Below are 133,995 nucleotides of genomic sequence, written 5' to 3'. Positions count from 1 at the left end.
GACAGAGGGGGTGTTTTCTTGAAACGCATTTATCTACATGGGCGTCACGTCTAAAAGGGGAATTCCTGCACCTGTTCATGTACAGAGGCAGTTAATAGTGCCACAGGTAAAATATCTTTATTGTGGGCACTTCATACATATACCTATTCACATACATATGTACTTGCATATATATTTGTGTGTATGTATATATGTGCGCCCTGACCTGGATGGCCCAGGCTAGCCTGATCTTGTCAGATCTCAGAAGCTAAACAGAGTCAGCCCTGGTTCGTATTTGGATGGGAGACCACCAAGGAATACCAGGGTTGCTGTGCAGAACCACCTCTGTTAGTCTCTTGCCATGAAAACCCCAAAAGGGGTCGCCATAAGTCGGCTGCGACTTGAAGGCACTTTACACACACACATATATATGCATGTGTATATGTATGCATACACACATGTATATATTACACATACTCATATATTACACATTATGTATCTGAACGTATATGTAGGTTTGTCTCATGTTTTTCTGCTGCAGGAGCGTACCCATAATTTAGTTATGCCTCCAGTCAGTCTCAGGTGGGCTATTAAAGGGTTATGTAGCTGAGCTTATTTGTATACCCAACAGATTATCATTAACATTGGGATATAGTTTATTAGAAATGTTGGTTTCCCCCCCCCCCATGGTCTGTATTTATGCAAATTGTGTATATATGATATTCCACTATATCAAAATATTTTATATTCTGTGGTGGGCAAGACTTTTTAGTTTACATCTTTTTTGCCATTTGCTTTATCTTTTAAATTTTGATTTTGATTATTTTGTATTATAATTATACACAAGTGGTTTTACAGATTACAGTGGATTTTTAATATTTAGCTTTTTATATCAGATGTCAGTGTATAACATTCTTTGCAATTCCAGTGTTTCACTGTGTAGGTGTTAACTCACAAACAAATTTTATTTTCCAGGTATTTGTAGACCCAGACTGCGCTTCAGACTCTTCATGGTGGTCTACTTCAAGAAAAGGGGGGAAAGGTACCTGAACTCTTTGCTCTGTTTGTATTATTTCATATATTGATTTTTTTCTAAACAAGGGTCCATTTCTTCTGGACATTTTCCCTTCGCTACCTGCATTTACACAGGGTTTCCATTTATCATTGTTAATAACCATAACGCAACAGCCCTGTAAGGTAGGCCACTATCATAATACCTATATGAGATGCAGATATTGTTTGTCACTAGCAGCAAAGGATACATTCATCCTTGAACAACTCTTGTGAATAAGTGTGTTCATTTTCCTTCCCTCTCCGCTGAAGCCATTCGTAGAAGACCCCATGTTTGACCCCCAGAAACTCCTGTTAAGGGATCTCAGGATAGCAGATATTGCTAGGGTTGCCAACTACCAGGTAATAGCAGGAGATCTCCTGCTATTATAACTGATCTCCAGCTGATAGAGATCAGTTCACCTGGAGAAAATGGCCACTTTGGCTATTGCACTCTATGGCATTGAAGTCCCTCCCCTCCTCAAACCCCACCATTCTCAGGCTCCGCCCCAAAAACCTCCCGCCAGTTGCGAAAAGGGACCTGGCAACCCTAGATATTGCAAGATACTTTTTTTTCTATCTGACCCACGCAGAGGCAGTACCAGTAAGCATAGAGTGCTCAGCTAGATGGAGCAAAGGCCCGAGTCTGCATAAGGCAGTTACCTATGTTTGTTTAAGGGCTCATTTATTAGTACATGCGCTGCTCTCATTCAATTGGAATTTTTGTAATTGTTTGTGTGAAGTTTTAGCCAGTAGAGGGCAATAGAGCCATTCCTAACTGGAAAGCTTATGTAAACTGCAGCTGCCTGCACTTTTGCACTCAGAAATCAAAGTTCTCAAACTAAGTGAACTACTCTAAATTAAGGAAACACCCCTTGAGTCTGGGACTTTGGGCACTTTCACACATACTGAATAATACACTTTCAATCCACTTTCAATGCACTTTAATGATTGTTTACAAGTGGGTTTTGGCCGTTTTACACAGTAAAATCCAACTGTAAAATGCATTGAAAGTGGATTGAAAGTGCATTATTTGGTATGTGTCAAAGCACCCTTTATTTCAGCCACCGATGAATCCTGGAAGTTTGTTTGTTTGTTTGTTTGTAGGATTTATTCCCTGTTAAAACAAATGGGAGTCTTGTGACCCCTTAAAGACTAACACAGTTTTATTCTAGCTTTTATATTGTGCCACGATAGTCATGTTTATGTAATTATTATTTTTTTGCAACAGACTAACACATCTACCCTTTGGAATTTCACTTGGTGTTGAATTATTTAAACAGCACTATCATTGTCTTTAGTGCTTTTCAAATGTCCCTGCCTCTTACAAACTAATAATTGATATAAAAGAGCAAGAAGAGGATGGATAGAGGAAGAATCTGCATTTGTTCCAGTGCTTAGGATGTGATTCAGTACAGAGACTTCAGTGTAACCCTTAAATCCCATTACTAAATTAAAGCCTAAGCACTGTAATTGGAATAAATGGGAGACTTTGAAAAGGGTAAGTTTTGAGGAAAGAATTTAAGTAAGTGAGAGATGTGCTCTAGGAGGTGGTTCCAGCCATGAGTGACAGTAGGGAAGAAAGGGAAGATTCATCTGAGAGAGCAGCTGATGTGAGATCAGTGGAGCTGAATGGGATGATAGAGGAGTGGAGAGATAATGGGAAAGGGGAGGTTTGAAAATAAGGACAAGGAATGTATGGTGGAACATGCTAAAGGCTTTTATTTTGTTAAATGGGCATTTGAATAAGGAGCAATAATTGAAAAGGGCTAGCCTGTCCTTCAGAAGAAAGGACCTCTGACAAATCAAAGACCACCCAGTACTAAAAAAAACCCCAAAAGAACCCAAAGTTGTTGTTTTGGGGCAATCCCTGTGTGCCTTGGAAGCATACGAGGATTTCCTCAATTAGAAGATCCCTAACAACAGCGAAGCAGCCCTGGAGGAGAGCTTTCCCATCATGGTCTACATTCCCCTGCAAACTGGAATGTCAAGGCTTTCTAAGATGTGCACTCTGTTCAGAGAGCCCCCTAGGCCTGGCCAGTTCTCTATGCAGTGGCTTCATGGCAGGCAAAATAGAATAATAGAATCACAGTGTTGAAAGGGGCCATACAGGCCATCTAGTCCCAACCCCCTGCTCAATGCAGGATCAGCCTAAAGCATCCCTGACAAGTGTTCGGCCAGCCGCTGCTTGAAGACTGCCAGAGATGGGGAGCTCACCACCTCCCTAGGCAGCTGATTCCACTGCTAAATGATGTGATGGGAATACTTCTAGAAAAATAGTTTGCAAGTGACAAAGCCAGGATCCCTGGTGGCTCAGCTTCCCCTCTTCAGCCCTTCTGGCCAATCCTAATGCATTTCCCTATTTAGAAGTGCATCGCATCTCAAGCCATGGCAGTGCTCCGCACCCTGTTCCTTCATCTCCGAACATAGCTGCCTGCGCTTGGCAGGCTCCCTCCCATCTCACTTCATCCCTACTCCAAACCAAACCCTCCCGGCTCAGTTTGATAAGGCCCTCATCCGACGACGGCTAGAAACTTTTCAAGTTCAAGGTGACTGATTAAATCCGATCCCATTCTCCACCTCCTTCCACACAGCTTGCTGTCTGCCGGCTCCTGCCTAGCCAATCAGGGAGCAAGCAGGGTTGGGTTTGAGGGGCTCCTCCCCTATAGAGGGCAAAATTGCACCTCTTTGTAAACAGCCACTTGCATGTCGGCAACGATTTTTTTTTTTAAAAAAGGATTGTCCGAGCTTACTCAGCAGAATCCGCAGCAGCTGTTGAGGAAATGTGGCTCCTTTCCAGGTCACTTGGTGCCCGGGCATCGATGTGACTGAAGGGCTTAGCCGATCCTTTGCTGTGCTGCACAGCCAGTAGGTGTCCATTGGCAAGAGCGACAATTGCAACAAGAACCACAACGCCGTAAGTTTATAGGAGCTTGGGCTGGGGGGATCAAGCTCGGTTTCCTTTCCGTCCCGTTTTGTGACACTTTTTCCCTCTCCATGCGGCTCCGGCTTTGCTTGTTAGAACTGACAGCTAGCCCTGGTAATTTTCCTCCAATCCCCTCTGCTGGTGGCTCTTTTCTTTGCAGCGGCGATGGAAAGGTACAAGGCCTGTTTTGTAACTGCAGGATGAATGAATGATGCAACTCTGCATGGGGGCATCATCAGCATCTTACCGGGGAGCAGAAACTCGCTGAGTTTACATACTAGATGTGACCTTCTGGTTCCTTTTTTTCCAGTTAGTGTATTTTTGAAAGCATAGATCAAGGAACTTCAAAATCCAAACCATAAACACAGTTACAAAGTTACAAACAAAGTTACAAACAAACAATTTAGGAAGTTCAGGGAGTGTTATCCGTTCGCTGCATGTATTACCCTTCTGTCTCTGCATTGTTTTTTTTATTGTAATTTTTTTATTTTTATAATATTTTTATTGTAATTTTTTTATTTTTATAATATTGTTTTCTGATGATGTAATACCATTTTTATGCATTATATTTCCACTGTGTATCATGTCTAACATGTTATGCTTATTCAGATTTCTGTAGCCCTAGTACTAAATGTCTCCTCATGTTTATTGTATCAGCTTACACTGTGTAATCCACTTTGAGACTCAGTGAGAAAGGCGGACTATAAATATACATATGTAAGTGCTATCAAGTCACAGCCAACTTATGGCAACCCCATCAAGGGGTTTTCAAGGCAAGTGAGAAGCAGAGGAGGTTTGCGATTGCCTTCCTCTGTAGAGTCTTCCTTGGTGGACTCCTATCCAAGTACCAAGACAATAAACTAATGAATAAATTGTTAAGAACATAAGAAACACATGGCTGGATCAGACTGAAAGTCCGTCTAGTCCAGCACCCTGTTTCCAAAAGTGGCCAGCCATATGCTTCTAGAAAGCAACACCTATCCCTGGCTGTACATCCATAACATCTGGTAGACTGCCCATGAACAAGGAAGTTCCATCAAACTACCATGATAGCCAGTGTTTTGTGAGAATTTTGGACTAAGACCAAGGATACCTGGGTTCAAATCCCTGCTTAGCCTTGACTCTCAATGGGTGGCCCTGGCCAGTCACTCTCTCTTAGCCTAACCTATTTCACAGGGTTGTTGTGAGCATAAAATGAGGGAGAAGGGAACAATGTGTGCTTTCTTGAGCTCCTTGAAGGATGGAGTAAACATATGGTTCGCAGATTGCACTAGATACAGATAGATAGATTGGCTAGGAGCTGTCAATAGACTTATTCTTCTTATTCTTCCTCCATGAATTATGTTTAAAGTTATTTAAGTCACCACCACATATTGTGGTAGAGGGTTCCATCATGGAAAGAAATATTTTTTCTTTTTTCCATCTTAGTAAAAAACAGTGTATAATTTTACAAAGCTTAGAAACTTATAAATGTGCATCAAAAACAGGTCTAAGGGTGGCTGCCCATGCAAAAAAACCTCAAAATGTTGCCCTAATAACCCCGTCCTCCAGTTTTGCCCCAATAACGATTTATGTAAATGTGGTTCAATTAACTTAGGCTGCAATCCTTCATTCAATTATCCTGCATACATGCAGCTTTTCAATTTGACTGGAAAGGGTATGATGTAACTTAGTGCAGGATTGCAGTTTCTGTTTGCATAAGACATTCTTGTGCCAGTATTCAATTCTCTGCAGGGTTCTGTGTGTTTTGCTATAGAGGGTGATGTCCTGGGCTGGTCAGCGAATCAATAAAGGAACAGGAACAAGCAACCTTAAGATAGGGCAGGGGTCCCCAACCTTTTTGAGCCCATGAGCACCTTTGGAATTCTGACACAGGGTCGTGGGCACAGCCAGTGCCAGATTTATGTAAAAGCTAAACAAGCTATAGCTTAGGGCCCCACTCTCTTGGGGTCCATAAATTACCATATAGCCTATATTCAACACAAAAAACAGCGACAATTTGTTGTTGACAAAGAACAGCTGGACATATAAAGGGCCCCATTACCTTCAATAGCTTAGGGCCTCATCAAACCTAAATCCAACTCTGGGCACAGCCACAAAATGGCTGCCGCAGGAGCCGAAGTCAGCCATACAATAGCTGCTGCAGCTTACCTGCAGTCACCCAGCGAAGATCCTTGTGCTGTGTTAGCAGCTTCTGCCAAAGCAATGTTTTTTAAAATCTGCACAGTCGATCAAACCTTCATTGACCAACCAGAAGCCATTCTGGGCAAAAGCCCCACTCAGCCCTGCCTCCGGCCACTATCTGAAAACATTTTGCAGGCATGAGGAAAGGTGTTAGTGAGTGCCAATGTACCCATGGGCACCACGTTGGCACCCCTGAGATAGGGCATAGGGCATAGAAGCCACTTCCCAGTCAACAGAAGCCCCTCTGATTCTGAGTCTCCCAAAGACATCGCTTCTCTCATTGCAGCCAATAATGCTTAGCTAGGGTTTTGAGAAGGGGTTTGAATGAGATACTGTGGCCATTCCACAAATCATTTATTAAACGAGAAGAAAATATTAAGAGAAAAAGACACGTGGACAGCAAACAGCCAGCTGGGAGATTAAAAACTTGGTAGTCTATGTAAGCCGCTGAGAAAAGTGGCCTAGTCATGTTTTCAGTATGTATGTATGTGCTGTCAAGTTGCAACTGACTTATGGCAACCAAATTAAAGGGCTTTACGGGCAAGTGAGCAGCTGATGTGGTTTGCCATTGCCTTCCTCTGCAGTCTTCCTTGGTGGCCCCTCATCTAAGTACCAACCCTGCTGAGCTTCCAAGATCTGATGAGATAGGGCTATAGCATACCATTCCAAATCCCATGTTTTCAATAGATACATAGAATTCTAGATAACTCCCCCCCCCCACTAATGGGGAAGTGTTGAATACCAAAGGGTGACAGATGTGGCACCTCTAGGCAAAATAGTGGCACATACGTACACCCCAGCGCCCTACCCCTTTAGAGGATCTTGGCATAGCTTTGGCATGGCACTTCTTTTTTAAAATTTATTTTAACAAGACACCACAAACAAACATAAGCACCTTAAATCATATACACAACATAACACTTGAAGCTTGCCATTCCAATTTGCAATTTGCTTGACAACTTCTTTGAATCACATTACTCTTTGTTCTCCACATACTCTTCCATATCTGTTAATACATTTATTACTTGCTTATTAAACATATTTAACCGAAATCTTTCTCCTTCTAGCTGATATAGCTAGAAATGTGGAATAGAACTGAGTTAAGTTGAGATAGAAGCAGAAGGCATGGCCCTTCTCGAGCCAGTGACCAGCAAGAGGGAGGTCTGCTGCAGTGTTCCTGGGCAGAGATGAGCTCCAGACATGAAACAGGGTTGAATTCAGTTGCACTTAACAGAACCGATCACAATGAGATCCCTCCATGCTGTGGGGCGGCTGTAGGGTTGCCATCCTCCAGGTACTCAGCAAACTAGAAACAGCACTTCACAAGCTAGACACAATGATTATAAAGTAGTGGTATTTAATAACATATCCACCACTGATAGTATATAGGCAAAAACATGTATTGTTGATTATTGCCTTAAAAGTAACACCAAAGAGAGGACTATGCCTTGTTACAAACAAATAGCAGTATTATAGGTAAGTCCATGAAAGGGGGTGCCAACCTCCCTTTCTTCCACAGATATGCTTCTTGAGAGTAGCAATTCAGTAGTGCAGTTGTTCTCAACAGAAGCCCGGTGATCTTTCTGTTTCAGCAATTAATGCCTTCTTCAGGGACCACTATATCATAAATTAGTACATAATGCTAATTAACAAATAATAATTAATATAAATATGCTAGCAATTGGCTTAAACAAGGGAGAAAATAGAGAGAAGATAGAGCATCATACTCACACGCTGGCTGTTATTAACATTCTCTGCGTTGGCAATTTACCAAAGATACTGCCCTTAATTTTAAATGGTGCAGTCACATGTAAGAATTAACCATTAAAGAGACAGTTACATTTTGCATTACAGAAAAACTGAATTCAATTAAAGAGACAGCTGTTACATAAATTATGTTACAAATAGCATGCTAAATCCATCGAGGTGTTCAGTCCTTTAGGATACAAAGTATCAAACATGTGGATGTATTTAGATTCTTGACGCCTTAATATGAGATCCACATCAGACCTATCATATTTCTGTTGATTGAATCGCCATAACACAAAAAATGAAAGATCCTCATCAGTGTGATTATTGTCAAGGAAATGCTGTGTTAGTGGGGCCTCCAATACACGTTGCCTAATCCTGGACCTGTGTTCACTTATGCGATATTTGAGTTGTCTATGGGTTTTTCCAATGTACCAAAAATGGCAAGCACATTTTATCGCATAAATTAAATGTTTGGAATCACAGTTATTAAAACTCTCAATCATGAACTTTTGGCCAGTAGCTGGATTAATGATTTCTTTGACTGTTAGCATGAACCTGCAACTTTGGCAGGAACCGCATTTGAAATTACCCTTAGGTAAGTTGGCAACTGACTCCTCACATGCTTTATTGCTTATTAGAATGTCTCGGAAAGACCTGGTTCTTTTATATGCCATTCGTGGTAAAGACTGGCAGCCAGGCAAATGTTGGACTAAATGCCAATGTTTGTGAATCACCTGTCTAATTAAAGGAGATAATGAAGTGTACTGCAACACACAAGTAACGCGATCCGAACGTTGTGCCATTGATTGAGATAATAGTTGAGTTCTAGATCTATCTCGTGTTCTGGACATGGCTTGCTTAATAATTTTATTCGGGTACCCACGTTGTTGTAATTCAACACTAAGCTGATTTGCAGCCTGTGAGAAATCTTCATCATTTGTAGAATTCCTTTTAAGGCGAAGTAACTGGCTGTAAGGTAGGTTATCCCTTAAATGGGGTGGGTGAAAAGATTCATAATGCAACAGAGTGTTGCGTGCCATTTCTTTTTTATAAGGACGGACTCCCAATTTACCGTCCTGTGTCTTAAAGACACGCACGTCCAAAAAGGCTATTTCCAAGCTGTTGTTTTCTCCACTGAATTTAATATTCGGATCACGCTCATTGATCCATATAAGGAATTCTTTGAAGGATTCTGCATCCTGCATCACCAAAAAAACATCATCAACATACCTAACGAAGAGATGGATCTTATCACTGAATGGGTTATTATGATAGATATAGGCTTGCTCAAAAGCAACCATATAGATGTTTGCAATTGACGGCGCGCATGCGCAGCCCATTGCAACGCCGTGAATCTGTAAAAAAAATTCCTCATTGTACATGAAATAATTTTTCTCCATGACAATATCCAACAAATTAAGTAAAAATGAAGTTGGGGGCTGTGGATCAGGTCTAGAGTCTAACAACCCAGCTATTATACTACGGACGGCTTCAAACGGCACATTCGTGTACAGGGCATTCACGTCCATTGTGCACAACACTGAATTTAAAGGGACAGAAATATTTTCTACTTTTACTATGAAATCACGAGTATCTTTGATAAATGCACTGGTTTTAGTGGTATATGTTCAAAAAGGATTCTAAGTACTTAGCCATTGGTTCTAAAATCGATTCAATACCTGCCACAATAGGTCTGCCCAAAGGGGGTCGGGTTGGTTTGTGAATCTTGGGTAAGATATAAAATCTGGGAATTTTGGGATGCTGATTATACAGATACTCCGCAGTCTCCTTAGAGATCTGCTCCAAGGATGACGCTTCATTAATTACAGTCCGGATGATGAGCTGTATCTCATCCGTGGGATCATGTGAGAGGCGTCGGTAAAATGCTGTATTAGTTAACTGCCGTTGCACCTCAAGATCATAGTCCTTTTTAGACAATATCACAATTGCCCCGCCCTTATCCGCTTGTTTAATTACTATGTCAGGGCGTTTGGCTAATTTACAAAGTGTCTCCCAATCTTCCTTTGAGATGTTATTTCTTCTGTGCATTTTTTGCCGTTCTAAAATGGCAATGTCACGACTTATTACTTCCTGAAAGGTTGCAATGAAATGGTTAGAGGAAGAAGAAATATCAACAGAAATATGATAGGTCTGATGTGGATCTCATATTAAGGCGTCAAGAATCTAAATACATCCACATGTTTGATACTTTGTATCCTAAAGGACTGAACACCTCGATGGATTTAGCATGCTATTTGTAACATAATTTATGTAACAGCTGTCTCTTTAATTGAATTCAGTTTTTCTGTAATGCAAAATGTAACTGTCTCTTTAATGGTTAATTCTTACATGTGACTGCACCATTTAAAATTAAGGGCAGTATCTTTGGTAAATTGCCAACGCAGAGAATGTTAATAACAGCCAGCGTGTGAGTATGATGCTCTATCTTCTCTCTATTTTCTCCCTTGTTTAAGCCAATTGCTAGCATATTTATATTAATTATTATTTGTTAATTAGCATTATGTACTAATTTATGATATAGTGGTCCCTGAAGAAGGCATTAATTGCTGAAACAGAAAGATCACCGGGCTTCTGTTGAGAACAACTGCACTACTGAATTGCTACTCTCAAGAAGCATATCTGTGGAAGAAAGGGAGGTTGGCACCCCCTTTCATGGACTTACCTATAATACTGCTATTTGTTTGTAACAAGGCATAGTCCTCTCTTTGGTGTTACTTTTAAGGCAATAATCAACAATACATGTTTTTGCCTATATACTATCAGTGGTGGATATGTTATTAAATACCACTACTTTATAATCATTGTGTCTAGCTTGTGAAGTGCTGTTTCTAGTTTGCTGAGTATCCTACAGCACGCTAACCTTTGTTTACCACACAATCCTCCAGGTACTAGCTGGAGATCTCCCACTATTACACCTGATCTCCAGCCGATAGAGATCAGTTCCCCTGGAGAAAATGGCTGCTTTGGCAACTGGACTCTATGGCATTGAAGTCCCTCCCCAAACCCCGCCCTCCTCAGGCTCCACCCGAAAAACCTCCCGCCGGTGGGGAAGAGGGACCTGGCAACCCTAGGCGGCTACCCAGTGGAGCTCTCACAGTCCTGCCTGGACATTCCTAGGAGTGTGAGGAAGTCCAAATTGGGTCCAGTTACACTACACAACAAATGGCGGCTTCCTCTCGAGGAGGAGACTCTCATGGCTGTTCTCTTGAGTGGATTTGGAAAAAGTCACAGAAATTGGAAGCAATAGAGGCTTTGGCCTATGCTGTGGATGGCGCTCGCTTAAGGCGTACCCTTTCCCCCCAGCGTTAGGTGAGCAGATTTTGATGCCTTAGAACGTTCACAAACATTTCACTGCTCAGTGGAAAGGTTACAGCAACAGGATGTAGACAGTGGCAGTTTCTATGAGGAAAGGGAAAGGAACAGTTTGCATTGGATGGGTCCCAATCCCAGCGATCTGATTTACTGAACTGAGGAAAAGTTGCCTACAGCAAATAGGCAAGGAAACAATTTGATGGATTTGCATACTTGAGGTTAGATCTAAAATTCAAGTCGGTAACAACCCTGTTTGTATGCCAAAATGAAATCTAGCTCACAGAACTGTGTTGCCTGCATGGCATTTCCAGCAGCATTGAAATATGTAAACTGGCGAGTGCCATGGGTGGTACCTAAAGACATACTCTGTCCTAGTAGATCTTATTCCTGATTCTATACGTGTTGCAAGCTAATGTGATGTAACAGTCAGAGAGGGAGACCAGGGTGCCCACTTGCCATGGAACATGCTGGGTGACCTTGGGCCAGCCATTCTCTCACAGCGTAACCTACCTCACAGGGTCGTTGTGAGGATAAAATGGAGAAGGAGGAGGAGGAGAGAACCATGTACACCAGCCAGGGCTCCTTGGAGAGACGGCAGGATAAAAATGCACTCAATAAATACATATAAATGTGAAGTCTGGTTGTGGCTGCTTACGAAAGCACTCTTCATTTGCTCAAAGGCACTCTCTATATTTATAAGCTCCTGACAACCAAGACCGGTTCTGAGGATGAGCCCTGGCTTTTAATATTTAGTAATAGGGGAAAATATTAATACCATCTTTCCACTTCAAAAGCCTGCAAGGACTTTCCAGCCCTTTATTCCCCACGCCACTCATTTTCCTCTCTCTCCCTCCCTCCCTTTCTCTCCCTCTCGTGTGCTCTTTTCTCTCTGTTTTTCACTCTTGTTCTTCCCAGCCTTTTATTCTTGGTTTTTCTGTCTCTATTCCTCACCCTTTCTCTTCTCTCACCGCTTCTCCTCACCACTGCTGCAATCTGCGGTCACTCTGGAGTTGCATAAGGCCACGCTGCCCTGTCTTGTTTTACTAGGCAGCCCCACAGTGCTGAATAAGAGCTCACAAGATTTTGCGAGATCTCAGCCAGCAGTCTCAAGTTTGGGGGATTATAAATCCCCCTCACCATTTTTAAATTTTTTGGGTATTTTCCTGCAAACTGGAGGTTTTCCCCAAGTGTATTGAAGCACTTTATAAAAAAACAACAACTCCTCCTTGAATATTCTTTGGGCGAGCACAGTGTCCTCTTGGGGCAACCCCGTCTCCGCTTTGCACCATGCAAGAACTGTGTCACAATCCAACCTCGGACTGCGCTTGAGGCAATGCAATACCATTACATAATGGTTTGGGAACATCATGACGCAGAGGGCCTTGGCAACGACCCACAACCCGGCCCTTTCAGAATTAGCAGACTAACCTAGTACTGAATTCAGATTGGAGATTGCACCTTTCCTAGAGCCTGGCAAAAAATTAACAGCCGGGCACGGTCCAAGGGTGTTGGCACATGTCTTTTTCCATTGTGCAATGATGTGTCATGGCACATGGGTTCCAGCCCTGCCCAAGAGCCAAAGCTCCCCCCTGTCTGACTCAGAACAAACAGGCATTTGGGGTGCCTTCGGCAAGTCAAGGCTGCCACTAAGCAAATGTAAAGTACAGATCCACGCATTTCCTTGGTGCTGCCCTTCCACCAATCCTGAAGGAGCACTGAGGCTTTTTCAGATTGTGGCCATACCTGTATTGTATATGGCTATGCTGTTCCCAGGGAGGCTTGGCAACTTTACTTCTGTAAGATCTCTGACAGCACCCTCTATTGGACTACGGTGCCCAGGATTTTTTGGGGTTAGCCATGGCAGTTAAATTGGTATACAACCAGTGTCTGTCACTAGTGTAGAGTTTGGTTTCACATCTATGCTGGGTTCATTTGCTAATATTAAGGTAAAGGTCCTCTGTGCAAGCACCGGGTCATTCCTGAACCATGGGATGATGTCACATCCTGACATTTACTAGGCAGACTTTGTTTACCAGGTGGTTTGCCAGTGCCTTCCCCAGTCATCTTCCCTTTACCCCCAGCAAGTTGGGTACTAATTTTACCAACCTCGGAAGGATGGAAGGCTGAGCCAACCTTGAGCCGGCTACCTGAAACTAACTCCGGGATCGAACTTGGGTCATGAGCAGAGCTTGGACTGCAGTACTGCAGCTTACCACTCTGCGCCACGGGGCTCATATTAGGAATACTAATATTGCTAGTATTACAAGACCATAAAATCCAACTCTCCTGTGAAGGAAAGATCACCCTGTGGCCCAAATCCAATGTGCTAGCTGTTGCGCCCCCCTCCCACTCATGTGACACAAAGTAATTGGGAGCCCCTAATAAATTTCCAGGAACAGCCTTCACCTGGGAACATACTGTTGAGGTACATGCTGCATTTGGGAAGCTCCACTTGGATTTAATCTGTGCCCGGTCACACCTTTGCTGTACTAGATTATTCAGCAAGGCCAGATCAACAGGTGATGATGCCTGAGGCAGAAAATCCAAATAGTGCCATGTTCATGAGCAGATCTGAAACCTCAGCAGGAGAACTTCCTGTCATAAGCAAGTAAGAAAGTCCATGGTGGATCAGACCAAGGCCCATCAAGTCCAGCAGTCTGTTCACACAGTGGCCAACCAGGGGCCTCTAGGAAGCCCACAAACAAGATGGGCCCAGTAGCATCCTGCCTGTGTTCCACAGCACCTTAATATAATAGGCATGCTCCTCTGATACTAGATAGGTATGCATCATGACTTCCAGATAGTTTCTGTTGGTTGCCCAAATCTTTTTTCTTAGAGGCGCCTAAGTAGTTTTAGGATATTTGGTTTATATAATTTTAGGGCTATTTTAAATGTTGTTAGTTTAATGATTTTATGGATCAAATGGGATATTATTCCATTGTAAGCTGCTCTGAGCCTGGTCTCGGCCAGGAAGAGCAGGGTATTAAATTGAAATAAAAAATAAAATAAATAACTATTTCTGCGTCCCACTTTGCTGAAGATTTGCTGCCTTGCTGCTTTGCCTTTGGCAGGGCTGCCTCAGGTCTTCAGCATAGAACACCTTTTATATATCCTTCTCCGTTTCTTCCTCCTCTCCTTCAAAAGGCTCCAAGAGGTCTTTATTCTCTGGGTCTGGGGTCTCCAAATTCATGAGTTACCAGTAGGTTAGCAGCTGCCGCTGAGAGGCTGGGGCATCTCCTTGAAGACCCAAGAAAAGATTGCAAAAAATTCTCTAGGCTTTTTTTTTTTTTTTTAAAGCTTTTACGGTAGTTCACAGGATTTGTCTCAGTACTGCTTAGCTGACATCATCATTTCTGGGATTCTTCCTTGTCCATGTTATCTTTCTAGGACAGAACATGCCAGGGGAGGAGGGTAGTAGCTTGGGATATTTTTTCAAACAATAAAGAAAAGGTTGGCAACCCCTGCTGTAGGTGCCTTTAGATCAACTGGGTTATTTCCTTCCTCTTCCACGCGCCCCCCATATTGGCTAGAGTAGAGAATGTTTTTTTTTAATGGGGTTCTTTTTTTATGTGGGTGTTACTTGATTACAGAGTTCACCTTTTGATCACTGGGGAGTTTGGCTGCCCCAGATGGAAGATAATTTCTCTGTAGAGGGTTCATTAAATAGCATGCCTTAGATGGGCTCTTTACGTCAATGGTCAGCTCCAGGAAGGGTTAACTCTGCAGGAGGGCCAACCTTGACAGGTTGCCCATCTCTGCGCTGCCCCTACAGCCAGCAAATCAGCAGCGGCAGCACTCACCCTCCACCACCACCCCCTTCTGCTCAAAAGGAGCTGTGCCCTAGCAGCTCCCTCTCTACACTTCGCTCCCGGGCACAGAAGACCCTGCACAATGGCTCAACACAGGGTGCAGTGTGCCAATCTCCAAAACGACCTGATCTCGCTCTCGCACAACAGGAAAGTCCCCAAAAGAATGTCCTCCATCATGGAGATGAAGGAAGTCTTCCACAATGCTGACGCCGTTTGCTTCGACGTGGACAGCACTGTCATCCGGGAGGAAGGCATCGACGAGCTGGCCAAATTCTGCGGCGTAGGAGATGCAGTGGCAGAAATGTACGTATGCCTGTTGCTTGCTTCCATCTACAGCAGTGGTTCCCAAAGTGGGTAGTACCACCCCCTGGGGGGCAGTGGGGTTACCTAGGGGGGCACTAAGAGGCAAGGGGGCAGCAGGGGGGCACTAGAGGTGTGCCCCTTCAACTGTGTTGTCGTATAGGGTAGGGGGCACTGGGGGTGGGTTTGTAGAACCAAGGGGGCAGTGGCCTGAAAAGTTTGGGAACCACTGATCTACAGAATGAAGACAGTGGTGGTAGTGAAGGCATTATGCTATATCACTTGTCTGAAATGGGCTGTATCTCACATACAACCATATTTGTATGCTATGCTGCCTACCACATTCTCTCAGATACAGTGTCTTACTGTTGCAAGCCAGTTTGCCTGATTCTTCTGTAGCGAGTGTGAATTCCCTCCAGGGAACCAGGTTGAAAAGCTCTTTGTTTTTTTGGTGTAAATGTGGAACAGATCGTATTTTTTTTTTATTTCAGGTTGTCAGTGTGCCCCAAACCATTAATGTAGCTATGCATGGTTGGAGAGGGTTGCAAAACTTGTGCAAGTTAGCAGATTTTGAGGACCTGTTCCCAACACTGTGCAACCCAGCAGTTTGGGAGCCTGTTGAGATTCCTTCCCTGAGATAACAGCAAAGGTGAATCTGGCCAGCTGTGTTGTAGCAGGACCAGAAGTTGTTTGCCCACATTAGAAACCTGACCTACACTCTCCTGCTTCTTTAGGTAGCACAGAAGCTTAAAAAAAAGAGGAATGATAAGATGATTAGAATGGAGACACAGGGTGTCTGTGGTGGGGAGGGGAAGGGAAGGTGATTGTCAGCCAGTTTGATTCTCCCTTAAGTGGTAGAGAAAGTCGGCATATAAAAAACCAATTCCTCCTCCTCCTCCTCCTTCTTCTTCTGGTATTCACTACAAGTTGATAAACTGATACCCAGGAGCATCAGCTGCTTTAGACGTGGATACGACACATTTATGGAGGATAGGCATCAGGGGCTACTAGCCATGGAGACGAAAGACAACCTCTGTGCTCAGAGGCAGTAAGCCCCTGAATATCAGTGCTAGGAGGCAGCACCAGGGAAAGGCCTTGGCCTCTGCACTCTGTTTTTTGGCCTTCCAGGGTATCTGGTTGGCTGTTGTTGGAAACAGGGTGCTGGGTTAAATGTACCATCGGTCTGTTTCAGCAGGGCACCTCTTGCGTTCTGATGTGCTGCTTCAAGCAGCACAGCGGATGTGCCAGTCCGACACAGCTGCAGTCTAGACAACGCTGATGATAAGACCGTTGCTGAAAAGGTGGCATCTGCCGGGTAGCGTTGCCCATAACTGAGCCCCTAAACCACTCAGCCACCCCATCTCTGTCCAGCTGAGCCACCAGATAACTGCACTTGATGTGGAAGGTATACATTCAGATCTCTTGTGTTTTCTTTATCAAGCAGGTATGGAGATTAGGGCTGGTGCTGGAGGAAGGAGGGGAGTTAAACCTACCCCCCCCCCCACATGTGTTTCCACAATAAAAACTGGTATTCACAAGCTAAAAACTGGTATTCACAAGCTACTGTTAGCTTCTCTGGGTAACCAGTACAGTACAGGTAACTTTTTCTTCCTGCTGGGGCTGAAAGTCACTCTGATGATTCCCACTAGGGAACTGGTACCACAGTGGAAAAGTTAACCTGCCCATCCCCAACCTGGTCTAAATAACCCCCGCATGACTGCTTTTAAAGGTTGCATGTAGTTTTGCCTTAAGAAACGTATGGAAAGCCTGCTTTAAAATAGTGATCCTGCCTGTTGTTTTTATCTTTTTAATCCCTACTTTGGCCTTTGTTCTGTTTTAACTTGCTGATTCAATTAAGTTTTCCTTGAATTGTTTTATTTCCATGAGACACACCTTGGCTCCTCTGCTGGATCTTTTGTTGTTTCTCATTTTTTTTTTACCATGCGCAGAATGTTAGTCCAATTAAAGCAAGGGCATACTTTTACAATCTAGGTTCAGTGTTTTTATCCTGGGGTTGTTTAAAGAATGTTATTCCAGGAGTCCAGCATGGTGTAGTGGTTAAGAGTGGTGGACTCTGATCTTGAGAACCGGGTTCAAATCCCCACTCCTTCACATGAAGCCTGCTGGGAGACCTTGGGCTGGACACAGTCCTCTCTGAACTCTCTCAGCCCCACCTACCTCACAAGGTGCCTGTTCTGGGGCAGGGGGGGAAGGGAATGTAAGCCACTTTGAGACTCCTTAAGGTAGATAAAAGCAGGGTATAAAAACCAACTCTTCCTCTTCTTCTATAAGAATATGGGGTCCCAGCTTGGTTCCTCTATAGGGTTGCCAGCCTCCAGATACTAGCTAGAAATCTCCTGTTATTACAACTGATCTCCAGCCAATAAAGATCAGTTCACCTGGAGAAAATGGCTGCTTTGGCAATTGGACTCTATGGCAATGATGTCCCTCCCCTCCCCAAACCCCATCCTCCTCATGCTCCACCCTAAAAACCTCCCGCCAGTGGCAAAGAGGGACCTGGCAACCCTATTCCTCTACAACCCTACCGGGTTTCTGTATGTCTCAAGGGAAGCTTGAAAAGCTATACTGTTGTCCTCCTGATGGCTTATCCTGGGCTAAAATTGAAAGGTTCTGCAATGGTGCCCGTAATTATGCCAAGTGTGGTGGAATCTCTTCATTTCACGTCTGGGATTTACACCTTATAATCATAGTCTGAAGTGATTACAGGGCTTGTTATCCTGGTATAACTGGTTGCAGAATGAGGAAGAGAGAGAGAGAGAGAGAAATTCCTCTGAAAAGCTTGACCTAAATTTCTCTGGATCTTGATTTAGGACCCGCAGAGCTATGGGCGGTTCAGTGACGTTCAAGGCAGCTTTAACAGCACGGCTGGGCCTCATCCGCCCATCCTACGAGCAGGTGCAGAAACTAATATCAGAGCATCCGCCTCAGTTAACTCCTGGAATAAGGTAAGACGTCTTCAAACTGGTTGCATTGCCTTATTGATTGATTGATTTTATTTTTACACCGCTTTTCTTGACCGAAGTCAGGAGGCAATGGCAAACCACCTCCGACACCTCATGGGGTTTTCAAGGCAAGAGACGTTTGGAGGTGGTTTGCCGTTGCCTGCCTCCATGTCACGACCCTGGTGTTTCTTGGAGGTCTCCCATCCAAATACTTGCAAGCTTCCACGGCGGGAGTGAGGATTTGAACCTGGTTTTCCCATGTCCTAGTCCGACACCTTAACCACTACGCCAAGCTGGCCATTACTATACACGAATCCAAAACATCTCTGACTCTTTCTTGTGCTTCTTACATGTATGTGAAAATGACATGGGAGGGGGGAGAAGCAAAAGGTAATCATTTTTTAAAATAAGTTTTTATTGTATTTTTATGGGGTACAGAAGGAAAAAAAGGGGAAGGAGGGAAGTTTTGCATCCGTTTTCAATAGACAGTACTATCTCTCTTTTTAATATATATATTTTTATTGCATTGGTGGTCATTTTACATCTCTTTACACTTTCCTTCTTCCAATACAAATTTCCCCCTCCCCCCTTTCCCTTCCCCCACGGACCAATCCATAATATCATATTTTCATATTTTCAGCCATGAGCATAGCCTTTTTAGTTTTACTAAAGTCTCTTCATTGGCTTCTCCTCTTTTCACCCAATTAATGTATGGGTTCCACTTAGTCTTCAATTCCATTTCTTCTGTTTCTCCCATCGTCTGTTGTTTTAAGTATCCCAGTACATCTGTTTTCACATATTCGAACACATAGTTATTCCACCTGGCAATAGACAGAATTGTCTCGATCAATAATGTACACACACAAAACAGAGATTATGCTTGCTACAACTGATTCAATATATTGGTTTCTATCCTGTTCTTACTCGATTAAGAAGTAATCGGATATATTCTTAAACATATTAGACAGCTGCTTACATGGGAGAAAAAAGAATAAAAATAAAATAGCGTTATAGATATACCATAGTTTCAATTTCTTTAAAGATTAATCATTATTAAGGTAAACCAAATGTATTTATACATGAAGAAAACATCTGCTCACATAAAAAAGAAAGGAACTGAGCTAGATCTAAGTATTTAAAGACTTATAAATGTACCATGGTAACCATTTCTCATTGAATTGCTTGACGTTTTGCGTGTCATCTGAATTCATCAAGTAAGTCATTTTAGCCATGTTTGCATATTCTAACATCTAAGGTAATCATTTTTAATGCAGTGGTTGCCCAAGTTCGTCTTCTAGGCTTGACGTTGACCTTGACACGCAGCCTTGGCCATTGTCTGTCCTTTTCCTCAAAGGGAGCTGGTCAGCCGACTCCACCAGCGAGGGGTCCAGGTCTTCCTGGTCTCTGGAGGGTTCCAAAGCATCGTGGATCATGTCGCCATGCAGTTGAACATCCCAACAGCCAATGTGTTTGCCAATCGGTTGAAGTTCTACTTCAATGGTAAGACTGCCTGGATAGCAAATCAGGGTGTTGGATTCTCTTGGGAGCAATAACTATAGATCCCAGGCAACCATTTTTAATCAACAGAATGTATGCAGTTTATGTTGTGTTATGTATTGTTAAAAAATAATGAAATGTTTTTAAAGAAACCAGCATTAAAGATTAATCTGTACTAAAGGCACAGGAAGAAAGAGTCTAACCTGTGGGCTTTTTACAGAGAGCACCTGATCAAAATGCCCACCTGCCCCAAGATTCTTTATTTATTTTCCAATCAGCCAGATCCTTTCTTCTTGGTCCAGAGATTAACCCCTCAGCTGGTCCTTTGATTTGCCTGTTGTTCGCCTGTAATCCTCAATCAACAAGCAGAGATTAGTTTTGAACTGTAGAGAAACCCACTGTTGCCTGAAAGTCACACACCGTCCCATTTTCCTCACCCCCCCTGCCCCCACCAAAACTGATAAACAGAGCTAAGCAACTTATATGACGGCAAGGGAAAAAGAATTCCGGAAGCTAAAACAAACACCTTAATAGGTGACCGTCACTGAGGATTAAACTATATGTTGTGTTGGCAGGTTTAAGTATTTATTTGGTGCTTTTGTGCCACTTTTCAGCCAGTGGCTCACAATAAAACCCCAAACCGCCAATAAAAAATAACATTGCAGCAAAAATCCTGTAAAATATTTACCAATAAAAATTATCAGCTACACTAAAACAACAGGCACCGTTCCATGATCAATCAGCTCAAAGGCCTTGGCCCAACAGATACGTCTTTGAATTTGTCCAAAAGGTGCCGCTCTCCCCTCCAGAGGGTGGGAGTTCCAGTGTGGGAGCGGCAGCTGAAAAAGCCCCCACAAGGTATCCCGCCAACCTCACCTCAAATAAGGTTAGTTCCCACGGGAAGGCACAGTTGCTGAATTTCTGGTCAACTTAGGGGCTTTAGAGGACGAGACTACCACCTTGTACTGAGCCCCAAAACCAATTGGCAGCCAGCGCAGCTGGTATATTAACTGGTATGGTATGCCTGTTTACAAGATACAGAGTACAAAAGTACATGGCTATAGGGCAAAATCCTTGGCAATTAAATCTGTAAACTGTCTTCTCAGAACAAGCAGATAAATGATGGGTGCTGGCTCTTGCCCCGTTTCCAAGTAGTCTTCATCAGAATAATTCTTATTTACCCATAGTAATAAATCTCAATGCATAGCCATCATTTGAAAGTCTTTGTGCTGTGGTGACGGCCACTGCCAAAGCAAGGTTTTTAACAACCTACACAGCCAATCAAATCTCAAATCAAAAGGCTTGCTGGGCAAAAAGCCCTATCTGGCCACACCCATATTCTAAAAACACTTGGCGGGCACCGGAAAAGGTGCCAGCGGGTGTCATGGTGCCCTCTGGTACCACATAGGGCCCTGCACTAAGCGCTGTTCCAAAATCCTTACAGGAACCCACAACGGCTAAGAGATTATACAGCTGGCATGACTGACTTTCTCTTTGTGACGGGCATCTTTCTAGGGGAATACGCAGGCTTTGATGAGACGCAGCCAACAGCCGAGTCGGGCGGCAAAGGAAAAGTTATCAGCTACCTCAAGGAACAGTTTCAGTTTAAGAAGGTGGTGATGATTGGAGATGGAGCCACAGACATGGAAGCCTGCCCCCCTGCGGTGAGTGTCCCCTTTATTTACTCCAGGGTTCTCCATGGAGGTTAAGCAGATGCAGAAGCCAGTGTACTCTCTGGCTGAAGGCTCAGACACAAGCATTCCAGCGTTTTAAAAAAATATAACGTGTGTGAGGCCCTAATTCAGATCATTGCCACAGTGTGAACAGAGGCAGGATTGAAGCCTTGCCCACCTGCATCATTGTCCTAGATACATTTTGCAGGACAATGATTCAGCTCAAACCCAACCCCTTTCTGACTATATATTACTCTTTCTACACACTTGACACTGAGAGACACTGTCCTTCAGTGTTACTCCTCTGAAGATGCCTGCCACAGCTGCTGGCGAAACGTCAGGAAAGAAAATACCAAGACCACGGTTACACAGCCCGGATAACCTACAAGAACCAATGAACTCTGACCGTGAAAGCCTTCGACAATAACATGAAGCTGCCTTATACTGAATCAGACCCTTGGTCCATCAAAGTCAGTATTGTCTACTCTGACCGGCAGTGGCTCTCCAGGGTCTTACACAAAGGTCTTTCACATCACCTACTTGCCTAGTCCCTTTAACTAGAGATGCCAGGGATTGAACCTGGGACCTTCTGCGTGCCAAACAGATGCTCTACCACTGAGCCACAGCCCCTCCCCAAATGTATCACATGTAGTTGAACCTATCAGGATCTGACCCTGGTTCTTCCCAGTCCAAGTATACTTGTCTATCTCCTTGACCACACTGGCTCGCAAAACCTGTCCAAAAGTTGACTCTTTCTAGCATCAGATAGCACCAGACTTGAGCAAACCCATGTTTCTACAAAGAAAGGACATCTAGTCCATGTCCTCCACTGGGAAACAGAATGACCTGTCCATCAGCATTTTTTCCCTGACGGAGTAACCTGCTTAATCTGTATTTAGTGTGCCATAAGCAGATAGCAGAAGTCCTGCAGAAAGGGGCTGGCCAAGCAACTCCAGATGACTCCAGCCAGAGAGCCAGATTGCAAATTGCTGTGAAAGGCTCTTTCTCTAGTCCCCGCCAATCTCCCCCAGAGGGGGAACGCCTTCCAACCCCCTAATAGGACCATCAGCTAGACCTCCTGAGCACAAGCAAAATCAATGCATCATGGTCTCTGAATGAAAACTTGATTGAAGTCAGCAGGACCATCCAGGGTGGCAACGCCAGAGGAAACTGGAGGAAATCCCCTAAGATCGTATGAAAGGGTAAAAATTCAGAAGCAAGTCCTGGACAGTTCCATAGCTTGCAGGCACACTGCTTGTTCCTGGTAAATGATTCCCCTTATCAGTTAATTATTATTTCTGATATCTCCTAGGGGAGGTGAACAAGGCCAAAATGAATAGGTCAGGGAGGCCAGTCACACGAGAAATGGGCATAAAAGAACAAACTCCTTCTGGAGTTCATGATTGAACAAGGGCATGTTCCAGCAAGAATCTGAGGGCTTCTTTACTCAGAATGTATTTTCTTACAAAAAGATATATATATTGCCAACAAGTCACAGGTGAGTTATGGCGACCCCGCAGGGTTTTCAAGGCAAGAGACGTTCAGAGGTGGTTACAAAAAGAATAGCTGTGTATCATTTGTGCGCCATCACACATGACAATCACAGTACAGTCTGTCCTGCCTTGATTGTGCAGGGTTGGAAGCTTCTGAGCTAGTTGCAAAGCAGTTCCCAAAACCACAGCATGCTTTCTGGAAACACTTGTGGTTATTCACTTGATTAGTCAATGTCGCTCTTTAATAGGGTTGCCAACCTCCAGGTATTAGCAGATCTCCTGCTATTACAAATGATCTCTAGCTCATAGAGATCAATTCCCCTGGAGAAAACAGCCTCTTTGGCAATTGGACTCTATGGCACTGAAGTCCCTCCCCAAACCCCACCCTCCTCAGGCTCCGCCCCAAATACCTCTCACTGGTGGCCAAGAAGGACCTGGCAACCCCACTCATTAACATTGAGTTCATTGTCTCTGAATAACCTTTGATACTCGAACTGCAGATAACTCTCATTACTTGCAGACCCCTGGCAAAAGTTCAGCAACAGCCCACGTTCTGGAGCTCAAGCTTCCCACTCCCTCCCCAGCCCAAAGGGGGCAGAGGATGCTTCTAAATCCCGCCATCCTGCTTCCCATCCCCCCCCCACACCCCTAGTGCCAAAATCAGGGTCTTTGATTCGTGACTAGGAATCCTGAGAGCCACTGGAGAAATACCCCGTGGCGCAGAGTGTAAGCTGCAGTACTGCAGTCCAAGCTCTGCTCACGACCTGAGTTCAATCTCAACAGAAGTCGGTGTCAGGTAGCCGGCTGAAGGTCGACTCAGCCTTCCATCCTTCCGAGGTCGGTCAAATGAGTACCCAGCTTACTGCGGGTAAAGGGAAGATGACTGGGGGATGCACTGGCAAACCACCCCGTAAACAAAGTCTGCCTAGGAAACGTCGGGATGTGACGTCACCCCATGGGACAGGAATGACCCGGTGCTTGCACAGGGGACCTTTACCTTTTCTGTTCCACCAGGACTGCTTCATTGGATTTGGAGGTAACGTCGTGCGGAAACAAGTAAAAGAAAAGGCCAAGTGGTACATCACTCACTTCGACGAGCTGCTGAAAGAACTAGAGGAGCGATAAATTATAGCGAAAACTAGTCTTATTTTATTAATGTTTGCCGTAGATAGGTGTATAACGATGCAATTAAACATGTTCTTATTGTTGTTTGCAAACAGAGGCATTTGGGCTTTTCATTTATGGCGAGCCCCCGTCTTTGGAACGGTTTTGTTTAAAGTGTGGTCACTATCAGACCCTGAAACTCTCTTGCACTGCTCACTCTCTCTCTACAAACCTCACTGTAACCTCACACAAATACTCAGGCTGGGCCTGCTTAGGGTTGCCAACCTCCAGGTACTAGCTGGAGCTCTCCTGCTATTACAACTGATCTCCAGCCGATAGAGATCGGTTCACCTGGAGAAAGTGGCCGCTTTGGCCATTGGACTCTTTAGCATTGAAGCCCCGCCCCTCCCCAAACTCTGCCCTGCTCAGGCTCCACCCCCAAAACCTCCCGCCAGTGGCAAAGAGGGACTTGGCAACCCTAAGCCTGCTGTTTGCTTTCCTTAAGGGTCAGACGTTTCTCTGGGTACTCTTGTTCAAGGAATATCCCAGAAAGATCCCTGGATTTCCAGATGCCGCTCTCAAGCAACAATATTTTCTGCGCCTGCAGGCTATAAAGCTTCTGCAAATTGAGTTAGAAGAAAGTGAACTTTCCAGGGCAGAGAAAGCCTTTTACAGTAGCATCCTCTTGCTGAATCCTAGTGCCTTTTGCCGAGACAATAGTAGTACTGTGCTGGAGCCAAGAAACTTGAGACATGCCAGGGTTTCTGTTAGGGAGAATGTGAAAAGGGGCTCTTTTCCACAGGAACCGAAGCACAATTGAGTCATAAGGGGCTCAAATAGGGTCTCGGTTTTGACCAGGGTTCTGTCAGCGTGCTGGGGCTTACCTTTGGAAGATGTGAAGTAAGAATAATTGTCCAGAAGCATTTCTTTCACGGCTAAGTGCACCACAACCTACCATTATGATTGAAACAAGCAGTGCAGGGGGAATAGAAATTTCTTACGCTCCCCAAACATTACAACTGTGGTGAAATTAATTGGTGGCAGGCTCAGAGGGAAAATCAATTAGCATGCATTTCCTATTCACAAGATGTGTTGAGGTGCGCTGATTTAGGTGGCTTTAAAGGGAAAGCTGGATTAGATTTAGATGAAGGTGGAGTGAAAATTGGGGGGAGGAACATTAACAATTTGAGATATGCCAATGATACTACATTACTGGCAGAAAATAGTGAATACTTGAAACAACTACTGCTGAAAGTTAAAAGAGAAAGTGCCAAAGCAGGACTACAGCTGAACACCAAGAAGACAAAAGTAATGACTACAGGAGAATTACTCAACGTTAAGGTTGACAATGAGGAAATTGAAATTGTTCAAGACTTTCTATTCCTTGGCTCCATCATCATCCATAAGGGAGACTGCAGCCAAGAAATCAGGAAAAGATTGAGAGTGGGAAGGGCAGCCATGAAGGAGCTAGAAAAGATTCTTAAGTGTAAGGATGTGTCACTGGCAACCCTCTGGCAAGCCAACATCAAGTCAATTAATGCCATTGTATTCCCTATTACTATGTATGGGTATGAAAGCTGGACATAGAAGAAAGCTGGTAGGAAGAAAGTAGATTCCATTGAAATGTAGTGTTGGAGGAGAGTGTTACGGATACTGTGGATTTCAAAAAACAAAAACAAAACACCAGTGGGTTATAGATCAAATCAAGCCTGAACGGACCCCTAGAAGCTAAAATGACAAAACTGAGGCTATCGTACTTTGGTCACATTATGAGAAGACAAGAGTCACTGGAAAAGACAATCATGTTAGGAAAAGTTGAAGGCAGCAGGAAAAGAGGAAGACCCAATAAGAGATGGATTGGCTCTATAAAGGAAGCCACAGCCCTCAATTTGCAAAACCTGAGCAAGGCTGCTAGAGATAGGACGTTTTGGAGGACATTGATTCATAGGGTCACCATGAGTCGGAAGCGACTCAACAGCATTTAACACACACAAAGGGATCTGACAAATTAATAGAGAATGGGGTTATTATTATTAATAATACGTGCTAGGGTGGAGCCAACTGTCCCCCAAGGAGTCTTCCTCCAACCTCAGGAGCCCACAGCGGAACAGCCGTTTCAGCTGGAGGAAGGCATCTAAACTTTCCTCAGTGGAGTGCTAGGATAGAGTAGGACCCACCCCATTATCAATGACATAAGCAAAAATAGGAAATGTTCCTGCCTCCGATGAGCTTACCAGCTCAACAATGGGAGACACAACAGAAGGAGGGGAAAGAGATACAGGCAGGAAGAAAAGAACATGAGAAATGAAGCGACTCATAATAAATTGGGTTGCAGTCAGGCACGCCTATTAAGAGCTTAAGCCAAGGTCTCAGAGAAAAAAAATGGATTTTGAAGAGGGATGTGAAGGAAGACAGAGGAGACACTCCATACATGTCTCTTAATTATAACAGCTATACATAACATGCATATCCAGAGGCAGTATACCTCTGAGCACCTGATGCTGAAAACAGACATGAGAAGGCTGTCTTCCTCATAGCCTACTGGGGCATTTGGCCAGTGCTTAGGGTTGCCAGGTCCTCTTTGCCAATTGCCAAAGTGGCCATTTTTTCCAGGTGAACTGATCTATGTCGGCTGGAGATCAGTTGTAATAGCAGATCTCCGGCTAGTACCTGGAGGTTGGCAACCCTACTAGTTCTGGAGGCAGGATGGTGAACAAGATGGACCTCTGGGTACAGTTAATAATTTCCTGTCCCAAATGTTCATGCCTGTGATTGTTAATGCTTGTAATTGGCTTCCCACAGGGATCAGCTGGATTACATACCTCCCAAGCAGCATCCTATTTTTCCAGGGAGATGGCAGCTTTGGAATAAGAATTTCCATGTTATCCAGCTGGTCCCCCCATCAGAATTCAATTACATACAATCACATGGGCAGATGTTTGGTCCCTAAGCATGAGAAAAGATGCTTTGGTGACATCCATCTGCCATTGCAGCATTTGAATCAGGCCTGTCGGAGTCAGTAAGGCCTTTCTTTTATCTTTTCTTTTTTTAAAAAATAATTTTTATTATGTTTTTGTTGGGTACAGAAGGAAAAAAGGAAAGGAAAATTTTTTTCACTTCCGTCTGCAATAGACAATGTTCTCTTTAGTCGATATTATGCATTCATAAGATGAGTTTCTATACTTATTATGTTTAGCTTAACAAACTACTATCTTGGACTTATTCAATTAGAAGGTTATGTGTATAAGTCAGATATGTTTATAAGCGTATAGAATAAACGTACACCTAAAAAGAAATAACACTATAATGAATCACCATTTCTCTTAAAGTTACTTATTGTTTGAAAAAGTCTAATATATTCATAGATGTATGTAGAAGAGAGAAAAAATTGTTTACTCATTTCAAGAAAAATTCAACTTAATCTAAATATTTAGAGACATATAAATACCATGGTAACTATTTCTCTTGAAATTGCTCTATGGATTGTGTGTCAGTTGGGTTCATCAAGTGAGTCATTTTAGCCATTTTTGCATATTCTAACATCTTTTCTCTCCATTCGTCAACTTCTGGTAATGTTGTTTGTTTCCTGTAAGGCCTTTCTTATGGTCTCATGCTTGACCACTGCATCTGAAATCAGAAGTTTTTAAAAAGCCTCTAGCTATTTTCGTTGTGGAGTTGCAAAGGTATCGCCTACACATTTCCCCTTATAACTCTGCAAGGAAAAGTGCCAGAGACACGTTTAAAAACATGAAGACTGGAAAGTAGTAGATCATGGCAACAGATCATTATGCTGTTGTAACACTATAGTGATCTAACAATTCCTGATTTTTTAAAAAAAATCATCCGATGGAAGGGTGACCACAAGGGGCGGCAGCAAGGAAAGCGTGGGAGAAATGGTGTGTTAACGTCCTAATGAAGCAGCAAAAGCTATACAGAGAACTGGGTGTGTAAAAAGCCAAAGGCAGAGAGTGTGCTTGCATCCAAGTTAATCAATTCCATCTCACTAAAACAACAGGGTAGACCTTCACAAACTGTTCAGGAGTGCACATGAGACTGTTGTTCCTCTTGCAGTTCTGAGAATTGTTTTTCTAGAATTCACGACGTGTTATTCTAATTTCCCAGCAGTCCCGCCCCCCTCCAATGCAGGAAAATCCAGTGTGGTTGTACACGGTATCGATTTTTACAATGCTAAACCACTACCTCCATTGCCCTCAGGGATTGTCCAGAAACTAGATTCTTGCAAGGCTGGCCCAAGAGGTTCTAATGGAAGGAAAAATCCAAATGGCACCTAGATACACAACATACACAAACTGTGATGCTGGACATACCACCAGCCTGCCTTACGGCATTTTTGTGAGGATTATTGAGATAATTCATATCAAATGCTTTTAGCCCTTGAAATATGCTTATGTAGGTGCCAAGGATTATTTCTAATAACAATAAAGTCTGAAGCAGAGCATTAAGCCCTTCCAAAACTGTGCTGGAAAGTCCGTGCTTGGCTTGCAGGGCCTCCATCCAAACCGCCACGAAATAAAACAGGACTTTTTAGTTTTAATTACAGATTTGTCGGGGTGGGGGGGAGGCTGCAAGAAGATCTGTGGGAAATTTGCAAGACAACTGGCACCAGTTTGCTGGTCTGGAACATTTCGAAATACAAGTGTTAGAGATGGGAAATGAGGAAGTCAGAGAGCTCATTAGGCCTTCATAGGAAAATTCCATGACTGATGGGCAAAGCAAACATCCAGGCGTTGGGAGTCAGAGTGGAATGTGTCAGGTGAGGTTACTCAAACTCTGCCTTTATTCCCAGCTGGGGGGGGGGGGGGGGGAATCCAGCCAGCCATATTCACAGACACAGTCAGCTATCCTCATGTTCAAAAGGGTTTCTATTTCGCTCGGCATTCAACTGGCTCAATAGAAAAGAAACAAGAAGACACTGGAGATTACATTTGTTGGTTTCTTCCCAATGGGAAAAGATAGGAAAGTTTAAGAAACCGACGGGACAATCCTAAACAGAGTTGTGTGTGTAAAGTGCCGTCAAGTCGCAGCCGACTTATGGCAACCCCTTTTAGGGTTTTCATGGCAAGGGACTAACAGAGGTGGTTTGCCAGTGCCTTCCTCTGCACAGCAACCCTGGTATTCCTTGGTGGTCTCCCATCCAAATACTAACCAGGGCTGACCCTGCTTAGCTTCTGAGATCTGACGAGATCAGGCTAGCCTCGGCCATCCAGGCCAGGGCAAACAAAGTTACACTCTTCTAAGTTTCAAAATCAAGAGGCTTGGAAGGGTGTGAGGATGGCGCTGTTAGGTCATTTACGCATGAGAGTTTTACCTGAGGTTCGTTGCTCACTGGACGCACACTTTCCTGTTGGGAGTCTGCACCAGCAGTCTCCAAGCTCAAAGCAAGTTCCCACCTTTAAATGCTGTTTTGTAATTGGCTTACTTTGTAAAGCTTACTGTGAGAGAAAATCCCCCCTCAAAACCCAATTGCTGCATGAAAAAGCATTTTAAGAACAAAAAATGGAGCAATCTGAAAGGGAGAAATCTAAGCCTCAGTTTTAAAATGCCTTTCTTCTGCTCAGAAAGAAGAGGAGTTGGTTTTTACATGCCAACTTTCTTTACCACTTAAGGGAGACTCAAACCAGCTTACAATCACCTTCCCTTCCCCTCCCCACAACAGACACCCTGTGAGGTAGGTGGGGCTGAGAGCTGTGACTTGCCCAAGGTCACCCAGCTAGCTTCGTGTGTAGGAGTGGGGAAACAAATCCAGTTCACCAGATTAGCCTCCGCCGCTCATGTGGCGAAGTGGGGAATCAAACCCAGTTCTCCAGATCAGACTTCACCGCTCCAAACCACCACTCTTAACCACTACAGCACGCTGGCTCTCTGAGGAGCTCTGAGGAGGCAGGAAGCATTTGAATTCCAGCTTTACACACTTCTTTGTAATTTGCTGTGAGAGAAACCAAGCTTGCATGTCCCGCGCTTTGCCTTATGCACTGGGATTTCACCCCGGGCTGAGCTCAGGGGAGAGGGAAGAATCGGGTTAACAGAGGAACAGGAAGTCCTGGGATTAGTGAGGTCTGGCAGTGAGGTCATCTCTAATGGAAGGAAAACTCATGCTTAACTCCAAGGAACAACTGAGACAGACTCGGGGCAAACGTGAGTGAAAGTACCCATGAATAATCAACCTTAGTTTCCTTTCATGGGCTACCCCTATACATATTTGACACCCAACAAATGGGCCAGGTAGCTCAAATCAGCATATGTAATCTAATATACTTCCATACCCACCTCTCAAGGTTCTTGGCATGTTGCTCTGGCCTGTGCAATTTCTATGTTCTGATGGTGCAGTGCCTAGCATACTGGTAATAATATCCAGTTACTTAGCTGTAACAACTGCAGGTCATCTGAATTCATTCTGTGCTATCCTGAATGTTACCAGGCTGGATCCATGAGTGAAGATTCAGGTCCCAACAGCCTGTTCCTAAGAAGTGAATATAGGACCCGTGTCGGCATTCACACATTAATTTTGCTGTGTACTAACTTGCTTGTGGCCAGAGAGTCAATCTTTGGGGAAACTCAAACTCCATCATTATTGAAATAAATCCAAACGATGATGATGGTATGCGAAAATCAAAAGGATTTTATTGACATGTTCTGGAAGAAAACTCACTGAAATGTATAAAGTGAATGTTTGGTAGGCAACTAGACACACGGTGTATTGAGCTGATTCGTTAGCCAACAGGATAATTATTTCAATGCACAGGATGTTCTTATAATTAGTCACCAAAAAATTCCTCTATTCTAAAGTATAATTTAAAAAAACCCAGAAAACTCAACACAGGAGACACCATGATTTTGCAAATTTGGAGTGATTTAATAGGTTTCAGCCTGACATATCTTTTCAGAATGACCTTCTGCAATTCAGCTAGTGAACCCACACAGCTGACTGAAATCATGAAAGCTTATTAAGTCAACCCCTAACACGCCCCCCAACCGGTTTGCTTCACGGCCATAATCTACGAGTGCTTGTAAAACTGTCATGCCACTGATTCTGGTTGAGTTGATTTGAATAGAGTAGACTGGGGAGTTCTCGGACTTTATCACACAAGCTGACCCCCCTCCAAATTTAAGGACACACAGTCTGAACCTCTTCCAAATGTGTCTCACGGCACATTACACCCACAATGCACCTTGTGGGAGCTCCTTAATACTGCCTCAACCTCCAGAAGGAAGAGTGGTGTCAAAAGGGGCTGATTTGCAGGCAAGAAGCAGGCAGAAGGGTACTTAACCCTCTTCCCCCCATGTAAGCTTTTGCTGGCAATCCCCTCTCCCTGGGGTCTCCAGACCCATACCTGTGATGGAAACATGGATCTGGAATATGGGCTGAGGGACAGTTGCAGGGGGAAAAGGGAGGGCAGGGGAGGAATTCAGCACACATCACTCCATCTGCTTTTCAGGCGATGGGAAAGGTCTCCTGACACCTACTGCAGACAAGACCACGTAGCTCTGCCTTAAATGTTGCAATCCTTTGCATGCTTTTTCAGGAGCAAGCCCCACTGAACACTGTGAGACATTACTGGGTACAAATGCATACAATCGAGCGGTGTGAGCACCTTCACACAGAGCGCTAAGAAGAGTGTATGGATTTTCCATCTCTGTGCTAGGACATCCCATCAGCATTCATTATTTATTAACATTGACGGCTCTCAGACACAGCTGGTCTACTGCTTTCTACTACAGAAGGTCACACTCCTCAGACACTACATTTTTATAGCTATAACAGCCATCAACAATTGGTAGCATGTATCTTTGGGATTGCTTCTGTTCATGGTAACAGAAAAACCTACTAGATCGTTCAAATTAAACAGCGGCATTTCTAGAGACGGCCATTCAAACTATGAATGGCTGTTAGCCGAATTACATGCTACGTTCTTACAGCCTTTACTAGGTCAAAACAGCCAGTCTCCATCCTCATCATAAGAAACTGCATACGAAGGACTGCATGTTTGAATGTTTCCCATGTTGATGGGTTTTGCCCAGCTGCTTCCACGACAGGCTAGTTTTCACAAGTTGTGAGGTTCTTCCCCTCCCCCCACCACAGGAGAGTATTAAAACTTTCAACTCTTTTGCCCCCCACACCCAAAATACCTGCCTGTAGCAATACAACTCAAGAGAAGGTTTCCCAACTGATTTATCTGATTGGCTAACACACACACACAAAAAGACAACAATATGGAGGGCTCACTCTGCTCCCTGATAGGTCCATGGACAAGAAGAAGAGAATCAGAGGCTTTATAGGTTCCCGACAAAGAGGAAAGCAAGGCTCCTGCTTGTGACTCTCTGCAAATCCGGGAAATTAGGCCAGAAGAATCAGGAAGGAATGAGTGGTCTCTTTAGCAGCTGTTTATGAAAGGCCCTGCCACACTCATGCTTGAGAGTGAACATCCCAAAGGCCTTCAGACCTCTCGCTGTTTTCTCTTCAAGTTTCAAAACCCAGCATGGAACTGGGTTAATCCAGCAATAAATTTACTGGTGTGTCAGGAACAGAAAGAGGTATTTTTCATGCAGAAAATGTCTTTTGCTCCTCAAAAAGCTCTGTAAGCTTGACAATCAACCATGATTCGGTGTGGGGGGGGGAAGCAATGCAGAGGAATCCAATTGAGAAACCACCTCCCTGATTAAATACAACATTCGTTCAAGATATTAAAGTTCGTGCAGCTACTAAAATGTGTGCGTTTTTCATCAGCACCAGCAGGCTTGCTGAGTGTTTGGCTGTGTTTCGAATCACAGAGAGGCAGGTTATGCGGCTGAACACTAAGACTTAAATTATAGCCCTATGCGTTCCCCCAACACATCTCTAAGTTCTCCTGCAGTGACTTAAAAAAAAAAAGTCTCATTCATAAACCCCAGTATACAGTCCTTTCAAAAATCAATGTTTCTGTTGTCACACGCATACTGTCAAATGAACTAAAGAAGACATACTGGTCGATTCAAATCTATAGGCAGGAGCTGTTCAATGTGACTTCACTGCAAAGGAGAAATCTTCAATGGTATCATAATTCTGGATTCCATTTCCTGAATCAGGGGCACTGGAAAGACAAAAAGAAGACGAAAGCCTTGTTTGTCAATTCAAAAAGGCTTATGCAAAAGTTAAACGGATGAAACACGGGTAGGACTTGATCACCACTAAAATATTACACAAGTAAGCAGAAATGTCAAGGTTTTCTAGGGATGGTGGGTGGCATGCCCTCAGCAGACCCTCTAAACTTGAAGATGCAGACTATGCAAATAAAGAATTCTCTCATGCTGCCTGTGAGCCTCCTGTGTGCTCTACGCAAAGTGGGAATGGTGGGACTTTTAGGACAGTCGTGAGCCCTTTGCCAGTCTTCAGGACAAACTACAGCCAGAGTGGTGTAGTGGTTGAGAGTGGTGGACTCTAATCTGGAGAAGCAGGTTGGTTTCCCCATTCCTACACATGAAGCCAACTGGGTGACCTTGGGTTAGTTACGGTTCTCTCCGAACTCTCTCAGACCCACCTACCTCACAAGGTGTCTGTTGTGGGGAGAGGAAGGAGATTGTAAGCCAGTTTGACTCTCCTTAAAAGGTAGAGAAAGTTGGCATATAAAAACCAACCTTCTTCTACAAAGGAGCTGTGGCAGAGACTCAAAGGGAGAGCAGTGCAGGAATCCAAGCACCCCTTGGCCAAACCTCTCCACTGGATATGAACAAAGCCAAGTCTCAGAAGCGATGCAATTGGGAGTGGAAATTCCCTAGCAGGCTTCTAGATCACACCCTACCACAAGAGCAAGAGACTTGTTACCTGTGTAGTACACAAGCTCATCCCATCCAGGCTTATGCCATGCAGAGTTTCTTGTGTCTTCTCTGGACTGAAGATCTTTGTAAGCTGGGAGTATTAGAGGAAAATAAATCAATGTCTCGGTTTAAGTTTACACCCTCCTTGCAAACAGGGTTGAATGCCACAAGCAGGTTATAGATCCTAAATTCCTTTCACTGTCATGGCACCACTCACCCTTCCCCATGGGGCAGTATATCAATGAGGAGGCTTGGACCACATTCATGCACCAGTTTAAATGAACTGCTTGCAAGTGACAGGGGGATTAATTTGTAGGAGGAGCAGTACGAACTCTTTGTTAAAGAGGAGTGCATACCCCTGGCTCTTGAAATGTTCAGATGCCAGAGTTAGGGCCTGCTCCATCCCTTCCCAGGATGCCTCTTGTCAACCATAGACAGAAGGGCAGCTGCCTCCCTAGAAAGCAGAGAGGAGCTCTCTGGGGTCTTCTCAGGTCAGTTCAGTGATCTTCTTATGCATAAAATATGCACAGATGGTACATAAGTAAGCCATGACCTTCTAAATAACCCCTGTGGTATATCTAACAGAGTGGTTCCTCAGTGGAACAGGCTTCTTTGGGAGGTGGTAAGCTCTCCTTCCCTGGAGGTTTTTAAGAAGAGGTTAGATGGCCATCTGTCAGCAATGCTGATTCTATCACTTTAAGCAGATGATGAGAAGCAGGGCATCTTGGCCATCTTTTGGGCATGGTCACTGGGGGTGTGGGGGGAGGTACTTGTGAATTTCCTGCATTGTGCAGGGGGTTGGACTAGATGACCCCGGCGGTCCCAACTCTATGATTCTATGATCTAGCACTGTTTGCCTTTCAACGGAGGGCATGTCCTTTCCCATGCCCAACCACTGTAATAAGCACATGAACAAAACCAGACCTCTCTTCTGACAAAAATAAAAATACTGGGGTGCAAATAATTGCCAGCTGCATCCTTTATGAGCTATAATGGCAGGCAGGCAGGGAGGGAGGGTAGGGTGTACTCAGCGTCGCAATGAAACCTATCTTACCCCAGAGGTGATGGACCATATACAGCTGCCCAATCTGCGAGAAAAAGCCTCCAACGGCTTCTTCGTTGTCTTGTCGGAAACGAATGGCACGGGCCCTGAAAGGAAGAAGACGGGTCTTCAAAAACAGGACATGAGCTTCAGAGCTGAGACAGCGAAGGTAGGAGTAATTACCACAGCACCAGAATGCTGCAATGCCCCAGGCACCCCGCTGCTCCAAAACAAACTAAGCCCTCAATATTCAGAGCTTAAATCATTCAAGTTCCTACAAGCCCATATCCATTTAGTTTACACTAGAACACCTGGCACAATTTCAGCCAAATCGCTGTACACAAGGGTTACGGTTTGCATAATGCTTTTAATGCATTCAGTGTTTCATAACCTTTATCGCCTGCCCTCAAAACACAACCTTGAGTGGCAGGCCTGAATTCTTGCTGTTTTGAGAATGAAGAAGCAAGGCGAACAGTGCCATCCTGTGCAATCTTTGCAGTGTATGTGACTTGCCTAAGCCTACATAATAAATTCATAGGATTCAAATTCAGATCTTGCAAATCCATCCAAGCACAACTCACCAGCCCCACTGGACCACTTTAACCCAATGGCATGGTGAGCATATGAAACTGCCTCTGATAGAGTCAGACTACAGATTAATCTATTCCAGCATTACCGGCTGGCATTACTGGTAGCGGCTCTCTAAATTCTTTCCCAGGATACTTGAGAATTCCAGAGACTGAACCTGGGAACTTCTGCACTGAGTTTTGTTCCCTCTCAAGAAGTTTGGGGCTTTGCAGCAGGGCAGTCCTTCATATGAACTTCCATGAAGCAATCCCTTCAGGCGACAGATTCCAGAGGTGACAGTATTTTCCTAACTCCTAATCTCTATCTCTGCATGTCATTAAAACACAACAGCAGGACCATTCAGAGTTGGGGTGGGGGTAGATATCATTCCGACTTTTCCCCCTTTAGTTACAAAAATCTCAAGTCAGTTCTGCTTGGGAGGAAGTTATCAGATATTATGAGATGAAACTCCACAAAATTTTGTATCATTTATCTTTTAAAAAAAAACCTTATAGAAATAGGTCTCATCTTCCCATTTTAAGGAACAACTGAGGAGTTAAGACTCAACTCGGGTCAGCAAAAATTATGAAAAGCCCTTTCAAGAAACAGCAAGCCAAAATGTTGTTTTTCTCTGAGCGCCAACTCTGACATTTTTCCCTTGTAGGGCTTCTTATCCTCTTGGGTGTTCACCCTTCTCTGCGGGTCAACAAACCCAGGTAGCCAAACAACGAGTGAATGAGATCACTGTACCAGAGGACAGTGCCCCAAGATGAAACGCCAGGTCCTCACCTTACCAACTTGTTCTAAAAACAGTCTAGTGTTTTTGAAGGTTATTTACATTGAAGGATCAGTCACTGCACCATGAGAAAGCACTCATAACAGTCTGGCCAGATGTACCGATTTCTTTCCAGGATCAAGTTCCGGGAAAACTGTGGGTTTGTAGCAGAAGCAGGATGAACACAGCACTAACAGACTGGTGATTGCAACATCATGAACCCGCCTATTTACCCATCCTTTAAAAATGATTGTGTTGTAGTCAGCAATATGTTTTTAAAAAATAAGAAAGCAGATAGCCTGCCTACAGGGCAGGGGGGCAGAGCGGCAAGGCTGAAGACTGAAAACAGCTCCTAAGTACATTCAGCAAGGTTGAAGACTGATACAGCTCCTAAGTACATTTGTCTTTAACAAACCAAAGGCAGGAGAAAGTTGTTCTTACCCAAGAAGTAAAAAACAACGGTAACAGCTATTTCAATGTACAACATTTGCATGCATCCTTTTTAAAAAGGCTGACTTACCCTGCACTTTACAAAGCATTCACCCATTTATAGTTTTAGTCTGTGGTCTGCAAAGTCATGACCACAGGGTCGCCTCCCCCCAGTACTATAGTGGAAAACTATTTATTTATTTATTTATTATTTACATTTATATCCCGCCCTCATTCCCGGCGAGCAGGGCTCAGGGTGGCTCACAACACAGTCCAATGATTTGCTGCAAACAGCTAAAAGACCACAGGGATTGGAATTGACTCCTAGATTGAGAGGCTGGTTGGGCATATATTTAAAAACAACAACAAATAATTCTGCAATCACAGAAAGACACTTGGAAAACAAACACCTTGAATGTGGGGACAACGGGAGGAGGAAATCACTCACTGAGAAGAAGGAAAGTTAGCCCAACACGTATCCTGCCCAGAACAAGTATGTAGCAGCCATGAAAAGGGAGACTGAGTGTTCTGAATCATTTGGAAAGGAATGGAAAACAAAACAGAGACAAGAAATGGCCATCACTTCCATGGCTTGCTTGTGAACCTGTAGAGGAATATGGTTGGCCTCTGCGGGAGGCGGCATGCTGGATTTAACAGATCATGGTCAGATCCAGCATGGCAAGTCATATCTTCTCAGAAAGCTCCTTCCAGTACCCTCTTCACTGCCAGAACCCAATGCACAAATGCCTGCTTTGTATGTAAGTCTAGAATGCCATTCATAACACAGTGAAGGACACTTACCAGTAGTTTCCCCACTCAATCATTGTTCCAGGCTGAAAGAAAGAAAAAGGATACAAGTAGATCCTATGACCAGAATTCATCCTTCTGTTTCCCAGGACTCCCACAAAATCTTTCAGATTCTATTCAGTGAGTAAAAAGGCAATTCAAGAGACCAGCGATAAGAAGCAAGTATCCTTTACACTAGGGTTGGCCATTTGACCAATCAAAAAAGATTTCATATTGTCAAATACAGTCAAATCTTTTTAAAGCATTAATTTTACTTTTTTAAAAACCCTCAAAAGATATTGTAATATCCAGCAGGTCTCACGGTGATGCTAATTACAAAAACAATCGGTTAACGATTACTGCAAAACAATGACTGACATTATTTTTTGTACCTGTACTGAGTTATTACAACATCTAACAATATTAGGTAAGGTTCTTCTTATAAATGTGAACAATTTTCTCTTTGGCTTTTATCATGGAACACCAGGATCAGCCTGCAGTTACAATAAAACATCAGCAACTATTAGAAACTATAAGTCGGTTTTTAAAGACAGGTGTAACAAGTTGGCAGCAGGGCTGGGCAGCAGAAAGCCCCCTCTTCCATCCTAGCTAACAGATGGCATCAGAATGAAATGCAGATGGGAAGCTGCCATCTATGCAGGGGTACTGACCCTTTCTTTTTTTTAAAAAGAGGAATATATGAGTATCTGATCTCAGTTAAGTAGCAAGTTAATTGTTTAGTAATTAATTAGAGCCCCGTGGCGCAGAGTGGTAAGCTGCAGTACTGCAGTCCAAGCTCTGCTCACAACCTGAGTTCGATCCCGACGGAAGTCGGTTTCAGGTAGCCGGCTGAAGGTCAACTCAGCCTTCCATCCTTCCGAGGTCAGTCAAATGAGTACCCAGCTTGCTGGGGGTAAAGGGAAGATGACTGGGGAAGGCACTGGCAAACCACCCTGTAAACAAAGTCTGCCTAGTAAACGCTGGGATGTGACGTCACCCCATGGGTCAGGAATGACCCAGTGCTTGCACAGGGGACCTTTACCTTTTTTTAAATAGCAAGTAATCAATTACCGATACTTGACCAGCAAACCAATGTGAACACAGCTGTTGGTATTATTACAGATCTGGTCAGAAATATTATTTAGTGGATGTGGCTATCCACTGTTCAAAAGGCAGAACTTTCAAGAGAAAACCAGCAAACACTGATCCGCTGGCACAGTGTGATCTCTGTTGCCCACATCTACCAATAGCCAGGCTGTCCTGTACTCGACCAACAACAACCTTTCAACAATATTTAACGGCAGATATAAAAACATAAGAAAAGCCCTGCTGGATCAGACCAAGGTCCCTCAAGTCCAGCAGTCTGTTCACACAGTAACCAACCAGGTGCTTCTAGAAAGCCCCCAAGCAAGACGACTGCAGCAGCAGCATCCTGCCTGTGTTCCACAGCACCTAATATAATAGGCATGCTCCTCTGATACCGTAGAGAACAGGTATGCATCATGACTAGTATTCATGTTGACTGGTAGCCATGGGTAGCCCTATCCTCCATGAACATGTCCACTCCCCTCTTAAAGCCTTCCAAGTTGGAAGCCATAAGAAAAGCCCTGCTGGATCAGACCAAGGTCCATCGAGTCCAGCAGTCTGTTCACACAGAGGCCAACCAGGTGCTTCTAGGAAGCCCACAGAGTGTGTTGCTGGAGAACAGTCTGACGTTTAGTCTCTAACTTGTAACTACCTGAATCCTCTGTTACCTTGGTAAAAGAGAGACATTTCTGAGGAAAGGATGGTGACAGGCACAGTTTAATTTTAACTTTTAAAAAATCATATTCTATAAAATCTAAAAGGGCACTCACACGAAGTAGGTAGGACCGTAGTTCATAGATATTGGGCCCCGGCCTGGAAACTGGTTCATTCCAGAAACTGAACTCCAGAAGCAGCTGATTCTTGCGCGAAAGAAGCATATTTCCTCTCGCTTTGCGAAACTCCATGAACTCCTAAAAAAATACAAAGAGTGCAAAGTGTAATAGCAGGATGCTAGGTGTACTAATTAAAAAACTGATCCAGTGTTTGCTATTTGGTTCCTGGAATTAACAGTTTAAAACTCAAATGCCTCCAAAGTTGATCCCAGGAAAGATGCCCTTCGGGGCACCTTAATGACAGACAAACTCTTGCAACAAGAAGAAGAGTTGGTTTTTATATGCCGACTTTCTCTACCACTTAAGGGAGACTCAAACCGGCTTACAATCACCTTCCCTTCCCCACAACATACACCCTGTGAGGTAGGTGAAGCTGAGAGAATGTGACTTGCCCAAGGTCACCCAGTTGGCTTCATGTGTAGGAGTGGGGAAACAAATCCAGCTCACCAGATTAGCCTCCGCCACTCCTGTGGCGAAGTGGGGAATCAAACCTGGTTCTCCAGATCAGACTCCACCGCTCCAAACCACTGCTCTTAACCACTCCACCACGCTGGCTCCCAAGTACATACTGAACAAGTACATACTGAAAGTTCAGAAGGCAACAAAAAAGATTTTTGCAGAACTGACGGCCACTAAAGGCCAAAGGAGAAGATGGGTTTATATATGCTGACTTTCTCCACCACTTAAGGAAGAGTTAAACTGGCTTGCAATCGCCTTCCCTTCCTCTCCCCACAACAGACACCTTGTGAGGTAGGTGGGGCAGTTATGGAAAAGGGCTTCCCTGTTTCTGGCATCTGTTCCATAATTCTTTACTGGCATAATTTACAAGGGATGATGCTTCATCCGAACAGCACTGAAAGTTACTGTACTTTCGACACCAGCACACCGTGCACAGTTTATGGAGTGACAGCAGGGCGTGCAACACTCCATAGCTCTTATTTTCCAAACCACATGACAGCCTTGGGAAACCTAGAGTTTAAACCTCACAGTTTATGCTCCGATAGAAGATGCTTCAAGCAGAAGTCATAGTGTGAGTGTTTAGTGCCGTCAAGTCGCTTCCGACTCATGGCAACCCTATGAATGAATGTTCTCCAAAACGGCCTGTCCTTAACAGCCTTGCTCAGATCTTGCAAATTGAGGGCCGTGGCTTCCTTTATAGACTCAATCCATCTCATGTTGGGTCTTCCTCTTTTCCTGCTGCCTTCCACTTTTCCTAGCACGATTGTCTTTTCCAGTGACTCTTGTCTTCTCATGTGACCAAAGACTGACAGCCTCAGTTTAGTCATTTCAGCTTCTAGGGTCATACTACCTAAACAAAATCCCACTGAATTCAGCAGGATCACCCGATTCTGAATAGGGTGGAGCTGAGGCTGTCCAGCTTTGTACCTGGCCTTACCTTATCATGTCGAAGCTTGCTCATGACCTCTGTAAGGGCTGGGTAGCCTCCCTCGTACCGCCACAGGTGGACTGGAATCAAAAGGTGGCAAGTTTTAAAGTTCTCACCTCTTTAGAGAGGCACTCCTGGCTCATTCTGCCCACCTCTTTGCTTCAGATGGGTACCAGCTCCTGACTTCTAGCCTCCACATGAATGGGTAAACCACTCTGCTTTATTTCAGGGCCCGTTAAGACCACTCAAGTCACGAAGCCATGCTAGAGCCCAGTTTCCTGAGCCACCCATCGCTCCCTTGAAAGCCTTCTGAGCCTTAGGTAAAGATAGTCCCCTGTGCAAGCACCAGGTCATTACTGACCCATGGGGAAATGTCACATCACAATGTTTTAGGCAGACTGTGTTTACAGGGTGGTTTGCCATTGCCTTCCCCAATCGTCTACACTTTACCCCCAGCAAGCCGAGTACTCATTTTACTGTCCTTGGAAGGACAGAAGGCTGAGTCAACCTTGAGCCGGCTACCTGAAACCGACTTCGGTCGGGATCGAACTCAGGTCGTGAGCAGAGCTTGGGCTGCAGTACTGCAGCTTACCACTCTGTGCCACGGGGCTCTTTTCTGAGCCTTGGTCACCTGGTAGTTGACTTTGCTCAATGCCCCGCCCTCTCTGGTTCATTACCCTCTGGCTGCCCTTTGATTCCTGGACCTTGCTCAGCAACCCATAGGTTCTCAGCCTGGCTAGAACAGAGCACCTGTTGCAAACACACATCACTGGAACAGTTGCAGGTTCTGTTGTACATCTATCTCCTACCAGCCTGATCTTGCTCTCCGTACCACGTGTTCCACGTCCCCACCAGTGTACATGGATACTCCTTCCCTTCATGGATCTTTGGCAGCACCTCTTGACTTAAAAAAGAAAAAGGGAACATAGAGATCATGTTGAATTTCCTTCACCACGGCTGATCCTTAGAACAAAATCACAGCCCTCTCACCCAATGTAAACATGCAGCCTTAGAGATGGATTTTAAAAATTGCCACCAAAAGGGAAAATAATAATAATAATAATACGTATTGCTGGCCTCCCTACCTTCCCCCCTATTTTATTTTATTATATAGAACTGCTCTGAATCTTCCAGCAACTGGTTTCCTGACGATATACCATCGACATGTTAAATTACTGTTATTGTTTTAATATTTTTAAATATGACTGTTTGTATCTTTTTATGTGATTAATTTGTTGAAACCTGCCCTGAGCCCAACCTTGGCTGGGGATTAGAGGGCGGGATAGAAACTGAATAAGAATTCCACCACCACGCAGTTTGCCCGTTTATACTTATTATTTGACAACTCCTCGTCTTTCTAGAGCCTTCTGGTTAGCTAGATTGAATGCTAACCCCTCTATGGTTATGCAGTGCAGAATTCTGAATATACCATACCCAGACAGGTCCTGTCCTTGCTCTTCTGGCTCTATTGATTCATTAGCTCATGCCCTCTTGGAATGCCGCTTTTATGAGGAACTCCGATCATGTTATATCTCTCTCTTTTTAACATATAAATCTAATGCCTCTGTGTCTGACATAATACCTTTTTAATTAAGTAACAGGGATGCCAAGGCTACATTGTCAGTGGCAAGATTTATTTCAGTCCTTATATTCGTCAAACATTAGATTTACACTGCTCAAGATCAATGGATCAAGGAGCTTCTAAGGGATAAAGGAAAAGGAAGGAAGGAAGGAAGGAAGGAAGGAAGGAAGGAAGGAAGGAAGGAAGGAAGGAAGGAAGGAAGGAAGGAAGGAAGGAAGGAAGGAAGGAAAGAAAGAAAGAAAGAAAGAAAGAAAGAAAGAAAGAAAGAAAGAAAGAAAGAAAGAAAGAAAGAAAGAAAGAAAGAAAGAAAGAAAATAATTTTGAGTGGAGGAATTATTTTAGAATGAAAATTCTAATTCATGAGACAAGAAGCTTCTTCTCTGCGCAGCATTATTTGATGCACGTTTGGTCAAAAGTGTATCCCGCTATATTCACTGGGGTTTATGTTCAACTAAATCTGGATGAGACTGCAATTTTAAAGAGCAGTATCTTTTTAAAACTCCTGTGCCTCTGGAACAGCTTACTCCTTGGGTGGCCTTGGGCCAGTCATTCTCTCTCAGCCCAACCAACCTTAGGGTTCCTCTCATCTGAACAGCCGTTGCCTGATTATACCACCACTGATCCAAAGTCCATTGTGCTGCTCTCTGAATTAAAAAATAGCCAGAGAAGCCAACAGAGATCCCACACCACAGCTCCCTGTATCAACAGAGCTGAGGGATGTCTACACTGGTTGTTCTTGGCTATAAATCAAACCCCCTGTTTTTGTAACCACTTCTAAATGCTGCAGTCGTGCATCCCATTTTTTCTAACTCTGAGAGAATAAGCACCTTGGTTGTGCTCGTTTTTGCCCACAAAATAGACATAGAACAAGAGCTCGTTTTTATACCCCGATTTTCTCTACCTTTAAGGAGTCTCAAAGCGGCTTACAATCGCCTTCCCTTCCCCTCCCCACAACGGACACCCTGTGAGGTAGGTGGGACTGAGAGAGTCTGGAGTTAACTGTGACTAGCCCAAGGTCACCCAGCAGGCTTCATGTGTAGGAGTGTGGAATCAAACTGGGTTCTCCAGATTAGAGTCTTCTGCTCCTAACCACTATACCAGTGGTGTCAAACTCAATTGTTACAAGGGCCGGATATGACATAAATGGGCCGGGCCATACCTCACCAACCCAGATTGAGAGTGGGGGGGTGGGGGGTGGCTGCTTTGGCTGGCTCACAGGCCGGGTAAGAGTTTCAAGGGGCCAGATCCAGCCCCTGGGTCTTATATTTGACACCCCTGCACTACACCATGCTGAGGGGTTGGCTAGGAAACCCTACACAAGCTGATTTCATTACATTCATGAGAGCCAGAGTGTTTCAATTTTCCTTCTTCTAAACCAAAACTAAGTCTATTGTTATTAATATTTGCATAATCAATGTACAAGGCACTTTAAAGAATACAAAAATATAGATCCCTGCTTCCTAAAATTTGATACAAGGGAGACAACAGATAGGGGAGGGAAGCAGAGGAGGGGATAAACATCCATCCATTCCAACTATATGTATTTAGTCTGAAGCATCAAGTTTCAGAAGGGGATTTTAAGAGCTTCACAGAAAAGGTGAGTTTTGAGGAGAGATCTGAAAGAGACAGGCAGCATCAAGCAGATGGTCTGGGGGCAATTCTAGACATAAATCACAGCCTCTAGCTTCAAGTCAGCTGCAAATCCCTGGTTTCTTTTTTCTATCCTCTTCCTCTTTATTCTTCCCCACTGTCTAAATCTAGATTACTAGCTCCTTGGGGGAAGAGGCCTGTTTTTTTTTTTTTTAATTTATATTATTTTGCACACTGGCAGCACTGCAGAGCTAGTTATAAGACCAGTTTTAAATCCCTGAGGCACTCAACACAACACCAGGACTTACCAAAGTTGGTTGTAGGAGTCTAGGCATTCTGGTTTGACATTGTGAACTGAAAAAGCAACAATCAAGAACAAAGGTTTAAGGTAAGAAACAATACCCGGGCTGTCACTAGCATGGGTACTAAGCCATTAGATATGTGTGAATTTGCATATGAATAAGACAACAGTTCAGAGGGCATTTTTTGGGGGAAAGACTGCGTGTATTACAGCAGGCGCTATTCAGAAAAGGTATTCTATAGTTCGGACAGTCAAGCCCTCTGAGCCGCAGTATTCTGCAAAAGAGCTCAAAAGTCAACGTAGACCCACTAGGGATCTAGAAAGTAGCAGTGTATCATCAGCATACAGTAGGATTGGTATAGGAGTTTGTGCTAGTACAGGGGGATGGAACTGTTGGTTATTTAGTCTGGAAACCATGTAGTTAATATGAAGATTAAACAATGTGGGGGGGCCAGCAGACATCCCTGTCTTACTCCCTTCTGTACAGAGAAGGAATTGGACAGATGCCCTTCAGAGGTACAGCGAACCTGGGCAGCCGATGATTCATAAAGCCGAAAAGGCACTCTTTCCTGTGTGTGAGAGAGAACAGGAAATGTACCCACCACACAAGGATCTGTAAGCGCTTAACATTGAAAATAATCAACCTCTTAAAAGTCTGCTACCCATTAACAGGGGGCACCATTTTAATCAATCGAAACAGTTTAAATAGTTAAATCTAATCGATTAATGAACTAAATGCTTCAAGTGGATATATATAAATAAAGCAAAAGGTGGGAAAAGAAGAAACACTGAAACATAAAGCCAGTGACTCACACTGTATTTTATAGAGACTGCTGGTCTCCCTTTTGGCTAAGAGGTTGGAGTGAGCATCTTTCCTGGGATCGACTTTGCGGACAAACAATGATTTCAACCAGCTGTCTTCACCAGATCGGTTACTGGATGACACCAGGCCCCTGCAAGTTAAGAAAGACAGTATCAAAACAGTATTTCTACCACTTCACCAAGTTCTGTGCATTATCTTTAGACTTCACACTGTCAGCCTGCGAAAGGTGCTGACACCATTTTGTGAGTCCCCCTTGGCGTGTCTGAGGAAGATGTGGTTCGGACCATCCTGACTCCCAGCACTACTACTTTTAAACCATCACTACATATGGAAGCTATGGACACATTATCCAGCAGCGGACAGATGGTGTCTGCGTCTGCTGCTGGACAATGTGCTGACTCAAGGTCATCCAAAGGATTAAACACCTGCTCCATTACAAGTACCCACGTCCTAGACAAGAATGGTCTACAAAAGCAAGAGGTTAGTCCTACAGGATTCTGACAATGAGTCAAAATACAGCCAGCAAATCAACAACAGAAGAACGTTGGCACTTGCAGGCTCAAATTATGGGCCTTTGTAGACACTGTGGTTTTTCTGCAGGATCTATATATCAACAAAGGAGTGGTGGCAGATTTTGAGTGCCGCTAAAGGTGGCAGAATGGAATGCAAGCAGATCTGAGCAGAGTGTGCAATCTGCCAAGAAGTTGCCCTGCGTGGCATAGTGTGGCGTAGTGGTTAAGAGCAGTATAGTGGTTAAGAGACTTAGAAAATTTTGAGTGCCACTAAAGGTAGCAGAATGGATGCAGATGTATCTGAGCTGGTTGTGCAATCTGCCAAGAAGTTGCCCTATGTGGCGTATTGTGTGGCGTAGTGGTTAAGAGCCGTGGACTCTAATCTGGAGAACTGGGTTCGATTCCCCACTCCTCCACATGCAGCCTGTTTGAGCCCTTGGGCTAGTCACAGTTCCCTCAGAACTCTCTTAGCCCCACCTACCTCACAAGGTGCCTATTGTGGGAAGGGAAAGGGAAGGTGATCGTAAGCCACTTTGAGACTCCTTAAAGGTAGAGAAAAGCAGGGTATAAAAATCAATTCTTCCTCTTCTTCAGAATGAAAGCTCCATGAGAGCATATTGTAAGTATCTTTGTTAACTACTGGGACATCATAATGTGTGATGTTAAATTGTTACTTGTATTTGTGTGTTTGTATGTGCGAGATAAAAAAAATAAAAAACTACAAATTAAAAAAAAAAACTACTGGGACAGGTGTTACACCTAGATTTCTTACTTTGCGCCCTAAGATACCTGGTCATAAATTTATAAATATCAGATAGTTGGGGAAATCACTTACCCAGCTACAGGACCTTGCCCAAGCAGGCCCTACAGTTGTGGGGAAATCATGAACACATGAACACATGAAGCTGCCTTATACTGAATCAGACCCTTGGTCCATCACGGTCAGTATTGTCTACTCAGACCGGTAATGGCTGTCCAAGGTCTCAGGCAGAGGTCTTTCACTTCACCTACCTGCCTAGTCCCTTTAACTGGAGGTGCCGGGGATTGAACCTGGGACCTTCTGCACGCCAAGCAGATGCTCTACCACTGAGCCACGGCCCCTCCCACTCCTCAAGTCTAAATCATGGCTTAGCAATACAAACTGGGAGGAAAAACAGGTGTTTAACACTGCAGTCCTAAGCAGAATTATGCCCTTCGAAGTACACTGATGTCAATGGGTTGAAAAGGGTGTTAACTTTGATTAGGACTGTACTGCAAGTTACCTTTTAATCAAATCTAGTGGAGAAGGGAGTGAGCCAGCACATAGGCCATTCAGAGTGTCTTTGATTGCCTAAAGCTTGGAGCCCTATTTATATTATCCAAATGTTCTGCACCTAACTGTCTATGTGCTGTGTTTCAATACAGCTGATACAAGGCTAAAAGGCAAAACACATAGCACAAAGACTTTCTCCCACTATCCAGATTTGCAAACAATGTTATTGTTATCTTGAAGAACCCACTTGTATCTCATTTCCCCATAAGCTGTGACCTAGAGTGCATGATTTTATTATCTTCCATGCAAGCTAGCGAAGATTATCTGATGTTTACACAGTTTGCTGAAAGTAAAAGTTAAGACAGCACACATCCTTGTTGTCAGACTAGGAGATGATGTGGTGTAGTGTAGCGTAGGAAATGACCTGTGATCCGGAAGGCTGCTGGTTCAAGTCTAATCTCGGCCACATATTCACTAAGTGGTCTTTAGCAACCCTATCTAGTAACTAGGAGCTCAGAGTGGTGCACTTTGTCCTCCCTTATTTTAGCCTCACAACACCGCTGTGAGATACGTTAGGCTCAGTGAGAGTGACTAGCTCAAGGTCACCCAGCAAGCCTCATGGCAGAGGGGATTTGAACCTGTGGCTCCCAAGTCCTAGGCCAACACTCTAATTATGACACTTCAAGCCTCTCTCTGTCAGCCTCAGTCCTCCCATCTGCAATATGGGATAACAAGCAGGTGACCCGCAATATCTGGAGAGGGGCATCTCATTTCCCCCATTGTTTCCTTTCCCTTCTCTGTAAGCTCCCATGTTCTCTCCCATTTCTTGCTTCCTTGTCTCTTTCCTCACCACCAGCCAAACTTGCTGCCCCCATCTTTGGCTTTCCATCCTTCCCTCCCCAGGTAGTCTGGCTAAGTTGCAAAAGTAATGTGCTACCAGACTTGCACCGCACAGTGGCTACTGGGCCAAGCAAGTTATGTGACTTGTGAATCACTGCCAGGCCTGGCCCTGGCAAGTCTTCCTCCATCAATGGACAGGACATGGGGGGGAAGGACCTTTTCCTGGGCTGTTTTGGCTTCCCCATCCACCCCTGCCTCCTCACTGCAACTTTGCTTTACAGAAACCAAGGCTTTGAAGATTGCAGTATCACTGAGGTTGCCTAGCAAAACCCAGAATGCCTACTGAAAGCTCAGTGGGCATTCTTTTCTTAAAGCTACAGGTGTTGTTTTTATTATTTTCAGAAGCTTTAACCCCCAATGTTTTGTTTTTACATTTCAGATTTTTCTGCAAACCAGGGACTTCCTCCCCATCTGCCTCCACTCTGTGATTTCTTTGATCCACTCTATGGTAGGGATCCCCGGAGTGGTCCCCAGGTGGTGTCCATGGGCACTACTGCACCTGTGGACACTTTTCCTGATGCCCTCCAAGTGCTTTAGAAAGGGTTAGGTGGGCTTTTGCCCAGCAGGGCTTCTGATTGGCTGTGCAAATTAAAAGGTATCCTGTTAACCGGAGGTTCTGCCTGAAATATTGAAGAGGTACTATTAGAGTTATATATAACATCGCTCCCTAACATTTTGTAGTTGGTTCTGCCTCCTGCGGCAGACATTTTGTGCTGGTGCCCACCACCCCGTATCAGAATTTAAAAGGTGCACCAAAGGTCAAAAAGGTTGGGGACCCCAGCTCTGCGGCCTGGTTTGGAATTAGATATAATGATAATACCGGCTTGCCTTACAAGTATGTTGTAAAGATTACTGTGGCAATCTGTCAGAAGCACTTTGAAGAATGGAAAAGTTATAGAAATGCTACGTATTATTACTAGCAGAGCCTTTGTCCAGGGATGGAAAAATCACTGACAGCGAAATACATGACATTATATGATTATTTTTTCCAGTACTATGTGGCACTTAAACATTTGTCTCCTAAATTTTTGCTTCTGGGAAACTGACATGTTTTTCAATTCAGATGTTTGTCGACTTGGCCATAGATCCAAACACAACTTTACAGAACAGAAGGAAACATATACATCAATTAGAGCCAATACAAACAACCCCTTGCCCTTGTGTCTATGATGATTTGCCTCAGTTTTTCAACTGCAAGAGCAAACAAAGCCACTTAAACTTCTGACTCCACTTGCAGGAAAACATTTGATTTTTATTGGTTTGCACAAGAGCTGCAAGAGGAAAGCAAGAGACAGAACATAAACAGCGACGGACATCCTCAACTGGGCCAGCACCACATATACAGTGTGTACTATCAATCGGAATAGGAGCCCCATGGTGCAGAGTGGTAAGCTGCAGCACTGCAGTCAAAAGCTGTTTTCACGACCTGAATTCGATCCCAAAGGAAGTCGGTTTCGGTAGCCAGCTCAAGGTTGACTCGGCCTTCCATCCTTCCAAGGTCGGTAAAATAAGGACCCAGCTTGCTGGGGGTAAAGGGAAGATGACTGGGGAAGGCACTGGCAAACCACCCCGTAAACATAGTCTGCCTAGTAAATGTCGGGATGTGATGTTACCCCATGGATCAGGAATGACCCGGTGCTTGACAGGGGACTACCTTTACCTTTACTATCCATCAGAGTATTCCTATAATATCCCTCCAGAAATTCAAGGGAAACTAGCTAGACAATTTTACAAGTGAAACCTTCCCTATTTGCTATAACCTGAATATGCACAATCTCAAGGTCAGAATGCCCACAAGGCCCCCAGATTTCAGCACCATATAGGGCTTGCAGATAATTTCTCACTAGAAATAGTTTCTTGTTCTTTCTTTGCAGCAGAAAGAGCCCATTTCCACAAATGCCAATTTCCACAAAACTCCCATCACTGATGACGGGATTGTTCTTTTATCGGTCTGAAACAGAGGAACAAGGGGGAAATTTATTTGGGCCAAGAAAAAAAGGCATATGTTTGGATACAGAAGAAGTTCCTGTTGGAAGGCGTGTGTAGGTTTTTTAAAAAATTACCACGGGGCAAGAGACCAGGGGTTTGAGTATTACGCAGCTTCCAGAATGAGATGGAAGGAGAGTCTGCCTACATGTCTTTTGGAAGGGTGGGGGTTATAGGTAGAATTGGCAACCTCCAAGTGGTAAGCCAAAATAGACACCTCTGTGTATAAGTGTAGTTACTCCAAATCTAACACAGATCAACCATACAAAGTATAGCTAAACAACAGACAGTATTATACAATAAGTCCTATTCCTTAAGCATAAAGACACAAAGTCACAATATTTCTAGAAATAGGAGTTTTTGTATGCGTTTGACAAAGTTATTGTATAATATAGTCTGTTGTTTAGCTATACTTTGTATGGTTGATCTGTGTTAGATTTGGAGTAACTACACTTATACACAGAGGTGTCTATTTTGGCTTACCACCTGGAGGTTGCCAACTCAACCTATAACCCCCACCCTTCCAAAAGACATGTAGGCAGACTCTCCTTCCATCTCATTCTGGAAGCTGCGTAATACTCAAACCCCTGGTCTCTTGACTTTGTATGGTCAATCTGTGTTAGATCTGGAGTAACCTCCAGGTGGTGGCAGGAGATCACCCGCTATTACAACTGATCTCCAGCCGATAAGAGATCAGTTCCCCTGGAGAAAACGGCCACTTTGGCCATTGGATTCTATGGCATTGAAGTAGGGTCGCCAATCTCCAGGTACTAGCTGGAGATCTCCTGCTATCACAACTGATCTCCAGCTGATAGCGATCAGTTCCCCTGGAGAAAACGACCGCTTTGGCCATCGGACTCTATGGCATTGAAGTAGGGTTACCAACTAACAGGGGTGGCTGGAGATCTCCTGCTATCACAACTGATCTCCAGCCGATAGTGATCAGTTCCCCTGGAGAAAACGGCCGCTTTGGCCATCAGACTCTATGGCATTGAAGTAGGGTTGCCAACTTCCAGGTGGTGGCTGGAGATCTCCTGCTATGACAACTGATCTCCAGCCGATAGCGATCAGTTCCCCTGGAGAAAACGGCCGCTTTGGCCATCGGACTCTATGGAATCGAAGTCCATCCCTCCCCAAACCCCGCCCTCCTCAGGCTCCACCCCACCCCCCAAATCTCCAGGTCATTTCCAACCCGGAGTTGGCAACCCTCGTTATAGGGTCAGGGGCTGTCAGTGGGAGCCCGGAAGTGGGATTTGCCCGCCTCCACCTGCTCATCCCTCTTGGCCACGCCCCCCAAATTGTATATCTGAAGATTCTGATGTAGCAACTGCAGCCCTGAGCCAGGATTGGCCACCGTCCAACACGTGATTGATTTTATTTAAAACATTTTTATGCCGCTTTTCCAACCCAGCTCAGTCCCCCCCTCCTGTGAGGAAATACGAGGAAGGGACTATTATCACTATTCCATAAGATGAGGAGAATGGCGGCCCCTCCCCCCTTTTTCCCCTCAGGGAGGGAGGAACCCCCAGGCGAGGCCTTGACCTTGAGGGAGGCGGAGAGCCGACCTTGCCCCCTCCCTCCGTCGCCCCCCCTCGCGCGCGCCACCCCCCTTTCCCGCCATATTCTCCCCTCGCGCCCTCCCTCCCCCGCCCCCCGCGGCTCCCCTCACCTGAGGGGAAAAAGGCGGGAAGCGGCCCCCTGTTCGCAGAAGGGGCGGAAGCGGGCCCCGCTCCCCCGCAGCAGCGCCCCGGCCGCCATCTTGACCGCCAAGCTGAGCGGAGGGGGGGAGAGAAGGGAAGGGGGCGCAGTGCGCCCCGGCGGCCGCTAGGGGGACCCCCTTGAGAGAAGAATTGAGAGGGGGGGGAGGAACACAGGTTGAGTGAGAAAAGGTGGGAAATGATCTGATCCCAGGCAGACCTCTGCACCCATCCCGACCAAGTTCGTTCGTTCGTTCGTTCGTTTCTATCTATCGATCTATCGATCTATCGATCTATCATCTATCATCTATCATCTATCAATCATCTTTTCCTTTCTTTCCTTATGTTCTATCCATCTATCCATCCATCCATATTTATTTGTGGCTTATGTTCTTATGTTATCTCTCTCTCTCTCTCTCTCCCTACCTATCTATCTTCTTTCTTTCCTTTCTTTCTTTCTTTCTTCCTTTCCTTTCTTTCTTCCTTTCCTTTCTTTCTTTCTTTCTTTCTTTCTTTCTTTCTTTCTTTCTTTCTTCCTTTCTTTCCTTTCTTTCTCAATTATCTTTATTTGCGGCTTATGTTCTTATGTTTTCTTTCTTTCCTTTCTTTCTTTTTTCTTTCTTTCTTTCCTTTCTTTCCTTCTTTCCTTTCTTTCTCAATTATCTTTATTTGCGGCTTATGTTCTTATGTTTTCTTTCTTTTTTCTTTCTTTTTTCTTTCTTTCTTTTTTCTTTCTTTCTTTCTTTCCTTTCTTTCTCAATTATCTTTATTTGCGGCTTATGTTCTTATGTTTTCTTTCTTTTCTTTTCTTTCTTTTCTTTCTTTTCTTTCTTCCCTTCCCTTCCCTTCCTTTCCTTTCTTTCTCAATTATCTTTATTTGCGGCTTATGTTCTTATGTTTTCTTTCTTTCTTTCCTTTCTTTCTTTTTTCTTTCTTTCTTTCCTTTCTTTCCTTCTTTCCTTTCTTTCTCAATTATCTTTATTTGCGGCTTATGTTCTTATGTTTTCTTTCTTTTTTCTTTCTTTCTTTTTTCTTTCTTTCTTTTTTCTTTCTTTCTTTCTTTCCTTTCTTTCTCAATTATCTTTATTTGCGGCTTATGTTCTTATGTTTTCTTTCTTTTCTTTTCTTTCTTTTCTTTCTTCCCTTCCCTTCCCTTCCTTTCCTTTCTTTCTCAATTATCTTTATTTGCGGCTTATGTTCTTATGTTATCTGTCTGTCTATCTATTTATTTATTTGCAGCTTATGTTCTTATGTTTTCTTGCTTGCTTGCAGACAGATAAAACACAAAAAGTAACCCTGTCCAGATTATTCTGGGAGCTAGAAAAGATTCTGAAGTGCAAGGATGGGTCACCGGCCACCAAGATCAAGTCAATTCATGCCATCGTATTCCCTATTACTATGTATGGGTGTGAAAGCTGGACAGAAGAAAGTGGATAGGAAGAACGTCGATGGCTTTGAAATGTGGCGTTGGAGGAGAGTGTTACGGAGATCCTGGACTGCCAAAAAAATCAGTTATAGATCAAACTAAGCCTGAACTGACCCTAGAAGCTAAAATGACTAAACTGAGGCTGTCGTATTTTGGACACATTATGAGAAGGCAAGAGTCACTGGGAAAGACAGTCATGCTAGGAAAAGTTGAGGGCAGCAGGAAGACCCAACAAGAGATGGACTGACTCAATAAAGGAAGCCACAGCCCTCAGTTTGCAAGATCTGAGCAAGGCTGTCAAAGATAAGACATTTTGGAGGACATTGATTCATAGGGTCGCCATGACTCGGAAGCAACTTGACTGCACTTAACACACAACACACATATCAATCTATAGATATTTATTTGCAGCTTTAAGCCAGATAAAAAGTAACCCCATCCAAATTATTTTGGTGGTACCCTCGCACACGTCTGGTGTTATTTCTTGAAGTGATTTTTTCCCCCTAATTTGATGTCTGGATATTTTACTTTGATTCTGGATATTTTACTGTCTTGTATTTTTTTCAGATTTTGTTTTATTGTTGTTGAATTATTGTTTGAGCTGTTGTGATAGGGTTGCCAACCTCCAGGTACTAGCTGGCAATCTCCTGCTATTACAACTGATCTCCAGCCGATAAGAGATCCGTTCACCTTGAGAAAATGACTGCTCTGGCTGTTGGACTCTATGGCATTGAAGTCCCTCCCCTCCCCAAATCCCGCCCTCCTCAGGCTCCGTCCCAAAAACCTCCTGCCGGTTGCAAAGAGGGACCTGGCAACCCTATTTATTGAGCTGTGGTGAGCCGCCCAGAGCCCTGTGACCCAGGGGAGGGGAGGGGTGTAAGTCTAAAATAAATTAACAGATAAAATAAATTGTTTTTTTTAAAAAGGGCAAAGTGCTTATGAATATAAGCAAAGTGCGCTTTGCTTGCGAAAAGAGCAGACCGTGTTTTGCAGGGCAAACCCAGGAACAGCTTCTGCAGCTTAGGGATATCTTTATTTTACTCCAGGGTTGGCTCTGGCTAGTATTTGGATGGGTGACCACCAAGGAATACCAGGGTCGCTATGCAGAGTAAGGCACTGGAAAACCACCTCTGTTAGTCTCTTGCCTTGAAAACCCTATAAGGCAGCAGATCCCATCCTGGGGTTCACGTACCAGGGGTATAACATTTAGGGGTATGCAGAAAAAATTGAATAATGGCAGGAAAAGGCATTTGAAATAACAGCAACTATATTAATTAGAAACATTTTGGTAATACAAGGGGTACAATTTATGGCGATGGGCTGCCAAGGGATACACAAGTGAAAAAAGACTGGGAACCACTGCTGTAAGGGGTCGCCACAAGTCGGCTGTAACCTGACGGCACTTTACATACACACGTATTTTACTCCAGGTTGAAAACGTTTCTTATTTTAAGTATCTAACTCTATGTTAAGGCTGAAAACACTTTAAAAGCATTTCACTCATTCTAAAAGAAAATAGTTCATAGGAGGGTTTTTTTTCAGGACTCCCCCCAAAATTCCCATTTTTTTCCATCAGAAAAATGTGGTGGGGGAGGGCTTGGAAAAAGGCTGTCCCCCACCCCCCGGCCTTCGCATCTCTAATAGAACTAACCCTTAGAATATCTGGACAATTTCTCCCCTGTTCTGAGTACAACCAGAGTAGCTTTACTTCAGAGGATTTATATCTTGGAACACCATTTATCTCCATCTTTGACTTCGTTCTGTGAACAATGAAATTTTGTTTGGCTATGCTTTTGGGAGTTATAGGCAGCCATTGCCTGTAAGTACAAAGAATAATGGTTTCATGTGGATATACACATTGATGGATGATCTTTGTCAAACAAATTGTCCTCATACAGCAAGCTTCCCCCCCAAAAATCATACAAGAGGTCAGTCTCACAGGGATCACAGCACATTTTTCAAAGTATGGTTTTCAACATTGTATGATTATTGGCTGAAAATTCTGTTCTTCATAGAACTGAGATCGGTCCCAGGAGTGTGAAGAATCTACCCAATATGACGTACAATCTGGCCACACATTTCCCAAAAAAAAATCTGAGATAGTTGAGTTGTAGCATTAAAAATATTTGGTTTTGCTGTCAGTTTCCATATCTCCACTTATTCTTTTTTTAAAAGGGTGTCAAATTCATGGAGATGCCATACAGCTTAGATATGAAATGAGTTTGATAAAAGCTTGCAGATACAAGATCTAGAGAAATAGTCAATATGATATTCCTGTGCATTCTCCCTCTCCCCCACTTCAGAAGCATGGGCATGGACAAGGATGCTTTCTTCATCTTTCTCTGTGAGCTTTCCCCAAACAGACTCTTTTTTGGGAGGATATTTGTGGGACAATCCTTATTTACTTGCCAAAGTATGTAACCCAGGGGTATCAAACTTGTTACAAGGGCCGGATATGACATAAATGTCACTTGGTTGGGCCAGGCCATTCCTTGCCAGCCCAGATCGAGAGTGGAGGGGTAGCTGCCTCTCGGGCTGGATAAGAGATCTCAAGGGTCCGGCCCACGGGCCTTACATTTGACGCCCCTGCTGTAACCCAATCCAACAACATGTTGTACCACTGATCTTTAGGGCTTTCAGCTAGTGATATTAAAACCTATCAATCTAACAATTTAGCCAAATAGATTCTGTTCTTCCTGACATTTATCGATCACGAGTTGTACATGAGGGTTTTCTGGCAGTGTTCCCATAGATGTGTGGATTTTCGTATGGTCAACAGCTTCTCATCCACAACAAGGGGCAGCAGCATGGGAAGACTTCCTGCTCAGTGCACAAATGACTGGATGCTGCTGCTAAGGCAAGCTGTGGATGCTTCCTCTGAGTGCTTTCACAGGAAAGAACGGAATCCAACTATTAGTGGAGGAAGCATCTACCACGCATGCCCACCTTCTTCATGCAGCTGCTGGTTCCTCATGTTTGCTTATATGCTTTCAGGTTTTATAGGATTTACTGAAATTCAATGTTTGTTTTAAATGTTGTATGTTATCTCAAGTGGCTTCATGACAGAGAGAAGACTCAAAAATTCTATAAACAACAAACAAGGTTATTTGTGAGTTTTTTAAAAAACAGATTGAATGTTTCTGTTCATATCAACGGTCGTGAAAGTTAACTCCATTTTATTTATTAGTTGCCACCATTTTAGAAACATAGAAGCACCATGCCATGTACACCTGCCCCCCCTTCACAGAGACACGAAAGAAAAGTCCCGTCTTACAAAGCCTCGCCTCCCCCTTCATTTATCTGAAGAGGAAACAGTTAGCTCTTGGAGTTTTTCACTAAGGTAGCTGGTGTCTCTATCGGTGAGGTTTTCTGAATCTGTTACACTTTCCAAGAGCTTGGATCCCGCACAGGGCTTCCCAGTCACGGGATCAATGACTTTCCCAACCTTGTACACAATTTCTGCCAGTTCATGTTTCACATGCTTGCTCCTCCGCACCGGCAAAGCTTTCAGAAGGACAATGTCTCCCTCGATGCATTGCTGCTGAGGGTCGTGGGCAAAATATGTTTTCCGCTTGTTATAGAACTGCAGAAGACAGAAAAATTATGTTTAGAGTCAAATCAATTTAAAGCTTTACTGTCAACAGGCATTTCCCCACCCCCCCCAAAGTGCCCTCTGTTCCGGTTGGAAGGAAGCAACGGAGATCTGAATGAATAAAAATACAGTCACTTATCTAAAATCTTTTGCTAAGGGTAATGCCCAAGCAGTGAAGTTCATAGTTCAAATATCCTTTTAAATTGTTTCCTTAAGTCGCCTCCAGAAAAGCATCTTTGCAACTGTCCCTTACTGGCGGCTGATTCATTATTTCACGTCTTTTTTTACTGTCCAAATTATGCCACAGCCAGGGAGAAATTTCTTGCAAGGTGGCCACTAAAATACTCTGCAACCTCAGACGTTCACAAACGAAGGTTATTTCTACGTGGCAATAGCAAAAAAACTGCACAGTTGGCAGGGCTAAATTTCACAGTAAAATCCAGCTGCAAAGTGGATTGAAAGTGCATTTTTTGACATGTGTGAAAGCGCCCTCTTGTTTATTTTTGCTGTATTGAGCTAACACAACTTCCCCATGAAATTCAAAGGGCCTTAAACACCCCCAGATGTCTTGTTTTACTGATCTATCGACACTCGCATTGTCTGCATGTAAACCTAGACATTGTGAGCCCACAATTTTTTGACATTACTTGTACTAAACAGCATCCTGAAATGGAAATATACCTGCTGTCATTGTCTCTCTGCATTTTAAAATCCACATTCTCTTGCAAGCTAACTGTTATATCTTGCCCCTTTTTCTTGACTGGGAGAAGGCTCCAGGAGCAAAACCCCTCAGGTGGATTGCCAGGTCACCACTTATGCTTGTACTACCCAAGCACAGACCTGCTTCATTTCAGAGACAGTATGACAGGCCCCTTTAGACTACATGCCCTTTGCCCTTACCTTAGCTGAGCCATGTAACCAGCACCATAAAGCACCATTTAAGGATGGAAGAGAAAGGTAGCAGGGAAAAGAGAAAAATGAAAAAAAGCAGGGAAGCTTGCAAAAAAAAAAAAGATAAAAATCAAAAGCAAATCCTTCATTACATGCTAAGGATGAAAATCAGGTTCTAATAGTGCCACCCTACACAGGGTTAGAGAGTCCCATGTCACAGAGTGGTAAGCTGCAGTACTGCAGTCCAAGCTCTGCTCACAACCTGAGTTCGATCCCAAAAGAAGTCAGTTTCAGGACCTGAGTTCGATCCTGACGGAAGTCAGTTTCAGGTGACTGCTTGAGGTTGACTCAGCCTTCCATCCTTCCAAGGTCGGTAAAATAAGTACCCACCTTGCTGGGGATAAAGTGTAGACAATTGGGGAAGGCAATGGCAAACCACCCCATAAACACAGTCTACCTAGTAAACATCAGGATGTGATGTCACCCCATGGGTCAGGGATGACCTGGTGCTTGCACAGGGGACTACCTTTACCTTTTACACAGGGTTACACTCTTCTAAGCCAAAGAGTGTAACTCTGCTTAGGATGGAATGACAAATGTATAAAATAAGACTATGGCTTTAGGCCATAATTGGCCAAAGATAATAGTAACTTACTCGCAACCTCTGCATCCTACTTTTTTTCTAAGGAGATAAGACCGGTATTTTATCTGTACAACCAGAGTTGGATTTACACATAGGCTTAAGTAAGCTACGCTTTAGGGTCTCAAGACTATGGAGAGCTTTTAAATTTAAAATTTCAAGTTTTACACGTCTTTGGCAATACTTTGGGGCTTCTTAAAGTTGGCATAGTTTAGGGCCTCAGCACATCTTAATCCACAACAACGATGGGAGGCAGACGAGGGTGAAAGATGATGACTTTCCCCAAGGCCTTCACAGCTGCAGGAGAATTTAGATTTGGCTTCCCCATCCCCGCCAGGCAATAAACCACTCCGTCCCCCTTTACCTTTAGTAAGTAAGGATCCAGCACCAGCCTTGTTACCCTCACTTTGGCAGTCTTCCGCATTTTGGTCCCAATGACTTTCCCTATGATCCATCTGGCATGGACTGCTCCACGTAACGCTGACATGGTTCAGCTAGGGGAGAGGGGGGAAAAAAAGAAGGAAAACTCTACATCAGGGCTGGGGAATCTTTTTTCCATCAAGGGCCATTTGGATATTTATTACATCATTCATGGGCCATACAAAATTATCAACTTAAAAATTAGCCGACCAAGCCCCAAGCAGGCAGCTGCCCCAGATGACACCCCCCCCCCCGGTGCGGGCAAGCAGACAGGCATCCAACTGTTGGTGCACTCGCCCCCCTGGTGGATCAGGATGGTCTGTTGCACTGGCTGGGCATAGCCGTCCAGCCACACGCCGGAGTTGCTCCTGCTCCGCATGGTCAGGGCTGGATTCTACAGCCGGCTCCTGCTACCTCCGCCTGCAGGGATGAAATGAGGAAACACTGCCTAAGAACTCGTCCCCCCACACATTCTGGCCCTTTTCTCTGCAAAACAAACTCACATCCGCCTTGAATAGAGGCTATTTGTGTCCGCAGGAGGGGGCAGATCACCAGTCTGAGCTAGAGATCTGCCAGGACCCACGAAGGGCCAAACCAAATGATTTCGCAGGCTTTAAACGGCCCCCAGGCCTGATGTTCCCCACCCCTACTCTACATGACTTGTTCTGGTGTCCCATGGCCGTTAGGAACAGAAGGCATCCCTCCAGCTGTGACTCCAGAGCCTATCAAAATCATAAACTAATCAAGGAAGCAAGACACATATGGCTGCCTGATGAAGAATCAGATAATCGACCACGGGAGTGGACATGTTCATGGAGGATAGGGCTATTCATGGCTATTGGTCAAAATGACCACTAGTCATGATGCATACCTATTCTCTCCAGTACCAGAGGAGCATGCCTATTATATTAGGTGCTGTGGGACACAGGCAGGATGCTGCTGCAGTCTTCTTGTTTGTGGGCTTCCTAGAGGCACCTAGTCGGCTACTGTGTGAACAGACTGCTGGACTTGATGGGCCTTGGTCTGATCCAGCATGGCTTTTCTTATGTTCTAGCTCAGCATTATCATCTTGGACAGCCAGTGGATCTGCATGAACTCAAGTCAGAGGAAGGCTTTTCTTAATAATCCCAAAGATCTTTCAGTCAGAGATACCAAGGACTGAATCTGGGATCTTCCTAAAAACAGTCATTCACTGGGTCACTTGCAGCGAGTAAGAATCTTTCCAAGGCAGACTTTTTACAAGACTTGGCACTCGCACCTAGGCAAGCTGATACAAGTTTGGTTTGCAAAGCACGTTCTTGAATGGGAATGATTTGGTGGCAGGGATATAATGCTTTCCCAGTATACTATCAAGATGATGGACCAAAAACCAGTGCTCCTGTAATGGCACATGAGTCATGTAAGCACCACAGATAAAGGAACCCTCCCCAAAAAAACACCTCCAATCTCAAAACAAGTTACTCCAGAACAACTAGTCCACCTTGTCTCCTGACCAGATGCAATGGGCTCAGAGGCTGAAACTCTCACAGATAATGGTTTTATTTTCCATTTAGAAAGCCGGCTATAAAATTATGCTGGTTTGAGTGTTGGATTAGGAACAAGGAGATCCTTCACTCATCCCTGTAGCTCACTGGGTGACCTCAGGCCACTTACTTTCTCCCTCAACCTACCTCACAGGGTTGTTGTCAGGGTGAAATGGGAGAGGGGAAAACCATATAAGCTGTCCTGTTGTCGTTGGAGGAACCTCAGGGTAAAAACATGGTAGCCAGAATGAGCAACGCTAATTAAGAATACGAAATCAGCAGGAAGGCTGTGCCAAAGGAAGTAAGGTTCAGTTTTTCACAAACAAAGAAGCTATGAGGGAAATTAGATTAACTTCCCTCATTTTCTATTTTGGGGGTAAAACACTTTTTTTAAAATACAGAATTTTAAAGTTAGAATGCTGGTACTTTGCCATGGCATTATTAACCTGCTGGGAATGCATACCGTGACCAAGCCCAGCAACACTTGATAACGCTAGTTCTAGGACTCTGTTCTGTACAAGATATCTCAATGGCCCCAATTTTCTCTGGAGAAATACCATTAATGCCAATCTTGCTTTCCATGTGTTTTAGGAGTTCCCTCCAGTTTCACAGAAACAGTCCTGTCCAGAAGCACACAAGGAAGAAGAAAAACCCTCCTAATATTGAAATTGACACCCTAACCACTAGCACATTTTGGTCACATATGCAAAACTCAACCAACCACTTATTTTCACGATCATCTTAAAAACACATATTGCTTAAAAAGAACCCATAAGGTTCAGGGATTAAAATGTCCTCAGCTCAACAGAAATTCCCAACCCTCAGACACTTGAGGTTTCCCAGCAGAGCCCTAATTGAAATCTGCAAGCCAGCATAGTAGGTACCATAGATCAAGGGGCTGGGCATTAGCAACATCCATTCGAATATCTGCCAGGGACATATTTAGAAATATTAGATTAGGAACCAAAAATTTTACTCTGTGCAATAAATTAATATATACTTTATAGCAGCAGTCCCCAATCTGTGGGTTGGGACTAAAAAGTCACGACTTTCTCACAAGTTGATTGCATGAGCAGAAGGGAGAAAGACAACCAAGGTGAACTTGGAAATAAGATTTTGGGAGGCTAGATGGCAAATTTGTACTTGCATCTGCATAATATGGAAAGCAACCATAAAATACAGATGGGAGAAAGACAACAAGGGTGAACTTGGAAATGAGATTTTGGGAGGCTAGATGACAAATTTGTGCTTGCATCTTAGGGTTGCCAGCTCCAGGTTGGGAAATACCTAGAGATTTTGGGGGTGAAGCCTGAGGAGGGCGGAGTTTGGGTAGGGGAAGGAGCTCAGCAGAGATATAATGCCATAGAGTCCACCCTCCAGAGCAGCTGTTTTCTACAGGGGAACTGATTTCTGTCGCCAGAAGATCAGTGGTAAGAGCAGGAGATCTCCAGCCATCACCTGGAGATTGGCAACCCTAATACATCTGCATAACATGATAAGCAACAACAAAATATAGCCCATTGCTCAATGATGCTATAAACACTATGCATGAAAAACATAAATTAGTCCAGTGTTAACTGATGTGAGATACCCATGTTTTATGTTGGGGAAGAGGAAAACAGCATCAAGTCACTTTGTAAGTGTGTCCCAAAAAGCACAGGGGGTTACCGCATTATGAATTCCCAGTGATGTATTAAGAGTTTGAAACTGTTATAAAAAATACTGTTCGCACTTTGTTTGGCCCCTTTAGTTGTGAAGACGTCTTCCAACCATTTTTTAGTGTTCGCATCCAAAAACCCTTTTAAAGCGATGTTTTTTATAACATTTTCAAACTCTTAATACATCGCTGGGAATACATAATGCGGTAACACAGTGAGTTTAGAAGAGGGTACCATTTCAAAGAGTTTGAGAACTGCTACTTTATAGAATGAAGGTAAATGAAATGTTAATCACTGCAACAGATAAGACGGGGAAGAAATGGGGTAGCCGTAAATTGCCTGGGAGCAGGGGCGCCTGCATCCTTTTGAAACCTTATCTCTGTTCTGCTCAGCTATTAACCTACCTCACAAGGGTGCTGTGAGGATAGGAGTGGGACCATATAAAACAGCTGGTGCTCTGTGGAGGATTGGTAAGAGAAAGGAATTACTGAAACACAGAAAAGCTGCCTCCTCCCTCTCCTGCATTTACAGCTGCTACATTTCCTGCCTTGATACCACTGACAGATAAACCGCTACACCCCTCAATGTTCCATACTGGGGAGAGAGAAGAGCCATCAGCGTAAGGCTAGTACCTTTGTACCTTGCTGGTGGATCTCCTGGATGAAGATGCAAGAAACAGGACACCTGGCTAGAGGGAAGTCTGGGACCTGATCTCTGTCGGCTGGAGATCCGTTGTAATAGCAGATCTCCAGCCACCACCTGGAAGCTAGCACAGTCAAAGTACAAAATTATTATTAGTGATTAGGACAAATTACAACAAGTGCTATACAACAAATACTTATCCTACTACTATAATACGTAAGAGTCACTTGATGTCAGGTGTACAATTATTCTTTGTGTTATAGATGCAAATATGCAATTTATCTTTCTAGTATGGTTGAGAAAGTCCAATTCAAGTAGGACAGCCAATAATTGGTATAATCCAAAAGGAAAAGGCCGTCACCCCAGCTCATTCCTTTTGACTGTGCTGATTTCCAAACCTATCTTGGCACAAGCATAGTGATGCCTTCATTTGTTTTGATTTGTTAACCACCTGGAAGTTGGCAACCCTCCCTCCACGGGCACAGAGCTGCCCCAACAAGATCAGACCCACAAGTCCCCCCCCTTCCCTTCTTTATATGCCAGTCGACCGCCCCCCCCCCCCCCAACTCTTACTCTGTCTCGAAGCCGGGAACCGGGGGGGGTGACCAAAAGAAGGAAAAGGCGGGGCCAGGAAGGGAATCGCAGGGCACTTCCGGGCCACGTACACCAGAGGGGTGTTGTTGTCTGGCCGTACGTTCTAGGACTTTGCCTTTGTGGCTCGGTGGCCAGGAGCCGAGTTGTGTCGATTCCAGGACTGAACGTTGGGGGCCGCTGTTGAACCGTTTTTTTTTAATTTAAACGAAATTGCTGGGTGGGTTTTTTATTTTTGCAAAGGTGTTGCTTAGGAAAAGCGTAGGTCGCGTTTTGCAAGTAGTAAGCCAAGCTGGACATTGAAGCAAGCCAGATCCCTTTGAAATGTGGTGTTGGAGGAGAGTGTTACAGATACTGTGGACGGCCAAAAAAACAAATCAGTGGGTTGTAGATCAAGTCAAGCCTGAACTGACCTTAGAAGCTAAAGTGACTAAACTGAGGCTGTCGTCCTTTGGTCACATTATGAGAAGACAAAAGTCACTGGAAAAGACAGTCATGCTAGGAAAAGTTGAGGGCGGCAGGAAAAGAGACCCAACAAGAGATGGATGGACTCTATAAAGGAAGCCACAGCCTTCAATTTGCAGGATCTGAGCAAGGCTGGCAAAGATAGGACATTTTGGAGGACTTTCATTCATAGGGTCGCCATGAGTCGGAAGCGACTCGACAGCATTTAACACACACAAAGGGATATGACAAATTGATAGAGAATGGGGTTATTATTATTAATAATACGTGCTAGGGTGGAGCCAACTGTCCCCCAAGGAGTCTTCCTCCAACCTCAGGAGCCCACAGCCATTTCAGCTGGAGGAAGGCTTCAAAACGTTCCTCAGTGGAGTGCTAGGATAGGGTAGGACCCACCCCATTATCACAAGGCTGTCAAAGGACATTCTGGAGGACATTGATTCATAGGGTCACCATGAGTCGGAAGCGACTTGACAGCACTTAACACACACAAAGCCAAGCATCGTTTTGAGTTTAGCGTTAGAGGTTAGCGCGCCTGGTAGGGAGGCTGAAAATTCAACCAAGAATGAAATTATTAGAGGGGGCTCTGATAGGGTTGCCAGCCTCCAGGTCCTAGCTGGAGATCTCCTGCTATTACAGCTGGTCTCCAGCCAATAGAGATCAGTTCACCTGGAGAAAATGGCCGCTTTGGCAATTGGACTCTATGGCATTGAAGTCCCTCTCCTCCCCAAACCCCGCCCTCCTCAGGCTCTGCCCCAAAAACCTCTTGCCGGTGGGGAAGAGGGACCTGGCAACCCTACCTGGAGGAGAGAGCTTTGTGAGCAGAGCACCACATGTGAGCTGACCTGAAAGTAGTGGTTTCCAAATTCTTTTCCTTCCTTGGCCAGGAAAGAGAGTGGGATGTAAATCTAATAAAATAAACAATTAAACAAAATGTTCCCCCGCTGATTTGTGTGTTGAGAAACCCCAGCCTGCAGGCCTTTATGCATTGCGAATGATTGTAGGGCACATTTTAAGGCACGTACTAGGTTTAGGAGGAGTGCTGACCCATCTTGGACAGCACTGTGGTGAGAGAGGGAGGGAAGGCAGAATGGTGCAACCTGATCTCGGCAGACCTTAGAAGATAACCAGGGTCAGTGCTCAGGTGAAAAACCACCAAAGGCTTTGCAAAGGAAGGCAATGGCAAACCACCTCTGCTTCTTGCTTGCCTTGAAAGCCCCTTGCCGGGGACTCCATAAGTCGATTGCAACTTGGTGGCACTTGCGTACATATGTACGTGATTAGCCATTATCGATTCTTTGGGCGCTTTCACACATACTGAATAATGCACTTTCAGTCCACTTTCCATGCACTTTAATGACTGTTTGCAAGTGGATCTTGCCGTTTCACACAGTAAAATCCCGCTGCAAAGTGCATTGAGAGTGGATTTAAAGTGCCTTATTTGGCATGTGTGAAAGTGCCCTTTCACTGAAGCATCTGAGATAAAGTCCCTTGGAACAGGGTTTGAAAACCACTCCTTGAAAGAATGGCTCACAGTAAAAAGCATTTGCGAATCTCTTCTCTTGCTGAGCCTGGGATTCTTTCACCTCCTTCTATTATCTTCCCCAGCTGTTCAGTTTAGGCTGCAATCACATATACACTTAACGTGCCTAAGAATGAATATAGTCAGACTATGGAGCAGGTTGCTAAATTTTGCACAGTAGCCAACTCTATTAGTGCTTCGGTTCTTGCAGGTTATCCGGGCTGTGTGACCGTGGTCTTGGTATTTTCTTTCCTGATGTTTTGCCGGCAGCTTTGGCAGGCATCTTCAGAGGAGTAACACTGAAGGACTATCTCTCAGTGTCAAGTGTGTAGGAAGAGTAATATATAGTCAGAAGAGGGTTGGGTTTGAGCTGAGTCATTGTCCTGCAAAGTATTAAAGGTAATGTGCTAATTGAGTCATTGCAGGACAAGAAAATACCAAGACCACGGTCACACAGCCCGGATAACCTACAAGAACCGATGAACTCTGACCGTGAAAGCCTTCGACAATATCTATTAGTGCTTGATTGGAGAAGTAGTAATGTAGCCAGCAAGGTGGAGTGGTTAAGAGTGGTGGTTTGGAGTGGAGGACTCTAATCTGGAGAACCGGGTTGGTTTCCCCACTCCTCCACATGAAGCCAGCTGGGTGACCTTGGGCTAGTCACAGCTCTCTTAGAGCTCTCTCAGCCCCACCAACCTCACATGTTGTGGGGAGGGGAGGGGGTTTGTAAGCCAGTTGGAGTCTTCCTTAAGTGGTAGAGAAAGTCAAAAGATGCCTGCCACAGCTGCGGGCGAAACGTCACGAAAGAAAATACCAAGACCACGGTCACACAGCCCGGATAACCTACAAGAACCAATGAACTCTGACCACGAAAGCCTTCGACAATATTTTCAAAATACAAAAGCCGACTCTTCTTCTTTATTGTGTGGTCAGTTTTTACTCGGGACTTTTAGTATTTGTAAACCAGAAACAATCATTTATTGGAATTATTAGAAAAAAGCAAGAGCCCAGTAGCGCCTTAAAGACTAACAAAATTTCTGGCAGGGTAGGAGCTTTCCTGCCGGAAGCTCCTACCCTGCCAGAAATTTTGTTAGTCTTTAAGGCGCTACTGGGCTCTTGCTTTTTTCCTACTGCTACAGACAAACACAGCAACACATCATGATCCATCTCTATTGGAATTATTGCTATCGGTTTTTATTTTAATTATGCAGTTGGTTGACCGTGATAACAAATACAGTATACACTGATTTGTGTCCCTTGTGAAAAGGGATTGAGAAGGGGAGGAAAAAAGAAACAAATGTTTTCCCCGGTGTCTTCCCAGGGCTGGTGCCTTTGTGGGAGGAGACTGAGAAGCACCCAGGCAGGAAATGGCTCACCGCCCTCCCATCACCTGGGAAAGTAAATTCTTTGATTTCTGAGCTGACATGCTGCCTGCCGTTGGCAGCAAACAAAGGGAGGAAGCGGCGACTGCCAGATCTGTCCCCCCACGGTGCTGTTTTCCAGTGTGGTGATGAAAATGGGCCACGGAAGGCCATCTTTAGGATCCAGGCTGATCTCTTGGAGCGCCTTCCTCCCAAGGAGGAATTAGAAAGCCAGCTCGACTCCAGGTACAGTGTCTGAGCATCCAGGGGAAAACGGGGAGGTAAGAAAAAGCCCTCCTGCAAACAGCAGAATGATTGGCAGGGAAAACAGAACAGAAAGGAAATGCTCAAAGAGAGGGGAGGATAATGCCATTAACGTGAAGATTCTCTGTTTTTAATGCATTATCTTTATGTCTGGGCTTAACTGTAGCAGTCCCGAAGATGCAAAAAAGCAAGCACTGTTTTTTTTTTTTTAAAGACTTGCAGACAAGAATGAAGTATTGCAACAGCTTTAAATTGTGCTTCTCTTCAATGCACTTTTTTCCTATTCTTGACATAGGGCGTGTTCATGTTGCCACCTTGCTGCTGAAACCAGAATAGATGCAGAGCAGCTGTCGGTATGATGGTCTGATCTTAAGCAGTGGTGGTTTGGTGTGTGTGTCCCGCCCTCTGGAAGACACAGCTCTCCATTACTGCCATTTCTTCTGAGATGCTGGAAGGAGACCTTTCAGGCAGCTGTGTGGTTGCGGGTTGTTGTTTTTCCCCAGCCTTCTGGGCAGCGACCGTCGGCTAGGGTGTCCTGTTCAAAGCCTGCCTCCCATCCCCTCCAACGCTTCACAGATGAAAACAGAGAGGAGATTGGTTAAATTGTGGAACTCCCTGCCCCAGGACATGGTGATGGCTGCCCACCTGGAAGGCTTTAAGGGGGGAGTGGACATGTTCATGGAGGAGAGGGCTATCCATGACTACTAGTCCAAATGAATACTAGTCATGATGAATACCTATTCTCTCCAGGATCAGAGGAGCATGCCTATTATATTAGGTGCTGTGGAACACAGGCAGGATGGTGCTGCTGCAGTCGTCTTGCTTGTGGGCTTCCTAGAGGCCCCTGGTTGGCCACTATCTGAACAGACTGATGGACTTGATGGGACTTGGTCTGATCCAGCATGGCTTCTTATATTCTTATAATTAAATGCCCCGATTCCCATATGGATCACTGCTAGTGTTGCCAACCTCCAGGTGATGGCTGGAGTTCACCCGCTATTACAACTGATCTCCAGGTGACAAAGATCAGTTCCCCTGGAGAAAAGAGCAAAAGACTGGTAGCACCTTGAAGGCTAACAAAATTTCTGGCAGGGTAGGAGCTTTTGTGAGTCACAGCTCACTGAAGTGAGCTGTGACTCATGAACGTTCCTACCCTGCCAGAAATTTTGTTAGCCTTTAAGGTGCTACTAGTCTCTTGCTCTTTCCTAGTGCTACAGACAGACTAATGCAGCTACCCATCGTGATCTACCTGGAGAAAATGGCCACTTTGGAAGGTGGACTCTACGGCAGTATACCCCAATAAAGTCCTTCCCCTCTCCAAACCCCTCCCTCCTCTGGCTCCACCCACAAATCTCCAATTATTTCCCAACTCAGAGCTGGCAACCTTAATCATGGCCCAAGTCCCACCACCACTCTGATGCTGCTCGGTCCCACTTCATGCTTAGGATGGTTGGTGTGGTCTTAACCAATGGGCAACAGGGGCAGCTGTCCTGGGCCCCATGCTGGGGGCTCAGGCATCCAGTTTCTGATGGCAGCGATGGCTCCCACAGGCCTACATGGGCAGAGGGCCCTCCCCCTCTTAGACCCTGGCAGGAGGTGGGCACAGCGGGGAGCCCGGCAGAAGGGAATAGTGATTCTGGGCCCCGTCTTGGATTTTTGCCACAGCCCCAGAATCACAACTACCGCTCCAGGGATGGCACTGTTAGAAAACACTTTCCTGGGATTGTGTGTGTGTGTGTGTGTGTGTAAAGTGCTGTCAAGTCGCAGCTGACTTATGGTGACCCCCTTTTTGGGGTTTTCATGGCAAGAGTAACAGAGGTGGTTTGCCAGTGCCTTCCTCTGCACAGCAACCCTGGTCTTCCTTGGTGGTCTCCCATCCAAATACTAACCAGGGCCGACCCCGCTTAGCTTCCGAGATCTGATGAGATCAGGCTAGCCTGGGATTAAGACCCATTAAATAGACCTGTTTATTCTGCAACAATTATTGACTTAAAAACCAAGATGTTTGTACTTTTGGATTAATGTGAAAATGTGCCTTAACAGTGTATTAATCAATAGAGTTAAAAATGTATCCTCTGGACTTCTGCAGACCTCACCCAGCTATCCCTCTTTCCTCTGAGATTTGGCCGGGCATGGTTCACCTGCTTCCAAAAACATTTCTGCAGCCGTAAGGGCTAAATTATGCAGCCAAATCCAAACACCGTCCTACTGTTCATTGTTTGGCGCCAGGTGCGGCTCTCCTGTGAGCTGAAAGACATGTCTATCACGGGACTGAAAAAGAAGCAGCCAAAGACTTTTAAAGTGAAGGTGGTAACAATGGATGCAGAAATGGAGTTCAGCTGCGAGGTAAGTTTGTCTGTTCCGGAAACCAGCGATAAGGTTTTTCTCTGGACTGTAACCGATGGAGTGACAATGGCTGGATTTATATATAGAATCATAGAGTTGGAAGGGATCACCAAGGTCATGCAGCCCAACCCCCTGCACAATGCAGGAAAGTCACAACTACCTTCCCCCCACACCCCCAGTGACCCCTGCTGCATGTCCAGAAGCAAGCAACAAAAACCCTCCAGGATCCCTGGCCAATCTGACCTGGAGGGAAATTGCTTGCTGACCCCAAAATGGCAATCGGCATTTCTCTGGGCACGTAGGAAAGGGCCATGAGAGCCGAACACTGACGCAACCCTGCCTGCCCTCCCTCTCACGATCTGCCTAGGACTAGGTTCACAGAATCAGCCTTGCTATCAGATGGCCATCTAGCCTCTGATTTAAAACCTCCAAAGAAGGAGATCCTGCCACCTCCCAAGGAAGCCTGTTCCACTGAGGAACTGCTCTGTCAGGAAGTTCTTCCTAACGTTTAGCCAGAAACTGTTTTGATTTAATTTCAACCTGTTGGTTCTGGTGCAACCTTATGTTCCAGCCCTCATGGGTACACACACCATTTTCCTTACATATAGAAAACCGTGGGCTGAACTCTTCCTTTCTTGCTACTTTTCAATATGAGGGGTTTTATTTATTTATGCAGCTGTAAGTTAAAAAAAGAACGCCATGGCGCAGAGTGTTAAGCTGCAGTACTGCAGTCAAAAGCTCTGCTCACGACCTGAGTTCGATCCCGACAAAAGTCGGTTTCAGGTCACCGGCTCAAGGTTGACTCAGCCTTCCATCCTTCCGAGGTCGGTCAAATGAAGACCCAGCTTGCTGGGGGTAAAGGGAAGATGACTGGGGAAGGCACTGGCAAACCACCCCAAAAACAAAGTCTGCCTAGTAAACGTCGGGATGTGACGTCACCTCATGGGTCAGGAATGACCCGGTGCTTGCACAGGGGACCTTTACAGTACCTTTTTTTTAAGTTAAAAAGCTTCCCACGCTTAAATCTGCCCCCTTTTACAACCCTGTATGGAAGGCTAATTGAAAATGATTGCTCCAAGGCTCACCCAGTGAGCTTCACTGCAGAATGATTTGACTCTGGATCTCTTTGGTCCTCGTCCAATAATCTAACTGCTACAGCACACTGGTTTGTATATAAAAAAGGTGTATTCCTTTCTAAAGTCTAGCTGTACAACCACTGTCAAGTTTTAAATAAATATTTATTTATTCTGTCTTGCTATTCCCAGATCAAATGGAAAGGGAAGGACTTATTTGACCAGGTCTGTCGCGCGTTGGGTCTGAGAGAAACGTGGTTTTTCGGCTTGCAGTACACCCTCAAAGGGATGCTTACCTGGCTGAAGATGGATAAAAAGGTTGGGAAGCCATCGGTTTTCAGATTAATGCCATTTCGTAGAATCATAGAGCTGGAAGGGGCCATACAGGCCATCTAGTTCAACCCCCTGCTCAATGCAGGATCAGCCTAGAGCAGAGGTTCTCAACAAGGGGGGTATTCCCCCCCAGGGGGGAATGTTAGGGTTCCGGGTGGGAATTTGGACCACTATTCAGCAGAGTGTGATGTCCTGTAGATTATGTGCAATCTGTAAAATTGTAGTTTGTTTGTTTTTTAGTTAGACTATCTTTGGAAGGGAGGAATTATATTCTGAACAATGGTGAAAGGGGGGAATGGAGCAAAAAAGTTGAGAGTCACTGGCCTAGAGTATCCCTGACAAGTGCATGTCCAGCCTCTGCTTAAAGACTACCAGTGAGGGGGAGCTCACCACCTTCCTAGGTGGCCGATTCCACTCTCAAACAACTCTTACTGTAAAAAACCTTTCCCTAATATCAAGCCGGTACCTCTCCGCCTGCAATTTAAGCCCATTGTTGTGAGTCCTATCCTCTGCTGCCAACAGGAAGAGTTCCCTGCCTTCCTCTAAGAGACAGCCCTTCAAATACTTAAAGAGAGCAATCGTGTCCCCCCTCAACCTCCTCTTCTCCAGACTAAACATACCCAACTCCCTTAGCCTTTCCTCACAGGGCTTGCTCTCCAGGCCCCTGACCATCCTCATCATTGCCAGACAGAATGTAAAATCTGAGTGCTGTTCTCTCTCTACAAGAGAGCTGGCGTGGCATAGGGGCCGTGAAGATGAGCTGTGAAAAAGGAGTGTGAAATGAAATCCCTTTCCCTCTAGAAATCTCCCCTTAATTGGTCTTCCTGCCACACACAAATTATGATTGTCCCGTTTTAAATGTCACATCCCTGCCTACTGGTGCACGAGATGACTCTCCCCCCTCTGCTGGCCCATTCAGCCCTGCAAGTAGATTCTCAGTTTTATACTCACAACGACCCTGTAAGGTAGGTCAGGCTGGGAAGCTGGCTCAAGCTCGCTCAAGGAGCTTCATGGCAGAGTGGGAATTCAAACCTAGGTCTTTGTCACATGTTCTAACCCCTACACCACATGAGACATTTTTGTTAACTACCCTCCAGTGAAACTGACATGTCCCAAAGACCCTGTGTCCAGAGAGCAGGGAAGGGAATGGACATCCATGAAATTGACAAGAATTTTCCTATAGTAGAGATGGGGGATGTGACCATCCATAGCCCCACCTGCTCACAGCAGAAGCTGGGGAGGGGCTGTGACTCAGTGGTAGGCCTCTGCTTGGCATGCAGATAGTCCCAGGTTCAATCCCCGGCATCTCCAGTTAAAGGGACTAGGCAGGTAGGTGATGTGAAAGACCCCTTGCCTGAGACCCTGGAGAGCCTTGGAGAGGGGCCGTGGCTCATTGGAAGAGCATCTGCTTGGCATGCGGAAGGCCCCAGATTCAATCCCTGGCATCTACAATTAAAGGGACTAGGCAAGTAGGTGATGTGAAAGACCTCTGCTGGTCTGAGTAGACAATATTGACTTTGATGGCTCGAGGGTCTGATTCAGTTTAAGGCAGCTTCATGTGTGTCCTAGGTTCAATCCCCAGCATCTCCAGTTAAAGGGACTAGGCAAGTAGGTGATGTGAAAGACCTCTGCTGGTCTGAGTAGACAATATTGATGTTGATGGCTCGAGAGTCTGATTCAGTTTAAGGCAGCTTCATGTGTGTCCTAGGTTCAATCCCCAGCATCTCCAGTTAAAGAGACTAGGCAAGTAGGTGATGTGAAAGACCTCTGCTGGTCTGAGTAGACAATACTGACTTGGACCAAGGGTCTGATGGACCAAGGGTCTGATTCAGTAGAAGGCAGGTTCATGTGTTCAAGCTTGGCTGATCATATTCTTTCCTCCCACCCAAGGTTTTAGATCAGGAAATCCCCAAAGAAGATCCGGTTAGTTTTCGCTTTCTGGCTAAATTTTACCCCGAGAAAGTTGAAGAGGAGCTGCTGCAGGAGATCACCCAACACCTATTCTTCCTGCAGGTCAGAAGGTATCTCTTTTCCTTCAAGTTGGTTTTGAAGTTTTTAGATTAATTTTCTTGCTCTCGTCCTCTGTTTTGGCTCGCGTTGCTTGAACATTTCCTGCCGTGCAATCCCTTATTCCCCAGAAAGTCTGGGCCTTGGACACTGCTGCTTCCCCCCCCCCCCATCATTCCCAAACTTTGTGCCACGAGAAATGTTAATTAAAAAATTGAATGCATCATGGGAGCCCAACACATCCATCCACAGAGGAGGCTGCCCACTGCATCTCTGTATGACTCCTTGTTTGCTGCTGGTAAATCTGTGTTTCTGCATCCAGTGTGATTGGATCAGTTGCTCCCAGGGCAGAGCAGAATTCCCTGCCTTCAGAGGATGCCTGTCCAGAGAGGGATGGGCTTTTGTGACAGCTCATTGTCAAAGTAAACCTTTTGAGGGTGTAACAATTGAAGTGGGCTACCGATTTTAATTCAGGAAGAAACGCTTACTGCGATTATCAGACGTTTAGGAGAACATATTTGACCTCAAAGCTAGTGTGAATCGAAGTTGCTGCCACTCTTGCTCCCATGTGAAATCATAGAAAGGTGGACGGAGGTGCCAAAAACCTGCTGCTTATCTTTATGGTCCTGGAGAAGCCAACTTGTATTCAAGAACTTCAGCGGCCAGCTAGTAAAACCCTCTTCCATCAGGTAACCAGAAAGGCCAGATTCTACCAAGCTCTGTCCAGTTAGTATACTCTGGATTCTGCCCTTTCTCTGTGCCTGACCAGGAAGTTTATCTCTAGTTTACTAGATACCACCCTGGCTGCACTTCTCAGCCGCCAGATTCCACGAGGATTCCCTTCAACCCCAGCTCATCCTCTGGCTGCGCCCAGGAGAGTGGGTGTTTTAGAATGCACAGAACTGCCTTTACTGAATCAGATCCTTGATTTATCAGGGTCAGAGTACTGTTTGTTCAGACTGTCAGCGGCTGTCCTGCAGAGGAAGGTCCTGTCACATCACTTACTGCCGTACTGTTTAAGCTGGAAGTGGCTCAGTGGCAGAGCATCTGGTTGGCATGCAGAAGGTCCCAGGTTCAATCCCCGGCATCTCCACTTAAAAGGGATTGGGTGGTAGGTGATGTGAAAGACCTCAGCCCGAGACTTTGGAGAGCCACTGCCACTCTGAGTAGACAATACTGACCTTGATGGGCCAAGGGTCTGATTCAGTATAAGGCAGATGATGTACAAATGTACTGAGGTGCCAGAGATCGAACCTGGGACCTTCTGCACGTAGCTACCCTACTCTAAGTCAAAGCATTGATCTGTCTAGCTTGACTACTCTGACAGGTAGCTGCTTGCAAAGGTCCAAGAGACAGCTCTTTCCTGCTGCCTGGGATCCTTTTAACCAGAGGTACCCGGACCTTCTGTCTGCAAAGCAGGTGCTCAACTCTGATCTATTTCCCCTCCTCAAGCTTTGGTCTTTTATGCATGGCTGTTTCACTCACCATCACCCCTCTGATGACTGTGTGTCTTTGTTTGGATTATGCATACCGTTTCCCATCCTCAGAGGTCGCCTCGCTCTCCCCCTGCGTTTCCCCACGTTTTGCCTGCGTTTTCAGGGACCTGTTTTATCTTGAATTTGAAAACGCGGGCAAAACACGGGGAAACGCAGGGGGAGAGCGAGGCTACCTCCAAGGGTGGGAAGTGGCATGCATAATTCAAACAAAGACCCAGAGTAATACAATCATAGAGTTGGAAGGGACATCTAGTCCAACCCCCTGCACAACGCAGGAAATTCACAACCACCTCCCCACACACACACAGTGACCAGAAGATAGCCAAGATGCCCTCCCTCTCATCATCTGCCTAAGGTCACAGAATCAGCATTGCTGACAGATGGCCATCTAACCTCTGCTTGAAAACCTCCAGGGAAGGCGAGCTCACCACCTCCCGAGGAAGCCTGTCCCACTGAGGAACCGCTCAAACTGTTAGAAAATTCTTCCTAATGTCTTGATGGAAACTCTTTTGATTTAATTTCAACCTGTTGGTTCTGGTCTGACCTTCTGGGGCAACAGAAAACAACTCGGCACCCTCCTCCATATGACAGCCCTTCAAGTACTTGAAGATGGTTATCATATCCCCTCTCAGTCTTCTCCTCTTCAGGCTAAACATACCCAGCTCCTTCAACCTTTCCTCATAGGACTTGGCCTCCAGACCCCTCACCATCTTTGTTTCCCTCCTCTGGACACATTCCAGCTTGTCTACATCCTTCTTAAATTGTGGTGCCCAAAACTGAACACAGTACTCCAGGTGAGGTCTAACCAGAGCAGAGTAAAGTGATACCATCACATCGCGTGATCTGGACACTATACTTCTGTTGATACAGAAGTATAGTTATCGGAGGGGTGACAGTGAGTGAAACAGCCATGCATAAAAGACCCTTAGTCCATAAAATCCTGGTGTGCTTAAGCTTAGATATTCTGGTTCGGTTGCAGGCAGCTCAATCTCACTTTCCGCTTCAGCTGCCACGGAGCGGTCGCAAGCAGAAGGTGGTGGGGAAACCCCCCTCTGCCTCCACTGCTGCCTTTATAAAGCTTCTGAACATCTTTCTGCACTTTTTTGCCAGTATGTGGGAGGCTGTGAAAACCTGGCACAGGGACAAGGTGGCGTGCTTCGTTGTGCTCGGGCAAGCAGCGGGCCGTGTGCTGGGAAGGGGCCCGAAGGCTGGAGGAAATGAGAGATGGAGGCCTAAGGGATTGGTGGGGCAACCTGGCACGGGGTGTAGGAACAGCAGAGGCAGAGGGAGAGCCAGCGTGGTGTAGTGGTTAAGAGCGGTGGTTTGGAGCGGTGGACTCTGATCTGGAGAACCGGGTTTGATTCCCCTCCACACGAGCGGCAGACGCTAATCTGGTGAACTGGATTTGTTTCCCTGCTCCTACACAGGAAGCCAGCTGGGTGACCTTGGGCTAGTCACAGTTCTCTTAGAGCTCTCTCAACCCCACCCACCTCACAGGGTGCCTGTTGTGGGGAAGGGAAGGTGATTGTAAGCCGGTTTGATTCTCCCTTAGGTGGTAGAGAAAGTTGGCATGTAAAAACCAATTCTTCTTCTGTGTCCCGCTGGCAGGAAAGTGATGGGCTAGGAAGACGACGGGAACAGCCTGCATGGTCCAGCGATGCAGTGCTGAGGGCCAATTCATTTGATACAGGTTGCCAGGTCACTCTGGCCACCGGTGCGGGATGGGAGGGCAGGGTTGCCAGATCCAGGTTAACTCCTGGAGATTTGGAGATGGAGCCTGGGGGGGACAGGAACCTCAGTGGGGTGCAGTGCCATAGAGTCCACCCTCCAAAGCATCGATCTTCTCCAGGGAACTGATTTCTCTAGTCTGGAGATTAGCTATAATTCCGGGGGATCCCCAGGTCTTACCTGGAGGCTGGCATCCCTAGGCACGAGGCTGTTGTGTCAGGTGTACAGTGGGAACTCTGTGGGCCCGATTCTGTTAGCAACCGCAGTGCGCAGTTAGAAGTGGCTTTAGCCTTCCCCAATCTTTGCATCCTGAAATGAGCCCAGAGGATTGCTATTTCCTCTGGTAGGATACCTTACATGCTGCGGTCATTTCTTGTAAGTTTCTCGTTTAGCAGATAGGCAGATAGTGGCTCCCTGGGGCCATTTCAGGACGTGAAAATTGGGCAGGGGGAAGCTGAAGTCAGAGTGGTGTAGTGGTTAAGAGCGGTGGACTCTATAAACTGGAGAGCTGGGTTTGTTTCTCCACTCCTCCACACGAAGCCTGCTGGGTGACCTTGGGCTAGTCACAGTTCTCTCTGAACTCCCTCAGCCCCACCTGCCTCACAAGGTGTCTGTTGTGGGAAGGGGAAGGGAAAGTGATTGTAAACTGCTTTGAGACTCCTTAAAGGTAGAACACATGAAGCTGCCTTTATACTGAATCAGACCCTCGGTCCATCAAAGTCAGCATTGTCTACTCAGACCGGCAGCGGCTCTCCAGGGTCTCAGGCAGAGGTCTTTCACATCACCTACTTGCCTGGTCCCTTTAACTGGAGATGCCGGGGATTGAACCTGGGACTTTCTGCATGCCAAGAGAAAAGCAGGGTATAAGAAACAACTCTTCTTTTGTCTGTATGCTGTGGTTGCAATCGGTCGTGCCCGCACGTGCCTGGAAGGCACAGAACCCCCATTGTACATCTGATGCAATGTGCTGGTGGGTGGCCATAAGGACTCTGTAATGTGTGAATCAGCCTCAAGACTGGAGTCAGTGGTTTGATATATGTTTATACGCAGCTGCCTTATGCCGATTCAGACTGTGGATCCATCCAGCTGGCTAACTAGCCCTCTCTTTGGCTAGAGAGACCTAGTAGTGTTTGCCCTGCTAGCCTCTTAAGAGAGATGCCAGATGGAATTAATGTTCCTTATGGAATCTTTTTTTTTTTAAGTCTCCTTGCTGGTTGTTCATGTCCAAGTATTGGGAAGGAGAATGTGAAAACTGTTGCCAGTTTTTTTGAAGTGGATGCACCGCGTGCCTTCTTGGGTTCAACCTGCCCTGGCTTGTTTTGACTGTGTGGTATGCAATTAGAGGGTAATTTTTCTAGTTCCAAAAGAAACACCGAAAGGGCGGGAGGGCAAAGCAACACATTGGCGCCTGAAAGATGCCTTGACTGTAAGAATCGGAGATCACATCTGCATTGGGAAGGGGCAGGAGGGGGAACATGTGAGCATCTGGGCGCTTGGCTGAGCTAATGCATTTGCTCGAAAATCCATCTGGTGCACGAGAAAGTCCTGTTGATTTGGGGGAATGGCAAGTGTTTTCTTTGGACTGCAACCTTTTGAGGATTAAAAGAGCAGATAAGCAGATACGCTGATTGTGCTGAAGGCAGGGTTGGTGCCGTCATGAAGTCTAGCTTTTGCAGGGCTATACAGTTTCAAATTGACCTGGGTAGCCCCAGGCTAGCCTGGTCTTGTCAGATCTCAGAAGCTAAGCAGGGCCAGCCCTGGTTAGAATTTGGATGGGCAACCTCCAAGGAACACCAGGGTCGTGATGCAGAGGCAGGCAATGGCAAACCACCTCCGAACATCTCTTACGGGGTCAATATAAGTCAGCTGTCAATTTTGTGTACTTCTTACGTCATGTTTCTGAGTATATGCCAATAAAGGTCAATTGATTAATTGACTGAAGTCAGCGGTGACTTGATGGCACACACAAAAAAGCAAAAAACCTCTTTCAGATTGTAGGTGGGAACATATGGGTGGGAATAATGTTGTAAAAAAAAAACCACACCCCTAACATCTATGAATCCAGGAGAAGGCAGGCAAAAGGTCTTCTGCCCGACATAAGAGATACCCAGAGAGATGAGAAAAAAAAAGACCTTCCCCACAAAACATTGCCCTACCCCCATCAAGACTATGGGTACATTCTGACGTAGCAACATATTATAGCTGTTGTTTGAGGAACAAACTTGGAAGTTGTGGCTCAGTGGTAGGGCATATGTTTGGCTACCCTATTTAAGATTGCGGTGTTTCCCCTTGTTCCTTTATTAGTCTTTGGAATAGTGAGCTTCCATGTGCAGGGGCAGACTGCTGCTACCAGAGACCAACAGCCACAGAGGCCCATTTCCTTCATGTTCCACTTGTGGGTTTCGCTTTGGGGCATCTGGCTAGGAGCCACTATTGGAAATTGGCTACTGGATGAGAACGGGCCTTTTGTTCTGATCCAGCAAACTAACCATTAGCTTTGTAATAATACAGTGTTCTTACTGTGGGGGAGCATCCACCCTATTCTTAATTTTTTTCCCCAGGGCTTTAATGGGAAACGCCTTAACTGTGCTTGGGGATCCACCTCAAGTATCCTGTTTACCACAGAATCTTTTCATGTTTAACCCTAAACGGTCGCATTAGATGCCAAGGCAAAGCCCGGGCATGTATTGCTTTGTTTTCAAGTCTCGGATTTTTCTTCTCTCCCCCCCCCCCCCCCGGTGCCTTAGGTTAAGAAACAAATACTGGATGAAGAAATCTACTGTTCTCCCGAGGCTACGATTTTGTTGGCTTCCTACGCTGTTCAAGCAAAGGTGGGGCTTTGAAATTGCTGGGTTGTTAAAATCACCTAAACCCTGTACATAATTATAGGGCATTCATTAACGTGTAAAAGCATGGCTGGGGAGTGCTAGAAAAAGACAGACGTGGCCATTTGTGCTTGATTTTTGTTTACAGTTTGGATATTTGCAATCTTTTTACTTGCTTTTTCTTTTAAAAAGAGCAAACTCCAGTTAAGGGATCCTGGCAGGTTTCAGCAGAGTCTAATGAAATGGAGCCAAGGTAGGGTTGCCAGTTCCAGGTTGGGAAATACCTAGAGACTTTGGGGGCGGAGCCTGAGGAGGGTAGGGTTTGAAGAGAGGAGGGACTTCAATGCCATAGAGTCCAATGGACAAAGTGGCCATTTCCTCCAGGGGAACTGACTGTCGCCTGGAGATCAGTTAGGGTTGCCAGCCTCCAGGTAGTAGCTGGGGATCACCTGCTATTACAACAGGTCTCCATCTGATAGCAAAGAGGGACCTGGCAACCCTAAGATCAGTTGCAATAGTGGGAGATCTCCAGCCACCACCTGGGAGATCTCCAGACTGGCTATTAGCCTTCCATTTGAATTGTCGGGTTGCACTTTTTGGCAGTATGATGACATTCATCTATTGCCACTAAGGATAATTTCCCGATAGACAAAGCTCTGGCGAAATGGGAGTTGCACCGGGTTCCCATCTCTGGACGTAACAGTATTTTCTACATCTCACTGCCTTGCAAGCAAGCTTTTCAGCTCACAGGCAAAGAGATATCGGGTTTCCAACACTAAGGAGCACCTTTCCTGGGTAGGCGTGTGTGCCCCCAGATTGAATCGCATCGTTCTACAGGATCAGCGACTGATTATTGTGGCAACCCCAGGATTCCTGGGTAGATTTTCTTATTTTGGGACTTGTACCTTCTCAGACATATTCTGTCATATGATCTATCTATATATGTTGTATACACTGATTGTGTTATTTCAGACTATTGGATTATAGAGATTGTACTTTTATATGATTTATTTATGTTAATAGATTTTATTGTTCAGCCATCAGTGCTTTCGGTTTTTTTTGGAACCACCTGGAGGTTGGCAACCCTAAGCCAGGGCTACACCATTAGTTTCTTTCTGACCAGTAAAGGGGCTGTGGACTTGGATGCCAAATCTACGCTTGATTTCTGCACTCCACAGTTTACATACACTCCTTTTCATTATTATCCCTTGCCTCTTGCAAGAAAGTTACCATAAAGTTTCCAGTAATTCCTAGAGTTACCCGACATCACTTCTGGGTTTTCATAGAAGTTATATCGCGGCACGGACAACACGGCCATCCCCCGGTTGCCGGGCATAGGCTGGCAACTCTATGTTATAGCAATATGTGTGTATGTGTAAAGTACCTTCAAGTCTCAGCCGACTTATGGCGACCCCTTTTGGGGTTTTCATGGCAAGAGACTAACAGAGGTGGTTTGCCAGTGCCTTCCTCTGCACAGCAACCCTGGTATTCCTTGGTGGTCTCCCATCCATTGTAATAATAGTTGTAACAGGTTCTGTGAATTCCCAGCTTTCATGTTTTAAAAAGTAAGTGTCTCTCTCCTTCCCTTTCCCCTTATATCTCTGCAAGGGAAGGGGCTAGAGAATTGACAAAAAATAGAAAGATGAGAATGTGTCATACTTATTGTTACAACAATATAGCGATATAACCATATTCTAGTGCCAATTTGTTTAAAATAAAAAGCCCCCAGTGGCAGGGGGAGGAAATGGCTGTCATGGGGACAGGGTCAGGGAAAATGGGTACCACATACATGGGAAAATTCAGATTTCCCCACCCAACCAGCAGCCGTCTAGGCATTACTGCAATTTCCCCCAACATTTTGGATCAAAGCAGGTTTGAGAAAATCTGGGGAAAGCCCAGGAGGTGCACAAATACACTACATGATGTGGGGAGAGGGGGAGAAACCCTCTTCCCAACAGCATTGAACCTCGGCCAGATAATCCATGTGGAAATGTCACAGCCCGGATAAGCTACAAGAACCAGTCATTTTATCTCTTGCTGTGAATCGCCATCCAATTCTCCTGGATGCTGACGGCTCCATCTTCCTATTTGTGAGAGTGTGTGTTCATATACGCTCCAAAGGCAAGATTTGTTTTGTGGAAGGGTTGCAGTCCTGAAACCTCCTCTTTCCATTACAGTATGGTGATTATGACCCCGACCTCCACAAACCAGGCTTCCTAGCCCAGGAAGAGCTCTTGCCAAAGAGAGTAAGTGCATCTTTTCATTCTTAAGCAGATCAAAGGCTTTCAAACAGCATTCCTGGGATTCGAGTTGGCAATTCCTCCGGGAGATCAGTGATGGTGAAGCATCTCCCCACAACGAGCTTGCTTGCTATTGCTGAGGGTGATCCAGGGCAGGGGTCGGCATCTTATCTGGGCCAAGCGCTGAACAAAAGTGCCTACTTGTGAACATAAGAAAGGCCATACTGGATCAGGCCAAGGCCCATCAAGTCCAGCAGCCTGTTCACACAGTGGCCAACCAGGTGCCTCTAGGAAGCCCACAAGCAAGATGACAGCAGCAGCATTGTCCTGTCTGCATCCCATAGTACCTAATATAATAGACATGCTCCTCTTATCCTGGAGAGAATACGTGTGCATCATGACTAGTATTCATTTTGACTAGTAGTCATGGATAGCCCTATCCTCCATGAACATGTCCACTCCTCTCTTAAAGCCTTCCAAGTTGACAGCCATCACCACATCCTGGGGCAGGGAGTTCCACAATTTAACTATGCGTTAAGTGAAGAAATACTTCATTTTATCTGTTTTGAATCTCTCACCCAGCTAGTACGTGGAGGTTGGCAACCCTTCTTGAGATGCTGGGGGGGAAATAGTCAAGGAAGGGCTGTTGCCCTCCTACCCTGCTTATGGCCTTCCCCAGAGACGTCATTCCTCTGGCTGCTGTTGAAAATGGGGTGCTGGAGCAGATGGCCTTTCAGTCAGCTGTAGCAAGGCAGGTTCTTGTTTAAAAACAACTTGACTGCCTTTTAGCATGTGGTAAGACTTGGAAACTTTTCCAAAGTGTATGAGAGAGGGGGCTGAGGGGCATCTGCGTACTCCCAAAAGAAGCATCCTTGGGATTTGCCTGAAAGCACGTTCCTTTCTTTGTATAGGTCCTTCGTCAGTATCAGATGACGCCTGACATGTGGGAAGAGAGGATAGCTGCCTGGTATGCAGGGCACAGAGGTACAGCCAGGTACTGGCACACCTTTTGCTGGGATGGTACATTGGGGAGGGTACCAACCGGGCAGCTAATTCCTGGGGGAAGGACATCCTGTACCCACTTGATGCCTGCTTCCTATTTGTATTTGGAATGGATTCCATTGCTTGGTCACTGTGCAGATGGGAACCTAGGAACAATTTTTTAAAATGCATAAGCTTGAGAATGATGGGGACATAACAATGGAACACAACTGATTCCATCTGCCCCAAAAGCAGGATTAAGCTGTTAAATTTTCTGGATTGGAATTTGTGTTTCCAAATGCAACTTTGGTCCCTCTAGGTATGAAGCTGAGATGAACTATCTAAAAATCGCACAGGACTTGGAGATGTATGGCGTTAATTATTTTCCCATTGCTGTAAGTACAGAGAGCTTTTCTGTCTTAACGCTATGCACCTGTCGTGTTCAAAGCCTACCCGATTCACAACCACTTAAGGGGCGCTTTCACACGTGCTGAATGATGCCCTTTCAATACACTTTAACAATCGTCTGCAAGTGGATTTTGCCGTTTCACACAATAAAATCCAGCGGCAAAGTGGACTGAAAGTGGATTATTTCGGCATACTCCATTTTATCTATGTCTATTGATATTTTATTATCTGATTAACCATAAAATGTCCTGAATGACTCGCTATGCCAATAAAGGTTTGGAATTGAATTGAATTGAAAGTGCATTATTTGGCATGTGTGAAAGCGCCCGGTATTGACATAGTGCAGACCCCGTGCAAAGTGCAGTACAAAATGGACAAACGTATTCAGAAGCCTTTGTAGTCTAAATCGGAAGGACAAGAGGGTTGAAGGGTGAAAACCAAATAGTGCAGAATGGGGTAGAGACAGGATCAGGCTGTGGAGTGGGGGGTGCTGTCACCCACTGAAGCTATTTGAATCCAAAGATGCCTCCTGAATGCAAGTGGCATCTTCCCCTGTTGAGAGACAAAATAAATAACTGCACCAAAGAATCCAGAATGGGGAGGAGTTCCTCATGCTGTTGTTCTGAGGGAAGATTCTGGTTAAACTGTAGCATGCTATTACCACATTTATAAAGTATGACGTTATAATTTACATGGCGCTTTCAGTGTTCAAAGCACTTCCCATATGTCCTCTTGTAATCCTGACAACAGCCCTTGTATGGTAGGCCAGTACTGTTGTTCCCATGTTGCAGATGGGAGGCTGAGAGAAAGCTTGCATAAGGACCTAGAGAATTTGTGGCAGGGGTGGGATGAAAACTGGGGACTTCCTGATGCATAGACCAGCCAGTACGATACATCAGCTGAAAGTTCCACAGTTATGTTAAAAATAATAGTAAAACACGTGCCATGTTTATTTGTTAAAAATATTTCTACCTGTCTTTCCGTCGCTCTTCGCCTTAGTAATATATTACACTGGCCCCTTTCCACAGCTTTTGTGAATCTGAAATCTAATCAGTTCAGAAAAGTCCTTTCAGAAAATATTACTGGTGAAATAGAAATCAGTCCTTTCAGATATAAGGCCCCAAGACCGCTCAAAGATACAGTAAAATTGCACAATGTACGTGGCCAGATGGTCAAGCGGCTGATTTCAAGGACTAACCCCAGGTGCGCCATAGGCTTTCACTCTGATCTGTATCACCAACTGTTCTCGGCAGCAAAAGAAGAACCACACAGACTTCCTTCTCGGCGTCGACGCCAAAGGGATCCACGTGTATAGCATCAACAATCGGTTCTCTCCAAACAAGTCTTTCGAATGGAGCAGCATTCGGAACATTTCCTACAGCGAGAAAGAGGTAGGAAGGCGCGGCGAGGTGGTGTCGCGGTGAGGAGGAGTGGGGCGTGACCTGGGGCAGTAGATTTTTGCTGCCGTCGAGGGCAGTGAAGTCTGACAGATGCAACACTCACGGATGCTCGTGCTCTAGGGCAAATTCTGTCCATTTCAGAGGGGCTTCGGCAGGAGAACTTCCCTGTGGATCATGGGCCGTGTTTTATTTCTTGACTATAGTTATATCCTTCAGAGTCGTAGTTCTCAAGTTAATAGATGTAGGTAGGGTTGCCAACTGCCAGGCAGTAGCAGGAGATCTCCTGCTAATTCAACTGATCTCCAGCCGATAGAGATCAGATCACCTGGAGAAAAATGGCCACTTTGGCAATTGGACTCTATGGCATTGAAGTCCCTCCCCTCCCCAAACCCCGCCCTCTTCAGGCTCCGCCCCAAAAATCTCCCGCCAGTTGAGAAGAGGGACCTGGCAACCCTATATGTAGGTGAAATAAAACTACTGTAAAAATGTAAAAGCTCTTCATAAGGAGCCTTGGCTCTGTGATAGGGCATCTGCTCAACATGCAGAAGGTTTCAGGTTCAATCCTAGGGATGCCAGCTCCGGGTTGGGAAATACCTGGAGGTTTTGGGGGTGGAGCCTGAGGAGGGCAGGGGAAGGGACTTCAGTAGGGTATAATGGTATAGAGTCCACCTCCCAAAGCACCCATTTTCTCCAGGGGAACTGATCTCTGTCGCCTGGAGATCAATTGTAATAGTGGGAGATCTCCAGCCACCACCTGGAGGTTGGCAACCCTATTCAATCCCCAGCATTTCCATTTAAAAGGATGAGGTAGCAGGTGATGCACTTGTCAGGGATGCTCTAGGCTGCTTGTGCATTGAGCAGAGGGTTGGACTAGATGGCCTGTGTGGCCCCTTTCAAGCCAGTGTGGTGTAGTGGTTAAGAGCAGTGGTTTAGAGCGGTGGAATCTGATCTGGAGAACCGGGTTTGATTCCCCACTCCTCCACATGAGCGGCGGAGGCTCATCTGGTGAACTAGATTTGTTTCCCCACTCCTACCCATGAAGCCAGCTGGGTGACCTTGGGCTAGTCACACTCTCTCAGCCCCACCTACCCCCTAGGGTGTCTGTTGTGGGAAGGGGAAGGTGATTGTAGGCCGGTTTGAGTCTCCCTTAAGTGGTAGAGAAAGTCGGCATATAAAAACCAACTCTTCTTCTTTGATTCTACTTGGAAGCCAGGAGGGAATGTCTCCGATGAAACTGGGAATGTGTGTGTGTTAAGTGCCGTCAAGTCGCTTCCGACTCATGGCGACCCTATGAATGAAAGTCCTCCAAAATGTCCTATCTTTGACAGCCTTGCTCAGATCTTGCAAATTGAAGGCTGTGGCTTCCTTTATTGAATCCATCCATCTCTTGTTGGGTCTTCCTCTTTTCCTGCCGCCCTCAACTTTTCCTAGCACGACTGTCTTTTCCAGTGACTCTTGTCGTCTCATGACGTGACCAAAATACGACAGCCTCAGTTTAGTCATTTTAGCTTCTAGGGTCCGTTCAGGCTTGATTTGATCTAGAACCCACTGATTTGTTTTTTGGGCAGTCCACGGAATCCGTAACCCTCTCCTGTTACTGGGAATAGGAGGATGTTATGTCTTGAGAGGAGACGGTTGGTTCTGTTTGGACCTTTCCTCCCCTGGCACCAGTATGTCTCGAGGTGTGTTTGCCTATTTGTCTTTGTGACCTGTTTCATCATGAGACGGACTACACCCTCTTTTTTTCTCCTCCCTCCAGTTAACAATTAAGCCTATTGACAAGAAGGCTGAAGTCTTCAAGTTCTTCTCTTCGCAGCCCAAAGTCAATAAACTGGTGAGGGTTTTTTGTCGGCTTCCGCCCTGAAGGTGTCTTTCTGTCATGCCGCAGGGAGTGGTATAAAGAAGGCAGGTTCCTGGAGGCTATTAAAGAACGAAATAACACACGGGAGTGGGGAAAACGAGGGATCTCTTGGTGCAGTATGGCCCTGATCCATGATTATATTAATATTAATAATTGTGTTCTCACCTTGAAAGGAATAAGTAATAGTTAGGGTTGCCAGCTCTGGGTTGGGAAATACCTGGACATTTTGGGGGTGGAGCCTAGGGAGGGCAAGGTATGGGGAAGGGAGGGACCTCAGCAGGGTATCATGCTATTGACTCCACCCTCCAAAGCAGCCATTTTCTCCTGGGGAACTGATCTTGGTCATTTGAAATTAATTGTAATAGTGCAGGGCTGGGAACCTTTTTTTCTGCCAAGCGCCATTTGGATATTTATTCGCGGGCCATACAAAATTATCAACTTAAAAATTAGCCTGCTATATTTGGTCAAACATTTAGCCGAGAGGCACGACCTGAGACGGCTACAAGTGTCTGCCACATAGTTTCTCCATGGCTCGGGTGGGAAAGGGTTAACATAGTTTCTTGGGCGGTCCTAGCAGCTCCATAGCTAATGGCTCCTCTGCAAGGGGGAAAGAAGGTTCCTTTTCTCAGCAAAACAAACACACATCTGCCTTGAATAGAGGCTATTCCTGTCTGCAGGAGGGGGCGGATCGCCAGTCTTAAATCCTTCTGAACTAGAGATCTGCCAGGACCCACGAAAGGCCATGATTTCATAGGCCTTATATGGCTACCGGGCCTGATGTTCCCCACCCCTGTAATAGTGGGAGATCTCAAGGTGCCGCATGGATGTTGGCAGCCCTAGGTAAGAGCAGGTTTTTTTTCTTCCTCTGAGTGCCATAATAACTGTGAATGGAACTTACAGCTAGAGAGGCAGTATACCTCTGGTTAAGGTTAACTTTTAAAAATTGTATTTCACTAGATTTGATTTACAGTCCATTGCATCCAAGGGCTTGTACACAACTCCCTGTTAACTGTGATCCAGCCCTCCTGAATACCTGAAAGCCAATTTGAACAAAATTCTTTTTTCTTCTAGACTAGGCGTTGGCAAGTCTCCAGGGGGAGGGAATTCCAGGGCAGAGGGGCAGCCACCAAAAATGCCTCTCTGCATGCCTGTTGAAACATAGGGATGGCAGTGATCTTTTGGGTCGGTTGGCCCAAGCACTTCGGGGCTTTATTAGGTCATCCCCAGCATCTTTACTGTCCAAAAAGCAAAAGGGGCCAATGGAAAAACAGGATGCTCATCTCCTTTGCACCCTGCTTGCAAGCTTCCAAGAAACATCTGGGCAACACCTGCTGGAAGCCAAATGCTTTGGCCCAGCAGAAACACTCCTGTTTTCTTCCTGCAGATCATGCAGCTTTTCATTGGAAACCACGACTTGTTCATGAGGAGGAGGAGAGTAGATCCCATTGAGATCCAGCAGATGAAAGCTCAAGCCAGGGAAGAGAAGGCTAGAAAGAAGGTGACCCTCTGTGGAAAAGCGGGCTCCACAGCTGCTGAAAAGGCTTTTCCAGTCACAAAGCTCTTGATCAGCTGCCATTTTGCTTGCATGGTGGGAGGCTACTAGGGTTGCCAGCTGAGGGTTGGGAAATATCTGGAGATTTTGAGAGGTGGAGCCTGAGGAGGGTGGGGTTTGGGAAAGGGAGGGACTTCAACGGGGTATAATGCCGTAGAGTCCACCTTCCAAAGCAGCCATTTTCTCCAGGGAACTGATCTCTGTTACCTGGAGATCAGTTATAATCCCAGGTGGTCTCCAGTTACCACCTGGAGGCTGGCAATCCTAGCCTCAAGTCTCAAGTTCAAGTCTCAAAACACTATGCACAGGGGCTTTTTGCCCCAAAGAAAGATCACAATTGGGAAGCACCTAGATATTTCAGGGTGGAGCCTGGGGAGGGCAGGTTTGGAGAGGAGAAGGACCTCAGTGGGCTATAATACCCAAGCGTCCACCCTCCAAAGCAGCCATTTTCTCCAGGGGAACTGAGCTCTGTAGTCTGGAGATCAGTTGTAATTCCAGGTGATCCCCAGGGCTTACTTGGAGGTTGGCAACCCCAGAGATTGGGTGGCTGCTAATGATGACGTGATCATTCCTTGTAAATAGTGGGTTCCAGCAGGCTAAACGATGGTCCTTAAGCTGTGGTGAGCAAGGACTGTTTTAAGGAGAGGGGACGTGGCTCAGTGGTAGCGCATCCGCTTGGCATGCAGAAGGTCCCAGGTTCAATCCCCAGCATATCCAGTTAAAGGGACTAGGCAAGCAGGTGATGTGAAAGACTTGATGGACCAAGGGTCTGATTCGGTATAAGGCAGCTTCATTTGGGGAGGGGCCGTGGCTCAGTGGTAGATCATCTGCTTGGTATGCAGAAGGTCCCAGGTTCAATCCCCCAGCATCTCCAGTTAAAGGGACTAGGCAAGCAGGTGATGTGAAAGACCTCTTCTTGAGACACTGAAGAGCCACTGCTAGTCCTAGGGGAGGGGCTGTGGCTCAGTGGTAGAGCATCTGCTTGGCATGCAGAAGGTCCCAGGTTCAGGCCCCAGCATCTCCAGTTAAAGGGACTAGGCAAGTAGGTGATGGGAAAGACCTCTGCCTGAGACCCTGGAGAGCCACTGCCGGTCTGAATAGACAATACTGACTTGGATGGACCAAGGGTCTGATTCAGTATAAGGCAGCTTCCTGTGTTCATGTAAACAGGGTATTGGCAAGACAAAAGGGCTCACCTGCGGAACTTTATGCTCACAGGAGTGTCTTGTTTAAGCTGGGCTGCTGCTCATGGCTATGCCTGATAACTGAATGTTACAACTTTGCAGATGGAGCACCAGCGTCTGGCCAGGGAGAAGCAGCTGCGCGAAGAGGCCGAGCGAGCAAAGGAGGAGCTGGAAAGGCGCCTGTTTGAGGTGGAAGATGAAGCTAGGCAAGCCAACGAAGCCCTGGTGAGCCTTACCGGGTTTGGCCAGCAGGGGTTACCATGGTTATTGGGCCTTGGAGGTGCTCTGAGTTGATGGAGCCTCCCATCACTTGAAGCCAGACTGTATCTGCTCAGCGGAGATGAGCTGTTCAGTTAGCTGGTTACCACCTATGCTGCCTTTCGGTCTTAAAAAAGCACACAAAGTAGGGTGGCCAGCTTCCAGGGGATCTCCTGGAATTAGAACTGATCTCCAGACTGCAGAGATCCATTCCCCTGGAAGAAATGGCTGCTTTGAAGGGTGGACGCTATGACATTTGTACTCTACTGAGGTCCCTCTTCTCCCCAAACGCCACCCTTTCCAGGCTCCACCCCCAAATCTCCAAGAACTTCCTAAGCTGCAGCTGGCATTAATGGGTTTTTATGCATGGACTGTTTCTGCTGGATCTGCTGCTCTCTAACTGCACAGTATTTGCAGTCAAAGTCTCAAAACACTATGCACAGGGGCTTTTTGCCCCAAAGAAATAAAAACACACAGTCATTTGTGACATTCATAATTCCGTCAATTGTCTTGCACTCTTGCACACACAAAAAGGCTTTCATGCCTATAAGAGGATGAGTATAAGGGTACGGTGGCAAATCAGCCGGCTCTGTTCCATCCTGCTAAGAACTGAAACCAATCCACACTCTCTTGTGAAACTGACTAAATAAGCAGCCGCATAGGTCCTTTGTGATTATTTCAGTGTTCTCTCAACTGTTTGTTCTGAAACTGACCCACACTCGCTGTGAAACTGACCAAATAGGCAGCCTCATGGTATTCCAGAATTATTCTCTTGGTAGTCCACTTCAAAGGGTGGGGTTGGCTTAGGGGGACAGACACGTGGGATGGAGACTCAAGAATGGGCGTCAGGAGAAAAATCAAAGTGACAAGTATGCGCAGGACTGGCTTTCGATTTGGGATCGAAGCAGACTTTAAACTCGGGGTAAAATACCATCCTAAAATTTGCAAGGGGAGAGCGAGGCGACTTCTGAAGGTCGGAAAATACATGCATAATTAAAACAAAGCCCCTAAGAAGTTGTGGGGTGTGTGTGACTGCGACGGGAACAACCCATGCAGAAAAGGCTAATGACTTTAAGTCACCTTCTGAAAAGTTAAAATTATTTTTTTATATATATTTTTAAATTGCAAAACATCGTAGATGTTGAAAGTGTTGGTTTTTTTAAATCTCAAAATCGGTTTAAATACTCACAAGGCCACACTGTCCCCTTTTAATCCCTCTTCAGCGCCGTTCAGAGGCAGCAGCGGAGCTGTTGGCCGAGAAGGCCCAAATCGCAGAGGATGAGGCGAAGTTGCTGGCTCAGAACGCTGCCGAGGCTGAGCAGGAACGCCAAAGGCTGGAGTTGGCGGCCCGAAAGACCAAGGAAGAGAAGCGCCTGATGGAGCACAAGATGCGGGAGGCAGAGCTCATCGCCATGCAGCTGGTGAAAGAGTCGGACCGCAGGTAGTCCTACTGTCAAGCAGGGAGGGGGCTTAACAGGCACTTGAAAAATGAAAAAGGGCTGTATAGAAGCACTGGGAAAAAAATGAAAAAGCGCTGTATAAAAGCACTTAAAAAATGAAAAAGCGTTGTATAAAAACACTTGAAAAATGAAAAAGCGCTGTATAAAAACACTTGGAAAAACGAAAAAGCACTGTATAAAAGCAATTGAAAAATAACGGGAAAGCACTGTGTAAAAGCATGAAAAAAATGAAGAAGCGCTGTATAAAAGCTCTTGGGAAAAAATGAAAACGCAGGATGTGGGTGTTCTTGGGGAGCTGCCTGAAGTCAAGGGCCTGTATGTTCATGGCAGTGATTTGGTTTGGCAGGGCCAAAGAGACTGAGCATTTGAAACAGGACCTGCAGGATGCCAGGGAAGCTGAAGAAAAGGTCAAGCAGAAACTCCATGATGTCAACAAGGTTAATCACCTTCCTGTAAGTCTGGGGCACATCTACGCCAGGAAACTGAGATTGTTTTGGATGGATTGATCCCTGTGACAATTTATTTTTTTAATATTGATTTTAATTCTTTATTGTGAGAGCTTCCCCCCCCTTTAGTGGAAAAGCAGTGTGCAAATGTCATAAACGAATAACCATGTGCTTCTCCTCCTGCCCTTCCCTCACTAAGTGCCCCCCAGCCTTCTTGGCCGACACCAGAGATGCTGGCGCCGACAAAGGAGGTGTAAAACTGGATTTAAGAGACATCGACTTGAAGAGGCTCTCCTTGGAGATTGAAAGGGAGAGGTAGGACGGACCTTTAGTAGCAGAAGCTGGAGGATGTATGGGGTACCCTTGATCCTCATTTTTATATTGTGTCCGTCTCTTAGTTTCTATTCTAGCAAACATTCTTTTAGGGTCACAATTGTCATCTGATGCTGACAGATTAATCTATTTGTTGTCAGATGACCCATATATTTCCAAAAGATTGGCACTGTAAGGCCAGGCAGCCAAGAAAATCAGGGAAAAGCAAACTGAAAGGTGGGAAAGCTGGTTAGAGCCGACTGGGCGTATTTCAATTTTTTAAATTTTGTATTCTTTTAATGATTCTTGTTCTGCCTATTTTAACCTGTTACTACACTGTTTTAGATTGTAATGGCCTACGGCCTTATACAATAAACTTGACTGACTAGTTTCTATTCTGTGACCGACAGGTTAGATTACCTTGATAAAAGCCGGAAGTTTGAAGATCGGCTAAAAGATCTGAAGTCCGAAATCCATGCTCTGAAACTCGAAGAGAAACAGGCTGGGCTTCTCTCCCGCTGGAACGAATTGCTGGGGTCCTTGGACCGATCCTCGCGGAAAACCTACAAGGTTGAAATGCAGCCAAACCCACCTATTTCTTTGATTAATTCCTCATTAAAGTATGAGAGCAATCTCACTTGAATGATATTGTTCCTGTGGCTAATTCGGCCCTGAACAATGTCACACTGAGATCAAAATAAAACGGAAGGAAAAAAAGGAACTATCTAAATAGCCCATAGGGAAATTAGTATTGTTTAATCTTAATTGACTGGGAAAGAAATTTATCCACTCCCAATGTAATATTAAAATCCACCCCTGCAAAAGAACCCTCAGATCATCCAGTTTAGAGACAGATTCCCGAATAAAAGGCTTTATCTATATGTCCTTAGCCTCGTTGAGCAAGTCACAGCTAAACAATGAATGCTGAGTATAAGGGAAATCAATACAGGATCAGACCAAGGGCTCATCTAATCTAGTATTCGGCCTTCAACAGTGGGCCAGTCAGGTGCCTCCTGGATAGGGTTGCCAGCCTCCAGGTACTAGCTAGAGATCTCCTGCTATTACAACTGAACTCCAGCCAATAGAGATGAGTTCACTTGGAGAAAATTGGTCTCTATGGCATTGAAGTCCCTCCCCACCCCAAACCCCACCCTCCTCAGGCTCCACCCCAAAAACCTCCCGCCGGTGGCGGAGAGGGACCTGGAAACCCTACTCCTGGACTCCTCTGGAGTTTGGGGGTAATGGCAATGATTTTCCCATCACATGAAGAGTCCTTAGTGCCTTCAGAAAACTATTGTTCCCATATTCTCGGGGTGGGTGGGAAGCGTGGAGCCATGACAGTTGAGCTGGCTTCACACCAGTTCAGGTTTGCAGTGTAGATGCACTTTGAGTTGCCACGAAGCTAATTTCTGGCTGATGTGTCCTTTCAAGACTCCTTCGTGGATCGCAGCCTTTGAGGCAGACCTTTTGGACAGTCTTCAGCGGCCTTTCTTGATGCATACGCTAAATGCGGACGACAGCAGTGTACTTGGGACGCCAGTAGAAAAACCCTCCTTTCAGACTGATCTGTTGGTTGCCGGAAACGTGGGGACAGGGCCCAGAAAGCAAATTAAGGTAACCGGGTGTCAAAAATCCCAATTCAAAAGATGGTCTGTACACGAATAAATGTCTCAGGCTAGGGGATGAAGCACTGGTTCTCAACCAAATAACATCTCTCTTCCATTCCCCCCCCCCCAACTTTTTTAGAATCTTGTTTTTTAAGTTGTCTGTAGCAGCCCATTTCACAACTTGGATGCATATTCTGCACGCATGGCGCTAGTAGTTATCACGTTAGGCAACACCTACACCAGCGTGGTGTAGTGGTTAAGAGTGGTGGTTTGGAGCGGTGGACTCTGATCTGGAGAACCGTGTTTGATTCCCCACTCCTCCACATGACTGGCGGAGGCTAATCTGGTGAACTGGATTTGTTTCCCCACTCCTACACATGAAGCTAGCTGGGTGACCTTGGGCTAGTCACAGCTCTCTCAGCCCCCCCTGCCTCACAGGGTGTCTGTTGTGGGGAGGAAAAGGGAAGGTGATTGTAAGCCGGTTTGAGTCTCCCTTAAGTGGTAGAGAAAGTCGGCATATAAAAACCAACTCTTCTTCTTTGTATTCTCGGCTCTGTAAACCTGTGCTTTATTTGTCATAAAAACAAAAGTGTTTCGTCTCAGCTTAAAGAGGCTTTTCACAATTAACTGAAATGTGCCACTGTCACAAAATTGAGCTGCGGGCCAGCATTGGGCTTTCCATTAGAATGACAGCCTTGGAGATTGCAGAATGGATTTAAGTGCCTAGCAGTGCATTCCTTTGCATGTTTGCTCAAAAGAAAGTGTCATTTTATTCAATGGGGCTTACTCCAAGGAAAGTGTTTTAGGACTGTTGCCTAAATTATATAGGCTTCTGGGGTGGGGGTGGGGGGAGAGTTGTCTGTCACAGGCTGCTGCCTGGCTTTGTGATGTGTAGATCAGGATGCTGGAGGCGAGAAGACCCTGGTAAGCCTCCCCCCCTCCGCCCCAATGATGTTTATTTGCTCAAGAACTGTCCACTGGGTCAGATTGAGGCCGATCAATTCCAGCACTACTTCCTACTGCAACGTTATCTCTGTTATCTATTATCTTTTGTGTTGGCCAGACCAGAACTGAACACCCTGTCCCCCAATTCTTATGTTTGCCTTAGAGATGTGAAGGCCCAGAAAAAGCTTTTTTCAAATCATCCGACAGAAAAATTGCAAAATTTGGCAGAGCACTGGAAAGAGCTCTGGATTTTTTCCCTTTTGGAATGACAAACAAGGTTTTCCTCCTATGTATACTGTAGGCACATACAATATTTTTCACAAATTTTTGTTTAAATGTAAAATAATTTTGGCAACAATTAATGTGGTATAATGCTTTTAATGGTAACATATCATTAAAGAGTAGTGTTTTCAGTCTTATAAAATTTCACAAGATCTAAATGTTGGCAGCCCTATTGTGACTGTGGGAGTGTTTCTGTACAAATAATACACGTCTTTGTTTACTACACTTCTTTTGTTTGCTACCTCTCACAATGACAAAAATTAAGGTATACCATTTTCCTGCTAGAAAATGAAAACATTTATACTTTTAAATTCTATAAATATGCTAAATAGTACAATGTTATATGTTAATTAATTTATAAATACGTAGCTTATTTGATTAATTTCCCCCCAGATTTTTCCCCACCCCTAAAAAAGGTTCAGATAAATTTGTTAGGTAGTATTTATAACATTTTGGCATAATAAGGTATGAGATGGTATTTCATTCATTTTATGGGTTGTTATAATGCCTCTGTTATTTACTGTCATTTTTATGTATGTTGAAAAATCCAGTAAATCCCTATGGCTTCAAAATTGCCAGAAAATATACATTTGTAGTCTACCTGTGACTTCTGGAAGATGTTGTGTTGTAGGGTTCCCAAATCAAGTGTTCTGTCTGTCTTTCAAAGGTAGAGATGACTTCCTTCTCTCTCAGCTTGTGATTTCTTTTTCTACACAGGTTCAGCAGCATAAAACGGACGTGATCTACATCTGAAGACCCAGCGGCTCCTTGAGAGGCTGGACTTGGCGCAAGAACCACTGATGTGCCAAAATGAAAAGGCTTATTTTGCTCAAGGTGCTCTCATTCCCCCAAGAGGCTTCTCTGAATGCTAAAACGGAGCGGGTAACGGCTTTCGAACCGCTCCTCTGATCTTCCTCACCTTGCAGTGCTGTTGTGTGATATACCTACTGGGGTGTGTGTGTGTGCAAAACACTGTGCATTTAAGTGTCTGTATTCCAATAAGAACATCCTTGCTGAAGACTTCTCAAGAGATGCAAACAGTTCTACACGTGGTGGTCCCGATCCAGCCAAGTTTAGCATTGACTAAGTCCCAATGGAACAAGTCAGCTGATCCACCTCACCATAACAGAGCACCATTTGGTCCTGCCGGTTTCAAGACGTGTGTGGTTGTCAGTTCTTTTAAAAAGTTTATGTCCACGAAGGTTCATGTTTGTAAATAATTCTGCCATTAATTAAAACAGTGTTTTAAAATAAAAGTTTATATATTTGATTGGAATGAGTTTTAAAGATAATAAAATTTAAAATGCCCAAGGGAAACTCTGGCTCGAATGACTAAACAGTGGCATTATGTGATATACCGACTGGGGATGTGAGTGTGCGAGTCTCAGCACATTTTGCATTTAAGTGTCTGTATTCCGATAAGAACATCCTTGCCAACCGAAGACTTTTCAAGAGATGCAAACAGTTTATATATCTGATTTGAGTGAGTTTTAAAGATAACATTTTAAATGCCGAAGGAAACCCTGGCTCAAGTGACTAAACCCAACAACACTTGCATTGAATCCATTATGCCAAGTTAACAGCCTCCCGAACTTGATTTGTACCCCACCTTACATCACGGTTTGTACATTGTCACAAAGGTAAATGGTAGAAGAGTTAGTTTTTATAGGCCGACTTTCTCTTCCACTTAAGGAAGAATCAAACCGGCTTACAATCACCTTCCCCTCCCCACAACAGACACCCTGTGAGGTAGGCGGGCTGAGAAAGCTCTAAGAGAACTGTGACTAGCCCAAGGTCACCCAGCTGGCTTCATGTTTAGGAGTAGGGAAACCAACCCGGTTCACCAGATTACAGTCCGCCACTCATGTGGAGGAGTGGGAAATCAAACCCGGTTCTCCAGATCAGAGTCCACCGCTCCAAGCCACTGCTCTTAATCACTACACCTTTCTAGTAGCAGAAAGGAAAATCAACAAGGTTTTGTTGTATGCTGTTGACATTATTTTTTTAAAACCCAAAGGAACATGGTCCCCCATCTGTCACCCAGTCAATGGGTGCAGGGAGCCTGAAGTAGGCCTGGCCAAGCAAAAGAGCCCAAAATGAATTGCACCCAGCTGTCTCTGTGTGCCTATTTCTCAACAACCTGGCCCTATTTGCTCCTGCCCCCGGGTTGATTGGTGGTAGTGCAAAGGTGGGCAAATTTCAGCCCAGAGGCCACATCCGACCCCCAAGAGGAAGAGGCACAGCCCAAGGCATCACCTCATGATTTTGCTGTTGAATAGAGCCAGAGAGCTGCTCGCCCCTCGCTGCTAGTTCCCCCCAGCCACAAGCCCAGCTGCCCAAACAGACCACAATAAATTCCAGAAAATGGGCATTTGGTGAGTATTCCATGGCCAGTTCTTGGCTGACATTTGTTAGCTATATATTGTTGTGTCCTGACTCAAAATATCATAGAATTGGAAGGGACCTCCAGGGTAATCTAGTCCAACCCCCCTGCACAATGCAAGAAATTCACAACTACCTCCCCCCCACACCCCCAGTGACCCCCTACTCCATGCCCAGAAATCTGTTACTACTACTGATATAGAAGGCACCACTTGAGCCATCTGGATCTTGGATTTTTCTAGTTTTAAATTGTTTAACTTTTAGGCTATACTATAGATTTTAATTATTTTGTTATACTGTTATGATATCGATTTAATTGGACTGTTGTGGATGTATGCTGCCCTGAACCCTACCTCAGTAGAGAATGGGCAGGATAAAATAAAATTCTTCATCTCACTGCACCAGTACACCACACTGCAGGGCAGGGGGAGAATATATTGTTTTGCACAGTGTAGTCCTTTATCTGAGCTTCTAGTGGTCTATAAAAGGCATCTCAGGGAGAAATCCTTGCTCAAGGGAATGAGCAATTCAAATGTTTAGTCAAGAAATGTTTTTGAATCTTGCTGTAACTCAGACCTTTTTTATCCAGAAGAAATCATAACTCAGAATTTTCCACTCAATGACTTTATTATCACTTTATACTGACTTCTACTCGGTGTCTTTATTCATTCGGTTTGTCCCTCAAATCATAAATTTGTGCAATCAAGAAAACAACCCAAAAGAAGCTTATTATTAAGTTTATTAGAGAGCTGACTGAGACCTTAGTTAGACTCAGTCCTTAATTAGATCACAAGGCCACATAGCTAATAAATATGGACTTTTATATTACTGTAAATATACCCCCAGCCCCAAGAAAAATAAATTATCTGGACAACTCTTTCTGGGCTGCCAGTGTTTGAATCCTATTAGTGCTTTGTTGCAGTTCCTCTGGAATGAAGAGGGGTCTTCCGTTCACCAAGCTCTAGTTCTATGCAGGTACCTGAAGACCAAGATCCTGAAACTTCCAAAGCTATCTATAGAAATAAGAGCCAACGGCTCTTCCTAAAAGCCCAACCCAGAGGACCTGTAGTGTGTGCAAGGCCCTCTCCATGCTCCTCTCTGAGAAGGGCTACGCTTGTCTAAGAACAGAGTATTTCTTTTCACAAAACAGCCTTGTGCAGAAGGAGGTTCGCACAGGACTGTCGTCTTCAGGAACACGAGGGCATGGCTCCAGCAAAGTCTCCTAGAAAGTCTGTGCTCCAGTTTAACGCTTGCTGCTTATTTAAAAGACCACCCTCAGCTTCTTCTCTTACAGGTGGTCCCACCTCAAGGAGTTGCGGCCCCTCTCTGCTGAGAGGGAGGGCCCTTTGGCACTTAGGGTACACCTCACTCACTGTGGCTTAATCCTTGAAGAAGGATCCCCAGCATAACTAGACCAGCTGTGCAGTCCTTTTCCTCTTTAGGGATAAGCAAGGGACTGGCTGTGTTCAAACTGTCACCATACCCCCCTGGTAAATCAGAGGGCAAAGTGTGGGGTGGGGGGGAGAAACCCAAATAAAACTTAAGCTGGAATTGGATAACTGTAATTAAACCCACACAGCGGAGGATCGGGGCTGCCTTTAATACTGTGCTTGCAGGGAGAGATCAGGGTGGGGGGGGGGGAGGTAGCCAGATGCTACTCCAGCTTTTCGTCCCCTTCTTCCACGTCTTTCAGACTCAGCACTTCCAGGCTCCCCTTCCCTTTGGTTTCACACCGGATCAGTTCGTCGATCTCCCGGAAGCAGCCTGGGTCCACAAGGCACACCTGAAACAGCGATACTAGCGTCAGGCTGCAGAGTCGCAGCTTGCGAATGATCTCCCAGATGGCAGATGTATCAGGCAACAAGGGGATAGTCCGGAGATTGTGCCACACTTTGTGTGGATCCCTCCCCAAATCTTGGCATCTGGACAAAGGATTCCACAGTAGAACTTAACATAAGAACATAAGCAGTGAACATATGAACAACTCTGTGGCATCAGACCAGATGTCCAACATACTCTCCCCCCACCCCCCGGGTTAACCAGAAGAAGTTTGGTTTTATATCCTGCTTTTTCTCTACCTTTTAAGGAGTCTCAAAGCAGCTTACAATTCCCTTCCCCTCTCCACAACAGACACCTTGTGAGGTAGTTGGGGCTGAGAGAGTTCAGAGAGAACTGGCCCAAGGTCACCCAGCAGGCTTTGTGTGGAGGAGCGGGGAATCAAACCTGGTTCAAGTCCGCCAGAACCACTACACCATGCTGGCTCACAACCAGATACTTCTACGAAGACCACACACAGGGGGAAAAGGCAACAACCCAATTCCTTGTCCTAACTAAGCAGTGTCCTGTAGGAATTGACCAAGGGTCTGCCTAGTCCAGCATCCTGTAACCACACTGGTTCAGCAGATGCCTTCATGCTCAGCTTGTGACTTCCCTGAAAGCAAGCGCTTTCCACACTGCACACTCACAGCAAGGGATTCTCAGAGGCATCCTCCAAGCAGGCGTTTACTGTTCTCCTAATTTCTTATTTCTTCCAGATCATTGCATAAGGGTGTGGGAGACACTTCTGTGGTTGCAAGCGACAGGTCGTCCTTTTGCTCAAGTCGTTTCCATGCACTCGTGCTTAAGGATATAGCCTTAGCTATCAAACATATGCACACACTGGGAATAATTTCTCAGGGCCCCGAGAAGCATTTACTCCAGAGCCACCTTGCAAGCAGCTGTGCTGTCAACGCAACTCCTCATCTCAGGCCTCCGATACTCTGGTCACAAACCTCCTCTAATGCAGCAATTTCCCTCCCACACAGGAAATGTGTTTCAAGGGGTGGGGTATGGGATCTTACAATTTCTAGCTGCTCATCAAAATCTTCACTCTCAATTACTTTGATGAGCGGCTTCAGCTTCTCCTTCAGCTTCTTGCCTTCTTTCGGGGGGAGAATGAAGCGCAGCCTCATGTGCGCCCGCTCGATCTGCATGGTCTCCTTCAGCTGCTTGATCACCTCCAAGGCCTGCAGGGGCATCCCATCAAAATTAAGACTCTTTCAATGAGGCAAAGTGCATCTGATGCTACTCTTTTAAACCTATGTTTAGCTCCCCTTTTGCTCCCATGAACAGTAACAGGACAACTCTCCATCATTTTCAATGCACTTGCCCAGAAGTGTTCCTATGAGGTCAGAGGAAGTTGCTGGATGGAGAAAGAGAGAGATGAGGGTGCTAACTCCAACATAGTGTGAGGCGATCAGGAGAATCAAACCGGCTTACAATCTCCTTCCCCTCCCCACAACAGACACCCTGTGAGATAGGTGGGGCTGAGAGAGTGTGGCTAGCCCAAGGTCACCCAGCTGGCTTTGTGTGTAGGAGTGGGGAAACAAACCCAGTTCACCAGATTAGCCTCTGCCGCTCACATGGAGGTGGGGAAATCAATCCTGGTTCTCCAGATCAGAGTCCACCACTCCAAACCACCACACCACGCTGGCAGAGAAATGTTTTCCACCTATCACCAACTACTGGAGATTCTCTAACTAGAGCAGTGATGGCAAACCTTTTAGAGACCGAGTGCCCAAACTGAAACCCAAAACCCACTTATTTATAACAAAGTGCCAACCCGGCAATTTAACCTGAATACTGAGGTTTCCTCCCAGCTGGGTGGCGGGGAGTCCAGGGAAGGGGGGGGGGGCTTTGACGGCGGGGAGTCCAGGGAAGGGGGGGGGCTTTGAAGGGCTCCGCGCTGCCTGCTTGGAACTAGAGAATAAGTCTGGTACCTCCTGCCTGCAAAGCAGATGCTTTTACAATCTTTAAGAGTCAGTGACTGAGCAAGAGTGCAAACCCTGGTTGCCCAATTCCTAGCACCTCAGTTACGACAACCACGCTGTCTCCAATAAGGTATATGCACCTGCTGCTTAGTGCTCTTTCCTGGCTTGACTGAGTAGTGGATGTCCTTCATGGCTCTTTCAATCAGGATGACCGTGTAGGGCCTCTTTGTTTCTGGGTTCACGCACTTGTCAGCAACGATGGTTGCAATGTCGCGGAACATCTGCTCCAGCTGTGTGTGCCGCTCTTTATCGGACACCTGCAACTCCCCTTTCGATAAGATCTGAAAACAGGCAAACCAAGAGAGGAACATCTCCACGTGCTGAAGCAGCATAGCTTTTTTTCTCGGTCAGATCCTGACTTGAGCAGTCTTTAGCAGGAAGCAGACACAGCCTCCCAGAATTTTCAAGAGGTGCCTGCGCTCATTACCTCATGCAGCACATGCCTAAAGATGGTGCATTTTGTTGGCACGAGATGCATTTTCAACCATGTATGAGAAACTGCTGCCAGGTCTCAGAAAGTGCCTCTGTCACTGGCAGAGCATGATTTGTGCTGACAAAACACACTGCCCTTGGCTGAGCACAGTGGTGAGATATAACTCAATAGTGTAAAACCTAACAACTTATGTCTGTCAAATTACAGAACCGCTATAACAGAGGGTAACTGAACATTCCACTACTGGGTGTGTTAATTTTGCTAGTCTACAGTGAAGACAATACATTGCTGTCAGGGCATAAAGCAGGAGTCACTAGGAGAGTGGGGGGTGGGGATAGCTGTGAATTTCCTGCATTGTGTAGGGGGTTGGACTAGAGGACCTTTGGCATCCCTCCCAGCTCTATGTTTCTGTCTTATGAGTGCAACACTCTTTCTGTGTGAAAAAGCAAGGATGCTGATTGAGTGGAGACAGTATGCACATAGCCTCCAACATATGTCCCAGTGCACACCTGTGTAGGTTGGGAGCTTACTGGTACAATCTCATCCCCATCCATTCATCCTATCTCCTTAGAAAATCTGAAAAGGGCCTTTGTACATCTCTTTGGTTTTTCCTGTATGCATAAATGCTCTAAAATATTTAAAGCTAACCTCTTCAAAAAATTGATGTCTACCTTAGCCTCCATCCACCTTCACGTGGCCTGTGTGGTGTTAACCATCAGGGGACCTTTTAACAGCGATACAAGGAATCCTATCTATGACACTTACAGTCTTGCATATTTCCATCTGATCATCTGTACCAAATGCTTTGACAAGGTCCTCCTTCTTTGCCACCTGGCCTTTGGAGACATTTACAAAGACGGTATTGGTCTGCAGGACTTCATCCAGGTCCTTTTCACTGTCAAGAAAGAACAGCTGCCATTTATTAAGAATTTCTCTTTTGCATTACAAATATTGAACAGCCGGGAAAAAAACCAGGGAAAAATTGTCATATTGTTGTCTATTTCACTCTATATGTAGATTGTAGGGATATATGTTTACCATTTATATGTTGCTGCAAATGTTTAAGGCTGTGAATGTATACCTGAGTAGAGTTCATGTTTTCCAATGCTAGCCATACTGTTGTCTATGCACAAGACCGACACCAATGCACCCTAACATGAACTTCCCTTAACAAAATCCAACAGCAGAGCTGGTAATACATAGGAATGTGAGCTTCTTAATGTTCAAACATTAAATGACAAAGCTTTTAACAGTTTAACAGCTGCTTTATTTAAATGAAATCTACATCCCAATGTAATGAACCTAAACACCACAAAGGCTACCCAGATCTCCAAAGCCAGGCAGGGTCAGCCCTGGTTAGTACTTGATTAGGAGACCACCAAGAATCTCCAAGACTGCTATGCAAAGGCAGGCAATGGCAAATCACCTCTGAATGCTTTATGAAGCATCTGAGGAAGTGGGCTGGAGTTAGGGTTGCCAGCTCCGGGTTGGGAAATACCTGGAGATTTTGGAGGCAGAGCTGAGGAGGGTAGGGTCTTCAATACCATAGAGTACAATGGCCAAAGTGGCCATTTTCTCCTGGTGAACTGATCTCTATCGGCTGTAGATCAGTTGTAATAGCGGGAGATCTCCAGCTACTACCTGGAGGTTGGCAACCCTAACTGGAGTCCGCCAAAACTTGGGCAGGAATAAAACTCGTTATTGGACGGTTAATCTTTAAGACACTATAAGACTTATGGTCACTGAAAAGCTACTGGGAACCAAATTAACACAGGAGGGCAAAGTAGCATTAGGAGCCTTCCCATGGAATGACTTTATGAACACAAGGAAGTTACAACCATAGAAGCATTTCCGCCCGTGACAATAACTCTGCCCATGCTCAGAAATAGAAAAGGGCAAGAGTCCAGTAGCACCTTAAAGACTAACAAAAATGGGCATGGGCATGGGTATGTCTTCTTTGGTTTTTAGTCTAGGTAAATAACTTTATGTCCGTCAAGCATGAATGATTTACCCCTGGGTGGGATCGTGGGATCGTGTGCCATGGCACCGTGGGTTCAGCAAAATTGTTATTTGACAGCCCACTGGACATGTGGTTGTGAAATCCACTTAAAAAAATTAAAAAGGTACCAGCTGTCTGACAGCGACGGGATGCTATGGTTATGAGGAGACGTGTAATTATTCCATGCAACCAGAGGCCTTGGAAAGGGCACTATGGGACCGTCAGCAATATATGGACTTGACCTCACAGAACCAGAGGCCTTGGAAAGGGCACTGTGTGTTCGTCAACAATATATGGACTACGAGACTGGGCACTAGGTGTGCGGGTGGGCGGGTTGATGATCTCTCGTGATATGTCCGGTAAAGAATCTATATGTCTTTAGTACATGAATTTTTAATCCTCATTTATTTGATAATATGCACATATGTAAAATTAATCATAGTATGTACTGGGACATGCTCAGAAAGCCATTGGTATCATTTCAGGACTCTGCCTACAGTTAGAAATTCCACTTATTCGAGTTGTGCGCCCTTCTGTGACAACCCTTGCCCCTGCCCTCTGCACATTCTCAGGAATACTCCCTTGACAACACCCAGTTGGGGTCTTTCACCCCCCCCTTTCCGGTCCAAGCGCCCAACACTTCCGGTACTCACGAGCCGCTCCGCCAGCCCATGACCTTGTTCCGGTAACAAGCGATCTCGAAGCGCTTCCCCGCCCGCCGGATCCGCACCACGGCGACATTGGTGAGGCGGATTTGGTTAGTCGGCGTGAAAATCGACATGACGGTGGCGGAAGGCGATGCTTGTACTGCGCCTGCGCGCCAACCGTCGTCTCCCCCGGCCGCCCGACCTTTGGTCCCGCCTCCTTGCGACGGGCAAGCCAATAGGCGGCCGAGCCTCAACCCCCTCCCTCCGCTTTCTCGATTGTGACGGGCTTCGCACAGGTCTCGCGAGAGACGCGATCAAAGCTCGGCGTGTGTTTGTCAAAAACTGGCCCGTGTGGGAAACGAAGCGTTCGTTTTTCAAGTTCCGGGGATAAAAGTTCCGCCCTTGGATGGGAGGCGGGAGGTTCCTCTGCAAATCAGCCCCGCAGAAACAAGAGGTTTACTTCCCAAAGTGAACTCTGTTGACGTATCGTGTCAATGGGTCAGCTGAAGGGACCCAGGAAGCTTACCCGACATGCCCCGCGACGCAAGATGGCTGCCCTCATGAGCTCGTATGGACGTGCTGGGAGAGCTACCCCGGAGTAGCTTCTTGTGCTAGGCAGCTGATAACGGATGGTGGTGCTTCAGGCTGCTGCTGATTGCGACAGAAGGCATGGGTAAAAAAGGTGGTGGGGAGGGAGTCACCCTGATCGTGGGCAAGTTTATATAGAGTAAGGCGTTAGGGTTGGCTTACTTCTAAGTGTGCAAATAAGTCGTTCTCAGCGATCCTATTGAGACAGCAGGGTAGACTTCCCCTGACTATGGAAGATCCACTGATTTAGCAATTTGCAATAATCTCTTTTCCTTTCTGTAAAATGTATTAGGACAGCCAGGGAATAGCTTGTTGCTGGGCAGAATATCTCTGTGTGCTAAGGAATTGGGGCAAGAGTCATGGAGGGTTACAGTAAACCATAACAAGAACTGGGTGAAACTGTTACTATATTGCCGCCTCCATGTCTGGAGTACTATCAGCTTTACCCTGAATGTTGATGGGTTGTCATATCTTGAATTTGGATAAACATCCCTTCCTCAGTACAATCGGGGCTCAGAGATTTTTACTCAGAGTGCTCTGGGTAGCAGCTGCTCCGAATAAATTACTGTTTTCTTGCAAACAACGGTCTTGGATCTCCTTCTCTACGAACCATTTTACCACATCACTATGTTAAGATGTCTCCTTGGAAGTTCTTCTCAGTGAAGGTTGTACACCCCACTAGGGTTGCCAGGTCCCTCTTCGCCACCGGCGGGAGTTTTTTGGGGCGGAGACTGGGGAGGGGAGGGACTTCCATGTCATAGAGTCCAATGGCCCAAGCGGCCATTTTCTCCAGGGGAACTGATCTCTGTCGGCTGGAGATCAGTTACAATAGCAGGAGATCTCCAGCTAGCTAGTGCCTGGAGGTTTGTAAACAAAGGCAGCACATGGGCTCAAAATGAATATATTCTCTACCATATGGTTTAAGTTTCAAAGCTTTTTCTTATTCTTATATTTATCACTATAGCGCTTATAATATTTACAGTGTAAGTTGCATAGAAAATTACATAAATGTTTAAACATATACCTTAGGCGAAAGGGACCGAAATACTAACAAACCCCGTGAAGGTTGAGAAAAGTAAGCTGTGGTCGGGCGCAAGAGTTCTTTCACTCAAGTCACGGTGTGATCCTAAACAAGCGTCCAAAAGACCACATCAAACACACAAGGCTGTAGTAATCTTCGCCCCGTAGGGCGGAGAGTGGGAGACTCCGATGCAATGGAGAAGGATGAGCGAAGTTGGAAACGCTTTTCCCAATTCTCGTGTTTTTGCTGTTAAGCTTCTTCAGCCAATGTATCTAAAATTGTAACAATAAATCTTACATAATAACCACCCTTGCATAACTCTAACGAAGATAAAAAGGTAAGTGTATACATACCACCAAATATGTTTTTTCTCTCTCACCAACACAATGGTTTACTGCCAGGATTCACAAAGGAATTCTCCAGGTAAATTCATGAAATCATTAGTCTTTTAACACAATCCAGGTGGAACTGCAATAGCAAACCTTCACCCCAACTTTGTGCTTGTTTACTTGATAGCGTTCAGTGGTACTTCCTTACTGCAGTGTAACTTGTGCATTGGATCTCTGGCTGATTTTCTAGATGTTTACTCGGACGGAAAGTCCACTAAATTCAGGGGGTTTCTTTATGTGAATATAAGCCCCAGTGGATTCAGTTTCAGGAGCGTAGCTGTGTCCCGTCTCCTGGAGGTCAAGTAGATGTATTGAGGCAGTCATTGTTTGCACACTGCCTAGGATGTCAGGAAAGTCCATAGTCCATGTCAGATCAGTTTGAATGAAGACCCCTTTCACAGCCTTTCAGTTTTTTTCTAGGAAGAGTTGGCCTTAGTGGAAAGGGGCGGGGGGAGGAAACCAAGTGAATTGGAGGCTTGATAGTAGTAACATTAACTATGACACAGCAACTGTTGTGCTCAGAAAACCTTTCCTCTTAGAATTCTAAAAGGTGGCTTTGATCTTTCTTTCAGATGTGCCCGTGGAGACCTGGAATGGCCTTGGTGCTCAGTTGATGTCCTTGTGGCTTAACAGATTTTACATTTACTCCTGTGCTGCTTTTGGATTCAGCCTTTGGCTCTGCATCCAGTTTATCGCAAAAGCCAAAAAACAGGTACTTTGGCCCTCCTTATGTGGGGGATCTCCAGGTTTAACTGAGCTGGATGTAATATTAAAAACAATATTCATAAACAAACAACAGCATCTGTGCAGATGGGAGAGAGGTGGTCCTGACCTGAGTGTCGCCATTGAAGTCTCAGCTTGTTAATAGGCAATTTAACAATTATATAGGCATATGTAAACAACATTCCTAATTCCCAGAAAGTGTTATGAAATCTCAAAGCTAAACCAGAAACATTCATAGTTTCCCAGTGGCACAATTCTGGTTGAGTAAAGGCAAAAATGTCAAGCTGACCTCTTGGCAGTACCCGTTACTGTTAAGAGGAAAAGTTCACTTCCTCCCAATTGTATCCAGCTGTTGTTTATTCATACAAGCATGTTGTTACAGAGCTAATATGTGTTATAAGGTTCATGAGCTTATTGATGCTTCTAGCTACTTTGGTTCATTCATATCATTCTGGGTAAACTAGACCTCAATGTCATAATTCCCCTTCATTTACACCATGGGTGTCCGGATTTTCCCAGTTAGATGAGTCATGTTAGCCACCAAACTGCATTTCATTTTTCAATTGGAACCAACAAACTGCTGGGGGTCCAGTTCTCTGGAGGTAATTCATTGGGCCCTATTAAACTTCTTCATTTTACATATTAGAAAATTTCTACCCTGTCCTTTCATCCTATGCTAGTTTCCCACGATGGCTTACAACAGCATTTAAGAGTCAGACTAGACAATACCACGTCCTTGAGTCCACCATGGCTATGCAGCTCCATTTTAGATTTTATTTTATGGGCAGCTGTTTGGCTCTGTTAGAAAGGGTCATTTCCACCAACTACTGATGAAGGATGGGGCCCGTACAGATCTCCCTTCACAGCCCTGTGACTCTGGAATCCCCTGCCAAGAAGAAGCCTTTGGACTGCTGCTGTACCTTTCCTCTCTTCTGATGGTAACTGATCCTGTGAAATTCATTGGTTATTTTTTTCAGGGTTGTTCTACTAAAAAAATTAAGTAGAAAACCATCATGGTCCTACACAGATGTGATGTCTGTGCACGTGTGTACAGTATCATAAGGACTGACTTTCCCCAGATGTACCTGCTCACTATAAAACTGAAGGCATTATGGAAAACCACGTTCTCACTGCCACGGTGCAACATTAAGGTCTTTGGTGAGTGCCATGGTGGTGAGAACGTGGATTGCTTTCCATAATGCCTTCAGTTTTATGGAATCCCAGAACAAGGGAGGAAGAGTCTCCCTTCTCTTTTAACTTTCCAGAAGGGCTGTAAGACTTCCTTCTTCTGCTGGGCATTTGGCAAACTAATCTGTTGGCTGATTAAATTTGTTCTGTTGTTTAATTGTGTTTCGCCATCTGTGTCGTGTGGATAGCATGCTGGCTGCCAAATGAATGTTTCATGATATCGGCTGATGTGAGTGAGATTTGGCTCTAGGACTCTGTCATCTTTTTCTCGTTTGTTTAATTTGTAGAATGCAAAACACCTTCAAACGTTTTCCAAAGTCACTGAAGATGATCGTGCAAAAGACCAACTTGAGAATCTCCATGTAACTGGGGTGAAAATTTTGTATGGCTCTCAGACTGGAACAGCTCAGGTGAGTGTTGGGTAAAACCAATGAGAGAAAAAGGCTACTTTTCTTGCAGCCACATCTGGATGTGGGGTGGCTGTTCCTTTTCAGGGAAAGGCGCATGGTACATACTGAGAGGTATTTTCTACAGTCTCTGTGTTCTTAGTGAAATACCGGATGTGAAAAGTTTTGATGTTATGAGAATGGATCCTGGATTTTCCTGTCAGGCTTGTGTGATACAGCCAGGTGCAAAAATGACAAAACCTGGCCCGGCTTGTGGGGTCTTCCACAAATAAACAATCTCTCTCCTGTTCCTTCGTTTGTTGCTTTCTGTTCTAGCGGTTTGCGTCCATTCTTGCTGAAGCAGTGGCCGGTCTTAATTTGCCAGCAGAAGTCATTGACTTGAGAGGCTACGATCCAGATGACTCTCTAGCAGAAGAGGTTCGCATTTTTAAAAATGTACTGATTTAGGTATTTATACCTTGGTTTTCTCCTAAATGAGGGACCCAGAGAGACAGCGTGGTGTAGTGGTTAAGACCGGTGTTAAGACTCCTCCACATGAAGCCAGCTAGGTGACCTTGGGCTAGTCACTCTCCGGACTCTCTCAGCCCCACCTACCTCACAAGGTGTCTGCTGTGGGGAGGGGAAGGGAAGGCAAATGTAAGCTGCTTTGAGACTCCTTACGGTAGAGAAAAAGGGGGGTATAAAAACCAACTCTTCTTCAAAGCAGCTTAAAAATTCTGTTCTCCCCTCCTCTGTTGTATTTTAACAATAAGCACCACCTGGTGAAGTAGCTTAGGCTGACTGGCCCAAGGTCAGAGGTTTGGCTCAGATGGCTGAATTTCCCATCCCCAATAGTAGAACGAGGAGCCTGCAGAGGTGGTTCTGCCCTGATCTCCCTTATGCCAAATTCTAGAGTGTAAACTCCTTGGGGCAGGGACCTGTCTTTTCAGACTCTGTGGAGAACCTGCCCTTTAAACCTTCTGGCGGTTTTGATGCCATTTGATGCCCAAAAGCCACTGTGCTATACAGACATTCCTACCCAGCGAGCAAGTGAGTAAAGCACCAGTTGCGTTGCTGTAAGGAAAAAAAAGAGATGACTTTTGGTGCATTCTCAGCTCCCAAGCGGCTTTTGTACAAGCTCATGATGGGCTGACAAACAAGACGTCTTATGTTCCTTCTGTGGTCTCTTTAGGCGACCAACAAGAACGTCTGCGTGTTCCTAGCAGCCACATACACGGACGGGAAGCCAACAGACAATGCCGCGTGGTTCTGCAAGTGGCTGGAAGAGGCGGCGAACGACTTCAGAGTTGGCAAGAAGTATCTGAAGGGTTTGCAGTATGCCGTCTTTGGGCTGGGCAATTCCTTGTATGCTGACCACTACAACACTGTGAGTCCCTCATTCCCTCAAGAGTGCACAGATTTGTTCACACTTGAGAGCACTGGAGGATTCTGGGATTAACACATGATTTGAATGCACCCCTCTCAGTCCCAGACATTGCTTGGCTTCAGGTTGCCCTTGTTTCTCTTTCCTCTGGGGGTTCGCTGCAGGTGGGCCGAAGCATCGACCGGTGGCTTTGGATGCTGGGCGCCAGCCGCATCCTGTCCTGCACCAAAGGGGACAGCAACGTCACCAAGAGCAAGCATGGCAGCATCGAGGCGGACTTCGAGGCCTGGAAGGGCAAATTCCTTGCCCGGCTTGAGGCCCTTTGCAAAGGGCAGAAGAAACCCTGCAGTGGGAGATGCAAGAAAGGCAGATGCCGGTCCAAAGGGAAGGGGAGCCTCGACACGTCGGACCAAGAGCAAAGGGCCTTGAAGCAAGAGGAGAAGGTGATTTGTGGTTCTGGTCCCCAGCATCTCCAGTTCAGGGGTTTCAAATAGCAGGAACTGGGAAGACCTTTCTCTCTGGAGGGCCAGTCAGAGTAGACAGGGCAGGGTTAGCTGGATCACTGTCTGAGCCTAAGCTGTGTTCACACACTCATATGTGAATCAAACCCTTGGTCCATCAAGATCAGTATCGTCTACTCAGACTGCCAGTGGGTCTCCTAGGTCTCAGGCACAGGTCTTTCACGTCACCTACTGCCTGATCCTTTTAATTGGAGATGCCGGGGATTGAATCTGGGACCTTCTGCATACAAAGCAGAGGCTCTTCCTCTGAGCCACAGGCTTTGCCTTCTGATCAGGAAAGGCTGTAGGTCCTAGGGTTCGATCCCAGGTTCTACCCATGGCGTTGCTTGGTGAAGAATCTCAGGTGTTGGGAAAAGACTTTCCTCAGCCAGAAACCCTGGAACACAGCTGCCGGCCTGAGTAGAAAAGTCTGAGTTAGGCATACCAGTGGGTTGACTTGGTAGAAGGCAACTTCTTGGTTTGCCCTCAATCCCCTTCCAAGGTAGGTTTTCAGGAAGCTGCGGCTGATGTTTTGCCTATAGCCAAGGCTGATCTCAAACCCAGCTTTACCAAGCTCAGCACTTTTAATCTCTTTCTATACATTGCTTTTGGGAGTGCAGCCAAGGATTTTAGTGTTCTGCCTGCCCTCTGGAATTCTTGGCTAGAAGAAGAGTTGGTTTTTATATGCCAACTTTCTCTACCACTTAAGGAAGAATCAAACCGGCTTACAATCCCCTTCCCTTCCCCTCCCCATAACAGACGCCCTGTGAGGGAGGTGGTGGGGCCGAGAGAGCTCTAAGAGAACTGTGACTAGCCCAAGGTCACCCAGCTGACTTCATGTGGAGGAGTGGGGAAACCAACCCGGCTCACCAGATTAGCGTCCGCCGCTCATGAGTAGGAGTGGGGAATCAAACCTGGTTCTCCAGATTAGAGTCCACAGCTCCAAACTACCGCTTTATAATCAGAGAATCACTTCTCTCATTTCTCTCCATTGGTCTGTGGTTCAGGAGGAAGAATTGTTTGAAACCACAAGCGAGGAGGAGTCTGGCAGTGAGGAAGGAGGTGTTGCGAAGCCTGTCGTTGACGTGGAGGATCTGGGGAAGATGGTGGGCCACATGAAGAAAGCTCAGGTGACCCCCAGCACATCTTGCAGTGCATTCCTAAGGAGAGTTACTCCAGTCTCTCAGCCCATGCATTTAAATGGGCTTCGACTTGAAGAACACTGTACAAGATTGCACCATCCGTCTACTTCTTGCCCTTGTTGGTGTAAAAAAAAAAAAAAAGGATCTTAATTGCTTAATCATGCAAGTTTTAGCAGGTGCACCACTGGTTAAATATGCATTGGAGTAAAAATGGTAGTTCGGTAGAAAAGCAGGTCTCTTTTCTTTTTAGATAGTGCTTGTTTGCGTCCCAACAAGTGTCACTTAGAAGAGGCATTCCTTCCAGTGGGAGAGGCGGAGGGAGTGCCTCTTCCCCGAAGGTTCTTGCCGGTTGTTGTTTTCATGGGTATTTGATTTTTTTTAAAAAAAATCTGCTGCCTACCAAATGATGAGAAGATTTCATCTATTTAACATAGTTCATCTGAGTAAAGACAGCAATCCTCTTGGGTTTCTTCTTTTGCAATGCAGAAGGAGCGCGAGCTTGACGATGCGGCTTCCCAAAGAGGCAGATCCCAGCAGGCCGACGGGGAGGACGAGCGGCGAGAGATGATCACGCCGGCTCTTCGCGATGCACTCACAAAACAAGGTGACGGACCGTCAGCATAACTGCGGCATGAGGTGGCAAATAAATCAAAGGGTCGATGTCGGGTTGCTTCAGAATGTGGATAAGCCTTTCTTGGCCTAGAGCATTTGTTACAAGGGCCCGATATGACATAAATGTCACTTGGTTAGGCCGAGCCATGCCCCACCAGCCCAGATTGGGACTGGGGAAGTTGGCTGGCTCGGAGACTGGATAAGACCTCTCAAGGGGCTGGAACCAGCCCCTGGGCCATATATTTGACACCCCTGACCTAGAGGTTTGGGGTAGGGGAGCGGGGGGTCCCGGTATATTACTGAATTACTAAAACAGCTGATCTGGAAGTATTGCACAGCTAAATTTTCTTGGACTAAAAACCCCCCAAATCTCTTTTGACTCAGGTTACAAATTGATCGGGAGCCACTCCGGTGTGAAGCTTTGCCGGTGGACCAAGGTGCTTGTGCTTTTCCAGACTATTCTCGTCTGTCCTCTGCTCGTCATCTGCTTTTTGAACGGGAAGCCCCATCAGCTGGCCTGAGCTCCTTGGAGGAAGGGCAGAATAAATATGTAACAGGTTCCGGTCATGCTGTTTGGCAGCTACGTCCAACCGATGATCGAGTGACGCATCACATCAGCGATAGATCACGATGGGTAGCCACGTTAGTCTGTCTGTAGCAGTAGAAAAGAGCAAGAGTCCAGTAGAACCTTAAAGACTCATAAAATTTCTGGCAGGGTAGGAGGTTTCATGAGTCACAGCTCACTTCTTCAGATGCAGACATCACAGAGTTCTGTGACTGAAACTCCAGGTGTGGTGTTTGGTCCTCCGAAGCAGTTGTCCAAGTTGTCAACTGGGGCACATGTGGAGGCCCAGTGGGGATTGTTGATGTGGTGCTGGGAAAGAGGAGGTTGATTCCCAAGGCTGATAGCATCTGCTTGCCATGCAGAAGGTCCCAGGTTCAATCCCCGGCATCTCCAGTTAAAGGGAGCAGGTGAGTAGGCGAGTGAAAGACCTCTGCCTGAGACCCTGGAGAGCTGCTGCCGGTCAGAGTAGACAATACTGACTTTGATGGACCGAGGGTCTGATTCAGTAGAAGGCAGCTTCACGTGTTCATGTATTCTATGAGCAGAGCTGTTAGCCGAAGTTTTGGCTCTAGAGGCTGCATATACCAGGAGTAGGGTGGTGTGCTAAAAATGATTTTTGACACGTCCATTTTTATTTTCTTCCCCTGCCGCCAGTCGATGCTTCGCGGAAGAGGAGGCTGCTACAAGCACACCTTTTACGGCATCGAAAGCCACCGCTGCATGGAGACTACGCCCAGCTTGGCTTGCGCCAACAAATGTGTCTTCTGCTGGAGGTAAAGAGATGAGAGGCTACCAGAGAATCTCTCAAGGGCCAGTGTGGTGTAGTGGTTAAGAGCTGTGGTTTGGAGCAGTGGACTCTGATCTGGAGAACCGGGTTCGATTCCCCGGTCCTCCACATGAGCGGCGGAGGCTAATCTGGTGAACTGGATTTGTTTCCCTGCTCCTACACATGAAGCCTGCTGGGAGACCTTGGGCTAGTCACACTCTCTCAGTCTCACCTACCTGTGGGGGGGGGAAGGGAAGGTGATTGTAAGCTGGTTTGATTCTCCCTTAAGTGGTAGAGAAAGTTGGCATATAAAAACCAACTCTTCTTCTTCTTCAAGGGCTGAATGGTCCAAGACCTCAGTCGAACAGGAAGTGTGAGGGTAACTCCTCTATCAACGGGAATTTTAGGCCTGATTTCAACATGATACCAGCCAGGCAAAAAGCACTTGGCTGTGGAAAAGCACAGTGGGGAAAGGGGAAAGTGCCTTTGCCTAGGCAGCATCTGATATAAGTTGACCCTTATTGCACTTTGAATCCATAAGTTCCCTAACATGAAAGAGCGGGCTGGTGTGGATATATCTAAACATGTATATCTCTACAGCATTGTGCCCAGGGTCCATACACATTCAGCCTCTGACAGTGACCAGTCAGATGCCCCCAGGAAGCCTACAAGCATGTCAAGAGGTTGATGGCTCTCTCACACTGCTTTTCCCTCACCAGCAGCTGGTTTTTAGAGGTAGACAACCTGTCCTGATACACCCCCCAGAGAACATTGTTTTGCGACAACAATCTTCTGGTGGTCCCTGGCCCAAAGAGCGTTAGGCTGTCCTCGACCAGGGCTAGGGCTTGGACTGGTGGAACTCCCTTTTGAATGAGACCAGGGCCCTGCAGGATCTTAAAGCTTTCTGCAGGGCCTGTGAGACGGGGTTATTCCACCAGGCCTACGGTTGAGGGCAGCTTAAGTTCTCCATCATGGCTGGCCTCCCTACTCCCCTCCCCCACTCTTACCAGCCAATATGCGGAGACTTGGCTGTCCACAGACCTTACTGTGGCCCTTTTACTTCAACTGAGCACCAAATGTTATTTGATAAAACGTGTATTTTCAGGGGCCGGAATGTTATTGATTATATATTGTTTTATTCTGTGATTTTTCATGCTGTTTTATTGTATTTATGGTTTTGGCGGTCAATGTTGTAAGCCGCCCTGAGCCCGGCCTTGGCCAGGGAGTGAGGACAAGGTATAAAATTCAATTACGGTAATTAAATAGATTCCATTCTAATTGTCAGGGCTAAGTGGTCTTGATCAGTCCCTACCTGACTGCGTCTGATCCTTCTTCTCGAGCCAACGGCAGTCACTGCAGCCTGTGGCAGCAAAGTTAATTGTTCTTTTGCCTGGGTGGAGCATTCTGCCTCTGAGTCTAATTGGGTGGCCCAAGTTCTAGTATCACAAGAGAGAGTTAATGTGCACTTGAAGGCATCTGGTTGACCTTGGATGGGAGCTGGATGCTGGACTACATGGACCTTGGGTCCGACCCGGCAAGACTGCTTTTATGTCTGAATGGAAGAGGATGCCATAAAACGTATGTGTGTGTGAGAGAAGTTAAATGCACCGAGTACACTTTAACAAAAATCATTTTTAGGCACCATACCAATCCTGTGGGCACAGAGTGGCGGTGGAAGATGGACCAGCCTGACATGATCTTGCAGGAGGCTATCGAGAACCACCAGAACTTGATCAAACAATTTAAAGGTAGGGTACAGCTGCTTAATACTTTCACCTGTATGAGGCTGCTTCATGTATACATGAGGCTCTGAATGCCTGTAGTGGCCATGGGTTCTGACAGCCATTGCAGGCAACTGCAGCTGGCGAGCCTCCTCCTGGTTTTCTCACCTGGCCCCATACTGCCATTGTGAAGAGGACCACTGCCCAACCACCCTCCTTTTTCTTCTTCTTTTTCCTCCCCTGGAGTGGCCCAAGGAACTTGCTGCTTCAGCTGTTTTCCTCCCTCCGTTCTCTTTCGTTTTGTCCTTACTCTTTCCATTTTTGGCAAGAGTTGGCTGTCCTCTGATTTCTACAGATGAACATTAGCCTATCTCCCGGTCTTGGTTTTGTTTTAAGATTGCAGTGAATTCGTGCTTCCGTCTGACTGAAGAAGTTGTAAATATGTATGAGAGCCTGTGTGGTTAAGGTATCGGATTAGGATCTGGAAAACCCAGGTTCAAATCCCTACTCTGCCATGAAAACTTGCTGGGAGATCTTGGGCCAGTCACACACGCTTGGCCTCAACCCTAACAAGTATTTGGATGAGAGACCTCCAAGGAATAAACCCTAACAAGTATTTGGATGAGAGACCTCCAAGGAATACCCAGGGGTGTGACACGGAAGCAGGCAATGGCAAACCACCTCTGATTGTCTCTTGCTTTGAAAACCCTATGGGGTCACCATAAGTCATCTGTGACCTGACGGCAACAAAATGTATATTTTCAATCAATTTTCAATCTGCATCAGCTTGCATAATGTGCCCCTTTGGAGGAAGGGTGGGCTAAAAATCTAATAAGCGGTTGGACAGACACCCCTACTCCCATTCTATCTTTAATTATGCTTTTTCTGTTGTGTTTTGCAGGTGTTCCGGGAGTGAGGGGTGACCGCCTGGAAGAAGGGATGCTTCCCAAGCACTGTGCTCTGTCTCTAGTCGGGGAACCCATCATGTACCCTGAAATTAACCGATTCCTAAGGCTGCTGCACAGTCGTAACATCTCAAGCTTTCTTGTGACAAACGCGCAGTTCCCAGTGGAGATAAGGTGAGCTCCTGAAAAGTTGGGTGGCTTCACGGCGATCGCCATGGCTCTGTGTTCCAGGGGTGCCAAGGGAGGGGTATACCTCAGTGGTAGAGCCCCCCCCCCTTGGTTTGCATAGACAAGGTGCTGAGTTCAGTCCTCAGTTCAGGGCCAGCGGCAACAGGTGTTGGGAAAGACTTTGTATCAGAGGCCTTTGACACTGCTGCCAGTCAGAGGTGACAATACCGAGGTATAAGGTCTGTCCGTATAAGGCAGCTTCACATATTCCTGTTTAAACGGTGAGGTCCTGTAGCTCAGTGGCAGAGCATTTGCTTAATACATTCAGAAGTTCCAGGTTTGGTTCCAGGCATGTCCAATTAAAAGGATCTCAGAGGATGGGAAAGGTTTGATCTTGGGAGTAATCTCTGGCTGGTGTTTGAAGCGTTTTTTAATAGAACCTCACACCTCCCCCAAGATTTCTTTGGGCTGCAATGTCCAGAAAGGTTTAAGGTTTTCTCCCTCCTCCTCCCAAAAGGAACCTCGAGCCCGTGACACAGCTGTATGTCAGTGTGGATGCCAGCACCAAAGAGAGTCTAAAGAAGATTGATCGGCCTCTCTTCAAAGATTTCTGGCAGAGGTTTCTGGACAGCTTAATAGCATTGGCAGAGAAGGTATGAAGTTTCAGTGATTTTGCTGCCTCCTTCAGAGACCAGAAAACCTGAGTGATGCAGTTCGGCTCAGTGCCTTCTATTTTTGAGAATTAGCTTGAGTTACAGTGTACTGTTATTCACATTCAGGCTAACACAATATTTCAATTTCCTTGGCATCAGCATCAATTTTTTAGGCTCCTGGGAGGCCAAAAACTTGATATTTCTTCCTATGTGACCGCTGTGCTGTGTATTTCTGCTTGTGCATATGGGATTGGATCCAGAGTACATATTCTGCTAACGGAAGGCGCAGGGTAGTTTCTGTCGGTTCCCCTTTCCTGCTGCAGACCCCTCCTCATGTCATTCCTCAGGGTCCCCCTATCCCCCACCCCTCCGAAGCAGCATTTCATGGAGATCAGTGGGCTGCAGTGGGAGGGGAAATGCAGGAAAGTTCCCTTCTACGAATGAAAAATTTAGCCCAGATCCAACCCATAATCTCCATTGCACCTTGTGTGGCAGCAAAGACTGCACTTTCAGTCATATTTGTTCAGGCATGAGAACTCATAACTTGCTTCTATTGTCGCTTCAGATGATGTTAAATTCTGTTCCTGGTAACCATGTATTCTGCTTTGCAGTCAGAAAATGTAGGGTTAGATCCAGATTAAATTTTCAGCTGATGGAAGTTACTTTCATTAGTGAAAGAACTTTACCAATCTTCTCCCCCCCCCCCCCCGCTGTACACCATTGATCACTCTGAAATGTTGCTATTGGGGGTCAGGAGACCTTCAGAAATTGCATTGGGGCAAATTGAAGATCTGCAGCAGGAAGCGGGGAATTGGCAAAAGTTACATTCCCTCTGCGAGTCAGCAGAATATTCAGGTTGGATCTGGCTCACTGCCACGATTATCATTTTGTATTATGTACCGCACAACTTAATTCCAATCGGCTGGTTCTTTTGCAGCAACAACGGACTGTCTATAGGCTAACTCTGGTGAAAGCCTGGAACGTGGAGGAACTCCAAGCCTATTCGGAGTTGGTGTCTCTTGGCAAGCCAGATTTCATCGAGGTGAAGGTCAGTTGTCGACTGTCAGGGTGGTTCCCCATCTCAAGATAGACAACGGCCACCCTTTCGAAACGGTGCATTTGCGCAAGTGAGTGCTCCGTGGCGATCCTAGGTGATGAGTGAGGCTTTGCTCGGCGAGAGACCCCAGGAATCCTGCCACTTGTCCTTCCCACCCCAGGAGGCACGGGACGTCTGCTGCTCTTGCTGTGATCCACCCACAGCCACCGTCTTGTGCCTTTGAGACTTTACAATCTAGTCTGGAATGTGTCACAACGGGTCAGAAGAGTGAGGCATCTCTAAGAAAGGGTGGGAGAATTCCTTTTTGTTTTGAATTTTATTTCCTTGTTTTTGTAAGCTGCTTTAGAAGTTCTAGGAAACCCGAGGCAAGAGTAGAAACCGATGTTTTCTCACCCGCCGTTTCCTCAACAGGGAGTGACTTACTGCGGAGAGAGTTCGGCCAGCAGCCTCACCATGGCCAACGTCCCGTGGCACGAGGAGGTGGTGCGCTTTGTCCAGGAGCTGACCGGCCTTCTCCCGGACTACGAAATCGCCTGTGAGCACGAGCACTCCAACTGCCTCCTGGTCGCCCACAAGAAGGTAGGGGTCCGTGTCTGCCCTGTGCATCGGCAACTACACCGTTGCGTTCTCTGTTTCCACGGAGAGAAGGCAGTGGATTTGACAATGGGGACGCAGCAACTTCCACTGGCTTCACAAATAGTCCTTATGGATTGAAGGGAGAAAAGGCAGCAGGGCATAGTTGGAAGCTAGGTAGATTTAGCACTTGGAAGGGATACTGCCGAGGAAGGCTCTGCAGAGGAAGGCAACGGCAAACCACCTCTGCTTCTCACTTGCCTTGAAAGCCCCTTGCTGGGGTCACCATAGAGTTGGAAGGGACCACTAGGGTCATCTAGTCCAACCCCCTGCACAATGCAGGAAATTCACAACTACCTCCCCCCCCCAACACCCCCCCAAGTGACCCCTACTCCATGCCCAGAAGCAGCTTACAATCGCCTTCCCTTCCCCTCAACAGACACCTTGTGAGGTAGGTGGGGCTGAGAGAGTTCAGAGAGAACTGTGACTAGCTGCAACTTGACAGCACTTTACACACACACACGGATTGAAAATGTGGGGGAAATGCTGGCGAAAGAGGACTCAGCAGGACTTTTAATGGTCCAGGGGTAGGGTTTTACTAGGCCTAGGAGCTCTTATTACCACCACTGTCCCCTGACTAGCACAATAAATTAGGCTAAACCAGCAGGCATATGCAAACCTTTCGTTTATAATTGCATATGTCGTTCTGCATATAAATAATGGAAAGATCGTTTCCCAAACAGCTTTCCCTGCATATATTTTCTTGCATATCTAGATAAACATATTTATGCATGCATATTTTCTTGCATGTAGTTCTTGCATATATAAACCGATTTATGCCAGCTGGGTGACCTTGGGCTAGTCACAGCTGTCTCAGCCTCACCTACCTCACGGGGTGACTGTTGTGGGGAGGGGAAGGGAAAGGTGATTGTAAGCTAGTTTGATTCTTCCTTAAGTGGTAGAAAAAAATCGGCATATAAAAACCAACTCTTCTTCATATGCAAACCTTTTGTTTATAATTGCATGTCATTCTGCATATAATTAATGGAAAGGTAGTTTCCCACGCAGCTTTTCCTGCATGCGTTTTCTTGCATATGTAAATAAACATATGCATGCATATTTCCTTGCATATATTTCTTACATATATAAACCTATTTATGCATGTTATTGTAATAGCCTAGTTTGATCAGACCAAAGGCCCCATCTCATCCAGCATCCTGCTTCCCACGGTGGCCAAGCAGCTGCCCCAGGAAGCGTGCAAGCAAAGCCTGTTTTTATTGATCCCCACCAACTGGTTTTTGGGGCCCTGACCTGGATGGCCGAGGCTAGCCTGATCTTGTCAGATCTCAGAAGCAGGGTCAGCCCTGGTTAGTATTTGGATGGGAGACCACCAAGGAATACCAGGGTTGCTGTGCAGAGGAAGGCACTGGCAAACCACCTCTGTTAGTCTCTTGCCATGAAAACCCCAAAAGGGATCAACATAAGCCGGCTGCGTCTTGAAGGCACTTCACACACACACACAACTGGTTTTTGGAGGTACCCTCTTTCTGAGCGTGGTGGTTTCATTGAGCTATTGGGGAGGGGCTGTTGCTCAGTGGTAGAGCCTCTGCGTGGCATGCAGAAGGTCCCAGGTTCAATTCCCCGGCATCTCCAGTTAAAGGGACTAGGCAAGTAGGTGATGTGAAAGACCTCTGCCTGAGACCCTGGAGAGCCACTGCTGGTCTGAGCAGACAATACTGACTTTGATGGACCAAGGGTCTGATTCAGTAGAAGGCAGCTTCGTGTGTTCATGTGTATACTGTGGTGAAGAATGGAATGAGTGATTCCATTTTAACCTTGCACTAGTTGCGCATTCTCAGCCTAGCCTTCTCTCCAGGGGTGGTTGTGAGGATAAAAGGGAGAATGTTCTAAGCCATACTGGGTCCCAGAAAGTGGGGGTATCATTGAAGTAAATAAAGAACAACACTGGATGTCACTTGAAAGTATTAAAAACATGCTTCAGGCAAGTGATGGTCAGATCAGAACCTCCAGGTTCCCCCTCCAACTGGGACAATATTTGGCACCAGGACTTGAGTCCATTTCCAGTGTGGTTTCCGTTGGACTACACTGCCCCTTATCTGTGTAGATAGATCACGATGGGTAGCCGTGTTAGTCAGTCTGTAGCAGTAGAAAAGAGCCAGAGTCCAGTAGCACCTTAAAGACTAACAAAGTTTCTGGCAGGGTATGCGCTTTTGTGCGAAGTGAGCTGTGTCTCATGAAAGCTCATACCCTGCCAGAAATTTTGTTAATCTTGAAGGTGTTACTAGACTCTTGCCGTGACCTGTTTGTGTGTCTCTCTCTCTTTTTTCTTTATTTTTCCCAGTTCTTAATTTTATGGAGGTCTCCACCTTTGCCTCTGTTCCCTTTTCAGTTCAAGATCGACGGGAAGTGGCACACCTGGATCGACTACGATCGCTTCCAAGATTTGGTCCATGAATACGAGCGGACTGGGGGAGCCGCGGCGTTCACCTCGGCCGACTACAGGACTCCGACTCCCCCATGGGCAGTGTTTGGGGCCAGTGAACGGGGCTTTGATCCACAGGATACGAGATTTCAACGCAAGAACAAGGCAAAGGACATCTCGGGGTGCTGACATCTTCAGACATTAGCCCTTTGGAACTGATGTTGATCGATTCAGTGGAACGCTTTGCTTCTTACACCAGCATCCAAACTCTTTGTATTGAACTTACTTGAGCCTTGACAGCCACAGGGGAAATGAACGTGGTTTTATTTCTCTTTCTTTGCAAACTCAGAATTTTCTTTGATAACTTATTTTTTTTAATCTATCCGGTCAAGAATGATGAGTAACATGCCTGGGAAAAACGGCCAGGTGATGCCGAATTTGCCATTTTTGAGAAAGGCAGTTCTCTAAAATCTTTGTGCTTCTGCTTGCCTGGGTTTGAGTGTCATTTCTTGTTCTGTTTGCTGAATAATTGCAGTTGAGGCTTTTTTGAATGTGGACAGGTTTTTTCATGATGTAGTCAGTTGCCAGGTTCTTTGGGTGTGAGTGTGTGAGGTTCACACATGCATCCTGGGTGGATTTTTTTTCCTTTTTTGGGAGTGGGAGGGGCTTCTACCTCTTTTCTCAGTTGCTACTTCCTAGGATGGCTTACCCGTCTGGCTGCATTTTAAGAAGTTTGGAGGAAGATGCTGCAGAATATAAGAGTAGAAATTCCCACACCTCTCTTAAAGCTGTGGGCTTGGTTCCTCTTGATGGAGACTGGTATTATTTGCATCTAGCTTAGTTTAGCCCTTATACCCACAGCAGACCTGGAGAATGTGGAGCGGATTTGTGTTTCTGGCACAGCGTACCCTGAGCAACAAACTCTAGATGACCTCTGGAGTCCCCCCTTTTTTAAAAAAAACACCCTGATTTGACGCCTGGAGCATTATTGACTTCTAAAGGCCCGTCATTCTTACACCAGTATAACTGCTGGGGGTCTTGTATTCATCCTCCTTGGAGTTCTGGGAGTTGTAGTTTGAGTCTGTGGCTTTTTGAAAATCCTTTAACTTTTTCACATCACCGTGGAGCAATAGGGCTCCACACAACAGGCTGTGCAGTTTTAATTTGTATTTTGGAGAAGCCCAAAAGCATCAGAGTGAAAGAATCCAAGATTCCCCTGCTGGACTCGATGTAAAATTTGCTCATCCTCTGCAAGGCTTCCAGTGTTTGGCATCATGCTACATGATCTTTGGGAATGGAAGCTTTTTTTTTTAGTTCATTGGCCCCAATTTGTCCAAACATATTTCACAAAGAGATGCCTGATTTATTTAGACCTATGTATATGTAGGATGGAACGGTCCCATTTTTCTACTCACAGCCCTGGTTGCTGTCCTGCCCCAGCTGTGGTCCCAGGTGAGGAAGAAGGATGCACGGAACCGGAGATATTTTGCAAATGTTTCCTGCAGCTGCTCACCAGCGGCTGTAAAAATATGGGGAAATGCCTTTTCCTGCACATGGCTTCTTTACCTCTTCTGCACGTGTGGCTAGCTAGGATTGGAGCCTGTTATCATCTGTATTTTTAAAATAAATTTTATCCAGAATCCAAGTGTGTTATATCACCATTCCAGTCTGCCTTTAAAAAAAAATTTTTTTTGTTTTGAAATTATTGCCTTAGTAATTCAAAAATAATGTTCCCACTTTAAAACCCTGGGTACTAATTTTACCGACCTTGGAAGGATGGAAAGCTGAATCAACCGTGAGCCAGCTACCTGAAACGGACTTCCGTCAGGATCAAACTCAGGTTGTGAACGGAGCTGGGACTGCAGTACTGCAGCTTACACTCTGCGCCACAGGGCATTCTAATTAACACTGTAGGAAAGAAGAAAGACCCTGACTGTAGTCAGTAAAGGGCGGGATATAAATCTAATTAAATAAATAAATAAAACCGAGGGAAAGAAATGTAATTTGAATTTCAAAGCAGTTGTTATGAATGTCAAGCAAAAGACTTTGAGTTCTCCTTTTAGGGCTCGAAAGCCTGTGCGCTATAAGCTGGGAGTCCCTCTCATTGGACGGGGCTTAATTTTGAGCAAATAGACATAGGGCAGGTCTGTTGTCTCTAACAATGCTAAAGAAGCACAACCTACATGTGATTTAACTGCTCGTAACAAGTGGACCAATAATGGTATCATGTAGAAATTGCATAAGGAAAGACCTTTTTCTGGCTGACTCTGGATGCTAGTTGATGCTAGTCAAAAGGAACAATATTGGCTCTAACAGGCCACCGACTCGGATGTGGCATAAAGCAGCTTCATATGTATGATTGCCAACTATAATTTTTTAAAAAATGTTCAAGATCAGGTGAAGGACGATCCCCCATTTTCCAGTTTCGCAGATCACTACCTTGCTGCGCTCTGTATGAATTTATTCTGCAGTTGCTTCTGTGTTGATCTTGGAAGCAGCATGTGTTAGTAAATTGACCAGGGTGCTCTTCTAAGGGTGCTAATATTTGCTGTCTTGAAAGATCCGGTTGCTCTTGGCTTATCCCTTGTTACAGTAGACCTTCTGGGACTTTGCCTTCTGCTTTCTGGTTCCGGTTTTTGGAGCTTTTGCCCACAGGTCCTGCCTTTGACCAGGGAGGCCCTTTCTCAGGCTCCCTCTTTTCCTGTCACATGTCTGTGATGTCTCATGGATTGCAGCAAAAGGACGCCCAGATCTGAAAGGCTGAAGATCGCTGCCCGATAGGCTGTTTGCTGAAGGAAATAAATTCCATCTACAACCTTGGCCTATGTATGGTGGGAGGGAACGAGGCTCAGCGAGGATGAGTGTGGACGGGTGAATGTGCCTCTGTTTTCATTCGTGAAATATCAGAAGATGTGAACTCATGATTCCAAAAGCCACAATGCTGTCTCAGCAACAAGGCAGTGTATTCTTTTACACCACAAGAGCCAGCGTGGTGATTTGGAGTGGTAGAGTCTTATCTGGAGACTGGGTTCGATTCCCCACTCCTCCACCCAAGCGGCGGAGGCTAATCTGGTGAACTGGATTGGTTTCCCCACTCCTGCACCTGAAGCCATCTGGGTGACCTTGGGCAAGTCGCAGCTCTGTTAGAGCTCTCTCAGCCCCACCTACCTCACAGGGTGTCTGTTGTGGGGAGGGGAAGGTGATTGTAAGCTGGTTTGAGACTCCCTTAAGTGGTAGAGAAAGTTGGCATGTAAAAACCAACTCTTCTTCTATCTGGTAGTAAACTGACTTGACTGAGCCCCGTGGCACAAAGTGGTAAACTGCAGTACAGCAGTCAAGCTCTGCTCATGACCTGAGTTCGATCCTGACGAAGGTTGGTTTCAGGTAGCCGGCTAGAGGTTGACTCAGCCTTCCATCCTTCCGAGGTCGGTAAAATGAGTACCCAGGTTGCTGGGGGGTCAAGGGAAGACGACTGGGGAAGGCACTGGCAAACCATCCCGTGAACAAAGTCTGCCTAGTAAATGTCAGGATGTGATGTCACCCCATGGGTCAGGAATGACCAGGTGCTTGCACAGGGGACTACCTTTACCTTTATAAACTGACTTGACGTTCCTACTTTCCAAAGAGCAAGCCAACGGGGAAGTCCTATCTTTCTCCAGGTCTGTTAAACTGTTAAGTTACATGTTTATGTCATGGTTGTTTTTTCCTTTTCAAAGTCTTGTTAAGCTGTCCGTTCATCTCACTTCTGACATAAACAACTAACTTTATACATTGATGTGGCTAAACTAGGATTGCCAGCTGTGGGTTAGGAAATTTCTGGAGATTTGAGGGTGGAACCTGGGGAGGGGTGGGACCTCAGCAGGGAACAATGTCATAGCATCCCTCCAAAGCTGTCATTTTCTCCAGGGGAAGTGATTCCTTTAGTCTGCAGATCAATTGAAATTCCCAGTGATCTCCAGGCCCCAACTGGAGGTTGGCAGCCTTATGAGGGACCCAAACATTGCTTCCGATTATGCTCCCATCTGAAGCATTCCTTCTACCTTCCCTCAAGCATGCAATCTGGGGTTTCATCTGAAGCTGGGCACAGCCAAGGAACAGCTTCCGAAGCAGTGTTGTGGGGCTGGAGGGTGTGATATAGCAAGAAAGGATCTTTTGTGTAAGATCTCAGTTCTTACGGAAAGAAACATCAAAACTGTCTTTTGTTACTGTCTGAACTCTGGGACAAACTCCAGATAGAGCTTAATGTTATAGCCCATTCCAGAAACATCTTTTTCTCCCACTGCTAACCCCCCCCCCCGCAAAAAAAAAACCCAAAAAGAGTTTTCTGCAACATGAAAGCTTGCACGCCACACTGTAAATAGTGGTTGACCCTTGTGTGTTAAGTGCTGTCAAGTCACTTCCGACTCATGGCAACCCTATGAATGTCCTCCAAAATGTCCTGTCTTTGACAGCCCTTACAAGCACTATTTTATAATCTCAAAGTTTTGACCCTTACAAGCACTATTTTATAATCTCTGAAAGTTTTGATTCAGGTATGAACTATCTTATGTGTTCTATAACGGTTATATTTGTATTGTAAACCACATTGAGTGCCGCAAGGCAGATGGGCAGCTAATAAATGTTTTAAATAAATAATAAAATAAAACTCTTCCATCTCTACGTTCTTAGTTTTGGGATGCTCCCGGTGATAAAAGCTTCCCTCCGTTGCCAGAACTGCCCATTTATTCCTCCTCACCGCTTCTGGTCATTTAAGAAAATTTTAATCCATAAGAGGACCTGTACTTAAGATATTTTGCAGTTAAATCCTAAACAGCATCACATCCATCCGTTGACTTCAGTGGACTTGGAGAGGTGTAACCACTTAGGATTCCACTGTTGGTGAGGTAGCAAACACAGAGGGGACTGGAAGCTTTTTGAGTGACGCTAGATTTCTATTTTCATGCTTGGGGACGAACCATGCCAGGCATGAATGGCTCACCTGAAGTCTGAACTGGTACAGCACATTCTGCCTCACCCATCTCAATCTCTGGAAAGTTATAACTCAGCTAACCTGGATGGCCCAGGCTAGCCTGATCTCGTCAGATCTCAGAAGCTAAGAAGGGTCAGCCCTGGTTAGTATTTGGATGGGAGACCTCCAAGGATTACCAGGGTTGCTGTGCAGAGGAAGGCACTGGCAGTCTCTTGCCACGAAAACCCCCAAAAGGGGTCGCCATAAATCAGCTGCGACTTGACGGCACTTTACACACACACACAATTGCTTGTCAGCTGCTTTGAGCAACTTGTGGTAGAAGAGTGGGGATCTACATTTAAATTTATATGAATGTAAATGAAAAGGTGGCTTCAGAGCTTGTTCAGAGGGCTTACAGTTCATAGCAACTAGAATCAGCATCCACATTCTTGGTAATGGGGTTGAATCCCTTCCAACCCCGTTTTAAGGCCACCCTGGAAGTCACACTCCTTAAATTTTGGAAGCCATAAATCCCAGATTTGTTGGATGCAGGAAGTGCTTTTGATCTCCAGCATTGTTTTAATTTCCCCCGCACCGTAGCTGGGTTTTAGTATTTTCAAAAGCAGGACCTTAAACAATGAGGCTCCCTGCTTCCAGACCGTGCAGGTGGATCCTATGCATATTTACTCCAGAGTAAGTCCTGCTGGGCTGCAATAAGGTTTGCACCTAACCCAGCGCGCACGGAGGACAGTAGCCTCCATTTCCAAACGGAGGCGACAGGAGAGCAAACCGATCTACTTTCAAAGCCTGGCCTTGTTCACTCTGCACATGCTCGCAAGCCCTGCTCTTGTTAAATTTGCAGTATTTCCGAAAGTTTCAACGCCGGAGTAGCAAACGGATTCTGCCAGAAGGAATCCCACCCTGGTCTTCTATGACGTAGTCATGAAGATCAAAGCCCCTCCGTGCGAGCTGAGTGCCCCTCCCTCGCCCGGGTCTCATTAGAATCCCTTTGGCCAATCAGGAAGAGGGAGGTGCCGGAGGCCAGCCAATCCGGGCAAAGCGGGAAGGAGGCGGCGCCTAATTTGAAATCTTGTAAAAAGAATAAAGAATAAAGCAAAATCCGGACTGCAGTTGCGCGTTTCCAAGCTCCAGTGCAGGTAGGTACGGGTGGGTGGGTAATCGGAGTCCTTGGTTTTCATGGGCTGTAGTGTTTGCTGGCAAAAGACCCTCCCTGTTTATTATAATTATAGTATAAATGTGTGTGTACGTATAATGTCGAGAAAAATGGGGTCCTTCTTAGTGCAAAGGTGCAGAACCAGTGTCCATAAGTTCCTGGAGGTTGCGCACCCTCTCAGCTTCCCGGTAAACCAAATTTTGGTAGCAAAATTCATCCTCGTAGGATTTTTAGCTCTCTAATAGCTAAATAGGAACTACTTGTACAGTGGCAGTCTATCTCTGAATGCCAGAAGGCTGGGCAGTAAACACCAGCGATGGGCTGCTGCCTTCATCTCACTCTTCTTGCGGGCTCCCTAGTAGCATCGTGATCTGGATGGTCCCTGTTAAAAACAGCAGTGCTAACTGGGACCAGCCAGATCATGATGCTGTTTCTAACTGTCCCTACCCTGATTTGATTCAACAGGACACCCTTTATGTAAGATACGGGTGTTGTATGGCTTAGCATAATACCTAGGGTTGCCAGCTCCAGGTTGACAAAAACCTGGAGATTTTTGGGGTGGGGCCTGAGGAGGGCTGGGTTGGGGGAAGGGAGGGACTTCAATGCCATAGAGTCCAATTGCCAAAGCCACCATTTTCTCCAGGTGACCTGATCTCTATTGGCTGGAGATCAGTTGTGATAGTGGGAGATCTCCAGCCACCACCTGGAGGTTGGCAGCCAATACCCAAGATGGAGCTTCTGTGTCCAGAGACAAAGATTGACACAAGATTTGCTCTTGACTTTTCAAAAAGCTTTTATTTCACAAGAGTTGTCTTTGTGCTGCTTAGCTGACAGCCGCATATCTGGCACTAGGATGGGATGGAGGGAGTAGGCTATAAATGAGTATAATAAACTTTAATGCACTTATTTTCTAGGCTTTCCTTTAATTTGTTAGTAGAATCCAGAACGCAGAAGAGATGGCGTCTGTGTTTCAAAGTATGGGGCCCACTGCTGGTTGGAGGCACCACAAAATGCTGGCTGACTTTGAGGAAAGTCCAGCGCCTGACAGATTTAAGAAGCGGTCCTCTCGGGACCTGAATGCCGTTCGGATGTCCCTGCGGAAGCGAATGCCCTTAAAGCAGGTTGAGATGAACTTTGAGGAGAACCCGACGTGGGAGAGCTTGGAAGCCAAGGAAAAGAGTCAAAACCTCCGAGCGCTCACGAGAACGGCCAAAAACGTCTTTGGGACGGTGTCTCAGGTACAACAGTAATGTGCAGAGAACACAGGTGTTGAATGCCAAGCTCAACACTTGGAATATGTTGAATAAATTTGTGTATATTCTGCATTGCTAATTGTACTTACGATTGGTTCATAACTTTGTTCTTGTGTGTACTTACGATTGGTTCATAACTTTGTTCTTGTGGGGAGGGGCTGTGGCTCAGTTCTTATGGGGAGGGGACTGGCTCAGTGCCTCTGCTTGCCAGGCAGAAGGTCCCAGGTTCAGTCCCCAGCATCTTCAGTTAAAGGGACTAGGCAAGTAGGTGATGTGAAAGACCTCTGCCTGAGACCCTGGAGAGCCGCTGCCGGTCTGAGTAGACAATACTGACTTTGATGGACCGAGGATCTGGTTCAGTATAAGGCAGCTTCATGTGTTCATGTGTTATGTGATTTATCTGTCTGGTCCTCCTGATATACAATTTGTCAGAAAGTCTTCCTTCACAAGAACCATTGAAGTGAGTGGGAGGTGAACAGGAGCCATGTAGATTTTACTTAAAGTGATTCAAAAACTCCTATCACCCCCCCTTTCTGTAGTAAATGGAAGTAAATGTGGCTCTATTGATTGGAGGTGGTTGTGACTGTGGTTCCCTCCGAGCCGTGGAGTGAGTATCACTGCTCTAACAGCACACAACAAGTGTGCTAACTTCTGCAGAGCTGGGATAGACCTTATTTTCTAAACCTCTATCACGTCTCTGTCTGCATAGGGGTATAGAGATCACAATGGGTAGCCGTGTTAGTCTGTCTGTAGCAGTAGAAAAGAGCCAGAGTCCTGAAGCACCTTAAAGACTAACAAAATTTCTGGTAGAGTATAGAGAGGAGCAATATTCGAATATGCTTTGGGTGAATATTGCCGCATCTATGATCCTGACCTAGATATCCCAGGCTAGCCCAATCTCATCAGATCACAGAAGCTAAGCAAGGTTGGCCCTGGTTAGTACATGGGTTGGAGACCACCAAGGAAGTACAGGGGCATGACACAGAGACACAAACCACCTCTGTTCGTCTCTTGCCTTGAAAGCCCCATGAGGGGTTGCTGTAGATCAGCTGCAACTTGATGGCAAACATAATAATTCAGGAGAAGACCTGTACCTCAGGGGCAGATTATCTGCTTTGCATGCAAAAGGTCTTAGATTCAGTTCCTGGCATCTTCACTTAAAAGGATCAGGTGGTGTAGATGGCTGGGGAAAGCAATGGCAAACCACCCCATAAACATAGTCTGCCTAGTCAATGTCAGGATGTGACGTCACCCCATGGGTCAGGAATGACCTGGTGCTTGCACAGGGGACTGCCTTTACCTTTAGTAGATTATGTATAGGTCCTCCACCTAAAACCCTGCTGTCAGCCAGAGTAGACCACACTGGCTTTAATAGACCAAGAGTCTGATGTGGTATAAGGCAGCTTTATACATTTTGTGTATTAATAGGGGCAAGGCCCTAACTAGCTAACAGACATAATATAGTGTAGTGGCTGAGAGAATGTTTTGCAATCCAAGAGGTCTCTGGCTCAAATCTTCTCTCTGTCACAAACTGATTGGTTGACCTTAGGCAAGCCGTTCCTTTTCATCTTCATTCCTCATCTCCCCCCACCCCATTTGCAATATGGGAATAATGATATGGTTCTACCTTACAGGGCTGTTGCAAAGATTTCAGCAAGTATGCTTTGAACATAAAATGCTAACGATAATTGTCCTTCAGTGCTGACTGTTCCTGCCTTGCAGAAAATCCAGAAGAGCTGCCAGGACTCCACGCAGACTCTGGCGAATGCTTTGGCTAAAGCCTCCATGACCGGCAATGGGTGTTCTACCAAAACCCGGCGTGGATCTCCTCGGACTCCTCGGCGCAAAAGCAACAGGCTCGCTGCCATCTCCACCCCAACCTCCAGCACCAAGATGGTGCCCAAATCTGACCAGAGGTCTTCCTTTCAACCTGGCTCCCGCCGGCTTAAAGAAGACCTCCTCCCTCTCCGGAGATCCAGGAGGGCTGCGGCCTTGAGAAGTCCATACGGTTCTCCTGTCTGTGCTGACCTCAGAAGGCAAGTCAGATGTATCCAGAGCTTGTTGGCCAACAAGGGATTAGAAGGAGGGGGGAAACCCCCGTGGGTCTTGCAGAAAGCAATCAGAAGCTAGGCCAGCTGAGATGGGTTGATGGGAGCACAAGCATTTTATCGCTCCTGGGGAGAACGGGGTACTTAGTGGGTCAGCATCTGCTTGGCTTACAGAAGGTCCCAGGTTCAGTCCCTGGCATCTCCAGCTAAAAGGATCGGGTGGCTGGAAACAAATGCCTATACCCGATATTGAAGAATGGAAAGACAAAATGCTTGACTATGCAAACTTGGCTAAAATGACTTTTATGACGAATTTTACTACAAATGAGTAAATAGAACAATTTAATGAAAAATGGCAACCGTTCTATAATTATATATCATTAAATCAATAGTCAAATATAATATAACGCAAGAAAACGTATATTTAGTTTATAGAATTAACCACACGAAAATGTATCTCTATAGTAATGCATATCTACCATAATGAATGTTTATTGTTGCAAATGTTTACCTACTGTAGTATGACTTTTTAAATGTTTATTTTTTTGAATCTATCAAACTGATAAGACTATATTTCACGTCTATTGCAGACAGACTACCCTCGCCCCCTTCTTTCCTTTTGTATCCCATATACTTAAAATAAAAATGTATTAAAAAAAAAAAAAAGGATCGGGCGGGTGGGTGAAGCGGTTGCCTGAGACCCTGGAGAGCTGCTGCCAGTCAGAGTAGAGGGCATCGTCCTTGATGGACCAAGGGTCTGATTCAGTATAAGGCGGCCCCATCACCTTTGTGAGTAGAAGATCTTGGATTCAATCCCTGTCATCTCCGATCGAAAGGGGAGCAGGGCTGGGAATTCAATGTCGGAGAGCCAGGGTTAGTGCAAGCTTCATCTGAGGTTCAGCGCTGCCGGGTCACCCATGGAAGGGAGATGTTCACCTCTCCTCATGATGTTCTTGGTCTGACTCCTGGAAGTGACACAGCCTGGTAGAAACTATGGGATCTCTCAAGCTTGACAACCAAAAGCTCTTTGGGGTGAAAGGCTGACTTCAGGCTAGTGTGGTAGGGAACACCCTGGAGAGACCTGCGTTTCAGTACCTCCACTAGAGTTGCCAACCTCCAGGTACTAGCTGGAGATCTCCTGCTGTTACAACTGATCTCCAGCCGACAGAGATCAGTTCACCTGGAGCAAATGGTGGCTTCGGCAATTGGACTCTATGGCACTGAAGTCCCTCCCCTCCCCAAACTCCGCCCTCCTCAGGCTCCGCCCCAAAAACCTCCCGCCGGTGGCAAAGAGGGACCTGGCAACCCTACCCTCCGCTCAGATCTTGTGTCAGTCCAGCTCTCAGCCTGGCCTATTTCATAGTGTTGTTGTGAGGAATGAATGTAGGAGGAGGCCGGTTGCTGGACTAGATGGGCCACTGATATGATCCAAAATGGCTGCTTTTAGGCTCATCCCATCCTGCTTCCTCACTTTTCTCTTCCAGGCAGTTTGACTGTGATTTAGAGCTGATTTCCACCGGCATTCGCCAGCTGAAGCGTCTCTCTCACGCTTTCAACGATATCATTGCCCAAGAAGAGAGGTGAGTCGGGCTGAAATCTAGGAGGAAGGCAGGTGGAGTTTCCCTTCCTTTCCCTGGAAATTCCTCTGCGGTCCTGGGTGGCTCTTTCCAAATTATTAAAATTTCTTGATTGATTAAAGCATTTGTAGACCACCTTTCCCTTTAGAGTTAAGGCAGAATCAATGCCTCTGTGCTGCCCTGGGGGGCATCTCCCTGAGGGGTGTGTGAATTATGCCTCTGGGTTGTACCAGCCCTTTCTTCATTCTGTGGAGATGGAAGAAGTTGTTGACTGTGCTTTGGCGAAACCCCTTGAGAACGTCCATGCTTTTTTTTTTTTAACACCAAAATTTCGGTCACTTGGATCGCAGACCCTGCGCAGTCCCCTTACCTTCTGGTTGGTTGCGAGCAGTTAGAACATTTGTGGTTCTGTCGTATGTTGCCCAGCATTTTTAGTCTGATTCAGATATTTCCACATTAGTTGCCGAGTAGGTATAGCGATCCATTTAGGTAGTTACATCTCATGAGTGTTACATTTTACAAATCCTTATTCCTTCCATCTACTAGTGACATGACAATCTCTCTCATTTGTAACTGAAGATAAAACCATGCAGGTAAAATTTGTTATCCTCGGTTTACTTGCTTGAATAATCTAACACGCACGCACATGTTGCCTGCTTGGAGAAAACCAGCTGTTTATTAACAGGAGACGTGCCTAAGGAACCTAAATTCTCCCAGTCCCATGGTCACTTAGTTTTATGTGCTGTTTGCAATCATAAATAATACTTGTGGATTTACCAGGGCCTAAGAGCCATGTCACTGGCAAACCACCTCTGTTAGTCTCTTGCCTTGAAAACCCCATAAGGGGTCGCTATAAGTCTTGACGGTACTTTACACACACAAGAACCATGTGGTGCAGAGTGGTAAGCTGCAGTACTGCAGTCCAAGCTCTGCTCACAACCTGAGTTCAATCCTGACGGAAGCCAGTTTCTGGTAGCCGTCAAAGGTTGACTCAACCTTCCATCCATCCGAGGTTGGTAAAATAAGTACCCAGCTTGCTGGAGTACAAACCACCCCATAAACATAGTCTACCTAGTAAAAGTTGTGATGTGACATCACCCCATGGGTCAGGAATGACCCAGCGCTTGCACAGAGAACCACCTTTACCTTTTTTTAAAGGAATCTAAATTCTCTCAGCCCCATAGCCACTTAGTTTTCTGTGGCATTTGCAATCATAAATAATACATGTGGACTTACCAGTCTCCCTCAGGTTGGGCTGAACTCAACCCTTGAAATGCTAGTGGCTTCTTGAAAACATTTGCTATCGAACCATTCTGCATTGCAAAGGATTCTGGGGCATGTTTTCAGGCCAGTCCTTTCCCTCCACTGTGTGTTGCAAGGAGAAGATCAGTCGTGAGTCAGACAGCCTCTCTTTCACCAAAATTTGGCTGTCATGGCCATCATAGTGAGGGACTCTGATAAGCTTCTTAGCCACCCCCAGAGTTCCAGGGGATGTAGTTTGAAAGTCACTGATCTAAGAAACAGCTGCTTTTCTAACTGATGCCCCCGATCTTCTCTACTAACTTCACTACTCACCAGTCACTGAACTAACTTGGATTGTTAAGCATGACAGGAATGGTAGTTTGATGCCTTGCCTAATATCGATGTCTTTCCCTACATATCCTCCGTGGAGTAAAAATACAGCTGAATGCACCTGAAACAAAAAGGGAAATCAACGTTTAACATTTAAAACTGGCAGCTAGAGATGTCATGCCTTCAGCGTGAGCAGTTTGAATGCTTATGAACATGCCTTGACTTTGCAGCGCGTTAGGGACTTGCATGAAGCAGCCAACAGTTGCAGTGCTATCATTTGGTCACTTGTGAGTTTTTCATAGTGAAGAAGTCATGGTTGATATATCTCAATTTCAGCTTTGTCCACCCAAAGGTAAAACCCAGATCCCCAGAAATGTTACTGCATGAATACGGAACACGGAGGGGCCGTGGCTCAGAGGCAGAGCGTCTGCTTGGCATGCAGAAGGTCCCAGTTTCAATCCCTGGCATCTCCAGGGAAAGGGACAAGGCGAGTAGGTGATGTGAAAGACCTCTGCCTGAGACCCTGGAGAGCCGCTGCCGGTCTGAGTGGACAATACTGACTTTGATGGACCAAGGGTCTGATTCAGTATAAGGCAGCTTCATGTGTTCAACCGTCTCCCTCCCCCCATCCCTTTTTGCATTTCCAAATTTGCATTGATGCTCAGCATTGGTGTTTTGCCCCCCTCCCCCCACACACATTTTATTTCCTGGGGGTGAGGGGCAACATTATCTTATAAAGCACTTGAAGGTGCTCTACAAATAAATATTTGACATCCTGTCAGGTGTACTTCCAGAGGCCTTTCCAGTGGTTAAATCCGATGCCACTTTGGAAGCCGTTTTCCAGCTCTGAAATGGACTTCTGTGTGAGTGGGTGGGTGCTTTCCAGAGTGGTGTAGTGGTTAAGAGTGGTGGACTGTAATCTGGAGAACCGGGTTGGTTTCCCCACTCCTCCACATGAAGCCTGCTGGGTGACCTTGGAACAGTCACAGCTCTCTGAATTCTCTCAGCCCCACCTACTTCACAAGGTGTCTGCTGTGGGGAGAAGGGAAGGAGATTGTAAGCCGGTTTGACAGAATGATCCTGTCTACGTTTTTCTTCCTGTCCGCAGAGATCAAGCGATCGCCAACTATTGCCGCGTCATGTTGCAAAACGTACAAGCTGCACATTTGCAGACTCAGGGTTGCGCCCGTTCGTCACTCAGGAGGTGTGAGCTGAGGCTACAGCGTATGCTCAGCAGATTGGCCGAAACCCGCTGGAAAAACTACTAACCTGTGAACATATGAAGGATGGACTTTGTGTGTGTGTGTGTGTTGGTAAAGTCTTTTTTGTATCCTCGTTTAACTGACTCTGCTTTGCATAAGCTAACTTTTTTTATTTTACCTGTTGCACATATTATGCATCAACTTTTATGCCACAATTGTGTATAAACACTTTTTATAATACATTTATTAAAAATATGACAAAAGAACAAGAGGAAAAAGTAGGAATTTGACTGCAACATCACCCTCGCAGATTCTTCACTGAAGGCCAAACCGCACTGGAGAGAAATGATCTAACTGCAAAAAGTAGTTGTGGGTTTGTGAATGAATCAAGACCCAGCAAGGGGGGAATGTAATCCCTGCTGTTTCCCTGTTCAGAAATGCTTCCTCATGCAACAGCTTGGAGCTGCAGTAGCCAGCATGGTGTCGTAGATAAGAGCGGTGGTTTACAGCGGTAGACTCTGATCTGGAGAACTGGGTTTGAGTCCCCAGTCCTCCACATGTGCGGCGGAGGCTAATCTGGTGAACTGGGTTTGTTTCCCCACTCCTAGACATGAAGCTAGCTGGGTGACCTTGGGCTAGTCACAGTTCTCTCCAAACTCTCAGCCCCACCTGCCTCCCAGGGTGTCTGTTGAGGAGAGGGGAAGGGAATGTGATTGTAAGCCAGTTTAATTCTTCCTTAAGTGGTAGAGAAATTCGGCATATAGAAACCAACTCTTCTTCAAAGCAAAGAAAGACTGACTTTCTTTTTAACTTTCCAGCATTTTATTCAACCATTCCACCTGTGAAAATTATTATTCAACCATTCCACCCTCCCCAGTCCTACAGCCTCTATCTGAATTTGGGGTCTGTTATGTCTGCTCTATGCCTCTCCACTCACGGCTGCCCAACATTACAAGAAACTAACGTAAAACAACAACCATAAAATGGATATAGAAAAGTTAAGAATT

The 133,995-nt window shown here is 45.6% G+C and overlaps 7 protein-coding genes across 10 annotated transcripts; 4 read left to right on the top strand and 3 right to left on the bottom strand.

Moving 5' to 3' along the window:
• Positions 1 to 15,114: 15,114 nt before the first annotated feature.
• On the top strand, positions 15,115 to 24,151 carry PSPH (phosphoserine phosphatase). Its single transcript, XM_056865315.1, has 5 exons — positions 15,115 to 15,336; positions 18,165 to 18,299; positions 19,651 to 19,796; positions 21,309 to 21,457; positions 23,974 to 24,151. Exons 1-5 carry the CDS (start codon positions 15,116 to 15,118, stop codon positions 24,082 to 24,084), a joined length of 762 nt encoding a protein of 253 aa, XP_056721293.1. The 5' UTR covers position 15,115; the 3' UTR covers positions 24,085 to 24,151.
• Positions 24,152 to 32,983: 8,832 nt separating this feature from the next.
• On the bottom strand, positions 32,984 to 51,485 carry NIPSNAP2 (nipsnap homolog 2). The gene is made up of 10 exons (XM_056865114.1): positions 51,397 to 51,485; positions 45,068 to 45,207; positions 44,262 to 44,307; positions 41,591 to 41,685; positions 40,791 to 40,861; positions 39,332 to 39,472; positions 37,491 to 37,522; positions 34,931 to 35,025; positions 33,884 to 33,967; positions 32,984 to 33,152 (listed from the first exon to the last, which is right to left on the bottom strand). The coding sequence occupies exons 1-10, from the start codon at positions 51,483 to 51,485 to the stop codon at positions 33,088 to 33,090; spliced, it is 858 nt and encodes a 285-aa protein (XP_056721092.1). The 3' UTR covers positions 32,984 to 33,087.
• A 4,606-nt stretch (positions 51,486 to 56,091) lies between these two features.
• MRPS17 (mitochondrial ribosomal protein S17) lies at positions 56,092 to 62,839 on the bottom strand. 3 transcript variants are annotated; one of them, XM_056865312.1, is made up of 3 exons: positions 62,790 to 62,839; positions 58,338 to 58,467; positions 56,092 to 56,388 (listed from the first exon to the last, which is right to left on the bottom strand). In XM_056865312.1, the coding sequence occupies exons 2-3, from the start codon at positions 58,458 to 58,460 to the stop codon at positions 56,143 to 56,145; spliced, it is 369 nt and encodes a 122-aa protein (XP_056721290.1). In that variant the 5' UTR covers positions 58,461 to 58,467; positions 62,790 to 62,839; the 3' UTR covers positions 56,092 to 56,142. The 3 variants fall into 3 exon arrangements, with proteins under 3 accessions (XP_056721290.1, XP_056721288.1, XP_056721289.1); XM_056865310.1 differs by having other exon boundaries at positions 56,093 to 56,433; XM_056865311.1 differs by lacking the exon at positions 62,790 to 62,839 and adding an exon at positions 59,652 to 59,729 and having other exon boundaries at positions 56,093 to 56,433.
• A 5,811-nt stretch (positions 62,840 to 68,650) lies between these two features.
• Positions 68,651 to 90,020, top strand: LOC130491209 (merlin-like). Its single transcript, XM_056864913.1, has 13 exons — positions 68,651 to 68,762; positions 70,028 to 70,153; positions 72,059 to 72,181; positions 78,147 to 78,230; positions 80,402 to 80,470; positions 81,376 to 81,458; positions 81,765 to 81,840; positions 83,107 to 83,244; positions 85,013 to 85,087; positions 86,499 to 86,694; positions 87,946 to 88,075; positions 89,332 to 89,549; positions 89,915 to 90,020. Exons 1-12 carry the CDS (start codon positions 68,673 to 68,675, stop codon positions 89,483 to 89,485), a joined length of 1,344 nt encoding a protein of 447 aa, XP_056720891.1. The 5' UTR covers positions 68,651 to 68,672; the 3' UTR covers positions 89,486 to 89,549; positions 89,915 to 90,020.
• A 7,154-nt stretch (positions 90,021 to 97,174) lies between these two features.
• SBDS (SBDS ribosome maturation factor) lies at positions 97,175 to 102,591 on the bottom strand. Its single transcript, XM_056865454.1, has 5 exons — positions 102,437 to 102,591; positions 100,550 to 100,679; positions 99,432 to 99,632; positions 98,383 to 98,547; positions 97,175 to 97,325 (listed from the first exon to the last, which is right to left on the bottom strand). The coding sequence occupies exons 1-5, from the start codon at positions 102,562 to 102,564 to the stop codon at positions 97,197 to 97,199; spliced, it is 753 nt and encodes a 250-aa protein (XP_056721432.1). The 5' UTR covers positions 102,565 to 102,591; the 3' UTR covers positions 97,175 to 97,196.
• Positions 102,563 to 119,403, top strand: TYW1 (tRNA-yW synthesizing protein 1 homolog). The gene is made up of 16 exons (XM_056864974.1): positions 102,563 to 102,587; positions 105,001 to 105,140; positions 106,627 to 106,749; positions 107,062 to 107,163; positions 107,918 to 108,112; positions 108,274 to 108,552; positions 109,617 to 109,739; positions 110,238 to 110,355; positions 110,748 to 110,800; positions 111,583 to 111,701; positions 113,333 to 113,442; positions 114,317 to 114,494; positions 115,006 to 115,141; positions 116,079 to 116,189; positions 116,610 to 116,777; positions 119,182 to 119,403. Exons 1-16 carry the CDS (start codon positions 102,563 to 102,565, stop codon positions 119,401 to 119,403), a joined length of 2,202 nt encoding a protein of 733 aa, XP_056720952.1.
• A 6,853-nt stretch (positions 119,404 to 126,256) lies between these two features.
• On the top strand, positions 126,257 to 133,054 carry PIMREG (PICALM interacting mitotic regulator). 2 transcript variants are annotated; one of them, XM_056865453.1, is made up of 5 exons: positions 126,257 to 126,574; positions 128,312 to 128,629; positions 130,126 to 130,217; positions 130,761 to 130,807; positions 132,895 to 132,991. In XM_056865453.1, the coding sequence occupies exons 1-4, from the start codon at positions 126,293 to 126,295 to the stop codon at positions 130,789 to 130,791; spliced, it is 723 nt and encodes a 240-aa protein (XP_056721431.1). In that variant the 5' UTR covers positions 126,257 to 126,292; the 3' UTR covers positions 130,792 to 130,807; positions 132,895 to 132,991. The 2 variants fall into 2 exon arrangements, with proteins under 2 accessions (XP_056721431.1, XP_056721430.1); XM_056865452.1 differs by lacking the exon at positions 130,761 to 130,807 and having other exon boundaries at positions 132,895 to 133,054.
• The last annotated feature ends 941 nt before the right edge of the window (positions 133,055 to 133,995 follow it).

The sequence above is a fragment of the Euleptes europaea genome, chromosome 19 (assembly GCF_029931775.1).
Source record: "Euleptes europaea isolate rEulEur1 chromosome 19, rEulEur1.hap1, whole genome shotgun sequence".
Taxonomy (NCBI): domain Eukaryota; kingdom Metazoa; phylum Chordata; class Lepidosauria; order Squamata; family Sphaerodactylidae; genus Euleptes; species Euleptes europaea.
Note: the sequence above shows the minus strand (reverse complement) of the source record. Positions and strands in the feature narration are given on the sequence as shown.

Bases quoted from the DNA above. Each gene is read 5' to 3' on its own strand.
- PIMREG (XM_056865452.1), top strand. From the start codon at position 126,293: ATGGCGTCTGTGTTTCAAAGTATGGGGCCCACTGCTGGTTGGAGGCAC. The intron at 126,575-128,311 runs GTACAACAGTAA...CCTGCCTTGCAG, and splicing joins TCTTTGGGACGGTGTCTCAG to AAAATCCAGAAGAGCTGCCA. The intron at 128,630-130,125 runs GTCAGATGTATC...TCTTCCAGGCAG, and splicing joins GTGCTGACCTCAGAAGGCAA to TTTGACTGTGATTTAGAGCT.
- MRPS17 (XM_056865310.1), bottom strand. From the start codon at position 58,460: ATGTCAGCGTTACGTGGAGCAGTCCATGCCAGATGGATCATAGGGAAA. The intron at 56,434-58,337 runs GTAAAGGGGGAC...TGTCTTCTGCAG, and splicing joins TGGATCCTTACTTACTAAAG to TTCTATAACAAGCGGAAAAC.
- LOC130491209 (XM_056864913.1), top strand. From the start codon at position 68,673: ATGTCTATCACGGGACTGAAAAAGAAGCAGCCAAAGACTTTTAAAGTG. The intron at 81,459-81,764 runs GTACTGGCACAC...TGGTCCCTCTAG, and splicing joins GGGCACAGAGGTACAGCCAG to GTATGAAGCTGAGATGAACT. The intron at 86,695-87,945 runs CTTGCATGGTGG...GAATGTTACAAC, and splicing joins CTTGATCAGCTGCCATTTTG to TTTGCAGATGGAGCACCAGC.
- NIPSNAP2 (XM_056865114.1), bottom strand. From the start codon at position 51,485: ATGGCGGCCGGGGCGCTGCTGCGGGGGAGCGGGGCCCGCTTCCGCCCC. The intron at 40,862-41,590 runs GTAGGAGATAGA...TTTTGATTCCAG, and splicing joins CGGAGAGCAAGATCAGGCTG to TCCACCTGTGGCGGTACGAG. The intron at 33,153-33,883 runs GTAACAAGTCTC...TTGTCTTTCCAG, and splicing joins TGAGCTTGTGTACTACACAG to TGCCCCTGATTCAGGAAATG.
- TYW1 (XM_056864974.1), top strand. From the start codon at position 102,563: ATGACGGTGGCGGAAGGCGATGCTT. The intron at 102,588-105,000 runs GTACTGCGCCTG...TCTTTCTTTCAG, and splicing joins GGTGGCGGAAGGCGATGCTT to ATGTGCCCGTGGAGACCTGG. The intron at 108,113-108,273 runs GTGAGTCCCTCA...GGTTCGCTGCAG, and splicing joins ATGCTGACCACTACAACACT to GTGGGCCGAAGCATCGACCG.
- SBDS (XM_056865454.1), bottom strand. From the start codon at position 102,564: ATGTCGATTTTCACGCCGACTAACCAAATCCGCCTCACCAATGTCGCC. The intron at 100,680-102,436 runs GTGAGTACCGGA...CTTTCTTGACAG, and splicing joins ATGGGCTGGCGGAGCGGCTC to TGAAAAGGACCTGGATGAAG. The intron at 98,548-99,431 runs GTGCATATACCT...ATGCCCCTGCAG, and splicing joins GAAAGAGCACTAAGCAGCAG to GCCTTGGAGGTGATCAAGCA.
- PSPH (XM_056865315.1), top strand. From the start codon at position 15,116: ATGGCTCAACACAGGGTGCAGTGTGCCAATCTCCAAAACGACCTGATC. The intron at 15,337-18,164 runs GTACGTATGCCT...ATCTTGATTTAG, and splicing joins GGAGATGCAGTGGCAGAAAT to GACCCGCAGAGCTATGGGCG. The intron at 19,797-21,308 runs GTAAGACTGCCT...GCATCTTTCTAG, and splicing joins GTTGAAGTTCTACTTCAATG to GGGAATACGCAGGCTTTGAT.